General features: G+C 31.9%; 10 protein-coding genes and 2 long non-coding RNA genes across 22 annotated transcripts; 7 read left to right on the top strand and 5 right to left on the bottom strand.

The window, feature by feature from the left end:
* Window positions 1–22,643: 22,643 nt before the first annotated feature.
* LOC121114564 (uncharacterized) lies at window positions 22,644–45,829 on the top strand. 5 transcript variants are annotated; one of them, XM_040708573.2, is made up of 4 exons: window positions 22,644–22,789; window positions 22,887–23,027; window positions 44,156–44,415; window positions 44,951–45,829. In XM_040708573.2, exons 3-4 carry the CDS (start codon window positions 44,203–44,205, stop codon window positions 45,476–45,478), a joined length of 741 nt encoding a protein of 246 aa, XP_040564507.1. In that variant the 5' UTR covers window positions 22,644–22,789; window positions 22,887–23,027; window positions 44,156–44,202; the 3' UTR covers window positions 45,479–45,829. The 5 variants fall into 5 exon arrangements, with proteins under 5 accessions (XP_040564507.1, XP_040564515.1, XP_040564499.1 ...); XM_040708581.2 differs by having other exon boundaries at window positions 22,652–22,789; window positions 22,883–23,027; XM_040708565.2 differs by having other exon boundaries at window positions 22,656–22,789; window positions 22,908–23,027.
* On the bottom strand, window positions 45,741–50,066 carry LOC121114594 (uncharacterized). Of its 2 annotated transcripts, none has more exons than XM_071887297.1 (4): window positions 50,014–50,066; window positions 46,459–46,649; window positions 46,254–46,393; window positions 45,741–46,188 (listed from the first exon to the last, which is right to left on the bottom strand). In XM_071887297.1, exons 1-4 carry the CDS (start codon window positions 50,049–50,051, stop codon window positions 45,847–45,849), a joined length of 711 nt encoding a protein of 236 aa, XP_071743398.1. In that variant the 5' UTR covers window positions 50,052–50,066; the 3' UTR covers window positions 45,741–45,846. The 2 variants fall into 2 exon arrangements, with proteins under 2 accessions (XP_071743398.1, XP_040564540.1); XM_040708606.2 differs by lacking the exon at window positions 50,014–50,066 and adding an exon at window positions 46,738–46,867.
* A 341-nt stretch (window positions 50,067–50,407) lies between these two features.
* LOC121114544 (myosin light chain 1) lies at window positions 50,408–54,271 on the top strand. 4 transcript variants are annotated; one of them, XM_040708548.2, is made up of 6 exons: window positions 50,408–50,579; window positions 51,117–51,168; window positions 51,599–51,907; window positions 51,979–52,065; window positions 52,170–52,289; window positions 52,549–53,372. In XM_040708548.2, exons 1-5 carry the CDS (start codon window positions 50,574–50,576, stop codon window positions 52,199–52,201), a joined length of 486 nt encoding a protein of 161 aa, XP_040564482.1. In that variant the 5' UTR covers window positions 50,408–50,573; the 3' UTR covers window positions 52,202–52,289; window positions 52,549–53,372. The 4 variants fall into 4 exon arrangements, with proteins under 4 accessions (XP_040564482.1, XP_071743404.1, XP_040564490.1 ...); XM_071887303.1 differs by lacking the exon at window positions 52,170–52,289 and having other exon boundaries at window positions 50,435–50,579; XM_040708556.2 differs by lacking the exons at window positions 51,117–51,168; window positions 51,599–51,907; window positions 51,979–52,065; window positions 52,170–52,289; window positions 52,549–53,372 and adding exons at window positions 51,041–51,068; window positions 53,564–53,872; window positions 53,941–54,271 and having other exon boundaries at window positions 50,439–50,579.
* Window positions 54,272–57,367: 3,096 nt separating this feature from the next.
* Window positions 57,368–59,098, top strand: LOC121114535 (myosin light chain 1). Its single transcript, XM_040708530.2, has 4 exons — window positions 57,368–57,507; window positions 57,700–57,712; window positions 57,994–58,305; window positions 58,389–59,098. Exons 1-4 carry the CDS (start codon window positions 57,505–57,507, stop codon window positions 58,505–58,507), a joined length of 447 nt encoding a protein of 148 aa, XP_040564464.1. The 5' UTR covers window positions 57,368–57,504; the 3' UTR covers window positions 58,508–59,098.
* An 11,110-nt stretch (window positions 59,099–70,208) lies between these two features.
* On the top strand, window positions 70,209–72,279 carry LOC121114524 (SET domain-containing protein SmydA-8). Its single transcript, XM_040708520.2, has 4 exons — window positions 70,209–70,257; window positions 70,332–71,187; window positions 71,265–71,465; window positions 71,531–72,279. The coding sequence occupies exons 2-4, from the start codon at window positions 70,431–70,433 to the stop codon at window positions 72,034–72,036; spliced, it is 1,464 nt and encodes a 487-aa protein (XP_040564454.1). The 5' UTR covers window positions 70,209–70,257; window positions 70,332–70,430; the 3' UTR covers window positions 72,037–72,279.
* Window positions 72,280–74,446: 2,167 nt separating this feature from the next.
* Window positions 74,447–84,933, bottom strand: LOC121114491 (RING finger protein unkempt homolog). Its single transcript, XM_071887268.1, is given in 13 exon segments — window positions 74,447–74,687; window positions 74,753–74,951; window positions 74,953–75,158; window positions 75,222–75,505; window positions 75,574–75,726; window positions 75,793–75,979; window positions 76,065–76,142; window positions 76,227–76,360; window positions 76,431–76,633; window positions 76,887–77,300; window positions 81,662–81,871; window positions 83,039–83,198; window positions 83,326–84,933. Coding segments are annotated over 12 exon segments (2,334 nt in total). The 5' UTR covers window positions 83,167–83,198; window positions 83,326–84,933; the 3' UTR covers window positions 74,447–74,549.
* A 14,114-nt stretch (window positions 84,934–99,047) lies between these two features.
* On the top strand, window positions 99,048–102,165 carry LOC139904986 (uncharacterized). Its single transcript, XR_011779357.1, has 3 exons — window positions 99,048–101,397; window positions 101,471–101,865; window positions 101,979–102,165. It is a non-coding gene; the product is annotated as an uncharacterized lncRNA (long non-coding RNA).
* A 5,873-nt stretch (window positions 102,166–108,038) lies between these two features.
* LOC121114475 (uncharacterized) lies at window positions 108,039–108,883 on the bottom strand. Its single transcript, XR_011779356.1, has 3 exons — window positions 108,576–108,883; window positions 108,312–108,495; window positions 108,039–108,254 (listed from the first exon to the last, which is right to left on the bottom strand). It is a non-coding gene; the product is annotated as an uncharacterized lncRNA (long non-coding RNA).
* Window positions 108,884–110,736: 1,853 nt separating this feature from the next.
* On the bottom strand, window positions 110,737–115,460 carry LOC121114444 (uncharacterized). The gene is made up of 5 exons (XM_040708421.2): window positions 114,626–115,460; window positions 113,893–114,252; window positions 113,458–113,830; window positions 112,959–113,393; window positions 110,737–111,336 (listed from the first exon to the last, which is right to left on the bottom strand). Exons 1-5 carry the CDS (start codon window positions 114,650–114,652, stop codon window positions 110,945–110,947), a joined length of 1,587 nt encoding a protein of 528 aa, XP_040564355.1. The 5' UTR covers window positions 114,653–115,460; the 3' UTR covers window positions 110,737–110,944.
* Window positions 115,461–115,832: 372 nt separating this feature from the next.
* On the bottom strand, window positions 115,833–118,065 carry LOC121114453 (uncharacterized). 2 transcript variants are annotated; one of them, XM_071887251.1, is made up of 2 exons: window positions 117,988–118,065; window positions 115,833–117,080 (listed from the first exon to the last, which is right to left on the bottom strand). In XM_071887251.1, the coding sequence occupies exon 2, from the start codon at window positions 116,880–116,882 to the stop codon at window positions 116,397–116,399; it is 486 nt and encodes a 161-aa protein (XP_071743352.1). In that variant the 5' UTR covers window positions 116,883–117,080; window positions 117,988–118,065; the 3' UTR covers window positions 115,833–116,396. The 2 variants fall into 2 exon arrangements, with proteins under 2 accessions (XP_071743352.1, XP_040564366.1); XM_040708432.2 differs by having other exon boundaries at window positions 115,833–116,994; window positions 117,988–118,052.
* Sin3A (SIN3 transcription regulator family member A) lies at window positions 118,060–125,944 on the top strand. Of its 2 annotated transcripts, none has more exons than XM_040708401.2 (12): window positions 118,060–118,686; window positions 119,695–120,237; window positions 120,319–121,249; window positions 121,322–121,539; window positions 121,819–122,170; window positions 122,246–122,911; window positions 123,195–123,800; window positions 123,854–123,999; window positions 124,107–124,313; window positions 124,377–124,681; window positions 124,748–124,943; window positions 125,011–125,944. In XM_040708401.2, the coding sequence occupies exons 2-12, from the start codon at window positions 119,704–119,706 to the stop codon at window positions 125,230–125,232; spliced, it is 4,383 nt and encodes a 1,460-aa protein (XP_040564335.1). In that variant the 5' UTR covers window positions 118,060–118,686; window positions 119,695–119,703; the 3' UTR covers window positions 125,233–125,944. The 2 variants fall into 2 exon arrangements, with proteins under 2 accessions (XP_040564335.1, XP_040564343.1); XM_040708409.2 differs by having other exon boundaries at window positions 123,863–123,999; window positions 125,011–125,355.
* Window positions 125,945–135,809: 9,865 nt separating this feature from the next.
* On the top strand, window positions 135,810–138,724 carry LOC121114421 (uncharacterized). Its single transcript, XM_040708388.2, has 3 exons — window positions 135,810–135,940; window positions 136,000–136,537; window positions 137,775–138,724. The coding sequence occupies exons 1-3, from the start codon at window positions 135,893–135,895 to the stop codon at window positions 138,524–138,526; spliced, it is 1,338 nt and encodes a 445-aa protein (XP_040564322.2). The 5' UTR covers window positions 135,810–135,892; the 3' UTR covers window positions 138,527–138,724.
* Window positions 138,725–144,179: the final 5,455 nt, after the last annotated feature.

Here is a 144,179-nt window from a genome sequence, read left to right as displayed (position 1 = left end):
GTAGGGGATTGAACACTTTGAAATATCCAAAGTAAACAAGAATTTTTTGGCACAAACTTGGACTCATGTGTCATTCTCCACAGTAAAGTAAAATTTGATCGGGTCACCTCTGGTGTATACAGGTTTAGCTTTAACTGTCTGGATGCAGTGGCCAACCAAAAGTGTTTGTCTAAGTATGGCCTTTCCCAGCTTCCAATAAGAATCATGGACTAACTTCCTAGCGTTTTCAGATACAGTGAAACATTGTCTTTGTTAACATTCACATCTAGGACCAACTGCTCTCCTTTCTGAGTTCGCACTTGTGTTATATGCGGTGGATTTCTTTACTTTTTTTCCATTCGCCGGACTGTCTTATGCGTTTTCTGGTGCTTCCAGGTGGTATTGCTAACGTATCAGCAAGATTACCATCAGCAGAAGCTACCAAAGGGGCACGTCAATTCTCCGACAGCACCATCTAGGAAGTAAAAAATACAAAATATAATCATCTCCTACTCGACCCAGTGCAATTAAATATACAATATATATAATATTGTATACCTTCTGACTAAAAATTAAATGAGTTACACCAGCTATATACCGGTATCACCCAAAATGTTCTCTTCGCTGATAAGCCTCTTAGGTAGGTTGTTGTTATCCATGCTGATTAACTGTGATTGACAAGGATGTTTCAGTTTCCCTGCATATAGTTTACTGACAAAGACGTCTTTGTGTCTACCCTCAAAGTATAACGTAACGTCTCTTTTCCAAGTAAATAAATACACAAACACATCAAAATGACATGGCATTTAATAGTGGTTAACATTGGAAGCAAATTGTTATAACATGAAGATATTACAATTTATCTCCAAAATTGGTCATTTGCAAAAATTCTTGTTACATTTTGCCGTTCGGTTTTGCAACCGAGATGTTTTCAGAAACAGATAACACATTCAAAATTATATTTGATGTCTGTAATGATTAGCCATTATGAGATGATACAGTTTTTTTTTTTTTTTAAATTGACTTGTTAAATTTCGGCTCTAAACCCACAATATATAGTTGTGAAATATATCATGAATTTTTTTGTAGCCGAACTTCACCCATTCTGAAGAGGAGATTTTCTTTTTTTAATTATCTAATATATATGTATTAATTCTTATAAAAACATGATTATAATCTAAAATTTAAAAAGATAAAAAACTTTAAGAACTTCAACTCATTATCTGCGACATATTTTGAAAATCTAAGTATGTAAATTAATGTAGAAACATACACAAAGTTATTTCTACAACACAAGAACATCCACTTTCTACATAAAAATCCCATCCAAATGGAATAAAATAACGTACTACTATCATACGGGACATAGTGATAAACAGCCGTGGAACTAGAGCGACTTGAAGAATCCTCCTGGAATTCAAGGAGGAGAGGTTCAACTTTTTAGTTTTGTGTCTGTAAATGATTGTAAATATATACATAAAATTCATGAACTCCAATTATTTTATTCTAATCAAATAGAATAAAAGGACTTCAGGGAATTAAGAAAGAAACAATCAAAAGCTTTATGTTGTCAAAGCAACTAACTCGTCACTATTTGCATAAATATACTTACTTATTATGTTTTATCTAATGTATATATTATATGAACTCTTTTATTATTTGAATGTATGTACAGTGAAAAAATATGTTTGTGCATAGATAAAAGTGATTAAAAGTCATTTGTACAAGAAAAATACATAATCAAGAGACGATGTAATCCCTTATCAGCTTAATATTTTATATAATGAAGTACTTAGCTTAGCGGTATGTGTGAATCTTTTTTCAACTATAGTTGTTAAAACCTAATGAAAAATCATGGCATTGACTTTCTCGATTTCTCGCATGACAAATTATTTGACTAGTTCCAGTGTTTGGAAGAAGATCAAAAGACCTAAATTGTACAAATAATAAGACTACATCCGATACTTGGCTAGAGATTTAGCCTTGAATTAGATATTGTAAGTATCTATGGAATCATCATGCAGATCTGGATTCTTTATATTCCCACTAATACGTAGTTGAAAACATGGATATGAACTTGGGGATTCAGGGGCGTCCGCAAGATCATATTTTGGGGGTCTTGGTTTTAAAATTTGTAGGAAAAAAAAATTTTAAAATTTTTTTTTGGAAAAAAAAATTTAAATTAAATTTGAAATATTACATTTTTTAAATTTTTTTGTTTAAATTACACAGCTATTCTCAAAACATTAAATTTTTTGATAAAAATTCAAAAATGAACAGTTTTTCTCAAAAAAAATTTTTTTTTTAATCCGGAGTTATTCCCAAAAAAGAAAATTTGGAAACGAAATTAAAAATCCACAATTTCTTGGAAAAAATTTCAAAGTATAATTTTTTTTTTCAAAAATATACAGCTATTCAAGAAAATATTATTTTTTTAGGAAACTTTTTTTTGAAAATCCATAGCTATTGTTGATAAATTACATTTTTTGGAAGAAAATTTCTAATATTAAATTCTTTAAAAAAAACACCTAGTAAATCTAGTAAAAATCCAAAATTCCATTTGGAGGGAGAAGATACAAGTCCTCCAATGCACCCCTTGCTGACGCCCCTGGGATATATGTTCGTTTATATATTTAATGAGTAAGGGAGATTTCTCATTTTGATTTACATTTATGTTTTATGAACAGTCTCTTTTTTCTCTTATATAATTACGGCACCCTTTCCACCAAATAGTGCAACAAAAAAAATTGTTGACATGCATAATACATGTTTCTTTACCTTGTTTGTGTACTAATCAGCTTTACATTTCCTCTTTAAAAAAATATATGGTTGCTAATTAGCAAAATGTAATATCAATATTTACAAGCTAATTTATAATAGCAAATGAGATATATACGATATTAATATCAGCTACCTATTAGATGATTATTTTTATAGGAGTGAAATGAGAAGGAGATGTTAACACGCCCACGACTTATTAAATAATGAGAAAAAAGAAGAAAGAGCACACGCAATAACCGTTTTTCCTTTTTTATACACTATACATAGTTTTTTTCTTTCACACATCCTCTCTTTAATCATAAGTAGATATTGTTTTTGTTTGAGCGCAAGGGGAAGACAGGAGCGAGATATACTATACACATCTTGAATGAAGACCACTTTTTAATATCAGCTGCCTGCCTTATGATTTTAGAGGGAGAAAATTAATTACTTTTATAAAAAGAAGAACCTTCCACATTTAAAATATTATAATTGTATTTATTCATGAAAAAAAAAATCGCCCTGAGAAAATCATAAAAAGCAAGGAAAGAAAGAATACATGTTCAATGTCTGTATAATGTCTTATTGGTTATTATTTTAAAATGTTCGACATTTTGTCTGTTCGAAGTTTGCACTTTTGATACAATTATGGGATGTATACATATGGGATCTTTCGTATTTGTAAATAACAATCCTTCCTTATTCTATTATTTTCTGTTATATTTTCGATTATTTTTAGGATAGTCTTGAATAAATATCATTGAGCCGATATGTAAAATCTCTTTTAAGTTAGTCTAATAATTAGATATGTAAATTCAAAAGTTAAATATTCCCAATCAATAAATTTGATACAGCTTTGGTCATAAAAAAGTAATAGGTCATTCTTTAGGACCGATGGAATCAGCCCTTTTTTTTGTAGGAAAAAGACGCTACATTACTCTACAATAAAGATACTGTCTTACGACGACATTTGAGTAGATGAAAGGCCTTATATAACTTTCCTATTAATAAATCAAAGTTTATCTGTATGCATGTGTGAAAAACAATCAAATATGAATTAAAATATTTTTCCTACAACTAATACTATTTTAAATGTAGATGGTTCTCTTCTTTATAGAAAAAAATATGGTACAAAAGGTTTGACCCCCTGAAATTAATTATGTCACCTAGAACTTTGACTTTTTGTTCCATATTATTTTCTATAAAGAAGAGAGCCAAACCCAGCAAGGGGAGAGAGGGCTTGGCCTCCGGAGTCTTCTGAAATAGCCTCTGAACGGTTTATTTGACGCAATACGGTAAATGGAAAAAAATTGTACATCATAAAAAACCAAGACTAGCAAAAGTATTCCGTTTGAAAGTAAATGTAAGACAAAGTACCCCGAAATACTGTAAAATTTACATTTTTACCCCCTAAGGTTCATGGGCAAAACTTGTATCCGTGTATAGAACAATGTCAGGAAATCATAAAAAAGTAAGACTGACTACTGCGATAGTACTTTACATTGACTCAAGTTTTGTCTATGTACTTTTTGGAATGAAAAAAATGTACCTCTTACCGTTTTCGGGTTATTTTTTGGGGGTCTGACCACAAGTTTCCGATGGATTTTTTTTGTCGGTCTTAGTTTTTTATAATGTCCTGACATAGTACTATATATTGGTAAAAGTTTTGTCCATATATGTACCTTATATTGTCCAATAAACACTGCAGAGGCTATTTCCAAGGGGGCATACCCAGCTGCAGGGGTCAGGCTAACAAAGAAAAAATCAATATTCTAGTTGACATAAGTAATTTAAGGGGTTAGACATTATGTATCTTAAGGAGTAAAATCCTCCGTGGCAGGCTCTCGGACTAACAGGAGCACTGTATGAAATGAATAAAATCTAGTAGACATTAAGTTAAACTAATATTAAAAAAGTACTTAATATAAAATTTTGAAAAATGAAGTTCAGCAACGAGATAAAGACGAGACCTACCTCATCAAATCATATTACGTTTTCTTTATCAACTGTTATTATTATTATTTTTTTCTCAACCGCAAGGTCTTTATTTATAAATATTTAGATGTACAAAAATAAAAATAAAGACATTAAATCTTTTATTAGGAAATTAATTTTTAACTATAATGATCAATGATATTTTTAATACAAACGTAGATTTCCTTTTGTGCTTCATTATTATTTTTTATTCTTGAGGAGAGAACGTCTAAAATATTGAGTTAGTACTATGTGTGAGCGTGCTCGTGAAAAACTATGACTGTTGGGAGTTATCTCTTAAATGGTTAAAGCAAAATTTGTATGTTTGTCGATGCCTAATAATTTAAGCGAATACCGGGTACTATCGCTATTAATCAATAAGTACAGCATTATTATTCTGTAAATGATTTGCAACTTCCTTTCTAAAGCCATGTGCATATCTATTATTTTTCTACTGGGGGGGAGGGGAGGGTATAATATGGATATATTGTAATAACTAATAATGCACACACACCCATCAATCCTATCTTAATTCTAGATATCTGTTTATGACGCAACGATAATCAAAAATCAAATGCTAAGGATATTACTGAAGGATTGAGTTGATGGATTTTTTTTTGATATATACATCAGTGGCATAAGTAGGATTACATTTTTGAGGGAGGCTTATTTTCATATTAAAAAAAAATTCAAAAAATTAAATTTTTGAAAAAAAAAAAAAGTTTTAAACTTTTTTTTTTTTTTTAATTTAAAAAATCTATAAATATTCTCATAAAATTTTTGAAAAAAATTCAAAGACCCATAGCTATTCACACAAAAATAGATTCAAATATTAATTTTTTTTGCAGAAAATTCAAAAATCCTTTACTATTCACAAAAAAATTATATTTTTTAGAAAAATTAAATTTCAAATATAAAATTTTTTGAAGAAAAAAATTGGAAAATTAGATTATATTTCAAATATTAATTTTTTTGAAAAAAAAATAAAATATTAAATTTGCTTTTAAAAAACAAAAGTTCCTTAATTTGGGGAGGGGGGCTACAGCCCTCCATTCCACCCCTTGCAGACGTCCCTGTACATCGATATTATGTTGCGTTATTAAATTATGTGGTCCTTTCTATTTTCAACTTTCTAAGTAGCCATGTATTTAGATGTACATCATTAATTATACAAACGTGTATATATTTATATATATATGTTCAAATAGGAATAATCATGATTTGAATTCGTTTGATTTTTCATCCTTTTAATTAATTCAAAATCTACGAAATCATTGTGCTTTTTATATAGGGAATAAGTTGAATGTAGGGAGCCACAGGAAACAGACGCATTTTGAAGTCATTATCTTAGTCAAGTAATAACATAAACATAATGAATGAAAAGTTCAATGATAATAATCAAAGATGATAATGTAATCATTATATTAACTATAATAATGATTATATTTTATCATGAAGATCTTATTGGAAGTATGTAAAAGACCTTGACAATCCCACTTCAAATTCATAGTAGTCGGAGGAGGAGCTGAAGTCTTCTTCTTCATCTTCTTGATCCAAAAGTTAATGTAATGATGATTAATTATATACATCATCAAGACTGCTAACAGAATAAAATACAAAACATCAGTAACGTTCTCAAGGGCATTTATTCACTACCAGTCATGACAGTTTATGTAATAATAAGTAATATTGAATAAATACATTTGAACTGACTTCATTTTTTAAATCATGATGAAAACTTATAATAAGTAGATAATATATAGGTTGTAGTCAAAGTAAGAAATCCGTTCATGTCCAAAATAACTAGTTTATGTGCATAATAACTGAACAAGACCGTTAATTTGCATAATAACTGAAAGATATCCTTATTGTCAAAATCATTGAAATCATAAACTTCACATAATCTTCCGAGACCCTTTCTAGAGACACAATTTGATGCTCAGCCCATGGGATATACGGCATGTTCAAAGGGGTTGATTTAGAGCAAGCACTCTTCGTCAATTCGACAATCAAGGATGGTATCCACTGTAACCCCGGTTGATTTCCTGGCCCACGGATTGTCTTGTGTGCCAGCACGATTAACAAACGGGATGGAACCCACCGACAATTCATGTAATATCATCTGAAATGCTATCTACTATAACCCCTGTTGAAATTCCGGCCCATGGATTGTTCTGTGTTCCAACAAAAGTGACAAACGGGTTGGAAAAACAATCAATATCGGATACCAATCGGGTTTATGGTGGATGGCGCCTTTTCAATAGATTTTTTTTGTCAGGATGATTTTTTTTACCGGAAATAGGGGTAAAATTTTGTAATTTTTTTCAACAGCTTTTAATTTTTGAAATTTTTTTACAACAAAAAACTAATATTTTTCGAAATTTTTTTGAAACATTTTGTGAATCGTAGAAGATTTTTTTTCCAAAAAATTCCAAAAACCAACCCCCCACGCCCCTAAAAATAAATATATATACATAATCCTTGTACACCCACGCTAACGTCGTTTTCGATCAAATCTAGCAAACCTTATAGAAATAGCTCCAGAGATATTAACTTTTTAAAAATGCATCTTAGTTTTCGCAAAGTTTAATTCAAAATGGCTCAAAAGTTTAGTGTACGTAGAATAATTTCGAACGAGTCTCAAATGTTACGGACCACGTCTTCTGGGATGTTATCACATTCTATCTCAGCAATCAGCAAGTGCATGGTGAGCCTGTAGATACGTAAATTTGGCCCCTCTCTTGACATGTCTTTATTTGTAGACGTTAGGGGGTGATGAATCCTATGATGGCTGGAGGGAAGGTACTAAAGAATTTGTCCTATAAATGTTTAAAATGATTGCAGCTCAGGTTTTGGACAAGTAACATTTTTTGAAGAACAGTCCAGATAAATGCCTCGTGCTTAATATAAAAATAAGGGCCCTGCATCACTTAAAACTAGAGCATGACCAATTTTATTTTAATAATAATTTTTTAGAAGATAAATTGTATTTCTTCACAAAATATACCATTAGAATAAATGTCTGACCTGTCCAAACCAACGTGTCACAAACTTTCTTCATTAAGGGCACCTTTCAAATGTGCATAAAATATCTAAAAATAAAACTTCATCTGTATGATTGAAGATTTGACCTTGGTTTCACTACCAAAAGTGTGAAAAAAATAATTAGTACAGAAAATAAAAATCGAGAATTGTTTAATAAGTCTTTTCTAGAATAAAAATGTCCGCAAATTAAGATTTTTTAAGTTTCAATCCTGTATTTTATGTCAAGAAATTTGAATTTCTTACCAATTTCCCCCAAAATGACAGTTTTTGCGTGACAAAATTTTTAAATCACAATTTTGTATACCTATAGAATCTACAATATATATTTAAAAGACCATTATTTATGCGAAAATGATAAATAGTGGCTCGTACTTTAAAATAAAACTTTCGTTCAGTTGTTTCTTCCTTAACTTTTGTGCAATGCCCGTTTAAAAAATATGTCTCAAATGACAACAGGAATAAAAAAATCACACTTTTCTATAAATGCCTGAATTTAGGTAGCCATTTCTACTAATTAAAAAAGACTACAGGGTTGAATTACCTATCATTTTATAGGAAATTTTATAACCTTTAAATTGATAACTAAATTATAATATTTCTTGCACATGAACATTTAAAAAAAATCAAAATATTATACCTACTCCCTAATTTTATTGATGTGTGAAAAACATCCCATTGGTAATTAAAATGGATGGTACATAAAAATGTTTGGAGCTAAATACTTGAAAATTTGATCGTTTGTACCTGAAATAGTATATTTTAGGCTGATGCATTTGTTTTCTTTCCTACCAGAAGTAATATTTCAAAAAAAAAAAAAAAAACGATTTACACATTTAAAATTTTATGTAAACTTTTGCTTTACATGAGCTTCAACCAAAATACGAAATTAACGATCTTCGTGAAAACTTAACTAAGTACGCCCAAGATATACTTCTCTATGAAAATGATAAATGATACCCAATTCGAATAAACTACTTAATACTTCTGTTAAAAAAAAAAATACGAAGAGACAGAAACTCGATTTTTGAAAAAAATGTACATATTTCGAAACGCTTGATATTGTGATATGACCAGCAGCTACTTGATATCGACTAAACCAACTTGTCACAAAACATTTACAAACTCTGAACACCAAAGAATTTGACTAATTCATTCATTTGTAGAACTTGGAAATGCTAAATATATATTTTTACTTCTGTCATATTTGACAAACTTTTACCAAAATTAAATTTATCTTGTACTTCTTACTTCAGATTTGAAGTTTACTTTTTGGTTTAGAAAACATGTATTACTTATAAGAATTCGCAACATGATATTTTCCCAATTTTGGCAGTGAAACCAAGGTCGAATATGAAACCCCGTCATGCCCTTAATGCAAATGTCCTGTTTATGTAGGCGATACATGAATGAACAAAGCATAATAGGAATTGAAGATAATAATAAATTTTAGTTTGCTCGGAACCGACTCTTGGTGTGACATTTTCATGCCACACGTTTCTCCCGCAGTACTGATCTCCAGTACTAATGAAGCCAAATTTGAATTTATTGTCGTTGTATCTCCTCTTTTTAGCTTTACCAGTATCTACCTTTACGAATTTTGGTGCAAATTTAGAGCTGATGGACAAAGGTTCCAATGAATTAGGCCGAGGGTTCATTTCAAAGTTAATTATGTCCAGTTCTGGTGGGGCTTTTCTCTTTAGAAAATGATACATTGTTTGTTCTCTACTCTTCAAATGAAATTTTCGACTTAAACAGCAAACAATATGTGCACTGACGTCACGCTCAACTTGGTCGGCTATTGACATGATACGTTATTGATAATAGATACTAGAGATAGATTTTTACAGCTGATTACATATATTTATTTATCTAAAACGAGTTTAAAATTGTATCCTTTCATATGTGAAAAAAACGTATTTATGTATTCAAATATATTTATATATGAAATGTCAGATTTTTTTTCTATGTATTAAATGTTGAAATACATTTTTTTGTGGTACCCTTGACAGAGTTAGAAGGCACTCTATTATTCTAAACCAGGGGTAGGAACGTTTGAGATATGTAGTGGCAACTTCCACATTTCTAATCAATGAGTGTGTTGCAATCAAAAATAATGATAAAAAACACACACAAAATATGGGAATATAGTCTAATTTGTGTGTGCCAGTGATTATGCCTCCGCGTGCCAGCAGTGGCACGCGTGCGATAGGTTTCCGACCCCTGGTCGGAACTATGGTTACTCGGTACACTCCAAATCTCTGATTCTAGAGACATAATTGGTAATTGGATATAAGTACTAAATATAGTACATAAAACACGAATGAAAAAGTTATCCATATTCGAAGGACATCTGGACATTTGGGGGGAGGGAGGGGGGTTTAGTTTTTGCAATTTTTTGGAAAAAAATTGCAAATTATTTTTTATGAAAAAAACTCAAAAATTAATTTATTTAAAAAAATTGAAAAATTAATTTTTTTGTAAAAAAAAACAATTAAAAGCTAAATTTCAAAATATTAAATTTTTCAGGAAAAAATCTAAATAACCCACACCTTTTCATAAAAAGTTAAATGTTTGAAAAAAATAATTAAAAATTTGAATTAAATTATTTGAAACAAAAATTCAAATATTAAATTTTCTTATTAAAAGTACAAATTCTTTAATTCTGCAACCTAGACTGGCTGGACCTTCATTCTCCTGAAAGGTGATTGGGAAACCAGAAGAAGTAATCCTTTTCTCATATACCTAGAGTACTTGTTTGATATCAAGGAACTCCATATATACATTTTTGTATTATACGTATAATTACTGTACGAAGTACATGACTTATAAACATGCCTCCCCATCCTAAAGCCTTTATGACTATCTTTCCCAATTTACATACTACAATATGCATGTAATATATCCTCCATTATAATTTACATATTAATTATAGAATGACTTATCAAATAATTAAACGATACAATTTGGTTTTGTTTTATTTATCGATTTTGCAATATCATGTTTAATTAACAAGTCCGACACAAACATAACGGAGCAATTAAATATTTATTTTTACGTACACATAATATGATTGCATTCTATGTATTTATAAAATATTCCTTGAGTGGAAATGAGATGTTGATGCTTCAATGATAAATAAAAATGCATCGGATTACATATTGCTATGTGTCTACTCACATAATGATTGTGCAGTAGGTCCCTTAACGGTGCATTTAATCAAAGAGTTTCCTAGGTAGGTTTTTATGGAGGTATACATAGATATGTACGTATATACATTTAGATACAGACTCAATCTTGTAGGGAGTCGAGGTCATATTACAATATCGATGGGGTTATTGGTTAACATCAGATACATTTCTTTGGATCCAAAGAAATGCGTCCGTCCTTTCGGTTTTAAAGAAAAACTCTTGAGATGAAAAATTATAACTGTAATCCACTACTCGCTTTATTCAAATGAAGAAATATGTTGCATGTTTTTATTTCAGCTATTTTCATAAGTTGACTCTTGTATGATTTAAAGCAGCTGACTCTACGTACTTTGAACTCAATATAAGTATTAGATAGGATTTGGATTTTCATATTAGTTTATATTAATTAAGGGCCTTCATTTAGAATTTGTGTCATTTTATAATCTGTTATTAATACTTATTTTGATAAAATTATCAATACAATGTATTACTAATTAATAACTATTCTCTAAATATTAATTAACAGTTGGTAACAAGAAAAATATAGAAGACCATATGTTTGTTTGTTTTGTTTTGTTTTTCAAATTTGTCCTTTCATTGTTGACAGTTGAGATTGAGAGTGGATCAGCAAACTAGTCGTGTTCTACCCATGTTTCCATTTCTTGTATGTATGTAAAATAGGAAAACTCTTCATTAACGACAATTCAGAACTTTTTTTTTTCTCGTCAAAGTAAACACTATGACTATGTTCAATCAAATCTGATATATGTTTCCAAACTGTTGATCTCTCTGTCGCTGCCTCTTATTTTTAAAGAATTTAAAGCAATAATAAAAAAGTAGCGAAAATACGTCTGTTAGCTTGAGTAGATTCCCCGTCTTACTAGTATCATTTTCCCCACACAAGATGCCGCTATATATGATACCACGGATGACGGTATATATACTTATGTCATTAGGATACAACTTGTAAGAGTTTTTAGAACTATATTTTCAAATTCATAAGAATTATATATAATGAGGAGATAAACACTAGTGTTGATCATTTTATGGAGCTTTTTGAGTTTCCCAGGAATCAATTATATCAATAATGATTTAAATAAATTATCCTTAATTATTGGTAAAATTATCAACACAAATAAGTTTTACATTTCCACTTTTAGATTCTATAAACTTACATTTGTGTAAAATAATAACAAAATTAGTAGAAATTAATTCTAAGACTAGAAAAACTGAGTTCAGGTTCAGTTGAAACTGGTGGAATAGTTATGAATGGCCTTTAACCATAGCCTTTTTAACTACTTTATCAAGGCAAAATTAATGATCATTTATTTTAGCAGAAGTTTTCTTATTTGAGAATACCATAAAATTTTGGCCTTTTGAAGTTGAGGTTTGCTCTTGAACAAATACCGTTTGTATTACTTCTTGATACCCAGACCCGTTTTCTTTTCCCGATTGCCAGATTGACAACTTTTTTTAATCAATGACAACATCAAATTTATACTTCTTTTGTCAAATATTCACGATCATACCAATTCTGAATAAGATGCATTAGTTCAGGTTGACTTATCCCAGGGACTTTTTCAAAATAAAAGCCTCTCTAAAATTTTGGCGGATTCGTGTGCCAAAAAGTTCATTTGTTATGTGAACGACCGCCTACTCACATATGAAGAGATTGGAATATCTTTGAGATTTAAATAGATTCTTACAATGGAATCAAAGCTTTCAAAAGTTAGTCACTTAGTTAGATTTATTATTGAGCAAAATCAAACTTTTTTTTGTATTTAAATTATTCCAATTTTGAAGATTTTTCGTATCTCCAGGAAACGCATAATCTTTGCCACATATGAATATAACGAGTATTTTGATCTATTAGAAGGCTAAGTTCCTTTCCATGACTCAAAATTATTGGTTTTTGTTATTTTTGGAGAGTTTTAATAGGTTTATCGCTTTAAAATTTGCAATTTTTTTAACTCTATTCAACAATTCCTTAAAATTTGATATAAATGCAGGAATATCGTTGATTTTCTTTATGCTTTCGTTTTATGCAATATTAAACGGGTCACCTTCAGTCTATTGTTCTTTATAACTTCATCAAAAATTATCTTTGGTCTTTCCTTGGAAAATCATCTTTCTTGTAATAATAACTTAAAGAAGGTTTGCATTTTTTTTAACTTTGAGTCAGCTAAATGAGCTCTATCATAAGTACATTTTATGCTTATGGTCTTAATTAAATCTCCAGATTTATTCTAAACACTGGTGTCGTACGTCGTTGCTGCAATGACGTCATGATTCAAATCAAATCCAAACTTTATTAAAAATTCAATCACATGCACAACTTCAGGAACAAAAATGCGCAAAACTGTTTTTCTTCTCCCATATGCAGATTTATAATCGTGTATCGTCTGTAGAAAAAAGAAAAACATTATTTTAATTTTTTTAGCCTCATAAAAATGAATGCTAAAGCCAATCACGATATACTCGACTCCCTAAAAACGTTATCGATTAGCCAATAGATATTTTGGGGAAATGGATCACGTGGTTTTTAGTTCGGCACTTGTTTTATAGATTTTCCTTGTAGATCAAACTTTGACCTGCTCATGAAACTATGGATACCTGGACTAAAGTGAGTAATTATATTTTCCCCCAATAAGTGATTTTTTTAATATTACAGGGTTTGGAAGCAAAACGTGGACTGAATGACTGATTTTAGAAAAATGTTAATAATTTTATTTTTTGACCTATAATTTTGGAAATTTTTTAGCAAAACTTTGAGAAACTACCTTTGTGAACATGTTCACTCAATATGGCTACCCACAGCAGAATCACAGCCTCAACACGGCGGCAGAAAGCCTAGCAGGATTTGATGATGAACTTATCGGACAAGTTGTTTCACTCCTTCACAATGGCGGCCTTCAGGGAGTCCACGTTCGGGTGAGATATGCGTTTAGTCTCCCTCTCCAAAGTACCCCACGCAGTAAAGTCCAGCGGGTTCAAATCCGGCAAAGATGATGGCCACATGTATCTGGACCGAAAATCAGCCATGTTGTCGGCACAAAACTTCTGACATTTGGCCGATGTGTGTGAGGGTGCACCATCTGGGGTCCACACATAGTTGTCCTCCGGCAAGGTGGCCTTCAGCCATGGTAGTATGGTGAACCTCAGCACCTTGTAGTAGGGCTCATGGCCGATTTTCTCCCCATCCTTAAAAAGAAGGGAGGTATCTTCCTGTATTAAAAATTTTTATATTTAATTTTTTGAAAAAAAATTCACATATTTAATTATTGAAAAAAAAATTAAAAAAGCTACGCTGTGAAAAAAAAATTAAATATTTTGGAAAAAAAAAATCAAAAATCTGTAGTTATTCTCGAAAAAAAAATTTTTGAAAAAAAAATTCGAAAATCTTTAGTTATTCTCAAAAAAAAAAAAAAAAAAATCTACAGTTGTAGAAAAACAAATTCCAAAACCCACACCTGTGAACAAGAAGTTTAATTTTTTTTGAAAAATAATTAAAATCCATATATATTCACAAAAAAAAATTCCAAAAATCCCAGTATTTAAAAAAAATTCAAAAATCCACATGTATTCATAAAAAAATTCCAAAACTCAAACTCTTTAACAAAAAATTATAATTTTTGGAAAAAAATCAAATATTTAATTTAAAGAAAAAAAATCAAATATTAAATTTATAAAAAAAATTCAAATATTAAATTTCCTAGTAAGAAGCAAAAAAAAATTCTTTTTTTGGGGGCCGAGGGGAGCTATAACCCCTTTAGCCCACCACTTGCTGACCCGCTTGACTATCCATATATATTTTTAGATTGGTATATTAAATCTGATTTGATAAAACTTGTGTATTGCACACTTGATGTACCTTAAAAATATGAATTAAATAATGTCATGGCATTAAATAACAAAAATATATTCCATTATGTATTTTTATTTAAGTAAGGGCTGGTCCTTCAATCTTACTCAGAGCTTCACATAGATACATGGGTGGGTACTAGGTACATAGAAGGTAACTAAAAATTACAGCATTTAAATACAGCCCCACCTAAAATTGTAGAAATGCATCCAAGTGTATACAAAAATACATATTTTTGCCAACTGAACTGTTACATTTTAATTTTGATCAATCGATAAACTTTGCACATTAAGTGGTTATATGTAGCTGTCATGTAACTTCGTTGCATGTCCACAAAATACGTACCTACATTTCTGTGTAATTGACAATGGCAAATAACAATTGTCAACATCAAAAATATCTTAAAATCAAATAGTCCTGAACTTAGTTCAATTAAAGCCTCAAGGGCGTCCGAAGAATTTTATTTGGGGGATGGGGGCTTGATTTTTGGACAAAAATCCAAAAAATTAAATTTTGTATAAGAAAATATTTGAAAAAATAAATTTTTTAGAAAAAAAAAATCAAAAATTAAATTTCCATTTTTCAATTTTTTGGGAAAAAAAATCGAAAATTCATAAATATTCAGAAAAAATTTCAAAAATCTACAGCTGTTTACAAAAATGTAATTGTTTAGAAAAAAAACAAACAATTCAGATATTAATTTTTTTGGAAAAACCATTTCTGAAATCTATAGCTATGCTCAAAAAATTAATTATTTGGATAAAACATTTCAGAAATCTACAGCTATTACCAAAAACTAATTTTTTTGGAAAAAACATTTCAAATATTAATTTTTTTGGAAAAAACATTCCAAATATTAAATTTTTTGGAAAAAAAAACATTTCATATATTATTTAACAAAAAAAAATTACAAATATTAAATTTTTTGTAAAAAAAACATTTCAAATATTAAATTTTTTGGAAAAACTTTTCAGATATGAAATTTTTTGGAAAAACTTTTCAGATATTAAATTTTTTGGAAAAAACATTTCAAGTATTAAATTTTTTTGAGAAAACATTTCAGAAATCCGTAGCTATTCTCAAAAAATTTAATTTATGGGAAAAAAATTAAAAAAATAGACACCTCTTCATAGAAAATTAGTTTGAAGGGTGGAAAAACTCTAAACAAAGTCAAATTTCTATTGTTTTGCATAAAAAAATATTAGTTCAATATTTTTGAATGTAATAGATTCTGTTTTGAATGGCTATAATAAAAAGTTACCGAGGCCGTATGATAATGTAAAAATGAATTGCTCGGAGTTATTTGTCAAACTATAACAAAAATGTTTTTTTAACGTCTTTGTTAAGCACATTTATTATCTAATCAATTTGAAAATTTTGAATTATTTGATATCTAGGAATAATTATACCCAAGTTTTAATTTAAGTATGTATTTAAAAAAAATCTTGTACAGAAAATTGAAAAAATATTTGATACAAAATTATTCAAAATTGCAAACATGGATTTACTCCAAGGTTAATAGAAATACAAGATTATACCATAACGTTTGTACGACTGATGTTTGACATCAACTACCCTTTTAATATTGACGTCATAGTAAATGAGTGGTTGCGTGTGTTGTCAAAATCTGCCTATCTTACCCAGCAGTTAGTACAATACATCAAATTGAAAATTATAACAAGCCTCATTATATGATGGTCTAACCTTGTATTTCTATTAACCTTGGATTTACTCCAGGACTCCTTTGTAAATTATCTTTTTCGTTATTCCGTCTTGTGTTAAGCAATTTAAACCCTTTACACTACAAATTCTCAAGCATCCAACATAAAATTGACGAAGGGAAAAACACGGATTGGGCAAAACCAGATTAACAACTTGAAATATCTTACCATGGGCCATATTAATGCTCATAGAAAAACTCAACTTCATAGGGTATTTGAAGTACTAGATATGATTGGAATAAAAACATTACCCCAGCAAGAATGCACGTAATGATATTTGCTTCTAAAATATAGGATATCATATTCTTAAGAATCTATTTTGTATCAATACAAAGTTCGGGAGCATCTACCATTAAATCTTATGTAGAGGCTGCAGATAGCTACGTAGAATTAAAAAAAAAAAACTAGTTTAGATAATCTACTGCGTCATTTGTATCCATAACCTTGTCAACAGATTAATATGTTCTTAAGCACCCAGGTTTTTAACCCAAAAGAAGTGATTTTATCAATCTCGTTATTACTTGATGCTATAATTGCTCTTTCTTGTAACGATCTAATATCCTTGTTGCTCTGAACAAAAAGAGTAAATTTACACTTGCGAGCTATTAATAGATTAATTTATTACACACCAATTCACAGATGACACCATTTCATCTTTTAACACTCATCAATATTGTATATCCTTCAAATGCAAAACTAGTGTAAAAAACAGACAAATAATAAGAAGTCAATTTCATATTAAAATAAAACAAGCTTTGTTTTCACACACAAGAATTACTTCCTGAAAAACCCTTGATTAAAAGTCTAAATTAAGGAAGAATGGGGTTTTAAGGACTCCCCTTTTTGTTTGCAAATATGCCTAGAAATATGGCTTGGATAGCATTGTGTCTTTCGTCTACCACCTCATACAAATTCTAATTAGTCATGAGCGTAACTAATCTGGACTCTTCATTCTTTGATCACGAATTACGGAAGAAGGCTGGTTAGACCTTTGTTTTTTTAAATGAGTATTCAAGTTCCTCAAATAAAAAATTAAATGTCAGAAATATCTTTGTACAATATATTTATATGTAAAAGATTATCCTCATGAGATTTACAATTTTCAATAATATAATCGAAAATACATTTCTAAAAAACAAATCATTTGCTTGTAAAAATATCTTTACTAACGCAATTAATTATTTATATCTTCAATCTTTAATTTCTCAAAATATTCACCTTCTGTCTCAACCATGACCTCACTTCTGTCCCTGAAGACACTGCAGACCCTCGCAACATAGTTGTCCGGCATGAAAGTCCATTGCTTCTAAATAATAGTTCTAAAGGCGTAGACAGACGAGTGGGAGTTGGCACAAAAGGGGCCAAAAGTTGGATGGCCAGAAATAATCTAGATGAGATTGGCGCCACTCCTTGACTATCTTGTGCACTGAAGCGCCATTTTGCTGCCACACGTAGTTACCCTCTGGATAGGTATTGTCCAATCAATGGCTTCACGACTGTTTTTATGACCTCAAGGTACATATTGGCTCATTCGAGAACCAATACAGGGGCATACACTGCTCCTTCTTATGCATCAACCCGGAATATCATGGCGCTGTCAGTATTCTTTGTGGTATTGATCAAGAGCACCTCATTCACCTTGAAGACACCTGTTGTTGCTGGCATTGCAGGCCTGGTCCACAGTCCTGAAAATCTCTGAACATTGGACCACGGTTTCTTCTTCAGCCAATTAAGTACCTGGTTTCCACTGTCCAATCTGCAGATTTTGGCCGATTCAGTTAGTAGCTGATGTTTCCTTCCAACAAATGAAATCATACCAAGATCCCCCACCGCTCACCTCCGAGACATTCCACTCACTTGAAAGTTTTTGCATTTACATAGCTGGATTATTATGGATGATGTCCCCGAATTTCTCCAAAAACGACTTTGTTCTGTCCTCCACTCCCCTGGGTCTTCTTCTGACGTTCCTTGATTTTCTTCTTCGCCTCATAAACAAAAGTATTTCCGTAAGAAAAATCTCACAAGTGGAGGTTACTGGTATTCTAGTGCAGAGCAAGTCAGTGACTCGTTATATTTTTGCTTCCATTTCAAACATTTGGTATTGTCTGATTTGATGAAAAAAAATGTCATTTCAAAGCTGAAATTCCGAACTTTAAAATCTCTGTTCTACATAACCTCGATTTTTTTAAAAAAAAAAAAATCGAAAATAGCCTTTAAATATTTTTCTACAATTTCCTGACACACGTTGTAGCAATTCTCGTGTTTTCTTAATATTTCATAATATTGAAGAAATTAATGAAGCAATCTACAATACAGACGTTGAAGTAAAACTATATGGACAAAATGAAGATCCACTACGAGTAAAAATTTGAAAGATATTAGTACAGCCCCTTAAAAAAAAATATTTATTTCAAGATATATTTTGATCTTCCAATCAAGGATTTTCATTGGTGTCCTTTTAAAAGTACCATTCGATTAGAAAGAACTTTTGTTGTCATTTCATAAAATCCATACCTATTAAAAAACTACTGTAAAAGTAACGGTATTAAACTTTCTATTTATTCTAAATAGATATATTAGCTGCTAAATATAAATTTGGTTGCTTTAAAAATATATTTACAATTAAACTATCCACTACGAAATTGAACGATGGAAAGAAATTCTTCTACTAAGCAGAATATGACGTTTCCTTCGATTTGGAAATTGAATTCCAGATTGCTATTTAATGGTCGACCGGCTCCTTTTTTATTTGGGGTCTTTCCTTGTAAACGAAGTCCACAAGCAACTTTGTTTTTAAATCTTTGAAGATCATCTTGTTGATTCGAAGAAATAATAAGCTTAGAACAATCTCCTCTGAATAGGAACCAACACTTTATAATAATCACGTCCAGCAAATGAAAGGATATTTTTAGATATACCTTCTTTGGAGATGGATTATGTATAGTCCTATAAGAAAATCCATCAAATTGGCACAGTTGCGAACTCTTAAATCCCCATTTATTCGGCTTACTTGGAATGTACTGCTTCTTGACATGACTTCCTTTCAACGGAAACATTTTTTCATCCACACAAAGCATTTGATCCTTTTTACAAAAAATTTGTCAAACAAAATTTTCTAATTTTGAAAATCTTGTTGTAATCTGGGGGATTCCTTTATGACATTTTTCATTATTCACTAGGCGGAGACATCTTTTTACTTTTTTCCTATCTATCTCTAGAAAAAGTTTCTCGTATCTCCTTTCCAGCTAAATAATCTGAGCTTCAATAGTTTCTTATTCTATATAACTTTTGAAGACTCATGATCAGGAGTGTTGCAATGAATTATCAAGTTCTGCTTGTATCAGCTGCAATGGTTTATTCATGTTGATTTGACTGGAATAAAGATTAATTTGTTCCACCATATAAGTAAGGAAAAGACCATCAAAAAATCTCGAAAGTATTGGATGGGAGAGCGAATATCGAACACATCTCAAGGATCCCCTTTTCATTATGGAATGACAAGGAAAATACTTTATACTTGAATAAGCCTTTTAAATTTGAAACTAATTATTTAATCCTAGAGAATTTAGCAATCATTGATAACTTAATTAGGGTATGCACTTACTTAGAAGTATGGATTTACAACCATCAATTTCTTGACATCCTTGACTTCCGAACTCAACGCAAAACGAAACACAAATAAAGTCATTTCTGAAGATAATCACAACTATCTCTAAAAATACTTTGTATTAAAGAAGTAGCATTGGATCAGAAGTACGGGATGGATTAAAAAAGTGTTTTTTTCGCTACGTAAAATAGATTTTTACTATTGCGTACTTTTTAAAGGACAATCGTCCATATAGCCTATAGGGTTAAGTTCACAATAATTATCCATAGGGCAGGCATAACAAGAGTGAAAAAAACTATCGAATCATCGAAAAATAATATGATGTACAGATAGAGAGTTAGTAATTTTACAAATTCCGGGAAATATATTTATTTTTTTTAATAATATTATATAAAGTCAAAATTACAAAAAATGTATTGAAGAAAAAGTCTTAAAATAAATCCTAGTTCCAAATTTGTATTTTGTGCAAAAATAAAATTGTCCCCTAAAATATTATCATTTATTACACCAATAGATTATACTGATGATACTTTCAGTTTGCAAAGATCAATATTTTCTTTAATATATTGCTCAATAATGAGTAAAGTATATATTATTATTTTTCCAAATTGAAGGAAATAAACTTTGCAATTAGTTGCAAAATAATTTGAATAATGGAATATGATAGAAAAAAATGGATGTACTTTTTGCGAAAATAATAGGAAAATGAATAAATATTAATTGTTTATTATTTTGCCTTTAAGTGCCTATTTAAAAGGAACATAATAGGAAATAGTCATTGGGGTATTGTAAAAATGTTATGCAAATTTTGAGAGGTTAAGAGTAATTTATTTGGACTGTTCTGATGAACAATGTTGTAGAACACATAATTAGACCTCGATTCCTAAGAAACGCATTGTCCTAGTCACCAATATGAGCACACAGAAAGAGAAGAGGATTGACATCACAGTGATGCTCCACGCAGGATTGTACCAAAAGACCATCTTGGAGCAGATTGGGGCCTCAAGAAAGATGATTTACAATGTGCCCATGCGTTTGAAGGTAGGGGAGGATCTCAAATACTCTCCAGGATCAGGGAGGAATCTGTCCGTGTCCGTCAATTGCCTGAAATCGACCTTCAAGAAAAAGCCTAATTCCTTAATTGCTGACATGGCCAGAAAGATGAACAAGTCCCAATCAGAGAAGAGTCCATGTGGAGCGTGCAAAAAAGATCCTGAACTACCTCAAGGGAACCAGTGGACTCATTGTGATCTTTTCTAATGAGAAGACCTTTACAGTTGGCCATGTCTTTAACAGGCAGAATGATCGAATAGTTATAATTGGGGATGTAGCCGAGGACCACCGATATCTCTCCACCACAAAACAGCCTGCTTCAGTTATGATGTTAGGCCTGTCTGCATCCATCGGGAAAGCCACAATGTGATTAGGATACAGGCTGACGAGTAATTCATAATTATGGAAAGCTCAAAGATCTTCCATGGATAAAATACATCGATGGCCATTATCCCTTGGTGTTCCAATAAGAACAATTCCCGCACTACAAAGAACCCCAAAGATTGGCTCCAGGCCACAATACACTTATGGCAAAGGGTTTCTGACTACCACAGAGTGTAGAACATAACCCCCTAGACTATTCCGTCTAGGCGCATATGGTATCCAAGGCCAGGAGGAGATGTCACAACAGCACCTCTACCCTGAAAACCTTCATTAACAAGGCCTGAGCGTCCATGAGCACCGATTACATCCAGAGTGTCTACAGCAGCTTCCGCCGCCACTTGAAGCTCACCATCAATTCTGAGGGCGGATAAATTGGCTAAAACATGTTCTTTGGGTTTCAATTAATAGTTAATAAACTTGTTTTCTAATTCACCCCCTAATTCATGGGCTTCAATACTTTGTGTTTTAAATTGGGTAAATAATAACGGTTGGTCTGGTATCTACATTGGAGGGATTTGATTTGAATAGGTACCAAAAAGGTTTGTTCCTTCAATATTGACAGTATCAGAGGCATAATCGTATATGCTTCACATCCATTACTTTATATTAGGCCTTTAAAAAAAACACCAAAATCAGCAAGATGCTTCAGATGAACTATGTCCTAGTAGAAAACAAATTAGCATATATACGAATAATAAACAATAATATACCCATGATGGTCATGTAAGTAGATTACTAATAAGTAAAAAAAGTGCATGTCCCAATTAAATTAGACCATAAAAATAACAATTTGATCAAGTTATAGAGGATGTAAATTTACAATTTTCCTCCGATCAAAATTGAGTCCTCTAACTTATCTTTCCTCTTTTTGGGTGTTTATTGGATTACACACGTAATGTATCCTTGTGTGCTCTTCAAATTATATTCTATAGAAAGAGGGATGTATGCAGATGATGATGATGGTATTAGGCGTATTTACATAGAAGGAGGGAAGGCGCATTTTCCGCTAAAATCATTCAACTCTTTGCGAGATTCTCCTCGCCTGATGTTCTATGGGACATTGCAAGTGTGTGTTTCTTCTTAATTCAATAAGTAATCATCATTGATCCACACGTTTGAAGTTGAGACAAACGTATATCTCACAGAAGAGGAAAAACAACTTCGTGATCGAGTCTGAAGGAACGAGGGTTATATATATATATATAAATAATAACAAGTAAACGAAATTTTTTATTTTATAAAGCGTGACTTTTTCAAAAGCCAAATATAAATTCCTAATTCATTATTACTTTTGTTCCTTGAATGAAAGTAAGATTGACTATCCCTACAATTAGTTTAATTTCTACTCCACTCTCGGAATCAACCCTCCCACTCCCTCATTTTTTAAAGAAGAAAAATTAAATCATTTTGCATAAAGGACATCCTTTAACAATCAGAGATCACAAGTTCAAAAGGTAAGAATATTTTTTATTGAATCATAATTAATACGTTGAAATATCCGAGGGAGTGTCAGGAATAAATATAAGATTATATAACAATGTCAGTAGAAGTCTCTTGAACTAGGCATGATCTAAATGCACTCTATACTATGATTTATGTATCCTAGTTCTTACCATTAAAGGAATTAACTAGCAGGGGCGTCCGCAAGGGATGGCCTGAGGGATGTAGCTCCCCCCTCAAATGAAGGATTTTTTTGTTTTTTACTAGATTTTTGTTTTTTTGTTCAGAATAAAAAAGTTACACTAAAATAGGAATAAAAATTTATTTTCTTACAAAGGTCATTCGGTCAAATTATGCAGCAGAGGAAACAAACTAAATAATTAAAATTTAATTTTTGAAATGTTTTTTTGTCAATAGCTGTGGATTTTTGAATTTTTTTGAAAAATTTGAAATTTTTTAGCGGAAAATTTAATTTTTCATATTTCTTTTCATAAAAATTTAATTTTTTTTTTCATATTTATTTTCATATTTATTTTATAAAAATTTAATTTTTCATATTGATATCATAAAAATTTAATTTTTATGATTTATTTTCATAATAATTTAATTTTTTATAAAAAGCTATGGATTTTTTAAACTTTTTCCCTAACAATTTAATATTTGAAATTTTTTTTGAATTTATTTTTTCCAATAAAAAAAAATTTTGTAATTTTTTTATAAATAGCTATGGATTTATGAATTATTTTTTTTTCTTAAAAACTTAATATTTGAAATTTAATTTTGAAAATTTTTCCAAGAAATTATATTTTCTGTAAATAACTAGGGATTTTTGAAAAAAAAATTCCAAAAGTTTAATATTTGAATTTTTTTCACAAAAAAAATAATTCCCCCAAAAAAAAAAAAAAAGGAAAATATTCTCCCGCGGACACCCCTGAATAGTTACGTATTGTTTAAATTACGGAATGGATTGTATTTAAGAAATGTCAAAATTAGAACAGGAAGAACAAATAAAAAAATGGAAAATGCCATGCTTCCTAAATAATATACAAAGTGGAAATTGATAAGTATTCCCAACAAGAATAATTCGTGATAAGCGGTATTTATGTACTTTTCCAGCATGATTTTTCATAATTTAGTTATTAATTATAATGTTAGTTGGACATTTTGTTTTTGTTATAATTCAAGGAAGTGTTCAGAGATGTTCTTTGCATAAATATACGTAGTATGTGCAATGTACATAGACATTTTAAAGGAAAATCCTTCTGTCCAAAGAGTTTGGTCTGTGAATGTATCCTATGTAACACTGTGGTTTTCATTTAATAAAAATTTTATTTCTACTTCTCTGTGGTTAATAAGTGCCCTTCATTTGGATCTATGAATATTTTTTTGAGGAATGTAGACTAATAAAATATTCAGGATGATTACTTATTACTCAGGGAATCCTTTCTTTAATTATACTCTAAGGGGTTTAAACAGAGCCGTCCGCAGGGGTCAGACTGGAGGGTTTGTAGCACCCAATATCGAAATATCAACAAATCAAACTTGTTCCCAAAAAAATTGATTCTCTGTGAATAGCTATGGTTTTTGGAAATTATTTTGCCAAAAATTCAATTTTTTTGTAAATGGCTAAAGAATGAGGTTTTTAAAATACAGGATTTTTAGAAAATTGACATGGGTGGGGGTCACGAGGTCATGGGGGTCTGAATAAGTTACGCATCAGAGGTGGAGGACTATCCTGGGGGTCTACGGTTGGGCAGATGGGGCAATGTCTAAAAACAATATAAGTAGATTGGGGGAGGGGGTTATAGAGTTAAAGTAACTTTCAGTTCTAGAGGCTTCTAGTAACCAGGTTAATATAGAATTTGAGGCCTGTTTTGTCTAGAAAGGTGAGCAAGTTTGTTGTTGCGTATATTTATGGCTAGACTCAACCCTCATAAACTAAATTTCATATTTGAAATTTAATTTTTCAAACATTTCATTTTTAATTTTTTTTTCGAAAAAAATTAATTTTTTGAGACTAGCTAAGGATTTATGAAATTTTCCCAAAAAAATTTAATATTTTAATTTTTTTGTGAACAGTTGTGCATTTTTGTCATTTAATTATTTCAACTTTTTTTTCCAAAAAATTAATTTTTTGAAATTTTTTGTAAGTAGCAAAGATTTTTTTTTTTTTTTTTTTTTTCAAAAATATTCCAAAAACCATGCCCTCCCGCCTCCCCCGTAAATATAATCCAACAGACGCCCATTATAAAGTATACTCAAACTGGGATAGTGAATCTAACTGTCACATTTTATTGAAAGTCAAATATAGCACACGCTTATCTATGCATTGGAGGAAGAAACGTCATGTATGCAAAAATTGCATTTATTTTTTCTTTCTTGCATATGCAAACTTTGTGCATTTATATCTATATGGACAAACGTATTTTTATTATGTTAAAAATATTTATTTATTCCGACAATTGATTTGTTTTGATTATATTTTATCAAAGGTCCTTAAAAAATACAGAATTTTATTTCTTTCTGTGAAGTACATAAATATACATGATGTATTATTGATGCAAAGACAATCTGCAAGTTAGTTCACGTTGCATATTTTACAGCTACTTAACCCGTAGTTCCAACAAAAATAATTCTTAGTTGTGAAGTTGTTTTTTTGCGCTTGAGATGAAATACTTCTTACGAAACAAAAGTGTTACCAATAGGGATATAGCTGTTCCAAATTTTGAATTTCCATCCAGTCCGGTCATAAATCTCAACAACGCCGTTCCATAGAATGACGTCAAAATTTATATCAGCTAGTGACATCATCATCAATCAATCTTCACCAATTTTTAATAAAAAATTACATAGATATGCTTCTAAAATAGAAGACGCTGTCAAAATTCTTCTGAGCATGCACAATTTTTTAAACAACAAGCTGCAGAATGTCAAATCACCTTGCAGATAATATATATATTTTTTTTAGTTTGCTCGTTCCCCATTTAATTGGCAAACTGAGTTTCTTTTTTTATAATATTACTCAAAATTGTCCCTTCTAGAGGTACTCTAAAATTTGGGATGGTTTTTGAGAACCAAAAGCAGGGGCATGACCGATTTGAAGTCCCATATTATGGATGAAACAAACCTAGCCACCGTTCGAGGTCTCTCAGGTCTCACGTAGTTGGCTATGAAATCAGGCTAATCCACTCTTTCTAACACTTTTATAGTACACATTTTTGCAAACATGAAAACTTTATTCTTGGAAACTACCTTTTTTGGAACTAACATTGAATTTGAATTGAAAGACCATTTTTTAAGACAAAGTAACATATAATTCATATTAAATTTAAAAATCAAATGCTGAATTATCTTTCAAATTTGTGAACTCTACCATTCCTTAGTTGAGCCGATTTAAGGTTTGACTAACTTTTGAGAACAATCTATCTCTATTAATGAATTACAAAAAAAAAATGTCAATAGAGGGGTGGGATTCACAAAATACGTAACGATTCAGGACCGAACCAATTTAGGGACACTTGGAGCACATGATTGGAAGACGTGATGAAAAGAATACGTAAAATATAAATATGAGAAAGGATTTAAAAAAGACTATGAATATAAACATTATTAATATTTTTTTTTTTTACAAAAATAGACATGAATATTATATTATACAAAAAAAACATAGACAAAATATTATTAAACAGCTTTTCTAAGAAAAGAAAATAAATCAATCTTCTTGGTTTTTTTCTACCAAAAAAATGGTCTTTAAAAAAATAAAGATCCTTAGATTTTATTTTCTATAAAAGTGAAATAATTTAACTAAAAAATGAAAACACATTCTCAGAAATGAAAAAAAGAAAACAGCCCCTCACATATATCTTTAACTCAGGCTCCACTCAAGCTTAAACCATCCCTGGTTGACAAAAAGAGTTCCATCATTTCTGTGACAAGTTATTTTATAATTTGTAAGGGGATATAGGCTCGTTTTAAAGCACTACGTCATAACTTCACGATGAAATATGTTTAAATGTGTAAGTGCATTTTTATAACTACACATTTAAATATCAGTTGAGTACATTGAATCAGAATGTATTCAATAAGTTTGTAAGACAAGAAATAATTATGTATTATAGGTTTTTGTCAAATTTTTATTTTAGTACAATTAAATAATATGTATTGGACCGGGTTATAGAATTCAAAAGAACTGGGATCCAAAATTCTTAAAAAAGTGAATCTGTTCAACTTTCAATTTACTGAATCTTTCCAACCTATCTATAATGGCAGAATACCTATATGTTTGTTCAATTGATCCTTGAGATAATTTAGAGACAATAAGCAGAGATGGGGAATCGTATTGCGACTTTGATTAAAGTTGCACTTAGGATTCATTGATCTGCGATTATCTTAGGCTCAAAGTGAAAATCTTTTGGGGATTAGCATATTTTCAAGTAGAGCATATGGAGAATCTAGTTATCAATACTTTTACAAATGGGCTTTAACTTGTAGTTTAGGGGAGAGCTATAGACTTGGACTCGTAGTTAAAAGACTTCTGTTTTGACCAGGGCTTGTGGTCGAAAGAAACTGTCGAGCCACAATTAATACTTTAGAACACCACATTGAATTAATAAGATATAAGATAGCTTTAAACAATAAAAGAGACGTTCACACTTCCTATTTGGTATGATTCTGTACTTCTTCTGGAATTCTTTGAACGAAATTATTGGTTTTTTAAGAAGCTTTGTAAAATTGAGTTGTCAAGTAGAAACCATGTCCCTTCATTAAATATCCAATTGATATGAGGTAAAAAGCCAGGCTACATTTTTAATTTTTGAAATTTTTTTCTCAAAAAAATATTTTTTAGTAAACTGTGGATTTTTGAAATTGTTTGTAAACAGGTGTGGATTTTTGAAACTTTTTTCCGTTAATTTGAATATTTGAAATTTAATTTTTGATATTGTTTTCCAATATATATGAATTTCTTTTTTTGTTGTTGAGAACTGTGCATTTTTGAAATTTTTTTCCAAAAAATCCCAAAAACCTAGCCCTCCCCCCTCAAAAAAAAAAAAAAAATATATATAATCTTGCAGACTCCTCTGAATAGTGAACTATTGGAGGATAAAATGGGACCAACAAATAGAATAACTTAAGCCTTACTCTCTATCATATCCCTCTATTGCCTCGTTTTAGTATACATCTGACCTTAAAATGTATTAAAGATATTTCGTCAGATTGGCATCAAATCTTATTTCCATATTATAGATACAAATTAACTATTAAAATGGAAATAATATCATTTTTTTCTTTAATTATCCTTCCTTTCTCGTCCCTATTCGAACAAAATAATAATTATAATTGAAGAAATCTAGCCATTTTTAGTACAAAGGACTTTTTATTATATTCAAATATATAGTTAATATCAAGTTGTATTCAAGTGTTGTTAAGTATTTTCATATTTTCTTAAAGCCATTTGATGGAGTTTTATGCATATTTATTGGAAATTGGTTCATTTTATGTAGTAAAATATCAATTTTTGAGACCCTGAGACGCCACGCCGTATCCTTCAATTATGATGTTAGTTAGTGTAAAAACCATATGAACAAAATGAAGAATATACGAACTCTGAGACCAGTAAGCCGTTCACACTTTTCCCGTCCATCCCTTCATTTCTGAAATATTTTTGCTCAGACAATCACACATTCATTTCTTATCATTCTTTCGTCCAAGTTTTTTTTAAACGAAACGACGACCACGTGATCCTTTTGCACAAATTAAGTTGGATACAAAAAACTTTTTCCTCGTCCGATGTCCATTTTGATGTATAACAAATTACGTCACTTAATAATTTGACGTACGCAAATTATTTATTCCCTTTGGTGAATTTATGGAGGTTATGTAGCTAACTATAGTGCAATTCATGATACTCTCATCGCTAATAGCGGATAAAAAAGTATGATATGAAAATGATATTGAGATCTACAACAGTGCGTGACCGCTAATTTTATTGCCAGTAAATTATTTCCTTATCTATTTATTCTTAGTAATTCCATTCCCAGTTAAATTTATCTCCTGACATTTCCTTCACACTTTGAAGAGTGATATTTAGTGACGTCATACGGTCAAAACTAGTTAGTAGTTTTTATGTAGGGCTATACAATGAGGCCTGGAGTTTAGTCTAAATGAGTGATGACTAGTGACGTATGGGTGGCGGATATGAAGGATTTATGGGTTAGGAATTACGTCATCATAAATCTTTGATAGTGAGTAGAAGTAGATATTATTCATGCCTAGGAAGTTGAAGTAAATCTCGGCATTACTCTTCCCTTGTCATCCTCTATCCCTACTGCGTCTCCTTCTCATCAATTTCGTCATTCCTTTGGCTCTTCCTTTCCTATTCTCACAGTTCAGATCTGTTTCCATAATAAGTAAGTTTGCACAGGCCCCTCACTCCCTTCTCCAGGATCACTTACTCATACCTGCTCTTAGATCAGCTTTGAATTGGAACCGTATGACGTCAATAAATATCCATATTTAAGTATGAATAAAATTACCTACTACCATAACTTGACTCCCTCTGAGTCCTTAAACCAGGATCCATTTCTATTGTCTCTCAATCCAAGCAAACGTACACGTACAGTATTTCGTTTACAGAACCACAGACTTTCGGCGTTAATTCAAATTATTGACGTTTTTAGAAACATTGGTTTAGATGGAACTATTTCAAATTGAGCCGGCCCAGACCAAATTTCAACTATAGTCACAACAGCATACAAGGACGAATCAGGCTTTGTTTTTATAATTTTTTTGAAAAAAAATTGGGCTTTGTTTTTATTTTTTTTTTTAAATATGAAAAATCAATTTTTTTGAATCAATATGAAAAATCCACAAGACTTCAAAAAAAATTGAAGAACCGAAGCTGTTCATAAAGAAATAAATATTTTTGGAAAAAAAATTAAATTTTAAATATTAAATTTTTTACTATAAAGCAATAATCCCTAATTTTGTGGGGGCTACAGCCCCTCTAGTCCTCCCCCCTTCGGACACCTCTGGCATATGTATCCTTTTCTGTGAATTATTGCAATCAAGTTGTTAAATTATAGTTAGTTGTAATGATCAATTACAATTATAATTATTTGCTTAAGCATATTACATAACCCCTTTGATTATATTATGAAGATTATTGATGGAGTTAATCATCGTTGTACATAGAGATGAGGGGGTTATTTCCTGGTTCTGTGATCTTATTATCTGTTGTCGTAGGAAAAGGAGGAATTGAAGGTGGTATAATAATGTACATTCATTGCACACACCATAAACATAAACACATAATATTGGGGTTGAATCCTCAAGCGTTTCCTTCTTTGATACATATTTAGTTAATAGTAATGAAACGATTAATTGGAATTGAGATTCGGAGAACAGGGTGGGTTTTTCTGGAATAGGGCTCACCATCGGGAAAATAATGTTTAATTTGCAATTCGGAATCGTATTTATTAGTAGTATTTAACTGTTAATTACTTTTCTAAGTTATGAAAAGTTTTTTGTTTGTTTTTTTCTATTTAATTTTTCAATTTTTTTTTCTGTGAATAACTAGATATATATTTTTGAAATGTTTAACCAATAAATTTTATATTAAAAAAATTCCATATTAAAAATTTAATTTTTGAATTTTTTTTTTTTAAACTGTAGATTTTTTTTAAATTTCTTCAACAGCTGTTGATTTTTGATATCTTTTCCAAAAAATTTAATATTTGTGAATAGTTGTGGGTTTAAAAAAGGTTTAAATATTCAATTGTATATTTGAATTTTTTTTCAAAAAACTTAATACTTTAAATTTTTTTTTTTTTTTTTTTTTTTTTTTTTAAACAAAGCCCCACCCCAAAATATATATTTACATAATTTCTACAATTATAATTGCAAAAATGGTATTTTTTAACTATTAATTAAAAAGGTTTAAATATCCAAGGAATTTTTATTAGAATCTCATCGGAAACAGCATCGTGATTTTTTTTAAATTTTTTTGTCTGAAGATTTCCATCACTAATATTTATATGATTATTATTGTTATTTCATTTACTATTTCTTCTTCACATTCTACATAAAAGAGATCCGAGGAAATGGGATTCGTAGGAACAAAAAATTTCTTCCACCAATGCTATATTTATCACAAAATTGAATTGTGAATTCCATATCCATGTTTTGTATCTACTACAGGGGTCAATCCATAAGTGGATAGATCAGTTGTATAAAAATGGCCTTACAAATACATTTAATTAGTTTTACAGGGCATAGATAGCACTAGGCACTTGTCCCAAAACAAGACAATACAAAAAATTGATTCCTAAAAATAAAAAAAACTCGTCACTAAATGAAATATGAATTTATTAAAAAGGGAATACAAATAAAAATTATTTTCTTAAAGGGGAAATTATTTTAGTCAAAAATTTAATCAAATTTAAAAAAAGGAAGGAATGATGACTAGGGGTGCTCAAAACAACGAGAAAAATAACAGGTTTATGACAAGAAAAGGAAAAACAGTTTGTGCTATCTTTCTTCTTTTGTTCATTCTCCAATAGATCATGTTGGTGTATTTTCACATCCGAGTGATGAATTCCCCCCCTACTTTTTGTTTCTTTTTTTTTTAATGAATAATAAAATAACTATAGGTCTAAATGATTATATATAATTATAATATTTTCCTGCACTAATGTTATTGTAAAAATAGAGGGTAGATTTCAGTAGTATCATAAGTATTCCCATCCCAAACGTTGACACCATAATCACACAACTTCTCATTATTATAGCTCTCCTGAGTCCCAGTACTGGTCCAACTGATCTTTATTGCCTCACTCACATATTCTTCATGAAGAGAAAATTGCAAAAATTGTACAATGGTTGACCAGTTATGTGTCATTCTCCCAATTGCTACACCATTATTTATTTGAATCATGCCCCTATTTGAGTAAATACAATGGGATGGGATTAGAATGATTGTGAAGACTGATGGTTTCTTCAAAGAATTTTTTGATTGATTGATAAAAAGAATATTATGAAAATCTAAGCCATTTAATATTATGCTGTTTCAAAGCTTCGACAAAATGTACTCTGTCTTTAAAAAACTGCATTCATATGGGAAAATATCATTAAACACAATTGAAGTAGCCGATGAATCAAAATAATAAAGGAAAAGGGGCTTAAGGATCAGTGTTTCTTAGCTTGCTGTTAGTGTAAGATCATTTGAACTAAACAAATCAAAATAATAATATGAGCAGACATACAGGGTTGATCTTATCAAGTGGTACACATTTTATATTTTCAACCCGGAATGACTTTGGTGCAAAAAGAAAAAAGGAGGAGGCCAACAAGACATCTTATTTCTGAACAGAGCAAAACCTCTCGTTTAAATTTTACTCTTGAAAAATAATAAAATGTGTACTAATAGATAAGATAGCCTCTGTATATCACGTGGGTGAGATATTGCCGTGTTGCGGTTAAAAACTCAAATCAATCATCACCCAAAGTATTTATGAAGATTGCCATCATTTAACCGTTCAATCCCTTGTTCCTAAGCGCCAAAACAATGAACACGTGATCAATTTTATCATGAATTACTTTAGGACTAACTATTTATACTTCATGAATTGAATTAACAATATAAATTCTGTAACGAGACGTAAACACGCTAAAAGGGACGTCTCGCGAAGCAATAAAAATTTCCCAGCCAGATAAAATTTGGACCTGTTTTTCATTTGTCATAAAAAAAAGAAACTAATTAAATTATAGAATCAGCGCCTGAACAGAGCGGATAAGCACAATATTAGATAGTTTAACGATTGAAATATTTGTAATATGTTATAAATACCAACGTGTAGTCAATTTGGTTGGGTTTTTCTTTTCTAATAATGATGTTTTCATAGATTATGTATTATAGGCAATAATTATTATTATATGCTAATAATTGGAAGCATGACTGGTCTACATGCATACATTAAACATAAGTACATACATAGTCTCCTCTTTAGGTTACTCCTTTCATGGTATTTACCATTTTATGTATTCCTGTTTAATATTCAAAGTTATGATACATTTAACATAATATAATCATTATCACAACTATGAAATGAATGAGATTTTAAATGCCTTCATGAGAATTGAAGCATCATGACTCGGGATGATTTGTGTGTGTGGTTTTGGGAAATGTTAGGGAGGGAAGACTGGTAACATTATCATAATCTGAAACTGCCGACAATAATCATATGAATATGAGTTCAATACTTATTGTAATTATTCTATCCATTATAGTACTCATGTAATTTAAAATACATCAGTATCTAACTATAATACTCATGAACTCTTCCTTCAATTTGTTACCGCTATGTAGTGTAATTTTTTTACTACAAAATTTGATATTTGAAATATAACTTTTGAAATTGTTTACCAAAAAATTAATTTTATGTTTACAGCTGCGGATTTTTGATTTTTTTTTTTCAAAAAAAATATAATTATCTTTAAACAAATGTGAATTTTTGATTTTTTTTTCAAAAAAAATATAATTACCTTTAAACAAAAAATTTGAATTTTTGATTTTTTTCCTTCAAAAATTAATTTTTGAAATTGTTTCCCAAAAAAATTAATTTTCTGTAAACAAGTGTGGATTTTTGAATTTTTTTTTCCAAAAAAATTAATATTTGAAATTCAATTTATGAAATTATTTCCCAAAAAATTAAATTTTTTGTTAACAACTGGGAATTTTTGAATTTTTTTCGCAAAAAATTTAATTTTCTATAAATAGATAAGATTTTTTTTTAAAGTTCACCAACATTTTGATATTTGATTTTTTTTTATAAACCGTAGTGGATTTTTCAAAAAATTAAATATTTAAGGTTTAAAAAATTAATTTTTTGTTAACAGCTGCAGATTTATTTATTTATTCATTTTTAATTAAAAAAAATGTAGCCCCCCAAAAAAAAAAAAAATATATATATATATATATGCATATATAATCCTGCGGATTTTCAACTCCAATATGTATTATAATGTACAAATATGTGTATTACTTTGATTACAACATGTGACTAGGTATGAAATTAATTTTTTTATAGCATGAATTAACCTTTGTGTGAGTCACTAACACCAGAGATGAGCACTCCCAAAGATACTATTAATATTACAATAATATTGTAGTTGTTCTAATAGTTATAAAATATTAATGTATTCATGCTCACCAAATATAAACCCTCTACTCCTCGATACAAAATCATTCAATACTTAATTATGTTTTGATTGGAATAACACAAAACAAACTTACCTTTGTTCTATGGTACAAGGTGGCCAGAATTAAAGAACCATTAATTTTAATATCGTTAAATTAAAAGTATTTTGTGTAAGGATTTGGTTGCCCAAGTAAGATATAATACCTTGAACCGTTGAAACGGTTCTTGCCCTCACACAAAAACGGAGGTCAGGTAACTTTTTTTGAAGTTACCCCAAAAGAACTTGTAGTAAAATTAATTTTCCCCAAACTAGTGCAGGGCATCCGCAAGATTATATTTTGAGGAAGGGGAGGGGGGCGTGGTTTGTGGAGTTTTTTAAAAAAAAATACGGAAATAAAAAATTTTATAAATTTTTTTTTTAAATCCATAGCTACTCACAAGAAATCATTTTTTTAGAAAAAAAAAATTATAAAATCCACAGATATTCGCAAAAAATTTCTTGTAAAAAAATTTGGAATATTATTTTTTTGGGAAAATAATTTGAAAATAAAATTTTTGGGAAAAAAATTTCAAAAATTCACAGCTATTTTCAAAAAAATTCATATACTTGATTTTTTGTACAGAAATATTAAATTATTTTGGAAAAAATTTCAAAAATCCACAGATTTTCTCAAAAAATTAAATTTAAAATAAATTACTGCACAGCTATTCAAAAAAAAAAATCAAAACAAGTTCCATATTTAAATTTTTTGTGAAAAAATTTCAAAAATTCACAGGTTTTCATGAAAAATAAAATATTTTGAAAAAGAAATTCAAAAATTAAATTTTGTAGTAAAATGCAAAAATTCATTGGTTTGGGGAAGGCTATAGCCCCTCCAGCCCACTCCCTACAGACACGCGTGTATGTACAGTTGAGCCCGAAACTATTCGTATTTTCACAAAAATGTCAAAATTAAATGTTCATGTTGGATCCCCAAACTCATTTAAAAATATCTCTAGTCAATCAAAAACTACTCTTAACTAGAAAAAATCATAATAATTTTTTCCTTTTTTGAAATAAATTAACAAAATATTATTTTTGCCGTTTCATAAGTATTCATACCCTAAGAGCAAAATGACTGAACACTTTGTAAAATGGCCTCTGGCTTTTTTCAAATATTGAATAGGCTTGGGATTAATCCTTGTTAAATTGGAGCAAACACTGGGATCGATTTTGGCCAACTCTTGTACGCAGAATCTCCAATGGCCATCGAGATTTGTTGGATGCCTATTGAGCCTTTTTTGAACTTTTTTGGATGTGTGCTTTGGGTCATTGTATTACTGGAAACACCAATGTCATCCAAGCTTAAGCATCTTTGCTACTTGATGCAAATGCATTTCAAAAATCCCGATATACTCTTCTTTTTTCATGGTGCCATCAATTTATTGAAGTTCTCCAGTTCCATCAGTAGCAAAGCAAATCCATATCATGATACTTCCACCATCGTGTTTCGCTGTTGGAATAGTGTTTTCGGGTTTGAAGGCTTGGTCCTTCTGTAGCCAAATGTGCCGATGCTGGTTGTGGCCAAAAAACTCCACCTTAGTCTCATCTGACCAAAGCACAGTGCGCCAGAAGTTGAGTTAATCATCTTTGTGGTCATTGGGATACTTCAACATGTCATTTATGTACCTACTCTTGAGGAGCGTACTCTTTCTTGGCACACAACCCGGAACCCATTCTTGTGATAAACCCTTTGCACAGTTTATCATCCAACCAGAGTTCATGTTGCTTTCAACCCCTGGTGGAGGGATTTAAGAGTTGTTGTTGTATTCTTGGCAACCTGTCTGACTGCATATCTCACTTGTGTTGAGCTTGGACTTCCTACTATGTCGAGGAAGATTCTTGACATGGCCAGTTCTTTGAATTTGGTGATTTGGACAAATAATTTGGGGATGGAAAACTTGATGAAAAATTATTTGTAGCTGTCATCTTGATTATGGCAATTGACTACAAGCTGGGCGATGCTCTCACTGTACTCATTGGTCTTGATCATGTTCAGTGTTGAATAAGACTGAAGCAAGAAATTGGTTTACCACAATTTTATATCCCATAAGATAGTTCAAGGAAATTCTTGATTTCTCGAATGTTTTATATAAATCTCTTAATCTTTCCACACTTCACCATGATAAAAAATACAGAAAATGTGTTTGTTTTTTTGTTTTTTTTACCTTTTTGGAGGTCTATGAATACTTTAGAAACAATCAAAAAATATTTCCGATTCATAAAAAGTATTTAACATAAGAAGTTGATATTTTTAGTCAATAAACAATAATTATTATCAAAAACATTACTAAAAAGAAAATTAAAAACAATTTTTAAAGATTTTCAATATGGATATGGCAAATATTGAAGGGGTACGAATACTTTTGGGCTCAAGGGTACATACTGGATTCTATGTATGAAAGATCATCCATTCATATACGTTTTTTAATTCCATTATGTAACATGCATTTAAAAGACATTGTCAGGAGTGGTGTACATATAATCTACATATTATATGGATACCTACATGTAAACAACGCTTCTTTCTGCAAGAAATAGACAAATTCCTACAAAATCAATGCAATACATCCTGGTTCATCGTTTAAATTTAAGTATATTCCCCTTTTATTCAGTAGGTGGGGTTTTATCTCACGAAATACATGTATGTAAAATATCAATTTATATTTTATAATTTTTTTATAACAAAAAAGCGCTTAGCACAAAAATACAAAATCAGGGGCGTCCACATGATGATATTTTGAGGGAGGGGGAGGGGGAAGGCTTGGTTCCTTTAATTTTTTTTTTTTTTTTTTTTAAAGAAATAGAAAAATTTATTTTTTTTTGTAAAAAAATTTCAAAAATCCACAGTTTTCTCAAAAAATTTCAAATATTTTTTTTTTTTTTCAAAGAATAGCTATTCTTATAATATTGAATTTTTTAGAAAAAAAAATTCAAAAATCTATCGCTGTTCTCAAAAATTTTGGAAAATTAAATTAGATTTCAAATATGAATTTTCTGTGGAAAAAAAATCAAATGGAAAATTTTCTAGTAAAAAGGAAAAATTCCTTAATTTGGGAGGGGATACGGCCCTTCCAGCTCGCCCCTCCGGACGCCCCTGTAATTGGTACCTGGTGTCCAATTAAACAAGGAAATATAGATAGATTCAGATATAAAATTCAGATACTATTGATATAAGATATCAAAGGTTATGACCCACCAATGAAAAAACAATAATTGCGGTAACGCTTTCTCCCTTCAATAGCTCCAAAATGGTTAAACATTATCACTTTACACTGATCTGCAAAGAACCATTTCGTTTCTTGAAACCACATCGATACGTTGATAATAAAAAATTGGTAACGAGGGTTAATAAATGCATTATTTAGAAAAAAGCTATAAGTCAGTTTTAGTTAAGGAGCACATCTTTCACAACCCCGATATTGTACATAGTAAACCATATGATCGTATACATGTTATTGAATGTTTAAGATAATTAATTAATTGATGGGAAATATGAGTTATTTTCCAACTCTACTTCGATCAAACTAGGAATTTTTGATTTTTAAGGGAAAATCTAATATTTGGAATTTAATTTAATTTTTCAATTTTTTTTTTTTTTAAATATTATTTTCTGTAAATATCTATAGATTTTTGAAATTCTTCAATAAAAAATTTTATATTTAAATGTTTTTTTTCAAATAATTTTATATCTTCAATTTTTTTTTTTATTTTTGTGTGTAGGTGTTGATTTTTGATTTTTTTTTCCAAAAATCTAATTTTTTTAGAATAGTTATGGATGTGTGAATTTATTTTTCGAAAAAACTTAATTTTTTTTTTAATTTTTTTTTTTTTCAAAAGTTCGACAAACCCTTGCGGAGCTTATTCCTAAATGGGGTTCATCTTTATATAAGTGATTGTTTTTCTAAAATTGGAGGATAAAACTGCATCTACCTTCCCCTGTGGTTCCTTCAAATAAACATATACATTGCATCTCTTAACCTTTCCTCCAAATTTATATTAACCAGGCTCAAAATTAGTTGGTAGTAACCAAGGTTAACAGAAATACAAGGTTATACCGTAACGTTTGTACGTCTCATGTTTGACTTACAAAACGTTTTTTAATATTGATGTCATAGTGTATAAGTGGTTGCGTGTTTCGTCAAAATCTGTCTTTCTTGTCCAGCAGTTGTCATAAACTTTGATTAGTTGCATGTTTTGCAACGAAACTTCTGTCAAGGCCACAATCTTAGACTATAGATCAAAGTTTAATCGTTTTCAATCCTTTAAAGTCTCAACCTTTGAAACAATTTTCTCCTCTATCCTAGTGATTTACGAGTTGTACAAATATAAATTATGCACCACATTTAGCTTCATATGACATTATCTTTCCAAAGTTCACAATTTTGAAAACTTTGTGACGTCATCAACAACCTCAAATTCAAAAAATAAAGTCCTTCCCCAATCATTTCATACAAGAGGTATTGAGTAGGTAGTTTGAAAAGCCAGTGCAAAGTTCGAGATATGGTACTATTAGTCCGTATCGAGGCTATGTTGAGTTAGTAGCATATCTTTGAAGAATATACACCAACTTTCAGCCAGATCAGTTTATTTCTTTATGTTTGATATTCGTTAGAATGGAGGAAATGGAGTGGTTTTCAAAAAACGGACAAAACAGAACTTTGCGTATTCATTAAACATTACTTTATTGAAGGGTCAACGCCTCAGGAGACTAAACAGAAGCCTGACCAACATTATGGGGACCCTGCATCTTCGATTGCAACAGAATATAAGTGGTTGCAAGATTTTCAGAGTATGCATATGGGCATAAGTCACGCTGAATCCGTGGTATGGTGATGGATGACAGATGATTGAAGGTGCGTGAGATTGCTAGTGTTGTGTCCATCTAAAGTTGGAACCTTATTTCCATTCATTTTGCTACCACAACTCCGAAGGTGTGATCTGGTGGATTGTCGTGATGGAAAATTACTTTTTTGTGGGCCAATCGTGGGTGTTTTTCTTGCAGCTAGGTTTTCAAACAGTCCAATAACGATGAATAATATGCACTTGATATAGTTTTATCCATTTCCAGATAGTCGAGGAGAATTATTGCCTGCAAATTCAAAAGACAGTTGACAAAATCTTTCCGGCCGATTCCTTGATTCAAACGAATGGCAACCAGAAAGTAATAGACTGCTCCCGCTGAAAGTTGTTTTATTTTATTCCAAGAGATGATACAAATAAATACAAACTACAAAATAGTAAAAATATTTGAGAATGACGTCCTATTGTAAATGTATGATCATCAGTTATCATATTTGTGAACAATTTACATATATGCTGCTCTCAAAAACTACGTAGTTCATTTTCATTAGGTATAAGTGCATTAATCATGCGTTCCAAGCAAAAATTGTTATTTTTTTAAAGGCCAGAATCAATGTTTTTGATATCATTGTTCCTCCATTAATTCTTGTCAGACCTACTATAAAAAGTAAATTCCCTTTGTTTAGTCATAAAGAAGATATTATTTACCAATTACATTGTTTTTGGTACTTAGTTTTGTGGCAATTGATTGACTCCATCATTATGTCTAGGTATTTATTTGATGTGTCTAGGAGGTAGCAATATAAACATTTTTATTACACATAAAGTTGTATTTTTTGTTTTTTTAATCCAATTTTTAATTATCCTAATTCAGTTTAGCTTCTGAGATTTCAATCTCATTTGATATTGTCATAGAAATGTAGCAGAGCGTGTCAACTCCTTGATGAATTGCATATAAGCATATAATCGTACAGTTCATAATTTTGTGCATATTCTTTATTAGAGTACAACATTAATATTTTATGCATACATTGTACCATGCACATATGTATCTATCTATTCGTTGAGGATAATATGCATTATTATATTAATAGACTTATTACAATATAACTGTCACAAGTCCATAATTGTCTATTTATGTATCTGTTGCAAGGCGCTTATGTCTAAATATCAAAGCCCTCAAAGAGTTTGAAAGATAATGATGGATTGGATTGGATTTTTTTATTAAAGGTACGAAGTTGTTTGACCGATTATGATTATATCGAGGGCTTGGTTATAGATTAAGTATAGCCAAGGAGTCATGTCTTTTTAGAGCATGAATCATTCATATCATACCGTGGCCCAAAGTAGGGAAGAGATAATTCTGTAAAAATAAAGAATCATTTTCCTATAGTTGTAGGCTATAATAAATTCGATAATCCAACACAGCTTCACTAATTTAACTCAGTCAAATTTCATTCTAACTATAGACAGAAGGTATACTGTTATTGCTGTAATGTTATGGGGACCTGTTAATGGTGCCTATAGTCGACTCACACAACTTTTATGTCAATAAATAATCCTATTTTGAAAATATTATTGCCCCCCGAAATTACGGTTAATCACGGTCTCGTATGCAGAGTGCAGATGAATAAATTTACTTATATGTACATCGAGGAGTTGTAATATTAGGTTCGGGAAGTAATTTCGTATTTCTGTTTTACACCCTTTCAATTAACTAAGTATGTCTTGGTTACATTGGATCATATGATAAGGAGCTGTAAAGGTGTGAGTGTATACTACAAACACTATTCCGACAGTACTGCGCTTGGTAGGTTCAGTCGTAAATTATCATGCGTCGAGTACATGGAGGTCTCATAGGAAGTCATCCACCATATTTTTACTACCTCTAAGGGAAAAACGCGTCATTTCTGAAGCGGATTGTGACTAACGATGATCACTTACGTCAAATACGACAGCGGTCGTGGTCTAAAGCCAACGAAGCGTACCAGACCGTAGTCAAGCCAGGATTGACTCACAGGAAGGTGAAACTGTGTGTTTGGTGGGATTGGGAGTGAACAATCTACTATGAGCTGATCCCCTTTGGTCAAACACTCAGTTATGCCCTCTACTGTGACCAACTCGACCGTTTCAATCTGGCGAGAGAACATAAGTGGATAGTATCGGTGAATAGAAGACAACATACATTATCAAGAGAACACCAGGCCACACTCATATTTTATGACACGCCAGAAGCTACGGGAGATCAGATGGGAAGTTTTTATGCATCCCCTCTACATTCCGGACCTGACACCAAGTGACTACTACAGGTTTCTTTCTATAGCCAACGCGTTTTTTCAACCTATTATTGTTTGTTTAATATACATACATTATTCTCACTCTTTTATTTTAAAAAATATTCCGGATTTAAAAATGGATTCCTCCGAGATTATAATCGATTTTTAAATCTGAAATTGTAAATTTGTTGTTCACATTTTTAAACTACTCAATACTTATACTCTTCGTCAAGTTATTGCTGTAATAATATCTCCCTCTAATAAAAAATTGATAGTTTCCCCAATTTTTGTGCGATATAATGAATCTAATATTATTAAGGAAATGTAGTGTTATTTGAAATATAGAAGATTCGTATTTCTAGAGCAGAAACGCTTCATATTCTCTCCTGCTTAATCATAACCATCTAGGCAGTTGATTTTAAAAATAAACTTAAATCAATAGTACCATATCTATCTCTCCCGTATGCCCAGTCCTACTTATGAGTACTTTAATCTTAAGTGCGCTCACTAATAAAACAAACATACCAGAGTTTATATTTAATTCACTCTTAACATATTATGAAAATGTATAGTAATTATGATTATAGTTGAGTAGTTTGTTATGAAAAAAAAAGCGCAAGGAGAAGGCGGGAGCGAGACTTTTGTTAATACCAGTTCTCTGTCATATGGTGTTTTTTTGGGGGAGGGGGAAATGAATTACTTATATCATTAGGAGAACTTTCTAGATTTAAAATAGCATTTGTGGGGGATTATATCATAATTATATTTAAAAACTTATTTATTTATTTTATTATGCATTTATAAAACAGTTTACACCAAAGATATGCAATAACAGATGTACTTTTCTATGGTGTCTGGGGACTTTTATAAATGCATTAAATGTCCGATTTTATGTAAGATAAGTAAGTTCATTTTAAAAATCGGCTTAAAATGAAAGTAGAATCAAAATTCAGAAAGACACAACCAAAAAGTTTTTAGTAAGAAAATGATCAGATCCTAATTTTTCTTTGTTTTTTCTTGGAAAAAACAAAGAAAAGAAGCAATATTCGCAAAATTATAACTTTTCTTAAATTTATTTTTTAATGACCTATAAATATCTAAACACTCATACTTCATTGGTTAAGTTCTGTTTGGTGATGAGTAGGAATGTAAAAAATCATCTTGACAATCCCCTCTTAAAAGAAGTAAACGCTGGTAATTTGCAATACGTCATTACTTTTCTTACTTACTTCTCCCTATTTTGATATTATCGAGCAAAGATCACTATAATTTTTATAATAATCTCTGTCAGCAAATGTTATCTATTAAAGCAGCTAACATAACATCTTATTTTTGATTCACATTTACTAGGATTTAAACAATTTTTACACTCCTACTAAAAAGTTATTAACTTATCATTTGTTAGAGACCATTAAAATAATTATTAAATATTTTAAAAAACCCAGAAAAAATGGTTTTCTCCCATCAATGAAGCAACTTTTTATGATTTCGCTCTTGATATTTTCAGATATGCAAAAAAATACAAAATTACAATAACTCAGGTTTTAATAGTAATCTTTCCACAAGTATTTTTAGACAAAATGGTATTTTGCAAATACCTGAGTTGAATGACCATACATAGAAAAAAAAACAGAAACTCAATAATGAATTCTGTAAGTTGGAAATTATGTTATATTTTGGGTGTGAGACGCGGCTCAAGGGTGTCTACTGGAAAAGCCACAAACTGCCGCTCCATTGATTTTAAGTGTAGGTAGAATTTTATGTAGATAATATTGTATGAGTACAATGTACGTACTTCGAGTCAAACATAAAACCTTACATGAATTTGTAGAATCCCCATGAACCCCATGAAAAGGCGTGCCATAGCTCGCGCCTTTTTGCGAGGGAAATGATGGTGTAAGGGTATTATTTATTTACAATCATGAAAACAGTGCTTTAGTATTAGTTGTTGTTACCGTAGTGGCATTTGAGTAGCGTAGTAGATCACCCAGCGAAAATAACTCCGGATAGCACCAAAGAAACATCCTGGAGAAGATTCCTTTGGTTTGAGTTTCCCAAGTGTTATTTTTAAACAAATCGACATTCACTCTTCTTTATAGGTATGCAGTGTTTATTTATATATTTTTGTTTTTCCTAGCCACTAACCACCAATGTCCATCAAATCCAATGAGAATTACATATGGCCTTAGAGATATGCAATGTTTCTTTTCCGTTATTATTCCCTTGTGACAACGCCCAAAAAATACTTGCAAAAATATTGTTTATTTATGTATATCATCAAAAAGTGTTTCCTTTGGTCTCTTTCTCCTTAAATGAACAAGAGATACTTAACCTCCCTCCTTTCCTCTCTTCTCATGATTTTATTTATTGGCATATGTACATGCTTTTTGTATTATTTTTTTGACAACTTTCAGGTGTGGTTTTTGATATACATGTATAATTTTTACATGGCCTTGAATAAAAAAACAAAAACAATATCTTAAATAAACTAAAGAGCAAATAAGAAATGATATATGCGATTGTAATTACAGCCAATATATTATTTTAAACTTTTTATATACATAGATAGTTCCAATCATTGCTCCATTGAAATGACAAAGCATTTTTTTATTATTTAAAAAAATCCTTCTATGCTATTAAAGTATCTGTAATAATTTTTTGGCGATGATAAGCCTCCTAATGAGATGGAACTCAGATATTTTTTTCTCCATCTACAGCACTTATATAAATTTTATGTACATGCATAGTATGATCTAAGATAAATATAAATCCGGGTTCAAACACAACTATCTACTAACTCTACTTTAACATCCTTCTTATCTTTTCAGAGTCTATCACAAACCGATTTATTACTATATTTATTTCAAATAATTCCATGGAACCCGGGAAAGAATCCATCATGAAGCATCTATTATCGACATTCCTTGTTCTTTTGCTCTCACTTTGCTTTGTTCACTCCAAGTCTGAGAGCGTGAAGGAGCCTTTTATTTTAAAGTCTGGTGCCAAGTATCGAGACATGCTCACCATCATGGCATCTCAAGCCGTTGCAGACTATGCTGATACGTATTCTCGAAGGCAAGAAAGAGAGGTATGTACATACACTGTAGAGTCCATTTTGGGATTCCTTTATTTGGTTCCATGAGAGATAACTACATATGTAAATATATTTTTACACACCCTAATGAACTTGGAATTGATGCATTTAACCTTTATTCCATTTTGTTCATCTATTTTTGTTTGGTGTGCATTTGCACATTTGGAGGAGATGATAGGCATGCAGATTGCCAATACACGATCCATACATACATACAGGAACATTTTAAAAAAGTCATACTCGTAGAAACTTGTAATATATCACTCTTATTGGAAAAAGTAAATATTTTTTTAACAACATTTATTAATAATTTTGTTATTTCTCTTTGAATTATTCTTTGGCTTTATTCCAAGTCATTTAAAGGCATTTTGTATTTACTTATTACTTAATTATAAATATAAAACAATGTTAATGCATTTATGTATTCGTCAAATACAAGAATACATAGATTTTGATAGAACTTATGGATATAATATAAATCCATGAACATTGAACATGTACTAATAACTAATACATTTATTTTTGATAGATTCAACGCAATAAAGTTGTGAATAAGAATCCAATCCAAAGCCCAAAATTTTATTCACTCCGACTTGATACACCAACCGGTGTATCTGCTGAAACAAATGCCCTTTATTTCTCTACTAGTCGTCACATCACCATCGATTCCAAACAGATTGCAGAAAGAGTAATCGCTGACAAGGACGAAGAAATCATTGTTGCCGAGAAGGAAGGAGTAGCCCCTCCAGCTGAGCAAACTGATCGTCGGACATCTCATTCCGCTCCTCTTGTCTCTCAACTTTCTTCTAGACGCCATGCTCCCAAAAAGAAGGGACCTCCTCAGAATCGTTATCTCTACAAAACCGCTACAAAGTACGGAAGTCCCTCTTCTAGTTACTCCATAATTCGTGCTCCTGGAATAAATGTTGGTATTGATACCAATCATGCTCAACCTCAAGCTCGAAGCGCTCCTGCTCACAAAAGAACTTCCTACAGTCATACTCCTGCATATAGCTACACCATCAATACTGGATCTGCCTATAGATCTAGATACTAAGTGAACATCACTTTGAAAATGTATCCACGACCACCCTCTTCCATCAGGGTTTGAGGAACAATATGCGATTACAACAACAGACATTCCAAAAATGAAATATATGTACATTCGAGGGAAACAATATGTTTAGGTTGTATAAATAAAATGGAAATCCATTTTATTTATAACTCTTCTATTTTTGCGATATTTTCTTAGAAACGTTTATAAATATTATTACCTACTATAACTATTATTATACTGATAATTATTAGATTGATTGAAAGAGAGTGTATATACGCTTTATATATTTTTGTACATACATTTATAAGATTTAATTGTATAATTTAAAAAAATAGATATTATCAAATAGAATTCAGCAAAGACATAACTTATTTATCTTCACTTCTCAATTCCTTCTCCATTGCACGGACTTCTCTTTTCAACTTGGTAATTTTTTCAGAGAGTTCAATATATTGTACCTCTTGCTCCTTAGTTAAGGGATTATTTTCGTACTCTAAGTCTCGTTTATCATTTTCAAACTTTGCTTTTTTCTCATACTCGAGTACCTCAGCGGGAGTCAGGTCCTTCCATTTTTGAGAGGGAACTCTTTTGGAACGACTCCAAGCCTCAGCAATAAATATATTATATGAAGAGAGCTTTTTTTGGAAAATCCGACCAGCAAATATTTCCCTTCGTTCCTTGGAATATTTACGAATCTTCTTTTTAAGAACCTATTAACAGAGAATGGCATGTTATTTCAAGAGCTGAGACGTAAGCATGTCTAAAGTTCTCCTACTTGAATGGATCTTTCAGTAATGTCCTGTTCGTTCAATAAAGGCTTTACAAAATTATCTCTTTCTATGCGGTAGGTGGCACGGAACGGCTCCTTCTCTAAGTCAGTCATAGTTCTCCACAAACGACTCGCTTCTATGAGCCCTACAAGAAATGACCAACATTTTGCATTAAGCCTAGACAAACAAAATAAGACAAGTATGACAGACCATTCCTTCCCTTGGGAATTTTATCCATTTGGGAACTCCAGAAAAGAGAAAATACAGTTTGCGGCCTCCTTGGGGACGTCACTTTAGTATTTGAGCTCATAGGAGAAATGCATAGAGTCTGACGTAGAGATCCGCATAATCGAAAAAGAACAGATGAAGTGGTGAGTGCCATAGTTGTTAACCCACCAATTCTGTAGATGAATAAAAATATTAGTAAAATAGGCTACCGATAAATCCCCCAGTAGAGAAGGACGTTTACAAATGGTTATAATAACTTACATTTAAATTCCTTATTTTAAGTCCAATATGAATAAAATAACTTTATTAATTTATTTTATATTTATTATTCATTATTGTTTACAAACGATGTAATCATATGCTCGGATTTACAGCTTCTTCTTGATTCACAAAACCTATGGACTCGTGTAGGTAGGTTTTTGAATTCCATTACTCAGCAGTAAGGGAGGTGAGAGAAGAGAAGATTTATACTCATTTTGATGGATCTCTCCTACAAAACAATAAGATATATTGTTCCTTATCCATCCATCCTTCACCTTCCTATAAATATCTAATTCACACGCCTTCGGATACTCTCTTCAATGACATGGTCGGTTCAAGGGATCTCGATTCTTAAAGAGAAATCCCTTGAACAAGTGCTTCATTCTGTGGATCACATCTCCTTTAATGGAAGGATCGTTCATTGTGCAGATGCCTCTTCATATCAAGTATGTGATCATGACTTCTGATCTTTGTCCTTCTGCATAAATTCATCTAGATCTTCTACGCAATCATCGTATACTTCTATATCTAAGAACTAAGGAGTACCATAAAACGACAGAATAATCTACTCAGATACCTAGTGAGGAGCAGAGAGAGTTCTCATCCTCCATACACTTTCAAATTCTTGAAAGTGAACTCTGCTTCATCTCCTACTCTAAGAAAACTATTTCATTAATAAGAGTGATTTTGTATTCTTGATGTAGAGGAGAGTGAGGATACATGTTAGAAAAATCAATCTTTTTTTAAACTGTCATAAGTTTCACAAATTAAAAGATAATTCAACTCAGGGGCAACATGGAATAGATAGTTACCTAAGACAAATAATCCCAAAGTATTTTTGATGTAGTGCAATAATGTATATCCGTTTATTGGTGTTTTCGAAACTAACCAAAAGTAGGATACTTGATACACCAGGACGAGACATGAATCATGTCACATGATACAAGGTAGGAGGAGGCATGGTACGGGGTAGGATTAGACGTATTAAAACAGGAGGAAATATGTAAAAACTGTCATTCAAGCATTTATTTTACTTTTTATTATAGTTTGTCAGCATAAAGTAAATACTTATAATTACATATATAAGATAAACAAACAAAACAATTACAGAATATGAGCATAGTTAATAATAAAGTTTAAAAAAAAATTTTTTTTTTTACTATTTACTTTGATTGATAATTAAAGTATATCATGAAATTACACAAAAAAACAAAACATGATTAAATATAATATATTTATATATATATAATAAAAATGGGGTGTAACAAGTCTCAGATTCAGTGTTTGAATCAGAATAAATGATGTGAACTGAATATTGAAACGAATAATATATTACAAGCATGCTAATTAATTGAACAACATCCTAGACTGTGATAATCTATTTATAAGTTGGACTTTTTGAAATACGGTCTATACGGATAATTATAAAACCTGGTCACTTCAAGTTCTAAACTGATTTCTTTATTACTACTGATTCTCTTTTGTCATTGAAAAACAAGTCAAGCATGATTCTAGACTCGTAAAGATAACGTGCTTCTCTTTTCTCGATATTTTGGACTGCAAATCATATTCTATTCTGCTATTACATATAAAGAGCTATTTGGAACTGTTAAGTGATTATGCGTTTAAAAAATAATATAAGAGACCTCAGTTTCTGTGGACTTATATTGAAATATCTGAATATGTTGGCAATTCCCAAACCTATTGAGTCGGGAATCCTATTCTTAAATTATGTGTCACCTAATTGGAATATTACTATACTGAAGAACATAGATAAATTAATTACAGATAATACAGTTATTTTGCTTATCACCATATTGGCATATTACTCTGGCAAAGATATAGGATCTCCAAACAAATAAATAAATTACTAAATTATTGCCATTCTAAGTATAATTTTTTTTTACTGAAAAAAGTAGTTAAAATGTAATGAAATAATAAAACTAAATGATTTTCTTCAAAACTTACATTCCCTATTTATGAGTGCTCAGTTATTATTTTATTTTTTTATCTTATTGATTCGTTCGGTTTTATTTTGAGCATGCTAATGCTATTTCGTTATTGAGATTCTTGTCAGGCGATTAGAGATTTCAAAATTCGTACTAGTATTAGTGGAAGAACTATTTTTGGTCTATACTACAAAATATTCCAAGCAATATGAAAGTGGGGATGCTTTAGAAAATTTGATTTCCATAGTATTGCTAAAATATACATATATTTATCTCTAGTGAGAATAGTAGAAATCACAAGGGAAAAAACGCTTATTCAAGACATCAAGATAATTACATTGAATTCTATATTTATTATAGTCAAGATAAAGGACAAAGTAAGATGTTATTGTTTAGTTTATGTTTTTTTCTACATGAGTATTTTATGTTTTTTTACATAATACCCACTTATTCTTAATATATAAATAATTTATTTTCTATACTGATTGTTTTTGAATTATAAAAATATACATAATATTAAAACAATAATGTGTATCCCTTACGTTAAGAAAATATATTGAAAAATACTCAAAAATGATTTAAATGCAGTCGTTACCTTGTAACTAATAGTTAGTCTACCATAAAGGACTCGTCAACTCTTTTTTTTTTTTTTTTACTTAGAAAAATAAATGTAGAGATAAAAATAACGGAACTATTGTAGTAAAAAAAATATTGCAACCTCGCATTAAATTAGCATGATATTATCAAATGTGTTGCATTCTTTGAGTGAGAAATTTCCATTATTAAGTCCTAGAAAATTAATATATATTGCTTAGACATACTATAATCAATATTAAATTTTCTAAAACATATTTTTTTAAAGTCTCAAAATACCTATAGTATTTTTGTAGTATCTTACATCATTACCTTTCTTTGACCTAAATTTTTCTTTAAAAAGCGACATTGAAATCAACCAAATACATACATATTTTGGATATAAGTCTGAATTGGATTAATATATATTAATAGTATGACATGACATGATATTTATGTACTCTATATACTAATTGAATAGTTTGTGTAACATAATTTCTTCAAAAAATTAATGGAAATAACTTTCCTCTAAAAATAGTTTGATTTAAATAAAGTTAAAGAATTCAATAATTTCCTTCTAATTTTCACACCCTCATTTTCCAACTTTGATTTTAAAATAAATATTTATGCATATTTACTAAAATATCGAAGCTTCCAAAGAGAAATATGACGAAACACATCATCATCTTTGTTAATATATGATAATGTTACAAATTATGTACTTTTAAAGTCATTAGGGATTCGAAATACCTACCTAGGATTTAATTCATTCCATGGATATTGATGAGTCATATCTCTTTTTCTTCCTCTCTATATTGTTTTCAAGTTCATATCATTATTCATAACCTACTCTTCGCTATATGAATGTACCCAGCCACTTTTGGCAGAATCGAAATTCGCATTTTTTTGACGTACAATGACATGTATATATAAGGAGTTCGAATTATCCACAGACAGTAGCAGTAGCTGGGAAGATTTGATACAAGCCAGCGAACACCTCCTCCTACTGCTATGGGCGACCTATATATGTTAAAAAATAGATTTGCCTCTCTAATGATCTCTTACTTGGAGTCGGCTTTCTACCTGAAGGAGCAGTGCGCCAATGATGAAGAAAGCCGTAAGTATTTTGGAATTTTTGGCGGGCGCTCACTTACCAACGTGCTGCCCTCTACATCATATATAGACCCGAGGGCACTTGTATCCATTGCTCACTTTAGCTTCTTCAGTTAAAAGCTTCACAACATCGTTTCAACGACAATAGCTTAAGTGTTCCGTTCCAAGTCTGAAATCTCGAGAGGGAAATAAATTTTCATCATGAGTGTAAGTGACTAAACGAAAAAAAGAGATCTTATTAATCATTCCACCCTACCTTTCTTCTGTTTGTCAATGATTTGTGATCATTTTTAATACATTTGTACTTATGTACGTACTTTCCAACTCTTCAATCCAGGATGTCGACGTTCCATACTTATTTAATCAATTATCATTTCAAGATGCATTTGAAGGAATTTCAAATTAAAATTTGTCATAACTGAGCTAAAATATTTAATTTAAAAATAATCTGAGTTTGACGACTCCTTGGCTCCTTGACAAAAATTAAATTAAATTTAATAGATGCAAGGCCATTTCCCTGCTTTCCATGAATTCAAGTCATGAAATAGAAAGCACCTCTATGCCTCATCATATTTCTTTAAATACTCTAATATACTTATATTTATCCATATTGATATATTTTCTTCTTCTTTTTAATTCCTCCTTGATGATGATATCTGTCCTTGAAGGCTGATCTTACTCCAAAGGATATTGAAAGTGAGTTCCGACTTCAATCTATTAATGCAATATACTTTATGATTATAGGAAAACAAGGTGATTGGAGAGAAATACGGTATCCATCCCAGAGATGTTGAGAGTAAGATTTGATTTTTTTTTCTAAATAAGAGAGATGCCCAAAAAAACCCGTGATTGTGTACTGAGTTATTATTTCCTATTCCACACGACCCCTATTGTGTATATATAAACATGTGTCACTTTGTATATTTCCCCCTGATTTGTTTTAATGTTTGATTTATATAAAACCTATAACTTTAAATTGTTCACCGTCTTTATTCACTGCCCGAGTGTTGCCCTTCGTTCTTCTCCTCTTGTGTGATCCAACTCATCCATCAATCATCGAATGTGTCAACCCTCTTAACACTGCACGAAGCATCCTGATTGTCTGCTTGAGTAAGTGATCTTACTGCCTGCTACTTTACTGTGTGTTTGCATCCTTTTTAACTTTTTCAATACCTTCTAATGACTCTTCTTTGACTAATGATTCACTTTTTTTGTTTCTTTTATAGAAATAAAGTTCGCCTTTGACGTCTATGACTTCAAGGGCGACGGTAAAGTTGATGGCTTCTACATTGGCGATCTCCTCCGTGCCTGCAACTTGAACCCCACTAATCACTCCATCGATGAGCTCGGTGGCCAAAAGGAAAAGGGCAAGAAAATCCTGAAGCTTGATGACTTTTACCCCATCTTCAAACAGGCCAAGGAGTCCAAGGACACTGGTGGTATTCACGACTTTGTTGAAATCTTGAAATTATACGACAAAAACAATGACTGCACCATCTTGACTAACGAACTCTACAGACTTCTCACCAATCTGGGTAAGAAAGGAAATTCATATTTGCCTAAGGACCTCTTGACTACTTCTTCTTCTTTTACTTTTGAATTACAGGTGAAAAATTGACCAAAGAAGATGCCAAGTCCCTTATGAAAGAGTTGTGTGATCCCGAAGACGATGAGGGTTTCACGCCCTTCATGCGTAAGTATCTCATTTTATTTCTAACTTACTATATATGCATCTATTAAAATGAATCATTCAACTTTGGAAAAGGATATTTTTAACATAATTGTATTATTTTTCAGCATTTTTGGAGAGAATGTGCAGTAATGCCTAAGTTCTTTGCAGTCGCCATCTATCAAATAATTAAAAAACAAACATTTTTATATATATTTCATAATATATATAAAAATACACAGATATGGGTGAGAAATCGAGTGATTATTACTCCTTTAAACACCTTTTCGTTACCCTCGTTAATTTATGTAGATTTGAGGGGAAATAAATAATGAAATTGATTAAGACATGATTTCATATATTTTTTGAGTTTCTGCCAAGAAATTTCTCCGATTTTGATATTCTTGCTGTCGTTTTTCCATCCATCCATCCTTCAATTTCCTATTTTTATACATATTTATCAAAAATATCATTTATGAATTCATTTTTCTTCCCAATTTATTTCAGCTTTTTTGGATCGTCTTTGCAAAATCTAAATCTATATTTGCAAAAAAAAAAAACACTTTGGAAAACATTTAAAATTACAAATATAATAACACCGTTACTGATCCAGGATTACGTCGACGAATTAAACCATTATTTGGACAGACATTCCTATTTTACATACTACATAGAAACAAAATTTTCTTACAATTTATTATTTTGTAAAAGCTATTATCATCAACTTTTAACTGACAATTTTGTTTTATAAATATTATCATTATTTAAAGAGAGCAATAGAACATCAAGAAGCTCCCTTCATTTGTCATTGATTTTTTCTTTCCTTTAGTAAAATCCTTTTGAGGAAAAGAAAGGTCATTCAGAACAATGAATTTACAAAATAAGATTTCATTCTGAAAACACCGCAAAAAAATATCCATTTTTTTACCACATAATAGTACCATCAATAATTAATTAATTCATCAATATTGGATTATTATTACTCCTATTATCCAAAAGAATATATATTTTTTGTGATAGTTACAAGCACTTTTTGACGAAATTTTTAATTTTTTTTTCTCAATTAAACACAATTTTTTTATTAGTTAGTTTATGAAAGACAAAATGATTTAGGGGCTCATATCGAAAAGTCCTCTCTGCAATATTTTTTTTTTTTTTCGATTCTATGATACCTCTTTAAAAAGCTTTCTTTTTTTTTTATTTATATGCATCATTATACTATTGAATATTCAGGGTTTAACAGAAAAGTTTTTAAAACATTTGTATGATTGTAAATATTTTATAATTAATGATATATCTATATATATATACACACACAAAACGTGGCAAAACTTGTTTTTTTTTTTTTTTGTTTCAACAAGAGCCCATCTTTACTTAGGTCTATTTATCTCTTTCTTTCTCTCTCTCTCTCTGAGGGTTTTTGATCAACTTTCATTTCTCAACTCCTAGATGTTTTTCTACACTCATAAGTTCATGTTCTTATTTTTATATACAAAAATCTTAATCACCCCCATCTCAATAGGAGCAAAGTTTGCTTTTGACATCTATGACTTTGAAGGCAAGTCCCGTATGGACTTGTTTTATCTAGGTGACTGTCTCCGTGGACTCAACACGAACCCTACTCTCAAACAAATCGAAGAACTTGGAGGAACAAGCAAAAAAGGCGAAAAGTTTCTCTCTCTCGAAGAGTTTTATCCCATCTATACTAAAGTGAAGAAGAGTTTAGATATGGGATCCTTTGAGGATTTCATCGAGTGTCTTAAATTGTACGATAAACAAGAGAATGGAACCATGCTTCTAGGAGAATTGGAACATATCCTTCTCTCGTTGGGTAAGAGGAAATAAGCTATAACTCATTAGCTCAATGACTTCATATTATCAACTTTATTCATTGTCTAGGTGAAAAGCTTGAGAGAGAAGAGGTGGACTTGTTGATCAAGGAGTGCTGTGAGGCTGAGGATGACGATGGCTTCATTCCCTATGAAGCCTTTTTGAAGCGAATTTGTGCCGGACCTCATCCTGAAATGTTCGAGGATTGGTAATAAAATGAATATGAAGAAGTAAATTACTCATATTATTGGAAAATGTTCCATTCTTCTCCTAGGAAAATTGCATGTTTTTATTATTCTTCATTTTGAATTATAAGGATTTTTTTATTACAAAAAATGTATTTTGACTTCCGATTTTTTTTGTACTAATAAAGTCAATTCATTCTGCTCATTACAAATAATATTCTTGTCTTCATTGATTAATCATTATTAAATAAGTAATATACTTTTGGGTCCGGGATTATTTACATAAGATGTAAAAGAATTTGAGTGTGCCATATTATTTCAAGAAAAAAAAAGACTCTTGACATTTATAAAAATTCGCCTGCTTTCCACTTGTGTTAGTTTTCTTAAATATAGAAGGGGAGGGTTATGTAAACAGTGAAAAGTTATCTTGTAATATTTTTTTGCAAAAGGTCTACTCACTGTATACAGACATGAGCATACGATACATGTAAATATATATATATAAAGATGAACCTCTTCCAAAAAAGTTTGAAGAAGAAAGTCATTCATAAATATACATAGACAGAAATCAAGGCAGTGTATAAATATTTCGATAATATTTATTTGCTTGTACACATTATGCACAAATATGAGATGCTTTAGAGTGAGACACAGAAGATGTCAGTCAAATATTTCTCAAAAAATTGTAGCCAAATTATAAATGAATGATACATAGGAGATGAGTGTTTCATGTTTATGTAACAATTAAAGTTGAATTGATGTTATATATGTTACAAAGATTTGTTCAAAAGGGGGTATTTGAAGGTTTGAACAAAGTTTCATGTTTTTATAGGTATTATGTAATACTATTCATTTACTAATGAAAGGTATACCCCAATTATCAAACTTATGGATATTATACAGGGGCGTCCGGTGAATCATGTTTCTATTTCTTATTTGATTTTTGGAATAAAAAAAAAGCCTAAAATCCAGAGCTGTTGACAAGAAATTTAATTTTTGAAAAAAAAAAATCATAGCTGTTCACAAAAAATTATTATGTTTTTTTTTCTAATTTTAAAAAATTAAATTTTTTGAGAAAAACTTTAAAAATTAATTCCGAATTATTAAATTTTTTCAAATATCATGTTTTTTTTTATGGTCAAAATTTTATTGTTATTCGCAAAAAAATTAATTCAAAAAAAAAAATTCAAAATCCATAGTTGTCCAAAAAAATTATCCATTTTTGAGAATTTTTTGGATAAATATTTCAAAAATGAAAATTCAAATATTAACTTTTTTCGAAAATTTAATATTTGAATATTACGTTTTTTTAATAAAATTTCAAGTATTATATATCTTTTAAAAATTTACAAATCCATTATTATTTGCTCAAAATTTAATTTTTTGGATAAAAATTTCAAAATTCCACAGCTGTTTACGAAAAATTAAAAAAAATTAAATTAAAAAATATTATATTTTATGGAAAAAATGTCAAAAATCCTATTCTTTTTGCAGAAATTTAATTTTTTTTGGAAAATTTTTTGAAGAATTTAATTTTTTGGATATTTGGAGGATAGGCACCAGCCCCTTTTCTAAATGTTCAGAATAGGTGATACCCGATCAAAGAAAGGTATGAATGTTTTGATAATTTGTAGAATTTTGAATTTTCTAAATTAGTATTTTAATTATAAGGATTTTTTTATTACAAAAATCTATTTTTACATTCGATTTCTTTGTACAAATGAAGTCCATTCATTTATATAAAGGGCCTGAAGAATTTTTTTAGTATTTCAAATTACAGCTGGCTCTTTGAGGGCAGCCGTTTTACAGGGGCGTCGTTAAAGGTGAGCTGGTGGGTCTGTAAGCCCCCACTCCAAATTAAGGAATTTTCGCTTTTTACTAAAAAATTTAAGTTAATTTTTCAAAAAAAAAAAATGGAAAAATTATGTGTGAATAACTATGGATATATGAAATTTTTCTCTGAAAAAAATGTAATATTTGAATTTCTTTTTTCCAAAAAAATTAGGTTTAAATCAAATTTTTGAAATTTTTTTCCAAAAAATTATTTCTTTGTGAGTAACTGTGGATTTTTTATTTTTTTTATGATTTAATTTTTTTGAGAATAGCTATGGATTTTTAAAATTTTTTTCGAAAAAATTAAATAACTTTTTATTTTTATTCAAAAAATGTCAAAAATCAAGCCCCTCCCCAAAATATAACCCTGCAGAGGCCCCTGTTATACAGATATTGACCCTGGTCTTAGATTTCTGAGACTTATTTGTCTTGATGTCCCTCTAAAACCAACACTGATCTTTAATACGAATTGATTATGAAAAAAAAGTGCTTTTTAATAACAAGTTAATGACGTAGATCCCTAAAAGAGTGTATGAGTGATAATACTGAGTAATATTTAATTTCTAATTAAGTAATTATGTTTTTATTTTCCATAATCTCCATTTCAGGAGAGTTTTCCCTTCCAAGTACATAGGAGAGGTTGCGTGATTTTTCGATTTTATAAAAATTCAGGACACTTTGTCCATTTCGATATTCACTCAGTCCTTTTCAAATCATTATCAAAATAACATTTCAAAATGGCGGAACGAATAGGGAACATAGATTGTACATTCATTTTCAATTTCTTCGTTTGAAAGAGAGAAAAAATATCAATCCGATCGACCCATATATTCAAAAAAAAAAAAATACTCCTTATGACTCATGTCAAAATAATATGTATGTTTATGTCTTGGCAGTCGTTCAAAGAAGTGTAATCTTGTGTTTAAAAAGAGAAATCCATTTTTATATGTATATGAGTTTTGTAAATATATTTTTAACAAACCCGAGATTGACAATCCATTCCTTTGCTCTCTAGAGTTTCTTTTTAGTCACTCCCAAGGACTCAAATTCCTTATTATATTTTTGTATTGAAGCATAGTGATCAAGAAGTTGTTGTTACAACACCTATAGACATTTCAGGTCATCATTGCTGTTCATACTCAAGATAGAAAGGCGGCAGTATTTTAGCTATGATATCAAAGAGACGTTAGAAAATAATAGAAAGGGAAAATAATAAGATTCTTGAAATAGAAGCAAGGACTAAACACAACTCCCCCTCGCTCAATTTTCTTCTCCTTTTCACCAGCACCAGGCCAAGAAAATAAAGGAGAAAGTCATAGGTGGAACAAAAGCCAGCCTCTGTCTATTGTGTGTGGCTGAAACCCTGTTTTTGAATAGCTATGTAATTCACAATACCCTTCCAAAAAAGAGAAAAGAAACAAAGCTCGCCCTCCTATTGTAATAAGAATCCGACAATTGCGCCATCTATCTAGTATAAATGGTGAGGGACTTGAATTCCGCTTCTTTACTTCGGCATCTAACTCCGATACGTCAAGACGAGAGGCTGTGGTCATCCAAGCTATTGTGATTTGTTCCTATATATTTAGAGTGTGTTAAATTACATAAAAAATTCATCATGGTAAGAATTTTGTGGACTTTAGTGAATTTTGTGATTATATATCATTTCATAGCATGGCACTATGAAATTATTAATAAGAAAATTTGTGGAAAATAAGTGAATTATTTTACATTAAAAGAATTTGTAAAGAAATATTTGTTTCTATATTATTTACTAATATATTTCATGTTTTGTTTTTTTCTTTATTTTTAGGTTGATTCTGACGGTAAGGGCAAAAAATCATAGATCATAAGTATTTGAAGAAATCCTAAAAATAAAGTTCAGAAATTGAAATTAAAAAAGAAAGAAACATGATTTCATTCAAAATGAAGGGGAAAGCAAAAAAAAAAGCAAATCTTTTGCCAGAAAAATTATTTAAATACTTTTTTTAAATCTTCTCTAAGGAGGGAGGGGGGAGGGAGGGGGGAAGTGAAACGAACTTTTTTTAATAGCTAATTACTCAAATTATGAATAAATAAGTATAAATAACAAATTACCCCCATTCAGAGGTTTTGAAAATCTGTGACATCTACGATTGGGATGGTAAAGGTGAATTGGACATGTTCTACTTGGGTGACATCATGTACGCCCTTGGACTCAACATCACCAAGAAAATCATGGTCGGATTAGGCTGGCAGGACGAGAAGGAGAAGAAGTATTGCAAATTTGATGAAGTTGTCAAACTCATCAATGAAGCCCACAAGACTCCTGACAACTGTGGAACCTATCACGACTACGTTGAGCTCTGCAAATTGTACGACAAGAACGAGAACGGAACCATGATGTTGGCTGAGTTAGAAAACGTTATCTCCAACTTGGGTAAGGATGGATAACACTAAATGCATAAATAAATACGAGCCCAACCTCTACTATCATTTATCTGTCTTTCTCCCTTTCAACAGGTGATGAAGTCCCTAAGGAAGACACTGCTGCTGTTTTGGCTGAACTCTGTGATGCTGAGGATGAAGATGGTTTCTTCCCTTATACCCCCTTCCTTGACAGACTATGCGGCAAGGCATAAGAGGACAGATTTCTCACCACACTGTCGTACCATTTTTTTTTACTTCAAATCAAATACAATTGGCGAAATAAATATATTTGTGATATGGATAAAAGAATCGTTATATTTTGGCAGAAATAACTTCAATTAATTAATGAATTATCGAATATCATTATCATCCTGATTTTGTTATTATCATAATTACTATTATTAATATTTGATGTCCCATCAAATAGTTAATTAATTACAGATCCATTTTCATAATCATGACTCTTTGGGTATAAAGTCCTTTTTTATTAAAAATTCCTCAAAAAATCAGCCTCCTTTTAAATTTCCAATTCTTTGAGGAATCTTAAAAATAAAAAAAGGACGTAGTCCTACATGATCTTCAACAAAAAAGAAAAACATACTAATTAATTATAATTTATGTTTACACCTCGTCTTTTTTTTTTTTTTCTTTTTTTTTCGTTATATATATATATCTATATTTTTGGGGAACTAAAGTGACTTACTATTTACTAAGGATTTTTTTAGAATAAATTAATGAATGAAAAATAACACACATATAAATGTTCAGATTTCAATCAAGAGAATATAATTGTACTTCAAATATGTTTCGTGTACGTACGGTTTACTTTAAACGTGCATTTTTATCTACCGTTTCTTACACAAAAAAAAAATATATATACAAATTAAAAATGAAAATTACATCTTTTTAAATACTTTTAAAGAGACAACTGGACTTAACGGACAAGTTACTTTCTTTAGTCTTGCAAATATCTAAAAGATATCGGAAAAGTTGCAGGAGTAATCCTCTTTTAACAAAAAGTATGTTGAACGGTATGTCAAAAATGCATCCTCACTGTTCAGAGAATTAAATATAGGGTGAAAGGTCAAAAAACATTCCACTAGGTAAGTTTTATTAAAATGTTCTTGAAATATCGCCAACATAGAGCACGTTGTTACCTTTAAATTATCACGCAACCTTTCATCCTCAAAGAAATAGAAAAAAGACTCGAAATCGTCTAGTATGTAGTTATGTGCACTTTAGCCCTTTTTTACAGCAACCAATCTCTTCCAACCTGCATTAAAACTGGCACATACTACATTATCCAAAATTTTGTTCCATTTATTCTCAAGGGATGTCATGAGAGCATCCTTATTTCTTGAAGGATAAGCATTGACCTCCCTCTCCAACATTCTCTAAGGAGATTTGAATCAGGTGAAGAGGGAGGCCACATAGACAAAGAAATGCTGGATTTTATTACACAAGTTTTGAACTTAGTGGACACCATCAGATGGAGCTGAATCCTGAATGAAGCAAACTTCTTAACGTTGAAATGCTTTTTGTCTTCAAAAAGTCTAAATACACTTTTTGATTAATTTGTACCACATCAGAAATCCGGAATATAGGGGACTTTCCTTTATTTGAAGCCACAGCGCCCATACCCACGATTAACTTTGATTTTTTTTTTTTACTTTGTAGCCAAATTTTTGGCTAGAATCAAATATGTATTTGCCAAGACCCTGTCATTTTACTTGTTGAAATCCGACTTACAGTAAATAATTGTTCGTCACAATAAATCATTATAGCATTCTAATGTTGCATGCCACTTGAGTAAAACTTTGATTCCATCTTTTATGGTTGTAATGCCACCCATTGACAAAAGAATTTAGTAAGATTTGACCCCAATGTCATCTTTCACAATATTGGTAATAGTGGTTCTGCTTACATTGTTATCCTTAGCTAGCTTTTGTATGGATATTCGTGGATTTTGCCGACGGATAACCTTCATAAGCCCTGGAATGATCACAGTTTTGAATGTACCACTCAATAACCTTCTCTCAGACTCAATTCCATCCTCCCATCGCTTATTGCACCTATCAACTTGTATGAAACTTTAATGTTTTTTTACATGTATTTTAGGAAATATATACATTAAACAACAAAACTCTCAGACAGTTAATTTATGGAATAGAAGTCTTTAAAATATGGGACAATTTTAAAAAGCGTCCCTGTAATAAAATAATCTAAAAAGTATTTTATTCGATATTGTAGAATATATGGATTAGTAATATTCTTTTAAAAGTGATTGGCTTTAAATTTGTATTTCTATATAATAGTCAAAATTTATTCATATAAATAATTAAATGTCCAATATATAAATTATATAAACGACGAGGGATAAACAAGAAATTGTATTCCTGTACTTTTGGAAACGGACCATAACTTATTACTTAGTTTATTTCTCAAAAAGAATACATTATGAAATAGCCATGATGTATCAAGCGAGAGGAGGAAATCGACAGCTCACAACAAAATACATAGGGTATTTATGTGTTAGCGAGGTAACACCGTGAGATAACTTAACCATAGATAAATAAATGCATACAGGCGACAAGGTGCGCAAAAGTTTGAATAATATATTCCACCTTACAGTGAGGGCTCAAAGAAATGACATTACATATGATTTTTAAATATATACATTTATTTTAATATACTTATATCGGTTTCGGTGACGTCTTAGGTTAAAGGCATCATGACATGGACTCATCTCGGAGCATGAGTGTTGTGTTTTGACGAGGTTGAGGAGACACATACTATTTAAACCAAGGAATCCAGGATGACCGAGAGAAATGAGAAGAGGAAAGACGTGGAGGAATAAAACAAAGGTTGTCTAATAGGAACAATTATATTCTTATTAATACAAAAACCTACTCTGATACATACATAAAATACACGACTATTTATACTTAAAACGAGGTAAAAGACTGTACTTTACACATATATATACATACAAGAAAATAAGAGAAGAGAACAAGGGGGAAGGAAACACGAATACATCACAATGAGGAATTGGAGTCTAAAGTATGACAATTTCGAGTTGGAAAAATATGTGGTATGGACATCTAAGGATCTTTATGTGACTTGGATTATAAGAATGATGCATTACATGCTTTGCAAGAGGTCAATTCATATGTGAATAGATATTTCATATTTGTATGTTAATATTAAGTTCATCAGGAGATAATTATGGCCTCTGAGCGTAATAACATACATTTCATTCAGTTTTTGTGGTTTGAAATTTAGTATATGACTATACATATAGTAAAGTGATATATGTTTCATTTAGTCTGTAAAGTGACAGAATCATCTCCATGTATTGCTATGAAGTTGGATACTATATGATCAATCAGACTCAACTTGGACAAGATAGCAGGAAGACACGAAGGCATGGTAACTTAGAAGTCTGGAAATCTTTAAAACAACTTAAATTCGGGAAAGAGGGATACGACTAAAGTACAGAATATTAGTGTTCTGTTAAAATTGTTTTGTCATCTAAGGATTTATGTGTAATATGTCAAAAAGAACATCAATATGTTCTCCACTCTCGTTGTATTTTAACAGCAACTTTAGTATTTATCTTTAGAAATGATACAAGTTTGAGTTAGAAAGAGTATGGAACAGAAAGGATCAAGCAAACAACTATAATGAAATGTTTATATATATATATATTCATCATATGTTTTAATAATAAAAATTAAATATAATAAAAAGATAACCGATATCAACTATTTATTCACGAGTTTAGTCGGACAATTTCGTTATTCTTCTGCCGGGGGGATCATTGTCTGATCCGTGATTCGTTATGGAGCTCAACACGCTTATTTTGCTTTATAATATTTGCAATTGAAGTATTTGTTTTCCAACAAAATTGAACGAGAAATATTCCCTGAACATTAAAAAAAAATATACTTAATATCTTCTAAATCTAAAAAATTAAAGAAATCATCATCATCCTAAACAAATAGTCATGGCATTAAGATTGACGTTTATTTCTTAGTGATTTCATATCTATTATTTGTTTCTGCCACCTTGTTTTGCATCAATTTGATTTCCAAATAGCCTATCAAGCGAGAGGAGGAAATCGACAGCTCACAACAAAATACATAGGGTATTTATGTGTTAGCGAGGTAACACCGTGAGATAACTTAACCATAGATAAATAATGCGTACAGGCGACAAGGTGCGCAAAAATTTGAATAATATATTCCACCTTACAGTGAGGGCTCAAAGAAATGACGTCACATATGATTTTTAAATATATACATTCATTTTAATATACTTATATCGGTTCCGGTGACGTCTTAGGTTAAAGGCATCATGACATGGACTCATCTCGGAGCCTGAGTGTTGTGTCTTGACGAAGTTGAGGAGACACAAACTATTTAAACCAAGGAATCCAGAATGACCGAGAGAAATGAGAAGAGGAAAGATGTGGAGGAATAAAACAAAGGTTGTCTAATAGGAACAATTATATGTTATACTTTCATATTGCCTATTATTATGCAAGAAAACGAAATTTGAAATTGAATTGGGGATTAAGATTCAATCTTAACTCTCTAGAATCTCTAGAAAACGTAAGCACCACAATATTTTAACATTTTAGTAAAAGTGTATAACTATAATTTATGAAAAAATACAGAATATAAAGTTCGTCAATTAAGATCTGTTATACCAACTGTAAAAAGTATATTCAAATCTGATGACGTATTCAAAAGTTGAGCAATCATCTTCTTCACTTTAGCAGACGTTGAAAATAAGATATGCCCTCATCGAGCTGCTGTTCCAATGAGTTCTACTAATATCTGGAGCGAACCAAGGGTCAATCACTTAACCTCATGTAGGGGAATTTGTATTTTTTATGGTTAAAAATCAAATGGCAAAACCTAATACTATATTGTACTATATAACTTCATTTTTATTTGAACAACATCAGAAAATCTACTTGAACTCAAGTGCTACAATTAATATATCTTCCACCAAGACAACATTTTTGAACTGAAATAAAAATGTTTTTGATTAAAAAACTTGTGTAGAATAAGTGTTTCAATCTGAGAGTGATACAAATATTACCTTTAATCTTTTTCTACAAGTCAATTACAAAAAGTAAAGTTTAGATCAAAAATTTTACCTCTTAAAGTCATCTTTTTGACGAAGGATGTACAATATATATAACTTAAATCTTTAGTAGAGAATTAAGAAAGAATCAGAGGATCGAAGGATGAATGATGATTACTTGATTAATAATATTAATATTATAGTAGACAGTATTCTGTGTGTGCCATTTTATTTTTTTTACTGAATAATATTAATTAATTTTGCCTTTAAGCATATTTACTATGTGTTTTTGAAGGGCTGATTCTAAGATATTCATCATTACAAGTATTTTTACAAACAATTTTTGAAACACTTTATCAAATCTTTTTAATTTATAATTTGTGTAATAAGACTTCATAAAAAAATTTCATATATTAAATCATATGCAAAATGGGATTGCACCTATAAAAAATCATAAATTTTCCGCTATATATATATGCAATAAATAATTGCAGTGGTATTATTTAGTTTTTTAAACGTATTTTTGGTTTATTATATATTCAAAAAATATACACGATACTGTGATGTTTACATTTCATAATTTAAAATAAAATATTATAAATATTTGTAATGATGAATATCTTAGAATCCGCCCCTCAAAAATACCCTTTTATTTGAGTTCAAAAATATTGTCGTGGTGGAAGATATATTAATTGTAGCACGTGACTACACATATATTTTCTGCTACTGTTGAAATAAAAATGTACTAATATTGTAGAATGTCTATTAGGTTTTGCCATTAAATTTTTAACCATAAAAATACACGTCCCCCTACATGAAGTTAAGTGATTGACCCTTGGTTCACTCCAAATATTAGTAGAAATCATTGGCAGTTCATTGCTGCAGACTGAAGCTTTTAATGTAGTACTGCCTTGCTTTGCCAAACTTCCAAAAAAAATCCCATCTCGTCTCTATGAGCTTAACCGATTTCATTTACGGACAGCTGATGTGTAAAAGAAAATCAAGAAAAGAGCGGACGGGCATAAGTCATACATACTTACTATTTATTTGTATTTTAATAACGCAACATATTTGTACTTTTGTTTTCAATAAACCTCTACCGTATGAATTTGAGTTCCCCTTCATTATCAGTGTATGAGTAACGCACCAACGAGTTTTGAGCATGCCTCAAATGCCAAACATTCGATGAATTGCATCTACATACATATTTATAATATACACATAACGTCCGACCAATATACTTCATTGCTTATTAAGTAATGCAAAGATTTAGATTTTTCCGGATGATATATGCAGAAACGACATTGAAATATTTTTCCACAAGGAAAGTATGCAATGAGAGTAGTAAAACGGTCTTGTACCTACATATGTTTGTACAAATATATAATATATGCATTATATATTTCAAAAATACCCATTGGCTTTTTAACAATTTTTTTTTCTTTTTTTTGAAGAATTAACTTTATGTATAAAACATAGTACATAGTATTTAATAACTTGATAACTTTTCAAGGATAAGTTACCTTGGTTACAAAACGTCTAATGTCAAAAGAGAGCATATTATTATTTTATGTATATACACATTATAATACGTATATTTTGACTACAGAAGGTCGAATCCACCAGGGAACACACACACAAATTCATTTATTACGTATATACAAAATGTATACATTAATATATGACTCTATTCCAGGCAGGGAGTAAAAAAGGAAAGAAAGAAAAAGTGAACTTGAACCCATCATCAAAAACGAAAGAAAAAAAGAAAAAAGATCGATGGATCCTTTCATTCTCATGTCGGAATTAATTTTCAATAGAAGTATATACATATGTATAATTATATGCAACCAAGGATATAAATAGTCAAAGATTAAAAAATATTATAATGGAAGAGTCTTTTTGTAGTTACAACCTATTTTCAAAAGCTGTTATCATTAATATTTTACTCTTGAAGAGAGAACCATAAGTGTAAAATAAATACTAATGCGTGAAAGACAAGAAGTAATAATTATGATTGTTTGTAGAGTTGTAAGTCTGAGTCCTTGTATTCGGAGTAACATTGAGGATCGACCTCGGATTCATTCTTACTAATTCATGGACAGGTACGGGTCACAAGAATCCCTCCCTCCCGGATTCAAATTCTAATACAGAAGATTCCTACAAAAATAATATACGTATAAAGGATTCATTTCCATAATAAATTTATTTGATCACAACTGATCAATGTGTATACACTATACACGATACAAGTCTATTCCTCCTCACAAAACCATCAATGACCTTGGCATCTCTTTTAAGTTCGATGTATGTATACATTGATGAAACATTAATTATATATTGCTATTGGAATGATGTTGATTCTGTACCTCATACAAAAAAAAAAAACACATGGCCTGTGATCTTCAAACCTATTAATTATTAAGAATCTATAAGAGGTATGAAAATTTAATAATTTTTGCAATTAAGAGTTAAGTCTCAAGTCAATCTAAACAGGTATTAAATCACACACAAACAATGTATGAAAGGCTGCAAAATATTGAGCTTTTTTGTAGGCAAATGTTCGGACTAAGAGTTCTAAAACCACCTACCAATTTCATAATTTACAATGAAGGTTGTCCGCAGGATTATATTATGGGAGGGAGGCTTGGTTTTTGTATTTGTTTTTTTTTTCTTTTAAATCTAATCACAAAAAATTAAAATTTTCTATTTTAAAAAAATTTCAAAAAAACTCACAAAAAAAAACTGTTAAAAAAAAAATTTGGAAAAAAATCAAAAAATTTGGAAAAAAATCAAAAATTAAATTTTGCTAGTAAAAAGTAAACGTTCCTTAATTCGGAGGGGGCTCCTCCAGCCAATCCCTGCGGACACCTTGACAATTATCTTCGAATTAACGAATGTAATATTTTGAATGTAGTTGTATAAAATATGACCTACCTGTACTCAAAAATAAAAGAAACCTAAATTTAACATAGTAATCTGGCCAGACTATTTGAATAATGTTAAGAGGATGGTAATAAAAACTATTCCCACTCCATATTTATAGGCAGAAATTACTCCGATGTATATACTCAATTATACTCTGAGTCCAACAAAGGCCTGGGGCGTCCACAGGATTATATTTGGGGAAAGAGGGCTTAATTTTTAGAAAAACAATATGAAAAATTAAATTTTTGAAAAAAAAAATTGAGAAATTAATATTTTTGGAAAAAATTTATAAATTAAATTTCATATTTGAATTTTTGGTCAAAAATTTATAAATTAAATTTCATATTTTAAATTTTTTGGGAAAAAATTTCAAAAATCTATAGCTATTCACAAAATTTTAAATTTTTTGGAAAAAATTTCGAAAGTTAAATTTCAAATATAGAATTCTTTGGTAAAAAAAATTCCAAACATCGACAGTTATTTACAAAAAGTTTCTAAAATTAAATATCAAATATTGGAGTTTTTTTTCATAAAATTCCAATATTAAATTTTCTTAATTTGAGGATGGGAAAAGCACCTTCCGACATAACCACTGCGGATGCAACACCTTGGTTTGTGAATATTATTTTTTTTTTTAAATCTACAACTATTCATAAGAAATTTAATTTTTTGTAGAAAAAAAAAATCAAAAATCCACAGCTGTTCAGAAAAAGTTAAATTTTTCGAGAAAAAAAATTAAAAAATCTACAGGTGTTCTAAAAAAATTCAAAAAATAAATTTCTAGTATAAAGCAAAAAAAAGTTAATTTTGTAGGCTACCTCCAGCCACCCCTAAGGACGCCCAGTGGTCTAAAGCATCGACCACATTCAATACATCTTCCAAAAAAAATATAATTCAATGTAGATTTCTTCTAAGATTATATTTTCTCAAATTTGTACTCTTTATTGTTTCCTACCTTCAACTAATAAATGGGATTTGTCGTCTGCTTAGTGCTTATCCAAAATAATAGTTAAAACCTGTTGTCAATGTAAACTAAATAATATTAGCATGAATTCTTACCTACTCTAATAACCCAGGTAACAATTCAAATGTAGAATCACCTAAACCAGAAACAAAAATTATTTTTTAAGAATTATTCGTTATATTGAAGAAATTCCGGTTTCAATCTACTGTATTTTTTAGTCAGCTTTATATTTTTTTTAGTGATGTGCCGCAAACGAAATTTTGCTGCGAGAGTATTTTCGAGTTTAAAAAAAAAATAGACGAAGAATTACTAATTATTGGAAAATGTAGATGAGCTCATCTTTTTGCAAATATTCTAATTTCCTTTAGAGTTGACATGAATCTTAAATATAGAAATGGTTAATAATTATTAGAGGATCATCAAACAAAAAATAAATTTATATTTTGTCTAAATTAAAATATAGATAACTTTATATAATTAGTTATCGTTAATTGCTACTACCTCAACGTGCTCTAGAGCTGTCTCTCATGGATCCATGGATGGGTTAACAAATGGCCCAAAAATAATGTATCAACAATTGCTATCGGAACATTGATTGAAGAAGTGTACTTTCTCGGCCAAATATAGGAGTATAAAGGGGGGGGGGAGCAAAATTATTTTTTTAGGAAAATAAATTTTAAAATCCACAGCTGTTTATACAAATTACATGTTTTGGAAAAGAATTTCAAAAATTAATTTTCTAAAATTAAATTTTTGGGAAAAAACTCAAAAATCCAGTTATTCACAAAAAAATAAATTTTTTGCAAAAAATTTCTAAAATCTATTGCATTTCTCACAAAAATAAAATTAATAAATTTTTTTGGGAAAATAAATTAAAATATTAAAGTTCATGAATTAAAGTTATTGGAAAAAAATTTCAAAAATCAAACTTATTGGAAAAAAATTCAAAAATTAAACTGATTTGAAAAAATTTCAAAAATTAATCTCGTTTGAAAAAAATTTAAAAATTAAACTTTTTTGAAAAAGTTTCAAAAATTAAATTTATAATTTTAGAAATATTAAATGTTTTTGGAGAAAATTTTTAAAAATCCATAGCTATTAACAGAAAATATTTTTTTGAATTATTTAATTTAATTTCAAATTATCTAGCAAAAAAAAATGCTAATTTTTTTGTGGAAGGGCTAAAAGCCCCTCCAGCCCACCCCTGCGGACGACCCTCAGAATAGCAATTCAACTGTTATTGGAGAGCATGGGGATATCGTCTAACGCTGTAAGATAATTTGGGGCTTTCTCTGTATCTTTTAGGAGTAAAAAAGGTTGAGATATTATGTTATTTATAAAATGAATGCAGTTTCTTTGGATTTTTTTGATGGATTGAATAAAAGTTTGATTATTATGAAATGTAGTTTATTTTGTAGCATTGAGCAAAAATTTATTGCATATTTGGAATGTCTATGCCTCAAGGGTGAACTATTTATATTACTCTGTAGATTACACATCTATTGACTATGTACCGACATTATTGTCCGAATTTATTTCATATCTCCAGGACTAGATAAACATACCTATATTGTACATACGTGTAAATCGAATCATCATAATATTTAATCGTATTCTTATATTTTTGATTCTTCTTGTCCTTGAGGAACAAAATGTAGTCTGCAGCCAGTTCGCAGGATTATTATATATTTATTTTTTTCCATAGCTATTCACAAAATATAAAATTTTTTGGGAATAGATATGGATTTTTGAAAATAAAATGGTCTTAAAATCTTCAATCTTTAATAGGACCAACAAATAAAAAGAATTAAACATTATTGTCTATTAATAACTTATCCCTTTAACATATATTTTTAAATTTTTCTATTAAAAATACGCAATTACATCTTAATTCAATCTTATTTCTAGTGTGGAAAGGGCATCCGCAGAATTATATATATATATTTTTTAAATCCACAGTTATTTACAAAATTTAATTATTTCAAAAAATATTCAAAAATATACACTTATTTTGAAAAAATTTATTTTATGAAAAAAAAATATAAATGTGATATTTTTTGGAAAAAATGGAAAATTATTTTTGTGGATATTTGAGGGGAGCTAGAGCCCCTCCAGCCCACTCTCGTAGATAAAATTTTAAAAAAAAACTATTAAAATAGAAATCATGAAATATTTTTATATTTAATCTTTCTACTTTCCTCTTAAAATAATCTATAATAAGAAATCTAGAAATTCTGACACTTTAAGGGATTTTCAGTACATTTTATTTTGATTTAATTCAAATATCACTTTTAATCATTGGCATCAAAGTTAATAGAAATACAAGATTAGACCGTTACGTGTGTACAACTGATGTTTGACTGCCACCACGCTTTTAATATGGGCGTCATAGTAGATAAGTGGTTGCCTGTTTTGTTAAAAAACTGTTTTTCTTCCCCAAATAGTGGTAAAATATATCAAATTGAAAATTCTAGCGACAGTGACGTCATAGACTATGAGTGGTTGCGTGTTTTGTCAAAATCTATCTGTCCTGCCAGCAGTCGGTACAATACATCAGATTGAAAATTCTAGCAAGCCCGATTACATGATGGTCTAACGTTCTATTTCTATTAACCTTGATTAACGACATCGATTCGTATTCAGTGCAGACATTTTTATTGATAAAACTATTTGATGGAGCTTCATCAAGATTGATTGAAAATGAGTCCATTTTATTGTCCCAAAATTCCAACTTTGAGCCCCAAGATGGCGTCTCCTTAAATTATGATCTATGATTACGCTAGTGAAAACGTGAAAATGCCTATTTCAGAACATAGTAAAATAGTTTGTTCTTGTATTCACTTTAGATATTAAATTTTTAGCCACACAATGTTGAAAAGAATATAAATTTGTCAAAACTACTATTATTAATTATGTACATTTTGTTCAGCTTGCGTAAATGTTCAAGGAGATTATATTGTCTGGACTGCGTCCAGAAATGTTTGTATTATTCTTTTCTTTTATTCTTCTCTATGTTTGTCATTGCTTTTTTTTTATTACTATCACTTCTTTAGCGAGTCAATGAAATAATTATTAATGAATAGAATCAGATAGAAAATATAAAAAAAGTTCCTGTTCTAACATTTGTTGTGATTACAAAATAATATAAGAACATGACGTTGTGTGAGACAAATATTAATGAAAACAAGTCATCTACGACTACTAATCCCTCATCATCATCATCCCTCAAATGGATCAGTCAACCCTTCTTTCACAACAGCGATCAAGGAAAGGATACGAAAAACTGTTTTTTGTGCACGGCACCGCACTCTGAGTTCAAATGTAGTTGGTGTCAATCCATTTATTACTGTTCCAAGGAGCATTACTCTCATCATAGAGTGAATTCCAAATGTTTTCCCTTCCAACGGGTTCAAAAGGGTCTAGAAACTACTCGAAATGTCCGAAAGGGAGAGCTTCTCTTCAAAGAGACATCCATCCTTTCCTCTCCTGATCTTCACTCATTACCAACTTGTCCAGTGTGTTTGAAAAGGATTTTAAGTGAAAAAAGGTCAACGTCATGTGCTCAAGGATGTCCTCTACGACTCTGCAATGGCCCTTGCGCAAGGATGACTAGAGACCATGGACCAGAATGCAAAATCCTAAAGGATAATAAGGTCAAATTGGATTTTAAAGACTATCAGACACCCATGTCCATTAACTCTGTCATCACCGTACTACGTCTCATGGAATCCAAGAAAAAGAGACCCTCTGATTGGAAGGAATTTTTAGATCCCAATTCTATACACATGGAAGAAAGAAAAAAGGCGAAAGGAGAATGGGAGTTTCTTCAAAAGGAAGTTGTCAACTACATTCGAAACCGATTATTCATGGCCTCTGATGTGGGGGATGAGGAACTTCATTTATTGATTGGTAAGGAATCCCAATATTGACCAACAATGTCATCTTGGGACGATTGGACAATGTTTTTACCATTTAATCTCTCTAAGGACTTTTTGTGATTCACAGCACTCCTTTAGGTCCTGGAGGAGGAAAAGCCATTTTCCCCATCTTTTCGCTAATAGAATACGACTGCATTGGCAATGTTCACTTCTCAATTGATGCTTCCAACGCTTGTATTTCTCTTAAGGCTTCACATGACATAGAGAAAGGTCAGAGAATGACAGTTAATTTCTCTCCGTCCGTATTAGGTTCGTTGAGTTTAATCATTTTCGGTTGTTTGTTCTTTTATTTTATTTCGTAATAATATTCATAGGGACACTCAAGCGAAGAAAGCGTCTTAAATCTCTCTACTTCTTTGATTGTACATGTATGAGATGCAGAGATCCAACAGAGTTGGACACATATGTGAGTGCCATTATTTGCGAATTCTGCTCTAAGGGGATCATGCTACCTAACGCTCCATTAAATCCACTAAGCGAATGGTCCTGCTCAGACTGTGAGTTTCTATTGAGTAATAGCGACGCAGAACGCATCATCGATTCTAGTGAAGACGAATTGACGGAAATATCCATGATGAAGTGCTGCAAAAGGTTGAAAGACTACATTGAGCACTACGAAGGGAAAATTCTACATACGAACCATTATTTGCTACTCCTAGCCAAGAGGAACTATGTGCTCATTTCACGGAAGGAGAAAATTAGTTCCCTAGCAAAGTCTAAAGATCCTAGGGAGTCAAAGTTGGAGCTTCCTAAAAAGAAAGAGCTCTATGAGGACTTTTGGTGGATCATTGAGAGACTCGGGATCCAGGATTGTTTTTAAGAAGAAAACGGAAGAATGAAAGAGAATATTGAATAATATTTGGGAAAATAATTTTTTTATTCTTTCATTTCATTAAGTTATATGTAATATGCAATTATCATTAATATTCATATACTGACTACCAAGAAAGGGGTGGGGGCTATGGGTGGGAAAGAGTTATGGATGAAAAGAAAAATTATAATTAAATAAAATGAAAAAAGTATGTAGCAATAATTAATTAAAAACAAGTAACAGTTTTCATCAATTTGTTTATCATCATTTTCTCTATTTAAAAACTAATCTCTGAAATCCATTAATGATATAGCTATAGATAGATAAATATAATATAATATAATATTAGAAAAATAAGAATTAATTAATTAATTATCATCAATATCCTCATAATCATTAGAATCATCATCATCTTATTCATTACAAACACATAATAATGTAATACACACTAAAAAAAAAGAAATTAAAATTCGTAAAAAAAATAAATGACTATTTTCATCGAAGTGAAAGATTAAAAAAAATATTCCTTTTAAAAAATTGTGTGATTGTAAAAGTACTCTTTTTAAAATAAAAGATCATGTGTATAAAATGATATACATATACAATATTATACAAGGACCTTCATAAAAGAAATAGAGATAAGGTTACATATCCATTTATAATACAATGTCATCATTATTATAAGGGGAAGGGTGATAGATCATTATGATAATAATTAAGAGAGAGTATCCAAATTACTAATAATAATATTAAATTTAATGATTTATAAATAATAAAATATGGTGCAAAATTGTATAGGAATAGCCTATCTATTAAAAGTGATTTTAAAAATCATTATTTTCTCAGTAAAAATGGTTGGTAAGGCTCGTCCTCTCACTCTCCTTGAGGATCGAATGTTACTGCATTATATTGGAGAAACATATATATATTTACATATATTATTGATTGGAGAGGGGGTAGGGGCCTTGTAAAAATTAAAAATAATGAATTAATAGTAGAGCTCAGAGGAGAGAGATTAAAAAAGATGTGTTCTGACTAATGCAGAATAATACCCAATAATATCGCACGTTCATGACTATGTGGTAATAAAAAAACGAAAAAAAATAATGTCAATAATAAACTCCTATTTTTCTATAATTTTTTTTTTTTTTTTTTTTTAATAGCTCATTGATTTTGTATTTTTTTTTTGTTGATTAATTAAAACAATTCACTCCACTGGAAAACTATTAATTGAATTACTAGAAAAAAAGAAAAAACTAATTGAATTTTGGATTTATTGATCATATATCAAGATACGATTCCTGAATACATGAAAAACATTATTGTATATATATATTTTACTGAATTAAGTATTCATTTTCTTCTAAGGAAAAAAAAACTAAAAGATGGAAAGCAAGGGAGGGTATCATGGCTTTAAAAAATATATATAATTTGTAGTCTTCAGCAGTTGGTTTTGTAATTCTATAAAACACACGGACACAGACAGAGTAGTAGAAATGTATTCATTCATTTAAAAGACAATAAGTATCCTTTTAAAAGCACAGCAACTCAACTACAAAGATTCAGGGATATAATAGAGCCATTGGTAATATTATGTAACAAACCAAAATGATTTGGATAAACCGTATTGTGACTAACTATTCATGTATTATTAAAAGCGGTATAACTGATATAATGGATAATATTATTTTTTTAAATGCAAAAAAAAAAAAAAAAAAGTGGTAAACTCTGTGTGGGTACAATCGGTCATCCCCCTGATTCTTATGTGTTGTGCCTGCTGGATTAAGTTTGATTTTAGGAGAATTTAAAAGGGAAAAAAGAGGGCGGCGGGTTGGTTGTTTGGGCTCCAATACTATTTGACGAGATATTATTAACAATAAGTTTCGAACATAAATAATAAAGATATAATATATAAATATATAACTAACACACTTAAAAAAATTCAATAATAAATTACCCAAAAGTAGTTAGATAGAGAGTAAAGGGGGGATATTTTAATTTTTTAATAATAATAATTTGCTTGTTATACAATTTTAACATCCTATTTAAAAAAAATACTATACATCATCATTATTCATTAATAAGTCCATAATTTCAATTTGTATAATAAGTGTAATAGCATTCCTTGAGATAATAATGTCTAGGAATAGCTATCATCTAAGAGAAGAAGAAGAAGAAGAAGAGTAATAAATTATATATATTGGTGGTTGTTGTTGTTGTATCGTTGACTCAATGCAGAAATACCATGCACTAAAAACATCCTTATTCCTCAGGTAATGTAATAACTGTATATATAAATAGGTAATATAGTAGTAGTAGTAGTAGTAATGCAATATGAGGAATAAAATGAATTAGAAATCAAGAGGCAGCATATTCATTTTTTTTTTTTTTTTTGTTTCTTTCCTTTCTTGATCAAGTATTTCTTTCTCTTTTTATATAAATATATCCTCAATAATTATTTTATTTAGTCAAATTGATTGAAAAATCAATTTGATCGTATTACTAGTATATTTTCGTCATCATTACTGTTGAGCAGCCATGGAGCCAAACATCGACTGTTGATTAGCAATTAGATTATTCAGTGACCAGTCATTCATTGTCGTATTCGGAGTAAAATTGTTCCAACTGTTGTTTGACTCAGACTGCTGTTTTTGTATAACCTAGATAGGAAAACATTTATGTAATTACAAACTAAAAGCATTCCAAAAATGTATATGCAAATTACATTTTCAACTTCTTTAAGATCTTTACGAAGGTTCCATTCCAGAGTTTTGAGAACTCCCATAGGAAGAACACGTAGTTCAGATACTCTAGCCAATGCGTGAAGGTAAGGCCCGCCAGAGAGTTGATCAACTTCCTTCCGCAGCTGATTCACTTTGACCATGGCATTGTCCTTCTCTTTAAGAGCCATGTCAGCTTTTCGTGGCCATGGACGTTTCTTGCTTCCATGCCTCACAAGCAGAGCGCGCCTGTTGAATACCTTCTTCCCAGGCAACTAGTTTATGTCTAGTTTGAGCTAATTCATCTTTCAGTCTACTTAATTCGACGTCTTTATTTGACTCGGAGCTCAAATCAGCAAACAAGCCCAATGAATTGCCATTCCTTTGTTGATTATTATTTATCAAACAGTTCTAGAAGGGGAAAAAAAGGTTTTATAATTAATGAGGCCATCAAAATCAAGTCTCTTAACGTACAGAGTCTTGCACATCATGACCGCTTGGACCGTTCATGTTACTAAAATTTTGCAAAAAGTTATTATGAAGAGGCGAGTTTCCAGATGGTGAAACATTAGAATCCCCGGGTATCATTACAGGGGCAGATCCATTTGTACCGAAAAGGTTCATACCAGCAGATAAAGAGTTGCCAGAACAATTACGAGATTTAACATCGTATCCTCCAATCTTTTCACTAAATCCTGAGGATTTGCGACTTTTTGAACAATCGAAGGGATCTAAATTGAGATCTTCTAATCCTGTTCCTTGAAATAGAATTAAATAATAGATTATACTGAAGCCATATACACAACATGATGAATTTCAAACTTACCGACTGAGTCAAGTGATTCGGACAAAGAGGGGAAATATCCAACTCCTGAATTTGAAAATGTGTTGGTCGTTGTGCCTGAAGATACGTTTCCCTTAGAAATCAAGCTCGCAATTTTTTGAGCTCTCTGCGCCTGAGACAGAGTAGGGTCATTATCTGAAATACAACATTTAAAATTAGGATTTTTATAGTTTTAAGAGTCAGTATTGTGAGGCGGCTTACCTATGGAGAACATGCCTCTACAAATTAAAGCATCACGGTTATCACCACCAGAGAGATATCTGTTTTTACTTTGTAAGACAGAAGGAGTAATTAATGCTGAATCAATGCTCGTGCTAAGAGATTTGGAGTCATTTGCTGAGGAAGGTTTCTCAATAGGACTAGCAACACCATTCTCCTCAAAAGGAGGCTAAAATACACATAATATTATATTAAAATTGTCATTTTATGATATAAAAAATAAATTTATTAATAAAGCAACAACATAGGCTTACTGTTATAGAACCGTTTCTCAACTGAGATCCAGGGGCACGATTTTGAAAAGACATTGTATTTAATTCATTTGACGACATCTGCAAAAAACGAGTCTTTATTAAATAATTAAATGAAGGAGTTGTAGACAAAAATATTCACAAATGATAAAAATTAAAACTCACATCCATTCTACCGACTGTGGCGTCTGTGTGATTTGTATCATTTTCATTACTAGGGAGCATTTGATGCAATATATCTCCCATCACAATACCTGCTGGATCAGGTGACGGACTTGACTCTAAACTCACTGCTTCTTCTGTTAATAATATAAATAAATAAAGTTAGTAACTATTTAATGAGAAGTAAAAGAAGCAAAAAGTACTTACGTTCAATATGAGCAAAAGCACAAAATGCACCTCTGGGGCAATAACTCGTGTTCTGAATATCATTACACTTCGTAGATTTGTAGATCTCGGGATGAAATTGTTGTTCAGTTCTAGTGTGACAGTATTGGCAGGAATCCCCTGACTCACAACCCACTGGATCTCCCCACTCATCCCCGCTTTTGACATTCGGACAAGGAGTTGATCTACAATCATGAATAAATGAATTAATCGTGAGTATATCTTGATAGTACATTTCATGTATGTACATAACGTAATTAAGCTGAGGGGATAGAAATGACGAATGAGTAAGCAGACGACTCTGATTGTGTAATATAAACATGATGCAATCACATTTATATGTACTATTATTATTTTACATCCATCACAAATAAATAATAATGATAATCTTAGCTAATACGTTTTTTTTTAAATATACATATGAAGGTTTACGCATACCTATATTTAAACTTTTTGGGACTTCTTCTCTTATCCTTGTTATTGTGATATTGTGGACAGGCATATCCTTGCCGACAGAGCCTGGGTGGTTTTTTACAAGGCTCAGTTTTATAATTAGCTAGAACGAAGGTGGTATCCAGCCATTTAGGATCATCATTAAGAAGGTTTCTTTCTTTATCTAATGAGTTTGGACCCACAAGCGACTCTCCTTCGCCATTTTCTATAGCTTGAAGTTCCCTAATATCATATACAGATTGTCTGAGATCATTTGCACCGTGAGCAAAGGCACAATGAGTCCCATTCTTCACGCAAAACCCTCGACTATCTGTATCATGAACACACATTCCTGTTTTGTAATACTTGAGGTGATAACGACGCTCGGTGTCTCCGGCTGTACGATGTAGATATACACATCTGAAATATAAATGAAATGAAAGTGAGTGACTTAATTAGTCTTACTTATATGTACAAAACATACATTTTATGCAAGCATTTTAAGAGTTTTAAAAGTATGTATATTGTACATAGGGGTAGTTGCCATCATTATTTTAGAAGTAAAGTAGAGAAGGAGAAGAAAAAAAAGTTTCATCATTCATAATGACTTGAAAAATAAAAATACATTCATCGACCTCTGAGATAATAATAATAATGATAAAACAAGCGTAAGCAAGTCATTATATCGTGTGTATGTAAGGCAGCAGCAAAGAAGTACATATATATATAATACATAGAAGAAAAAGTGAACCTTCTCTTCGTCAAACACGCTCCCCCTGATAACCTTCGAAAATGAGATTTTAATTTTCATTGTCAATGTTAGATACTACAACAACTACTACGAACATAGTATATATATATATTTTTTCTTCTTTTTAAGGATAACCATGCGTCATAATAGCAATAATAGACCGGATATCTGGTTAGTTAATTATGTATGTATATTATATATACATATTCGAAGGACAATTCAAAATGTCAAGAGTAGTACTCCATATGTATATGAAGTAATAGTGGAATTCAAAGTAACTAAGTACCCCCCTTTCAACCACGAGACGTAGGTAGATAGCTATATATCAATGCATGTATGAATGGGTACAAAATGAAGTGTTGTTTTTTGGGGGAACTTAGATGCTATAATATGTATTTGGATTACATAATACCCAGTTGATATTTTTAGTAATAGTAGTAACAACGTTAACAAGTATGATCAAAGCTGTTTATTGTTTTTCTTTCAAGTTTGTAGCACCACTCAAAATAAGAATAATAAAATAAATGCATACATTGCCCCCATTGGCAAGGTAGACGAGTATTTATTTATTATTATCATTTATAAGTTATGATGTAGTAGAAATAGTAAGTAGTACATAACATAACATAGTAAGTAGTATTTCGTTAAGGGCATTATTATTTGGAGATGAGAATTGAGAGTGAAACCCTCACTCCCTCCCTCCTCCTTCGTTCCTTTACTCAGAAGGCACAGAAATTATAACAGGTTTATAATATACCTCTATATACACATATATATACTTTGAAATGAGAAAATGAAAATATTATATATCTATCTATAGTTCATTTTACCCATTCTTCTCCTTCTGACCATAATCCCCGAATAAAATAACCACTCTCCCCCTCCTTAATAATAAGCATAATATCCAGCCAAATCAGGAGCGTGTAGCGTTTGCTTGCGCTCAACCTTGTCTTTAATTAAGGCCTTACATACATATATGTATACTATACAAATATATATCCATATAGAAGTGGTGGAAGAAATAAGTAAAGTAATAATCCCACCATTAAACAGATAACCTTCATCCTCACCATCAAAAAACATTATACTACAACAACAATATATATAATAGAGTAATACCTTCATATATGAGTTTAATTCGTTCTTGAACGGAGCTCGTAAGTCAAAACAATTTATCCAATAATTAATCATTTTTTTCACTGAAAGGGGTTTTCACAATTAGCTCCAAGTATCTCAAAATATTATCCATTATAGTTATAAAGTAAAGTTCATCATTTTTTGAGAGGGTAATTATGTTTGGGAATAACTGTTGTGTTATATGTTAAAATGCAACATTTTCTTATCTGTATTTACATACATTTACCAAATGTTCATATTATAAAGATATAAACCCCTCAGAGATTCTTTCTTCTCTTCTTCCTTAGCAACATAGGATGACTTATATTTATGTATATATATGAACATAAAGAGTGATCGTCGAAAGCTTTTCACCCCCTTCTTCCTCCCTCTTCTCTTTCTCTTTCTTTCTCTCTCTCTCTACTACTACTATTACTATTATGTTATAAACACCACTACTACCCTTTTAGCAGCTTTCCCCTTTTACAAAGAAGAATAGAAGCACATTTTTTCTACAACGTAGAAAATAAAGTAATAGTAGAACACATAGCAAAGAGTGAAACCCCACCCCACACCCCCTCTCTTTCTCATATATATACAAATATAAGGAGTTGGTGGCTATTTTCAATATGAGAGAAATTCATGGATGATCTTCTTTGTTCAAATATACATACATAAATATGTACAAGGAAACAAAGACACACTCATACTCACAAAGGGAAGAATACATACTTATATTTTATTTTAAAAAATCCTATTTTTTTTCTCTTCTTGGAATAGGAGTATATAATATATATTAGTCTGAAAGTGTGTATGTTATATGAACTGTATTTCTTTGTTTAGGAATATACATACATTGATGCATACATATGTAAAGGGGAATCAATCAACAGCAGCAGCAGTAATGGGGCACTGGCGGTATCTCTACAAATGCCCCTCTTTCCTCCCCCCCCCCTAAAAAATGATCCATTCATTTACTATTATTTTACTTATAATAAGGACGTATGGCAACAACTGATACATTTCTCTAAGAACATACATATGTATACATTCTCTTCGTTCCAAGTTAGTTTCATACACTACACTACTTCCGCAAATGCTGTGCACAAATAGATATAAGTGACGTCATGGAGAAGTCCTTGTACATGCAATTAAGTAGAAGGAGCAATGGCAGCATTTGTACAACAACTACTATTGCTGCTACAAGGTCCATACCCGACGTATGACATTGAACATCAAAGAGAGTTCAACAACCCTTTTCTTCTGAACAATATATACTATAAATGATATGTACAACATAAATACTTCGGGGACAGTAAAATAAAAAGAGAAAGAAGGGACAAATAAATCCTGCGTCTTAGTAATATCTATTATAAGAACAGAAAGACTCTTCTTTCTTTTCTTCTTCCCGTATGTGTTCTTTTTCTATAATATAGTAGATATTATGTACGCATACTATGTACCCCTTTCTTCCGTATTTTCTATGTATTTTGGTGAATAATCTCATATATAACTATGAATCAACCAAGTAACAGACAACAACTACAATAACGCACATTGATGTGCTTTCTAAGAAAACTTATATACAAAAAAACTTTAAAAAAATAGAAAGTTTCCCTCAACCCTCTCCCTCCCATACAGACACATGTTTGAGTATATTTCCTTTTTATACTACATTGATTAAGTAGTAAACATAATCAGAATAGTTACTACTAAACAAACACCTTCTATTTCTAAACTCTTCAAATTGTTTTCTAATTTGGAAGGAAACCTTGATATGTAGTATATAGAGGAGGAGGAGGCCATACACTAAGTCATGTATACAAACTCGCACCAACTTATTAATGGGTGTCGTTTTTTTATTATTGTTATTATTTTTAACCAAGGTTAAAAGACAAAGATCAGAAAACGTAAAAAAAAGGGAAAAAGTAGTTGGCCTTCTTTCTTCTCTCTCTTCCCCCTCCATGTCCTTACTCGAAGCATACTACATCTACTATTAATAATAATTGCTTGGATGGTTGGAAGAAGCACAAAGAGAGAATAATTGTTTATAATATCCATGTAAGATCAAACTGCTTTTTCCATTATTCATACAACTCCAAATAATAATGCAACCCTCTAATGGAAAATGCAAAAACTAGAGAAACGATAAGTTTCATGACGATGGTAGAGTATGGCAAATTAGGAACAAGACGTCGAGTCAGCAAATTGAATACACACATATATGTATATATTGGTCATAAATAAGAACTCTTTCGTTTTTGGTAATAAAATACTACTACTACTAAGGCAGTACACATCTCAGATTTCAGATTAATTTACTACATATTATTGTATGTATGTACATGGAGAGTTGATATTATTATTAATAATAATTATTATTAAAATATCAATAATCCTATGATGCGAGTTTAAAAATAAAATAAAATAAAAATAACTTGATCGTGTTAATCATTCATAATCACACCTTTTTATCAAATGCATCGTCGTGCTTCATCCTTCTATCCATCGTACAAGGGGGAAAGGGATTATTCAATAATAACATGTATTATTGTGTCCTTGATGGAAAAACTGCACTTTAATATTATTTTGATAGTGTCTGATACGTATATATATAATATAACTAGAACTCCTGTGATTTTTAAGCCTAGGGCGGCTTAACATTACACAAACACTCTAATTCAATAAGTATGATAATAAAAGGTACTATATCATCTATATCTCTATATATTATACAAAATATGCACTGCATATACATACAGGGCTTAGTATGTATGTATGTATATATTATCTTTCTCTCTTTCATGTTTTTTTTTTTTTTTTTCCTTATAATTTTTAAATGTACGATTTCATGTAACGTGGCAAAAAAGAAGTAAAAAATACCAAATAGTAAACAAAACAAAATGAATCTTACTCGTCTCCGTCGGGACATATCCCTGTTGTTTCGTCATATTTGGTACAGTAGATATCAGCATTATAGTTAAATGTTCCATCTTTTCTTCGAAGACTCCGTCTTCGTTTTTGATTCTGGAAGTGCCAATGGAAGCAGGTAAAAGGACGATGTTGTTGGCATTTGTGCTGAAGAAATAGAGGGCATTGCTCTACTCGGAATTCCTTTAAGTATCTGAAAGAGAAGAAGAGGAAAAAAATATTTAAAAAATTGCAGTGTCATAAAGGGATATGAAACAACGGACAAAATAAGGATAACAAAAACATTTGTATCAAGTCTCCCTCATGAGGAAATACTTATGAAACAAACCAATGGGTGTTATGACCTAGTAAGCTCTCTATTAATATAAATAATAATATACTAATATTCAAGGACGTATATTCACTCCCCCCCCATAACAAAATAAAATGCATCCCTCCACTCAAAAAAGAAAGAAGGAAGGAAGAAAGGAAAGAAGGAAATCAAAGTATAGAAAGAATGCTTATGAATGATGATGTAGTATGTACTTGTAATGAAAGACGAGCTCAATTTGGGATTGGAAGTGGTGAGTAGTTGGGGAATTCTTAATGGAAGACGTGGTGGAAGATGAGGAAGAATTGGATGAGGATAAGGACGTCGAAGTAGAAGAAGAGATAGAAATAACAATTTCACCAGGCATAATACTCCTAAAAGACTATCCCCACGACTCAACTCAATCACTACTACTACTACTAAATAGATTTGTACTAAGAAGAAGAAATGAACAACGGAACAACGACCCCGCACTAAGTAGTTTGAAGAAGAGGAGCGCTCTTAAGGACACTTTTCAGGTGAATCGGCGGCGGCTGCCCTCCCACTTGTTTTTTCTCTTACACACACTTACGCTATCGTACCAGCGGCAGAATATGACCTTTAGTCCTAAGGACATCTACCATGTTCACTATTCATAATACCAATGTACCTTCTACGGCTTTGTTGGAGTGAGGAGAGGGATCTCTCAATTCTCATCCATCCCCAGTCAAGAGGGGGAACGAGCATCTGCGAGGTGTGACGTCATTAGTGGCTTGTTCCGTCACTAGAAGCAAGTACTTATAACTATGTACTCATCACCAGCCCCCATGGAATATATTCTACATAGTTTTGCAAGTTAAGTGATTTAAAAAAGGGGAAGAGAAGAAGAAGAAGAAGGAGGAAGGGAAAACAAGAACTTAAGCTCAAGAAGGAAAGAGAAATAACTAAATAAAAAGGAAGAAGAGCGAGTAGTGAGCTGAGGGGGAGAGGCCCTCCAAAAGGTGCCGTATCCAGTAGTACTATTCACTATGATTGATTCCTCACTAGTTGTAACATAAGAATTAGACTTACTTCTCCAACATTTCTTCCTTGTTTGATGAAGAGGAGGATGAAATGCTATTTGCATTCGTGGAGGAAGGGGACGATGTCGCCGCTCCATTGGATTTGTATACACCGCTAGATCCTCTATACGGCGCCATATTTATTTATAATTATTGCAATTTGTTAATTCCTGTAAAAAACAGGGAAGGGATTATTAAATGTATATTCATTTATTTATGGTATTTGTTTAGAATATTTATGAGTCATTATTCTGACGGAATAATCCATTATTTATTGTGTAACTTATGATTATTTACCTAATTTTATAAACGATTTTTGAATCGACTATTAATACTATAAAGAGAGATAAATCTTTATAATTCCAAGGACTACGTTGACACTATTGTAGATTTATCACACGACCACAACAACACCGCCAACTAAACACGTCGCACTATTCAACACAATGAGCAACACTTTAAAAAACTAAGGACAAATGTTCGGGATTGTTGCTGCAGCTGAATCTTTAGTTATACGCTATAGGCCGATTCACTACTATTATGTATTTAATTATTTAAGTGCTAATTCTTGTTCTAATATAAATATTATTAGAGGTTTTTATGGTAAAGTCCAGTATTTTTTTGGGGGACATAGAACCGCACTTCCCGCCATTGCACATTGAACTGATTAAAACAACTCGATGTATGTATTTTTCTGCTTCTTTTTCTTATTTTTGTTGAAAATGTATGTATGTATGTATGAGTCGACGGAGTCTCTATTATACCAAATACAACATACACACTAAAAAAGAAGGAAAAGAAAAAAATCCCCCCCCCACGTGTACCAGCCATTTTGGCCTTCTTCCCTCTTTTTGCCTCTTTTATGCTGTACACACTAGAGTCTACACTTACACACAATGCTGCTTCCCCCTACTCCTCCTCCTTTTTTTTTACACACGCATACAGCATACTGCTGCTCTACACATACTTTAATTTTTATTGTTGCCGGTCTAAGCGCAGCAGTTTCTTTATACAAGGGATTCACGATTTATTAATTCTTTTTTTGCTTTACAATGAAATACAAATTCCTAGTCATAAAAAAATATTAACCGCTTTCAAATATGTATCCAGCTATAGTTCATAAGTAACCATGGAGAATACTTAATATTGGAAAATAGGCGAGTTCTAAGGAAAACATGCATGCATTTTTTGACCTCATGTCTATTAATGATGAGTTCGACCCGGGAGGGTTACGTAACACTAGGGGAGGGTAGTCTTTCAAGCATTTTATTTGTAGTCGTAGAATCTTATTGTTACAGCTAAGCAAAAAAGGAATGGCAAGGATTTAGTCTCGTACTTGCCGGTACTCTTTTTGTAATTTTGTATACCCCTCCTCCGTGTGTAAAAAGACAGCGTGCGCGCACGTAAGGCACAACCCCAAATCGGGCCCCTTACTTAGTAGTAAAGGAGGGAACACGCCGGACTCTGCGTACTAAACTACACCTTGCAACGAACGAGGAGACAGCAGCAGCAGATGATGATGGTGATGAAAATTACTGCGTAGTATTTTTATGTTCGACGTTGTATAGAGAAAGGAATCTGCGCGGGAATTATTATTAACTATGTAAATTGTTAGATGTAGTAGTAGTAGTAAGAAATAATACAAAATAAAAAGAGGGAGATAGATAGGAAGAAAGAGAAAAGTACATTCGACTTTCTAGAGCGAGTGAAAGGGAAATGACGTCATTCAGGCGTTGACGCTAATTTGTTGCAGTCGGTTGTTTCGTTCTTATGTTGTTATTTTGGAGATTGTATGTATATATGCGTGTTTGATTCTCTTGGAGATCTTTGTTGTTTGTGAATATACTACCTACTACACTAGTAACTGAGAAGAGCGGCAAGGAAGAAAGGACCAATTCTGACTCTTAAGTTATAACTTTCCCCTTTCATTCATAAAAAGAAAGGAACAATTTATTTTATATATCTCTCTTACTCTTTACTGCTCGCTCATGGGCCCCTAGGAGTTCAACGTCTCCTTCTTTTCTTTGTCTGATATTCCTAAATGAAATAATAATATAATGGGCCATTTGTTGCAGGCCTTATAATATCAATGTTGTAAATAAGGAGAGGAATAAACGATTCACGTATATATACCGACGTATGTGTTTGATACTATGAAAAAAAGTTACATGGAGAAGGAAGTGCATTGACTTACATGCATTGTGGAGGAGGATTTGCTTTCTCTCTCTCGACTTTCTAATGTATAATATTATTTTTTCCCCATCATACTTTCTTTATTAGTTATACATATTCTGAAGATTATTTGGGTATTTTTAAGATGAGTGAGTCAGAGAGAGAGAGAGTACTCATATTTTACATACTTAAAAAACTAATGCATAAAAGAACTGAAATATATATAAAATTATATATACGACGCAAAAAGAGGGGGAACGACCAGGCGACTCCAATGCGTAAAAGAAATCATCAAGCAGAAGGCATTTGAATTATTATTATAGTTCCTTCCTTATTATATTTTACTCTGTTTTGCTTCATTTTTCCAGCTGCTATCAATTCAGTAATGTTTTATCTGTGTTTACATACGCGTTGACGCACAAGACAGTGTTGGGTACATAAAAATTGCATATCAAGTCTACGCGAGAACACAACAACGTTCCCTCTCTCTTTTCTGCGTTGCATCCATTCTTCAATAATGGACAATGACTTTTCATATGAATACACTATAGTTTGGAAAGAATGCTATATAATATGCGCTGCGCAATTTAGGACTTGAAAGTAGTTATTACTTTTATTGTATGCAATACAATTCGTAATGTGTACATCTCATAACGTCATATAGTTTAAACTTTTTAACAACGTGCATACAAATTAATTGTATAATTATCAATAATATTGGAAAATTATCGAAATCTTCGTGAGCATACGTTAAAAAGTATATTCTGATAACTTAGGGGATATTAGTGTTTGTATTAATTATTTCTCCCTATTTTAAAGATGCGAACGTATTATCAAGCAAAGGTGATCTCTGACAGTAGATATTATGTTGTCCACGAGAGTTTGCAACTTATACTTTTATTATTTACACTCTCGAGTATTTAGACAATTTTCACATTCCTAATTTAATTATCAACTCTATTTAAAATCAGTTTGTGAATGTGTAAGGGATATAATCATCAATAGAGATTCAAAAAAAAGCAAAGGATCTGTAATATGTATGCAAACCCATAAGAAAGTAGATGGTTACTACTAATGTTGTGTGGGTTCTTTTCGGCCCATTCCAGTCTTAGAACCAATCCTATTGATCTTTGGGACTGTGCCTTAGGACTACCAGTACTAGAAGTGATACAATAAAGAAAAGATCAAGTTGAGTGACGTTGTCTAGGACCTACTAATTCTTACATTCCTAAAGTTACAACATGTATTTACATTAAAAAGGAAGTTTGCAAATATTTGTATTTTGCGCTTATTTTAATCTATCAGCTACAAAACTTCTACAACATACTTATACGCCTTCCTTCACTTTCTCCCTTCTTCCCTCTTTGTACGTACATATAAGAACCCTGCTGATGTAAAAAAAAAAAAAAAAAAACGACATATGCAATATTACAAATGTATTTCCGTACATATTCCGACTCTCACTTTCGTGAAAAAGATAGGGGAAGGGCTCTTGTACGCAGAAAATATCTATATAAATACTAATTTATTCATTATAATTAATTAATGTTATTTTGGATAGATGTGGATCTGTGCAAACTAAAATCCCCCTATTCCACACACGCACAGCCCTGAAAAAATGGATGTTGAACTCAACGAACATATCTTATACATATCCCCTATGTCAACTCAACTCCGGCCCGCGGATCAATCAATACATTAAAATTTATTAATTAAATAGTTAAATTTCTGTTTTATTTATTATCTAAGTCCAGGACGATCATAAACCCTGGCCAATTGAAATAATTTTCGAAAAATTTCTGGTTTTGAAAGAAAAAAGAAGGATAATTTTGTAAAGGATTTATTTTCTAAAAAAAACGTCATTCCGCATATTATGCTGCGGAGCCCAAATTTTGAATTTTTTAAATTTCTTCTTAAATATATATATATGTATGAAAATAATCATAATCCTGCGGACGTTCCTGATAATGGAAGACTTACTACTTCATCTACAGTTAGTAGGAGAAGACGAAAATATTAAGAATAAATACAAATTAAAATAGTTAAATAATAGTGCAAGGTAATTTTTATTTAGTTAAATCTAGATTTATTAAACAAGCTCAGGTATACTATTCATTTTCGTCACAGACAGTTTTTGATATTATAAATTAATAACACTATACTGTTGAATGCAATAAAGCGTCATATGAGTACCATATGGATTCACGTTTATTATTGTTATTTAATTCCCCCCCCCCCTAACCCTGGTCCCAAGTATTGTCAAGCGTTGACCGCTCAGCAGTTAGAGAAAGGTTGGGAACCACTGCACTATTTAATATTTGAGTTCTATACAGACTTATTCTAGGGGAGTTGTTAGGTGAACTTGCTCCAGGCTCCAATCTTCCTAAAAATTAGTTTATATTTTGAAAAAAAATAAATAAACATAATTAGAGCTCATATTTAGAGGCTTCTGCATGAGGTAGGCAGGGGGGGGGGAGCTACCCCCTTCCCCCAAATCAAGGACTTTTTGCTTGTTACTAGACAACTTTTTGGTCAGGATGAAAAAAAATTATATGAAAAAGAGAAAATAGTTAAAAAACTACGGATTTTTGAATTTTTTTCCAAAAATTTAATTTTTTAATTTAATTTTCTATGAATTTTAGAAATTTTTTTCTCAAATAAAATATTAGAAATTATTTGTGAATTGTTATGGAGTTTTAGATTTTTTTTTTCAAAAAAAAAAAACTAATCCCCCCCCCCTTCCTACAAATATAATCTGGGGGACACCCCATTCAATTTTTTTAAAAATAAAAACAAGAATTACAAGTTATTTCTTCTGAAACAACAAGATTCGAAATGTTTCTCCGAAAAAAATCGAAACTAAATTCAAATCTAACAAAAGGAACGAAAACAAAACAGCACATTTATCATTAACCTAGACCAAGTGCAGGTAAAAAATCTGAAAATTTTATGTTGTAATAAATATTTTTCTTATTTTATAAAGCACAAGCCTTTCATTTTTTTTAAATGCCTAAATTTTAGAAGAAAATCATATTATTCAGCTGCCTTTTTAATATACATTTTAAAAGATTTACCAAACGAGCTTTTTATAAGCAGAAAGGTTATATTTTAATTCGGAATGATCTTTATTACTGTGCACCTCATTCATTCAATGACATTTTTAGAAGTGAAAATTCCTTTCCTCTTTTTTTTTTAAAGATAAACTTATAATTCCTTCAATCAAGCGCAATGCCTATTGTGGCTTAAGGCCTACTCAGTGCTTTCACAGGCCTTTTTATTTGGTTGTTGTTATTTTTGGTTCAACTAAGGATGAGGTCGTTGCATTTTTCTTTAGTTTATCTATTTATTTATGTTTCTATCCACTTTTCCAGACAATCGATTTTATCAACTGCTTACATATTATTATGTAGAATATATGTACATTGTATATTCTCTATGGGCCTTTCTCTTTAATATTTATCGAAGAGGAAAAAAAATAGAGACATACTTAGAAGTCATTGACTGCTACATACATACCTTTCTCTCTCTATCTCTTTCTCTCAGCAATTCCTCCTACTTTTCTACAAAACACACGGTAGAAGTATAGATTCATCATTCATAAAGAACGTGCAATACTGTACATACATACAACATACATATTAGTGATGGGACAATGAATGAGAATAGGGATTTTTTTTTCTGGAATCGGGATCGGGAAAATATTGTTTAATTTGCAATTTCTATTTGTTATTGGTACATAAATATATTTATTTTTGTTGATGGCCACGAGGGCATTTAATTTGATTCAACAATTTTCTAATACAGATTACAGAGATATAACAATTTAACAAATAAAATATGTCATTAAAAAAAATAAAAAAAACCGATCACTCTAATCACCATTGGTAACCATGTACAACAATACAAATTTATCCATCCAAAGTCATTAAATGCAATCTTAATATAGGTAAAAAGCCATCAAAGTTATCGTCTCTTGTATTGCAGAATTTGTGTATTATATACTGTGCCTTTGGAATTATTGCGTCGATTTTTCCGTCGTTTGCTGTTGATAAAACAAAAAACATTTTTCGAAAGTTTGAGAGCAAATCCCTCTTCAATGATGATTTGTACGCCGCTGTTGATTTATGTTAATTTGCTGCATTCCCAGAGTATGTGGTCGGTTGTTTCACTTGTTAAACCGCAGAAAAAACAATCTGCTCACTCGTCTTTGTAGTATTTCCCGGGCCGTTTCAAGAGTACCCGAAGGTACTCTGTACTTAAACCATTTCTCAGGAGCGGTTAGATAATTTTAATTTGCAATTTCCATTCCTATTTGTTATTGGTATATAAATATTTATTACTTTTCTAAGTTAATAAAAAAATAGCCCCTCTCCCCCCATGAAGGAGTTTTTGTTTTTTACTAAAAAATTTAATATTTGAAATTTTAGTGAAGTTTTCAAATTTTTTTCCCAAAAAATTAATTTCATGTGAACTTTTTTCAAAAAATTTTTTATAAGAAATATAATTTTTGATTTTTTTCCCAAAAAATTAATTTCATGTGAACTTTTTTCAAAAAATTTTTTATAAGAAATATAATTTTTGAAATTTTTTTGAGAACAACTCTGGATTTTTTGTAAGCAGCTGCAGATTTTGGAATTTTTTTCCAAAAAAATTCATTTGTTGAGAAAATCCATGAACTTTTGAAAAAAATTTCTAAAAAAAATAATTTTTTGTGAATAGTTGGGTATTTAAAAAAAAAAAAAGTTAAATATCAAATTTGAAAAATGTAATTTTTGAAATATTTTTCCAAAAAATTTAATTTTTCAATTTCTTTTCAAAATAATTCATAAAAACCAATGCCCCCTTATAATCTAATCCTGTGGACGCCCCTGATAGCAGAATTTTATTTTTTAACTAATATTTAAAATATTAAAGAATTGGCATCGGGATTTATTTGGCCTCGTCCCATCACTAATACATATTTACATGTATGTATCTTGAAGGAGGGGAAATGCGAGGGATGTCTAAACTCTCATAATAATTATTCCCAAGTATGTTGCCGCTGAAATGCTAAAAGTACTACTTCTTAGCTATTATATGATGCCTACTACAATTGTATTAATAGTCAATATATTAGGTGAGAATAAGTCGTTATATTACGATGTAGAGGTACATTGTTTGTTTTTTCTGTCTACTCCGTGCCAACCTATGTCAATATTAGCTGTTTGTGTTCCTGATGTATTTATATCTCCTTGCGTATTATAGATATAGGTTACGAAAATGGAAAATCAAGCTCATTTTGTAATTACAATCTGAACATGATTTTTTACTTTCCAAAGCTGTTATCATTATTCTTGACGAGAAAAATATATATGTATATATATAAAGTAATCCCTAGTCATAAAAGACGAAGAGTAACGATCAAAACCGTTGTGGATCCTTTCTATATCATTGATTGATACGCAAGGGACTTTTTTCACTTATCTCAGGACTGATTGCTGTTTTTCTAATAAAACGAAATTAAAGCTAATCTACTCCTCCAAACCAAGGTGAATAGAAATACAAGGTTATATTAAAACGCGTGTACAACCAATGTTTGACTTCCACCACGCTTTTAACATTGACGTCATAGTAGAAGAGTGGTTGCGTGTTTCGTCAAAATCTGTTTTTCTGGCCGTGCTGTCGGTACGATATATTAAGTTGAAAATTATAGCAATAGTGACGTCATAGACTATGAACGGTTGCGTGTTTTATCAAAATCTGCCTGTCCTACACAGTAGTCTGTTGGATACATCAGATTGAAAATTCTAGCAAGCCCGATTTCATGATGGTATAACCTTGTATTTCTATTAATCTTGCTCACAACCCTCTTCAAATTATCAGGGAAGCCCATGTTAATAATGGACTTTTTGATTTTTTATAACATAACTGGTTGGTCATATTATTTGAATCTATGATTATATACAGGACAAAATAATTTATATCTTAATTAATAAAAATGTTTATAGTAGCACTTTTTGAAAAAGACCAAAGCAAACATTTCGCTTTATTTTTTTAAATTGTACTCCTATAAACTTTTTTATTAATTAAAATGTAATATTGTTTCTAGGCTAAATGATTAATTATATATGTACTATGTAGTTGTTTATGTAATTCTTATTAAATAATTATGTAAGAAGTACTACTTTTAATTGATAATGTTTACAGGCTCGTAAACATTCCGCTATTTTGGCGTTCCGTTACCTTGATAACTTGATAGGTTGCCCCGTGGCATAGAAAATACAGGCAAATTTAAGTGTGCCGTTCGTTCAGGGGTGCCATAATGGGTGCAAAGAAAAAAAAAGGGGGACCCCTAACCTAACTTGACTTTCGGGCCGGGCTCAATATTTTCAAAATTATATTTGGCACAAGTTGTGCCATTAAAAATAGGGTCTGGTACGTCTTTAATTGTCAGGCCCAGTTGGGATAGATATTTTTATATTCTGGCTGATTTTTTTTTTGGAGAGGCATCTGATTGGTATTTAATTGCTTTGCCGATTTTTTCAAAAGTTTGTAAATTCTTCCTCTGAATTCATCTCTGATATATCATCCACTGTGGTCTTAGTTTGTCTATAGTGTTGACCTCTCCAGACAGGTGGGTTCTGTTTTTTTTATTATTATTTATTCTAAGAGACATTAATGCAAGACTTTTGGGGTAGAAGGGGGGAGGGATGCTTGCCATGTGAGAGGATAAAATTAATCTTGAATCACTTGCCTATATTTTGACTACGACTCAACCTGAGTGCACTGCTCCGGCCAGTTAATAACTCCATTTCATTTGCATGAAAATAATAAGTGCATATCAACGGTATACACTATTCATATATTCGTGCAGTTGTAATAGTTTTATTTTGTAACTTGTCTACAGTTAGCTTTTTGTACATAGTTCAATTTTATATTTTACATTGGCTATGGATGTTACATTTTGTAATTATTTATTATATTATTAGAGGTATTTGTGTTTTCTCAGAATATAATAAATGTCTAAAGCAATTAATATATTCAGCTTTATGTCAGTATAATATTGAATATACATATTAATGGCTAAAATTTTGCATAGGGCGCCAACTTGATTTGAATTGGCCCTGTTGGATTTGCATTGTTGATCACAATACCAAATAAATGAAGCTTAAACACAAGAACCAAGAGGATGGAGAAGCGTCAAACGTCATCCATTCCACTTTATTTTTATTTTTCAACTGGCTTTGCCTGAGCCCCACTAATAAGTAACTGAATCTAACTAACTCGAAGATAAAGCTATAAAATCGACTAGATTATGTAATCAAAGACTCACATTTACAATAATAAATCCTCCACGGCTTGCTAGGCCCATTCATCAAACTGTGTATGCTGCCGGGCCTTAAAAACATATGTCTCTCTCTAACTTTATTATGAAATTATTTGTAGGCAACTTTCCAAATATATGACGGTTTGATTTCATAGTTTTTTGGAGCTACAGTAAATTTATTACTTTGGATTGGAGTTCTAAATGAAAAATTTAAATTTAAGTGTCAATTATATATAAAACCTTCCCCAAAAATAGAGCAAATAAAGTATGTATGTTATAAAATGCATGGGAAGATATTCGTATATTCAATTTTCCTACACCAAAGTCTGTGATCTAATAAAATATGATATTTCAATAAAACAACACAACTTTCTAAAACATGAAGAGAATTGAGTTAAATTTTCAGGAATGACAGAATATAGTATAGTGGGAAAGTTGATATTTTTAAATACATGCAATTGAATTGTATAATTTGAAATTCGAGTATATGAATATCTTCCCACACTCTCCAAACAATTAATGATAGATATTGATCAAAAAAAAGATGTTAAAAATTAAGACAAAGTACTTTCATATTACGCAACAAACTTTCATTGAAGAAGAAACCGAAAAAAGGTCGAAAATCAGTTATAAGTTAGGTTAATTGTTGATAATTGTGTACAACTTAAAGGGAGCTAACTTATTAGATCGGATCATTTGACAAAAAATACAATATCTGTTTTTGTGTGAGCATGGTAACGCCGTGAAATAACAAGAAAAAGTTATATAATGGAAAAGGACATAAAGTGATAAAGTGACGTCATTTGTGCAATCACAATAAGCTTCATTTTGCGTGGGAAAAGATTTTAAATAGACCATGAATTTGATTTATTTCTTTGGTCATGACTAAGATTTACAACTATGGGTACCTTAGAGGTCCATTGAAATCTGAACACTTACTAATTCACTAATTAATTAAGGTTGAGAGTTTGTATTTGTGGATTCATATTTGCAAATTTGCAAAAGTAGAATTAAATTAAAGGTAAATGTAGAACTTTTTCCTATACAAGTGTAAGGTTTTATTATTGCCTCATCATTAAAGAGATTATCCAGATATTTATTATTTGGGGAAATCATGAAGCAAAGCAAGAAGTTTCAATGTTTTTCAATATGACAAATATTTCTTGTAAATTTTCAAAGGAAATTGAAAGTGAGAAATGGCTGGGTATGTGATTTTTGAATAGATAAATGAATTAAACACAAAAACTACGAGGTAAGGGTATATTTGCTCATGAAATGTGTACATTTCATGAAGTGAAAACCTTCCAAAGGAAGCTTAATTTGTTTGCCAAGCAGTTGAAATAGCAAAACATTCTTCATTTCCCACTTTTGAAAACACTGACTGTCTTCCCACAAGAATTGTCAGTGGATTTGTTGACTTCAAAGGAATGAAAGATCAATTCAATTTACGTAGCTTGCGAGCTAAAAAAAAAGATCCTATTTCCATCAGAATATTACACGTGCATCATGTAATGCTGATAGGAAACAACTCACAAATGATATTCATTCAGCACAAACTGTATTGTTTAAATAGCTTATAAAAGTGATAATATTAGTATTTCGACTCATCTTCTATTAGGTGGCACTATGGATAAGTTGAATGAAGAGGTAGGAAGAACGAAGGTGGATCGTGTACTTTATTCTATAATCTTCTAGGACACACTGACTATAAAACTGTCTACAGATTAAAATAAAGTGACAAGGTAGACAAATGTTAAAACAGAGGTAAAGCTGGGATATAGAATCCGTCTAGATCTACTAGACATAAATGTAAATACCATACATGACACAAGTCACAAATGTTCCATATTTGAAATGTATATTATTTCTGAAGTAGTATGAGATGTGAGCAATCAATGCGAGGTAAATAAAATCATAAAGTTAGGAACATATTTGGTTATATCAAATCAAGAGCAATTACATGATCATAAACAGTATATACATATTTATTTTTATCATTCTTTTGCTTCCTTAGAGATACAAAACAAAAGAAACTTGAGCTCTCTAGATTATGTACAAGTCGAGAAAATGACAATTGAAAGTGATGGAGGAATTTCCATTTGCGAACTCCAAGTAGTGAGGCGTCTCCAGGATCACCATCTACGCCGTCGGCAATTTCGAAACGTTAGAGAGGAAGAAGGGCTCTGTCAAAAAGGTAAAACTGGACTCGGATGACTTAAAGAGAACAGACCAGGACAATCACGTCAAATCAATGTCGGCCCATTCAAGAGATCCCGGGATTTCACACCAGACTGTACAGCGAGCTATCAAAAAAGTGGGTGGAAAGAACCTTGTGAGGGTGAAGAGGCCACTGTTGACACCAGCAATGAATGAACCCCATCTTCTCCGTTGCAAAACTCTTTCGATTTCTTTTGAACTCTTTTTTGACACTTTTGGCCAACTTTCAGCCCTGATGCCAACCCCCTTGACTACACCTTTTGGGTGCATGTCATTCACCACATATGATTTATCAAATATGTTTCATTTCATTGTTTCATTGTATGGTATGATATGATGTACATAATAATCGGCAATATGCACAATATTGTTTCTTTCTTACATATTTTATTATATTTTATTAGCACAGCCTCACATATATAGCATAAAAGCTTTAGTTAAATGCAGTTAAACCTCGATTTAACGGACTAATAGAAGGGAAAAAGCATGTTTGAAGTAAAACAATTCCAAGAATATAGCACCTTATAACTTTTTGGGGGTTGGGCTTGGTTTTGGATTTTTTTTTTTTTTTGATAAAAAATCTAAAAATAAAAATGTCTTAGAAAAAAAAATTGAAAAATTAAATTTTTTTGTTTAAAAATCTGAAAAGTTAAATTCAAATACCAAGTAATTTGGAAAAAAGTTTCGAACACCTACAATTATTCAAAAAAAATTAAATTTTTTCGAAGAAAATTTTACAAAATTAAATTTTCTATTCACAGAAAGTTAATTTTTTTTGGAAAAAAATATGAAAAATAAAATGTCCTAGAATTTTTTTTTAAATTTATATAGATTAAATTTTCTAGTCAAAAACATGAATTCTTTGATTAAGGAGCTACAGCCTTCCAGCCCTCCCATTGTGGACACCCCTGGTTAGTAGTGACTTGCAACTCTCACATTAAGTCTCAGCATTTGCCCCCAAAAAAAAAAAAAAAAATGTAAATTTATCCCTGCTTATTTTCTTCCCAGGCATTTTTTTCGTTCTGAAATGCTTCCGTATTCTGCGGCAAAAGCGGTTCAAGAGAATAGTTTCTTTCAGGCGCATTGTCCATCTTGCTACATCGTTCAATGTGTTTAGGTTCACGCCCCGATCGTTCATAGAAAAGGAAATATACTTTATGTGCATATACGGACTTCAAAGAAGATTTCTATGTCAGATTCAGTAAATGTAATATTACAATGTTTACTTATACTGAATCAGTGCAATTCCATCTGACCAATTAAAGAAGCATCAAAAATGTCAAGGTAATAATTTCCTGTCATTTACTAACAAAATCACAATACCTCAGCCAAAACTTGTTTTGTGCAATGGCAGGGCCGACAAACAGGTTAAAAACAACACCCTCCACTTCACAATAAAATTAGGCCCCTCAAAATACTTCAAAATGAACCCTGTGGGTTGTTTAAGACTACGGCAGGTTCACCATGCAGGTTAAAAGCCCCTGCCAACACTTCACAAATCATTTAAGCTCCCTCCAAAAACTTTAAAATGAACCACAATTGATTGATAAATGCTAAAGATGATTCCTACGTCAGATAGAGTAAATGTAATACTATAATGTTTACTTATATACAATTCCATCTGACCAATTAAAGAACATAAAAAAGCACTTCCATCAGCGTTATAAACTTGATTTAAATGCAAGCCTTCTTTTCTTTTCTTAATTAATTCATTTAATTTAACCATATAAGATTTTACTACGATGCTATCAGCACTGACAGCCTCACCATGTTCCACTTTATTCAAAATACCATGCCTATTCTAGAAGTAGTATACCTATCAGCATTTAAAATCACTGGCTAGCCACTGAAGCACCAGCTTTTAACTTCTTTATTGGTACTAGTTTATCACCAATACTCAGATTCACACGCTTTTTTATATCCATAGTAATAATGTACAGCAGAGGTTAACAAAAAAATAATTCTTAAGACAGTCAGTCGAAACCTCGGTGTGAAATAAAAATAAACTTCCCACGCCACCAAGCGGCAAAATTTGGAGTAATAGATTTTGTACGTTGAAGCGAGGTTCATTATATCGAGGTTTAACTGTACATATGTACTCCGACAGGTAAATCTCTTGTTATGTTTGAAATACCTATTAATAGTATCAGCCAACTTATTTCAGGAGAATAGGAGCTACCTGTTTCCCTGCTGTACTAATGCAAAATGTGACTGGTTATGACAACAAAAACTATTTATGTACGTATTATCATATATATGTTTTAAAAATAGTTTGTATTGTTGGTGGAAGCATGGTTTCCTTGCTATCTTTATGTAGGTACATACATAGAAGGGTTAGAATTCCTTTAGTTCCCTTCCCTTCCTGCCTTTGTAAATCCGTCGTTAGAGACAAATTTTATTGTGCATACAATACATATATTAGGCACGTCTGCAGGTGGTCGGCTGGAGGGATCTATTTTTTTTGTAAACAGCTGTAGTTTTTGGATTTTTTTGTGAAGGGCTGAGGATTTTTGAAACTTTGTTGAGAATAGCTATAAATTTTTGAAATGTTTCTACAACAAATTAAATTTTTTTTTCAAAAAATTTTATAGAAGAAATATAATTTTTAAAAATAGTTTTGTGAACAGCTTTGGTTTTTAGAACGTTTTTCCAAAATATGTAATATTTTGGAATAGTTGTGAGTTTTTGAATTTTTTTTTTTCAAAAAAATTAATTTTTTTGTAAACTACAGTGAATTTTTGAATTTTTTTTTTCAACAAATTTATATTTTTTGATAATAGCTGTGGATTTTTGAATATTTTTTCAAAAATTTAATATTTTTTGAAGGGTTTGGAAACTTGAAAAAAAATTCAATTATCAAGCCACCTTCAAAATAAAATCCTGCGGACGCCCCAGTATATGTACCTTTGTACACAACTCTACAAGTCATCCTCATGACGATTCAAGGTTAAAGTTAAAAATGAAATTAAACATATTTAAAGTCATCTAGATAATACGTAAATAATCGTCATGGACTAAGATTTCATTGAATGAAATGATACGTGAAGGATCATTACTATTTTATAAATTGTATGGAATACTCACGGTAACACCTCACCATTTTACATCCTTGTCGTGACGCTATAACTTGTCTATAGAACATCACATGGACTTTGTTATTTCATTTCGAGGTAACATACTCGTACACTATTTTAAAGAAAAAAATAGACTAATGTATCCATTCAAATATGCTAAAACCCCATAAAGTAAGATTATTTACTGTATGTCATACATATGTACAGTGAGATAGTGTGATTACTCGTGCTAACAATTTACATGATTCTCCTTTCTCATGTAAACAAAATCAGTATTTTCACATGGTCAATTCTATCTTGCATTTTCAAGAGTTTCAAAAGGGCTACTACATGTTAGATGATATTTACATCAAAAGGACAGAAATAACAAAAAATGTTGTATACAAGGAGGTTTTATAATAGAAATTAACTTATTATGTAATTATAGTTTATATTTGAATGTTCATTCTTTCTTTTAGCGAAAAATTTGATCATTATCGATATAGTTTGGCAAAACAATATGATTCATTTTCTGCAAAAGACAAATTTCTACTTTAACTTATTTCTATTTTGTTGAAACAACATTATGAAATATCTTCAGAATGAATATAACTTTTTTTTTTTTTTTTTGTTGGACTATTTGATTTTGTCATGAATTAATCCGTTCTTTTCTTTTTTATTTCCTTTTTTTTCCTGTTAAAATTTCGTTTAACAAACTAATATATTTATCAAAATCTCATCAAAGTTTGAGTCCATTTTTAGTACTAAAAAGCTGAAGGTATTCGTTATTAGTAATTAATATTTTCTACAACTTTTTATCCAAAATGAAATTTTAATATTTTAACTATAATAATCACAAATTATATCTTTTTGATGTTCAAATCTAATGTTGTTATGATTAATTAGCGTAATTTTGAGTCTACGTCAATTGTCTATCATCAAATAAAATTCAATAAATAGGTTAACCTTAATTAACTCAAAAAATGGAAGTTCACTAACAAAAATTTTTAATTTATAAAATCCATTTACTATAATATAATGATATTGGGCATATTTTGATGTTCAAAAAAACATTGAAAAGGTAAAATAGAATATTTTCCTTATTCTTAAATAAAAATTTCAAGATACTTAAAAATAATCTCTTGATTTTGATCTTTCCTTATTACTAAAAATTACCAAACTTTCACATTTTCATTAAGGTAGTTTTTGGGTTTGAAAGAACGAGGTAAAAATCCATCTATGGAGGAACGTATTTCACGAAGAACATCAGTTCGGCAAGAGTTTTCCCCCGTTCAGAGATGTGGTACGGTATTGTTGTGTCTTGACGAGGTTGAGGAGTCACAAACTATTTAAACCAAGGAATCCAGGATGACTGAGCGAAATGAGGAGAGGAAAGACGTGGAGGAATAAAACAAAGATCGCCTAATGGGAAGAATTATATTCTTATTAATACAATAACCTACTCTGATACATACATAAAATACACGACTATTTATACTTAAAACGAGGTAAAAGACTGTACTTTACATATATACATACATACCAGAAAATAAGAGAAGAGAACAAGGGGGAAGGAAACACAATTACATTACAGGTATGAGAAGAGCAGTTCATCTTGAGAAATTTCTGAGTTATTTCTCTACATTTTGTTTACTATCCTCGCTGCCCTTTCGGCCTTACCATTGGACTGTGGATAGTATGGAGGAGACAGGGAATGAGAAATGCCCCATTCTTGAAACTTCGACTTGAAAAAGGGATTTGTAAATTGTAAACCGTTGTTGGAGTGAATAGACATTGGAAATCCAAACCGACAGAACCAAACGAGGAGTTGCTTCAATTTGGAATCCTTGGAAGTCTTAGGCATAACAGCCACCTCAATCCATTTTGATCCAGCGTCCATTAACACAAGAATATTCTTCTGCTTGTATTAGGCATAATCAATATGGACTTTCTCTCATATATTAGCTCGAGCAAATGGGACAAACTGTGACGAAGGAGATGTAGCGTTAGTTTGACAAGTGACATATGCAATATCCTCATCGATACCAAGCCACCAAATTTACATATAGCAATCATCTTATTCTTCACAATGCCTCCATGGGTGAGATAAAGTTCTTCTAAAAACTTTCTACGAAGTTAACATGGGACAACCAGGCGAATACCCAAGAAAAGTAAGTGGTTTTTCATTGAGAACAAGTTTTGCTTTTGAAAATACGCTATATCAAGGGCAAATGACAAATTGCCTGACTTTACAGCCTCAGTAGCTACATGAAGGGCTTCATCATCTTGAACAGCTCTTAAAAGCTCATCCTCAGAAGATCCAATAGAAACTCTGTTGGCTTCAGCAGAGCATGTAAAATCAACGTATGGCCTCGTTAGATTTGAGAGCGGATTAGCGATGGATGAAAGATTTCTCACTATTTGCCCATAAAATTGAACTAACCCAAGGAAGGATTTAATTTCTGAAAATCCCTCAAACGATAAATTAACTCCGGATCAATTGAACGACCGTCTTGGGATATTCTAAATCCTAGGTCTTCATGAGACTTTGATTCATGAAAATGTATTTCTTGAGATTGAGGCAAGCCCCTGCAGTAAAAATGCGTTGGTAAACTTGCTTGAAAATGGCGAGGTGTTCATTCATTGATTTAGAAAAAACAAGGAGATCATCAATAAAAATTTTTATCTTGGGAATGCTTTCAAACAATTTCTCCTGTGTCGCCTGAACAATTGCAGGTGCTGAAGCAAGACCGTATGTTAAAACATTGTTGCGTAAAATACCAATGGGAGTGTTAATTGTCAATAGCTTTTTGGAATACTCATCTAACTCAATTTGTTCTTAGCAGTGTTGAAAATCAAGCTTGCTGAAATAACATGCTCCATTCAAACCAAAGAACAATTCTTCGGGATGACGGAATGGATATAGCTGCTTGTTGACAAAGGCAGACAATGTTTGTGTAAAGTCGGCATATATTCGGACTTTTGCATCAGGTTTAAGAACGGTGACAATTGGGGAAGCCCACTCCAAAGTTGTGATTTTCTCCAGAGTTCCACGGTTAATCATAGAGTGAAGTTCTTCGATTTGTCACAAAGTGCTAACGGAACAGGGCGAGCACGAATGTAATGTAGATTGGAACCTTCTTTGATATGGACAGTAGCCTTGTGACTAACTGAGATGCCCTGTTGAGTCTCCGAAAATCTCATGAAATCGGCGATTTAATGAAGTGACATCCAGTTGATAAGAAAGTGTAGAATAACACATGAAGCTAGGGGGTGCTACTGAAACAAGACTCAGATCCAAAAAAAGCCTTAGAAACAAGTTTCGGTTGATCAACTTCCGTAACGAGAAATTTCAAAGATCTTCGTCTTGGACCATTTAATGGAATCGGGATGACAATTGATACAAGAATAGGGATTTGAACTCCACCATAAACAGTAATGTGACCAGTAGGTACGAGACTAATGGAACTTGGAACATATTTTTTCGCAGGATGTTGACGTTGGCTCCTAAAACTCCAAGGGTATAACTAGTTAAAAATCATTATCTACCTTTGTGACCAATTTTTGGAGCTAAAAACTCATTTTAGTTATACTAAAGCTTTAAACCAAATCAACTGAAAGGTGATACACATCGCGAACAACCCAATCTTTATACGGTGATGAATATAATCACAGTTATTTGTTATATTTTTAGATCTGTGCTGAATGATTTCTTAAGAGTCAACTAAATTTTTGACTCCAAAGATAGTGACCCTACGAAATTGCTTCAAGACTTGATTCTTTTGGTTGAAAATTTGATAAATAGCATTTATTCAGCATCGGGTTGTTCCTTTCACCTGTGATCTGGAAGAATACATTGTTCGTAAATTTTACTTAGGATATGAAGCTAAAAATTTGCTCACTAATTTGACCCATCACTTGTCGGAAGATCGAGATAAGAACCTCAGGGATCTATGATCTCAATTTTGGATAATGCTTATTAAAGGACTTAGAAAAAGGCTTCCAGACAATGTGAAAGAAAAAAAAATGTCAATGTTTAGTGTTGGAAAAAGAAATGAGAAAGTAAAATTTTGTCAGAAGTATACATAGGTATGTTAAAGGATTTCAAAAAATTTAGATTTGAAAAAGATAATTAACTAAATTTGATGTAAATTTTTATCTTGAATTCAATGATGTAAGTATTTTAAATATTTATTCGATAGGAACGGATTAATTTGATAGTTTTGATTGGGAATTCCCCAGACCTTCTCCTTGTTTTTAATTCAATGTGATTGTTTATTTATTGACTATGACGTATGCCTTATGTTCATTTTATGTTTTCACGTTTTGAGAAGAAAGGAAAAGAAGAGCAATAGAAGTCTGTATTAATTATTATTTAATATTTTTTAAGTATGCTTTGCGAAGAACGTAATTTGTTGTAAAATTATATAATTAATTATCAAATATTTTATTTTTAATACACATTATAGTTGTAAATTAATTTGAACTAATACAATATTTCTTACATATTATAATTATTAATTAATTAGAATCAATACAAAAAATTGTTTATTATATTAATTTTATCATATTTTTAATTTTATATTAACATTTTACATTAGTGACATTGTTCATATTAAAAGTTTTAACATTTTATAAAATAATAGAGTATATTATATTTTAATTTAGATTATCATTGTAAATTAGGATAAAAAATGTGATTGTATATCTTTAAGGTTAAATGTTTATTTGCCTATAAATGCATTTACATTCAGTTCCCAATGTGCCCGAGCTATTACAAGGGTTTCTTGAAACCCATGTTTCTTAAGACATAACAAATACCTCATATGAAGATATTAAAATAATAATAATGAGTTACTTAAAGATAAATATGACTTATTTTGAGAAAAACTTAATATTGACTATGACTATACCAATAAGGCATCTACGGACTACATACATATCGTGTTTAGTTAGAACTAGAAAAATTATAATCTAAAAACATTCAAAATAATGACGGATAACGAAATAAATAAATTACTTACAAATGCAATAATTAAGTTAGGTACCGAAAATAGAAAAATTAATAAAGAAAATTTGATTGCAATATTAAATGTTATATGCATTGGTAGATGGGGTACACACATGTGAATGGTATAAAAGTTAAAACATATTAACTTGATATTATTAATTTAAAAACATTAATTCTTGAAGCAATAAATCAAGACCTAATTGATGAAAATGGATTTGATAGTAAGTTATCATACGATACATTTGATGCCCAATAACCGACTGTATATATTGATGTTTTTTCATCCTACTCTTCTATTTTAAAGTTGTATAATTCTTTTATGCTATTTACATTCCAAATATGTGTACTACGCCTACCTATGCATCTACCATTTAATATGGTAATCAAATCTTACTGAATTGAATCACTAATATCTGAGAGTTTAGAAATAACTGTATGTGGAGATATTTTCTTTAATTTTTTCTTAATTTTTTCCCCATTCTTTTGATGAAGTTTCACTATCTTTTTCTAGATTTATTTTTATAATTTCTAATTGTACTTCATCATGATAACTTATTAATTTTTTTCTATTTCCGCAACCTAACTAGATTATTCTTGTTATTAACGTATTTATTTCGTTATCCGTCATCATTGTCAATGCCTGTAGAATATTATTTTTTGAACTCTAAAATATTTATCTATACTGGGAGCTTTTACTTATAAAGGTCCGTATTTTCTAATGAGCCCTTCAGCATCATGTTTGTGACTTCTGATGGAAGACGCATCGGCTTTATTAATTTAATCAAGATCCATATCGAAATATATTTTATATTGTCTTTTTAAAACAATGTCGATTGCTAAAATGCAATTATACATTAAATATTTAAATTTATTATCGATTTTATGTTTCATTAAAGCCTTATTGGTATTTTTATTCTCAATATTTAGTTTTTCTCCAAAGAAGTCCTATTTAGTTTTAACTTTAAGTCATTAAAAATTATAGCCATTATTATTATAAATGTATTATTAAAAATTCACATTTATACGATTATCCGTGACTTGTATTATGTATAATTCATTTTAATCTTCATAAAAATTAAATAAATTCATTCAAATAAAAACATAATTAATTAACATAACTTGAAGAACATACGTTTAACTACAGATTATATTTACACTCATGTTAATAGTTATGTACCATAAATTATATTTAATTGGAATTATAAAAGTTATGATAAAAATATAAAGAATACATTGGTATGAGCTTCATGACCTTTTGTCAGGTGATAGATTGATAAAAAAGAAGGGTTAACTGAAAAATGGATTGAAGTTCTATTCCGAAAATATAAACGATTATTCCTGACTTGAATTAATATTATTTTTATTACATAAAAATTCCTTCTTCTCCTGCGGAGATAGTTTGGCGCGCCCCCTACAACGTTTTTAACATACCTAGAAATACATATACAAAAATGCGTCAACTCTAAATCATTTTGAGATTGCCTCATTCCAATGCTGAAGTTGAAAGGGTAACCAAATGAATTTAATAAAAACAAAGCTAATGAATGAAATGCATCCTGAACAGTAAATGCACAACTGTCTACTTTAGGGTCAGCAACCTATGGCACGCGTGCCACTGCTGGCACTCGGAGGCATATTCACTGGCACGTGCAAATTAGAACATATTCTCGAAGTTTTTGTGTTTTTACCATTATTGTTCATAGTGGCACACTCATTGATTAAAAATTTGACGTTGGCACTACATGTCTCAAAAGTTACCTACCACTGGAATTTACTTCATATAACTTCATATAAGATATCATGATAATAACTGTATTAAAAAACATTCAGCTAATTTTTCAGCTGTTTTTTGTTGAAACTAGTTGATATTTAACCGATTTTAGTATTACATCTAGCTGATTTTGCTTAAACCCACCTGGCAACACTGTTACTCAGTAGAGGAAGAGAGGCAAGCGAAGACAAGTGTTAGAACTGCGAGGAAATACATTTTATTCGTAGTTTTTTGTACGAAGCAAAAGGATAAATAGATCCCCATTAACCCATCCTTCCCGTTCCTACGAATTCAAATTTTTTCCATTTGGAAATCCAAGACGTTTTCTGATCCTCTCTTCAGCTTCATATTCAAGGGATATCTCCTCTTTGTACATCACTCAGTAGATCTCATCTACTTTAATGGAAGAATCCTTCATTTTGCAGATGCCCCTTCGCATCAAGGTCTGTGATAGTGACTTCTAACCTCGTGAATCATTGCTTCTATGCTCCAGAATGCATAAATTCCTCCAGATCTTTTACGAAATCATCGTATACTTCTATAAATAAGAATTATGGAGTTCCATAAAACGATAAAATAATCGACTGAAAGATCCAGTGAAGAAAAGAGAGAATTATCACTTCTCATCCTCCATTCAGTGATCCTTAATTGAAGTTTTTGAGCCATTTTCTCCTTAAGTCAACTCTTCTTAGTCTCCTACTCTAAGAAAACTGTTTCATTGATAAATGTCCTTTATTTATATAACGCAGAAATAATTCATTTCAATCATAATGATATCAATTCCATATATAAGGCGAGTTTGTGTTCTATGGTATATTTGGATAATTATATGATCTTGACAACTGTTATTTTTTTTTTTTTTAATATAAGTGACTTCTTAGCTTCCTTAGATTTATATTGGAGTATCTTAATTTTGTCGCAATTTCCAAACTTATTGACTGAGGAATCCTCTTCTCAACAGCTAAATTGCTTGTTAGCATATTTGAATATTAGTCAACGAAGGTCTAGGGTCTTTACAAAAATAAGTACATTACTATTCGTGTATCATACTAGCTAATTATAATTATAATTATTGTTTGATAGTCAAAATGTAAAAAAAAAATAATACGATTCTTTGAGTATTTATTGAACAAATAAAAATAATTAGAACATCAATCATATTCTTCTGAATTTAAATTCGGTATCTATGAGTTCTATGTTATTTTATCTTATTGATTTATTCGGTTTTATTTTGTACATGCAAATGCTATTTCGTTATTGAGATTCTTGCCAGGCGAGTAAACTTTTCAAAATTCTTCCTATTATTAGTTGAAGGTCTTAATTCGGCGATGCTGTAAAAAATTAGATTTATTTAGTATTATAAATATCTAAAGATAATAGACAAAATCCCTAGGAAAAAGAGGTTTATTCAATGCATCATATTCGGTTATGTTGACAAGATAATTACATTATTTTATGTTTAGTACATAATATCCACTTATTCCTAATATGTTATTGATTTCTTCGCTACACTGATGGTTTTTTTTATTATAAAATATACCTAATATTAGACAATGATGTACATCCAGGCTGGACATTGAAGGAGAAAATGAACGGCGTTCACTCTTTCCGTTAATCTTTTGAACAACGAACGGGGAAAAAATATGAATAGCGTTCATTTTCTTATTGTTCATGAGTGGTGGAAGCTTTTTGAATATTTTCCCAAGATTACTACATTTTTTTTCTTCATTATGGGTATGATTATAATTATTATCTTAGATGGTGGCTAAAATTTAATTTATTTAGTTAAAAAAAATTATTTATTTATCTAGTATCATGTAAATTTTTAATCCAATTTGTCCATGCGAAGAACATAAATTTTAAACCCACATTAGCACCTTCAATCTGTATTACTGCGCAATATGAAAGTACTTTGTCATTAATTTTTAAGCTCTCCTTTTTTTTCATAATTGTCTGGAGAGCGTTGGAATATTCATTATAACCCATTTGTAATTTTGAAGGTTATCTTGAGATGACTTATTTTCCTGCAAATAGTGAAATTAAACGAAGCAATGGATTCAAAAAAACAACTTTAGACTGTGTGAAATATTAAGAATTTATCTACATTAAATATAAATGACATGAATTTGATTTCACCTATTTCAGTAATGGAAATCCAGCATTTCTATGGGGATCCCCAAAACACTTATATACTTCCGTGTACGCCTCCTGCAAGTTTTTTCTCTCCGTAAATCGCCATTTTGTAGCATACCTTTTTTATTTGCTCTATGTTTGGAGAAGGTATTATATATAATTTACACTTGCATATAGATTTTCATCGTTAACTCCAATCCAAGGTTATTAACTTACTGAAGCTCCAAAACACTATGAAATCAAACCGTCATATATTTGGAAAGTTGTCCACCAATAATTATTTTTTTATAAATAATATGTTTTTAATAACCGGTAGCATACACAGCTTGATGTTTGGGGCTAGCAAACCGTGGAAGATTTATTATTGCAATATTAAATTCTTTTGTCTTAAACTATAACTCACAGTTAGAGTCTTTGAGTACATAATTCTAGTCTATTTGATAGCTTTATCTTCGAGTTAGTCAGATTTAGTTAATCGTTTGTGGGCCTCAGACGAAGCCAGTTCTTTTAAGTTTGGATGCAAGGATCCTTCATTATTCAGATATCTCTTAGCATCAAAGTATCTGATTATGACTTTGGACCTCGTGAATCATCCCTTTATGCTCAAGAATACTCCATATCTTCTATATAATCATCCTATACTTTTAGCACATCTCTACGAACTCAGGAATTTCATAAAGAGACAGAATAATCCAATCAAACGCCCAATGAAGAAGGAAGTTTTCATCCTCCATCCACAGCTCCTTTATTGCAATTCTTGGGTCCATCCAACACTCATATCAATTTCATTTATATATGATTGAATTTGTACTATAATGTCTTAAGTCAACAGTTAAACATTCTGAATACTCCAAGCCTGACTCCTGATTTCATCTTACATGAAATGTCTCTTAAAGAGAAAACAAGGGGAAGGATATCTTAAACTCCATTTTCTCTAAATATCTGTTATTAAATTATATTCTGTTTTACCATGGTGTGCATAAAGTTATTGAGAAACTATAAAGTGATAAAAAAAAAATTACTTTTTAACTTATGTAGAATTCTACAGGAATGTCTAAATTTCATTACAATTCTAAAAAATTTTAAGTGGAGAATCTTCATCTATTTAACTAAATTGCTTGTCAACATATTGTAATATTACACTAATGAAGATGTAGGATCTCCACACAAATTAATAAATAACAGATAATAAATGTTTTCCACAAGAGTTCATTAATATAAGTGGTTTTATTGAAGAAAATATTTAAATGTAACAAAATAATTATAAAATTGTTTGAGTAGTGACTAGACAAATAATAAATTAATTAAAATATTTGATTCCCTATTTTTCAGTTTTCCATTATCTTATTAATTCCTTCGACTATATTTAAAAAAGATTGCTAGTAAAGAAGGTCAATTCTGTTGCGAAAGGTGCAAAATGTTTCAAGGTGTGAGACACTTATGAGGTTCTTATTAAGTCCAATTCCTTATACTATTCTGACCGAAACGAGTTTGCATTTTACCAATTCCGAGTAATCATGTACCTAGCTAATGAAAAATCGATGTATATGAAAAACGTATCCACTATGATAAAAAATAATACGATGCGTGAACTGTAACATTAATCAAATATAACTTAACCTTGACTTATAATATTGCTGAGCAGATGGATTGGTAATGAATGGGTATGTAACTTTTTCCCTTTCGTCTGAAGAGATTCTTAAGCCGTCATCACGTAAATAATATAGTTCGATACAAACTACTATACATGAAGGGATTTACTTGAACTAACCTTGTAGTATTAACATATTGTCTATTTTAGTATCTAAAAATGAAGATTTATAAATAATTCATTAAAGTTTTTTTGTATATGTATCAAATTAAATATCTGTTTAAAATACTCACCCCTGTTTTTAGATGAGCTCAAAAATGGAGAAATTTATAGAATTGTCCCACAGAACTTTCAATAGTCAATATTCCAGTAGAGGTAGATTATTCGTTGATCCCTTATTATACTGAATTATTCTCATTCACTTCACAGTTTTTAATACTTCACTTTTTTACAAAATATGATCAAATTTGAGTCTTTGTTTTTGGAACATTAATAGCTGTCAATGAAGGGGCGTCTTATATAATTTTCATCCATGGGAGATAAGTTTAATGATCCTATTTGTGAGCTACGGGCTCCTTAGAACCACGATTTGTAAACTCACCTGGTGGATTATTTATTTAAGCAAATAACATTTTTCATTATTAAAAGAATCTAAGTCTACTTTTATGTATTGTTGATATTGCAATAATAATTTTAATATAATAAATTACATGTACTTGTAAATTACTTAAATACAACAACAAAACTAAGTCTATTACTTGTACGGGTCTTTACAAGCCAAATCAATCAGTGAAAAACAGTACAATCTTCAATTTTTTTCAAATTTGGTACATATTTTAGTATTATAGAAAAACTCAAAATTTCAGCTTTTTTAGTAAGTGTACATAGGTAGAGCAAATTTCTGAATATATATACTGAATATTATACTCGAGTTTTTGCAATATTTATGCTTGGTATTTAGCACATAGTAATTAAGTGGAATCGAATGCATCTCTAAAAACTTATTGTATATGTTTATGATATATTACAAATTAACATATCATTTTGATGGCTTATACAACAAAAGAATTAAACAATTATCTATTAAATCTATTTAAGTAGATCCATATCTTCAAAAACATTTAAAATACAGTGATTTCAAGATAGGGTATGTGGCATCGAGGCCAAAACTTTAGAAGCCTCTAAATCCTAAACTAGAGGACAAAAAAGTTGAAATTTTGGAATTTTTAACTAATATTAAATGTGCCAAATTTCAAAAAAATCGAAGATTGTACTATTTTTCAGTAATGGATTTGGCTTGGAATTATCAGTTCTTTAAATTTAAATGAGGTATTTGTACTTGGCCCAAGTCCATTTAAATGTATTAAGCCAAGGATACTAGACCTTGGGATACTGAAGTTACTTTCGGGATGATTTTAATAAAAATGTGGAAACAAAATTGATTATATTAATTATACCTTCAAACTTCATTGATCTAGTTTACGACTCGTTCTCGTTTCGTATGATTTGAACTGCACCTAAATAATATATTAGAAAAAAACGATGGAACATTTTCGAACTGACAGCCTCCTATAGCCTTAATGATAAAAATTGAACAGGGGAATGCTCATCAACCTAAAGATAGGCTTAAAACTTATACAAAAATGATTATATACACTAATCACCAGACACTATTGAAGGTGAAGAAGAATATGCAAAAAAATTCAAGGTGAGTGTTAAACTGTATAGATATCATGTGAAGTATTATTATTTTCATGGGACTTCAGTGTTAATTCTTGGGATTTTTATGGGGAAATCCAGGTATATTATAAAATTATGAGTGGCATCCCTACTTAGTACATATATATCATTACCACGATATAACTATATAAATTTATATGGCTGTATGTTCCTTTAATTGGTTAGATGGAGTTGTACAGATTAAGTATAAGTAAATATTAGAGTGCTCTTTTGTTTTTATGGAATATAAAATAAACTACAAAACAATATTCATAGTGTAAAGCAAGGTTATTAGAAATACATTTTGTATTAACCTTGGAGTAACGTAGATCTGTTTAAAAACATTTTTTAAGACAGAAGAGGCTGTGATTAGTGTTGTGTTAGTCCTTATTTAGGACATAAGACCCCGTTCTAGTCCAGTCCCCCTTGTCGGTCCTTAAAGAGGGTACAATTTATCATTCGTGACGTCAATGAGTGGTTTTTTAAAATTATTCCGTTATATAATAGAATAAATTACATAAGTAACTGCTCTTATATTGTATCATAATGAAAATGTATTTTTTGCAAGATAAGTGCAATAATCTTAATACATATTTCTTATATCTTATTTGTCTTGATAAACCATCGATATTTTTAAGAAAAATTAAGAGGAGCGACGGTCTTAAGACTGGACTGAATGAAGAAGGACCGACATATTAGTAGCTGTGATTGTTTTAAATGTATAATTAACATGTATTTAAGTATAGATTTAGTATATATATTTCAATTTCCTTAAGAATTGAGATAATTATCTTTAAAAAAATAATTATTTTAACCAGATGAATGAATCTGTTTACATTATCATAAATGATTGGGAGATCGAGGGGAACTATATAAAAAAGGAGAAGATAGCTTTTCAATATATTCAACATTGAATGGATTAGGTGTGAATACTTTGCTGAATTCAGCAATGCTGTTGTTGCGTATTTCCGTATAAAGATTCGAGTTGTTCCTTAAGTCTATTTGCCTCTTCTTCCTTTTTCCGAAGTTCTTCTTTATAAGACTCGGCAGCTTTTCGCGCCTCTTCCAATTGTCGTTTTAAACTCTCGGATTCACTTAGTACACGAGTTGTGAGTGTCTTAGGGATTGCTGATACAATCTGTGGCTTAAAACTCGATGAATTAGACACACTAGAAGAACTATTTATTTTAATGGGGACAATCCGTATTTTTCGGGTATCACTATTAAGAGATGAAACACTGCTGGTGATGCCAGTAGTGTTTATGGAAGTCGTAGTTACTGAAGGAAGTTTACGTTTATCACCAGTGATGATGTTGGATATACTACTGACATTATCTGAAAAAAAAAAAAAAAAAAAAGATTGTTCAATCATTTAATAAAATAGAGGGAACATAGGATATACAGAGATTAGTCTTGAGACTCGGTCCAGCACCGAATTTTTTTCCGGTTCTGTCTTATATGATTTTTTTCTTGACTAACTTGGACCGATTTTTCGGTCTCACTTTGAAAACCGATTTTGATTAGGTCTCATATATTATGAAAGACCAAATTTTTTTTCTTCTAGATCAACTGTCATTCACTTTTTTCAAAAAAAATTCATAAGTACACGATAAGTTATAGAAAAAAATAGACCGATTTTTTTGGGACCAAACTAATTCGGCCAACAAAAAATATAATGGTCTCAGAGCGGTCTAGTATTTTAAGACCGAAACCCAACACTAATACAGAATAGGGAACAAACATTAAATATTATGATAATTAAAGTGAGTAATAAAAGGTCGATTAATCCAAGATCTCAATACACATTGTTAGTAACAATTTTATAAGGTACATATTATTTGAGTTAAATAATAATTTAATTTCCTTTACACGAAATTCAATGACCTTTTAAAAGTCAAACAAAAAAAGTAGTTCTTTTATTTACCAATAAGTATAGCTATTAATAAATAGTTTATTCAATTTGTGAACGAGCTTCTTGTGTTTTAATCTACAAGCACCAGTAAAAAGATACAAAAAAATTCATAAGGTTGCGATATGCAATGACAAACTTGATAAAAAGATGAAGCAAATTATTAGAGAGCACTTGAGCTATGGCTTAAAGCAAAAAGTTGATAACCATTTTTAGTACTTCTAAATCAGTAAATACTTCTTTCTCTATTACACATTAGGCTTTGTTTAATAAAAAATATTTAAAATAAGGGCATTTTGACTGAATAACACCATAGAGCAAATTTGACAAATTAAATTTTGAAAATGTGAAAGAGTACTCCTTTTTCACAGACTCTCGCCAAATTAGATCTTATAAATAACGTATTTGTTATAATGCTTTTAATAAAGGATATAACAGATCCTAATGTCTATTTTTGAAGACATAATATCGATCATTTCCAAATGAACCGGGTTTGTTCCTCACTCTATAAAAATGAAAATCAATATTCTTTTAAATCATAAAAAAAATTACGTATTTCAATTCTAATAATTTGGTTTGGAAAGAAAATCATTCCTGTTCTTAATCTTAGTCTAAAAAACTCTAAGATAGTCGCACTAGAAGTAAAAGAATTGATATACAAAAATTTAGGTCTTACAACTTCTTAAAAGTCTGATTATTTCATGAAATACTCATAAAGGAAATTAAAATTAATCATATTTTTAAATATAGGAGCTAAAATTTTAATTAGAGATTTATCAAGTTCATTTTTTATACGGAAAGTTTCAAATGATTAGACACTCGCCACAGATAATATCATAAATTAAATTTAAAAAAAAAAATACAATTGACTCAAATTAATGTTTCCTGTTAATACATCATATCGAGGCTAATAACAGAAACTAATAACTAATAGTACTATGATCCTATCGTATTTTGATGAAAAAACAATTCAAAATCCCTTTTAAAACAATGACTTTAAACCAAAGTAACACTTAAAGATAAACAAACACTGAAGCAATGAACTTACTAGATTTAATTGCTGCAAATTGCTGAGGCGTAAGCGTTATCACTCTGGTTTTTGTAGGTTTAGACGTTAATGTGGTATTTCCGAGTCCACTAATACTGGCACTAGATATAGTTCTTGAAACACCGATAGGAGCGGACTTTAAGGACACAACCTTTGTAATGGTCGGTCTATTATTGTTAGCTACAGGAGTTACAGCAATTTTTCTTTTCACTACATTTGACACTGTTATAGTCGTTGGCTTCGTAGTTGAAGTAGTCACTAATTTAGGAGCAGTCGAAACAGGTGTAATTGCCGTTGACTGAATACCGAAAGCTAATTTTCCAGCTTCTGTTAGTTCAATAGATTGTCCATCATTTAAAGTTAAACCGCCTGGATCTTCGGGTAAAAGCGTTATTCCTTGTGCTTCTAACAACTTAAGGGCTTCATTTTGCGTATCTGAAAAATAAAAAATGGACAACTCAATTACCAGTATTACATTAACAAGAAACATGTAGCCTACCATTCCTTCCTGTAGCAACAACCTCCTGTTGTGAAGCAGCGGGAACAGCCTCGTGGGTTGGAGAAGGAAGAGGATCTTCATCCTGTGGATCGTCAAGCATAATACTACGTGTTGCTGCCATCGTCGCAGCATCTGATTCTGCTTGATCCATAGCAAAATTGCGAAATTGCTGTGCGTTTTGAAGCATTTCAAAAATATCAGGACGTCCATTGTCAGAAGCAATTTCTAAAGGAGTTTTATCGAATTTCGATTCAATGTTTGTGGATCCACCATATCTTAGAATCATTTCTACGGTAGACACATTTCCACGCTCCACTGCCCAGTGAAGTGGTGTCATATGAAGCATGTCCAAAGCGTCGACATCTGCCCCATGCTGGAAAAGACTTAAAAGTTCAGACTACTGGACACTGGAAATATAAAGAGGATCCTTCTAACCTTGAGGAGCGCCTCCACGATCTCAGTGTGACCGTCTTGTGCAGCAAAATGAAGTGGAGTTTTATCCACCTTTGTTCGAGCATCCCTGGATATTCCTGCCCTCAGGAGTACTTTAACCGTTCCCAAATGTCCATTAAGAGCCGAGAGATGAAGAGGAGATGTACCCAGCCAGTCAGTGGTAAAAGGAGCTCCTTTGCTCATCAAGTCCCGGACTTCATCGTCTTCTCCTTCTTGACAAGCGGAGAGGAGTCGCTTTCCAAGCTCCACTAAAGAGATGTTGGCGCCCTCATTGCTGATCCCCGCTCCTCCTCCGTTGCTGGCTGCCAAGTCCTGAGTGAGGCTCTCGTTAAAGCCATGGACCTGAAGAAATAAGAATGATGAGTGGAGTACTCAGGAGTCATGATGAAGATGTGTCCACTTGGAGACTTGACTTGAGGGGGAGATGCTGTAGTGTGAGGAAAGAGAAACGGAAGAGAGACTTCCTCAGAAGGAGGAGAGGAACAACAAGAGCCCGTCATGACTGATCATCATCATTGAGCTGCTCAATTCAGTTCACTCACTACTTGGGTATTTCCTCATCCTCTTTCTCTTTTTAACCTTCTTCCTTTTCCTAAACACTTCTCCTGTCTCACTTCCTCCTCCTGCTTCCAAGGCAAAGGCTAAGCACCCCTCATTACTTAGTCATTCCCCAAATGGTCAACACATCTCCACACTCCTCGTAGACAACACTTACATAGACACTGTTCCTCCCCACATCCATGTCGCCTGTCGGGATCTGAGCAGTCAGCTCATCACAACATCTAACATGTGCTCAGTACTGTTCAGGGCGAGTGGGAACTAGGAATTTCCATAAGAGCTAAGGCTCTACCTTTTCTTCTCTTCTCTTTTTTAGCTACAAAAGCTACGTAGTTATTGTAGTACGTTAGGCCAAGGAGCTGAGCTGAGGTCTAACTCCAGGGGTCACGTACGCACCAAGATGAGATTTGAGAATGGAGTGAGGTGAGGTTAGGTGAGAGCATAAGAGATAAATCTCAACGAGGATCTCTTCCAAGCAATAACAATATAAATATATATATTCGGACTAGTAACTATAGTAATATTCAAGTTGTAGAACCACGCTGTTTCTTAAGCTACTCTATGTCCTCTCACTCTCTCTTCAGTTCTTTGTCTCTCTCTATACCCCACTTCATCAATGAACCCAGGGTCTCATGTCTCTAAGCTAACTCAATTACTCATTATTATCCGCAACATTCGTCCTTTATTTTCAATTTATTTATATATATTATTTAGAGTCTATTTTTTTAACTGACGAGCCTTCTCTAGGTACGAGCTCCACATCTTTCTCACTCACAGCCATGACTTTACGCACGCTCTCCCCCTTTTCCCGCATGATATCCTCTATGTTACGAATCCCCCTTGTCGAGAGCTCGTTCCACCACCCCAAGTTATCTGCGATGAGGTGATTATTGGAGCATCCCTCACATTTCACGATGACAACCCCTTTAGTATATGCCTGTTTGGAGATAGTTTTATTGTTACGAGTGGAGCAGACTTTACACGTGTAGGATAATTGTAATTTGGGATCTATCCTTGGGGAGGTACAATAGAAATTGTGTTGCAAGGGAGGGATGAAAGCCCTGAAAATAGAATGTTAAATTGTATATTGCATCATAGTTGATGTGGTGTAATGCGTTCAAGGTTTGTTTTTTTAAATTATCAGTGTGATACTAAAACTAAGAATCAATGGCTGATATAAGTGAGAAATAATTGTAGGTAGTGTACCGTTGAATAGGCGGAATGATAAAGATGGATGAGCATTGTCGCCATTGAAAGTGGAGTTGTATACCTCTGCGCACAGAGTGATAGCCTCTGTAGAATTGCATCACAATCTGGCAATAAAAAGAATTATAGACGTTTAATTTGTAAATTAAAGTTAGTAATATATTTAAAACCTTTTATTTATTTATTAACACTCAATATTAATATATATATATATATATTTATTTATGCATATATTATGTTAGTTTGTTAATTTTTTAATGTCTTGACTGATACGGGAAACACTGTATCTAAAGGAGGGCTCACTAGGCGAGGAGGGAGGCCAAGGAAAGTCTTCTTCAAAGTCACTTAAAATAAAAGGCTTAGACTCTCCCTTAAAAACACTATGAAAATCCAATAATTTGGGAATGGAATCCTTTTGATGATGTGTAGTCTTAGGAGCTTTATGAATGTTGAATTCACTAGAGGAGACCTCAAGTGGTGTCAATTCGGAAAAGAGCTTTTGTTTCTTGGGAAAATTAACGGATCGAGTCGCAATTTGTTTCTTAATTTGTTTGTCAAGAGAGGAACATGTTCCCTTGTGTACCGTGGATGCCTCTTCTTCCTTTTTTATCTCCTCTTTAAGAGTGTTGATTGATTCTTGAATGCGGCGAGTAGAGCAGAGTCCCTCTCGAGGAGGAGCTACTACACGAATTGTGTTCATGATCCTTTGGGAATATTGTTTATTAATTATTATTGATGAGATAAGAATTGGAATTGAGGAGAGATTTGATGACACGAGCCTTGGTGAGTAAAGTCTCTTTCTTGGACTCGATCCTAGTCCGTTCTTCCTTATCTGTCTCAGTAGTGCACTCCTCAAGCGTATCCTGAACCTCATGGATTTGGAGGGAGGTTGGGGGCACTGGCTCTGGCTCAACTTTTTCCTTCCGAGTCACGAGTTCTTGAACAGTTTGATATTTGTATTCAAGAGTTCTTTCCAGATATCGACCGTATTGATCACTTGTTCGAGCCTTAATACATTGTGATAAAATATGTTCTTCCTTTACAAGATCCGATTCCCCTAGTAGTATCCTCCTTATTCCTTGGAGAGCAAATCCGTTGAAGAGTTGAAGAGCCTGGGGATCCTCACTCACTTCCCTTACAAATATATTCTCCAATTCATTGAGTAGCGTTCTTTCCACTTGGAACGCATCCACATCTACTCCACTCATTACGCCCTTTCCATCAAAATGATGCACAGGTCACTGATGATTTCATTTGACGTTCTTAACTTTTGAATCCTATAACTTCAAAGTCCCATTAGGATTTATATTTAGAGTAACACTGAAAAAATACATTTATTTATTCTTTCCCTCTTGTTTTGTAAGGCCGTTCATGGCAGAGGGAGCCATGCCACGAAGCAGTTACATCTTTATTATTATTTTGAAGAAAAAAAAAAAGGAAAAATAACAAAACACATCATATCAACGTAAATAAGACTCGAACTCTTTGATTAGTGGTGAAACGGTTCTAAACAAAAGACGTTCGGCCACAGCTTTTAAATGGTTCAAAACTTTAAAAGCTTTGAACCATTTATTATCATCTTGCTTGTAGCTATGTGTATGAAATTCTTTCGGCATAGCTTAATTAGTAAGTAAGCAGATCTGCATTTTCAAATGAGCATCATAATTGATGCAAATTATATATTTCTATTCAGGAATATATTCTAATTTTTGATAATTAGAGTGAGACATTCTATATGGATAATGTATATTGATATACAGTCTATACTCAATATTATAACAAAATTTGCCTAGTAACACAAAGCAGGAGGTCATGATGTATCATCAGAATCAAAGTGAAGCTTACTTCATCGGCAATAATAATGGTTCATTATTACAAAGAAAAGAGGGAGTCGTTCCGCGAAGGCCTTCTCTGTTTTTATTATTTTTTCTGCACGTCATAGCGCAAGTACTGTATAATAAATTAATAAGTTTATCATTATTATCTATGGGATATAGTAGAGAGATCAAGGTAGGCAATAGTTTACATCATATGCAACTCCCTTTAGGAGATGGCCCTTTTCAAAAACCACAAGGGAGGATATATAAATATTCATGGGTGTATCAACCCCATAGCTTTTTGGGGAAGGGGTATATTAACTCTTACAGACTTCCCCATTTCAGAATTTAGTTAAGAAGTTAAATAATATCAAACATCCTATCAGTCAACTATGGATTTCATAAGCTATTACAAAAACTGACACTGAAAGGTATAACAATAAACAAAATATCCCAAATAATCTCCCCACATCAACATAATTTGTTATTTAATTACTTATTATAATTAGGGATCCACGCTGGCCTGTTGATCCCTTTGAAATAGGGAGTACCACCCAGCTCTGGGCACTCATCCCTGCGACTAATTTATTAACAGACGAAATATTATTTAAAATCTAAAAGAGAGGGAGAAAAAGAGAGAGAAAGAAAAAAAAAGAAAGTCATGGACTGTTAACTGTGGGCCCGAGCAGCCTTGGTAGGACATTTTCAATCTGCTTGGTTGCTATAAAAAAGGCGTGCGGTTGTTTGAATGATGATGATGATCGGCAGGCAGGAAGGCTCGCATAGTTAGCTGGGAGTGAGAAATTCGCGGGATGCGCTCACGCGTTTACACCACTACTTACCTGACTCATTCTTCTTTTCTTCCCCTCTTTTTTTTAGTCCAGTATATGTGTATTTTTATTTATTTTCAAATATTGTTACGATTCATGGGACAACGCACGATCCTTATAGAACCCCTTCTACCCAGTACATCATTTGCATTATTGAAATTATTATTAGCATCAAATCTAGTGGTTGTTCATTCAAGCTTCATCTCCCTTCAGACCTTGAATTGGAACTCAGTTTAAATTATAAGTGAGATAGGCCTTTGTGACAGACGGATTCAGTCAGTTATTATTCATAAAAGGAACTTTAAAACAACGACTCGACGACGTCTTTTTATCCTCGATATTCTCATCTATCCTTCTTTTTAGAGGTAAGTGACATTATAATTTACGGAAATGATGAGAACCCCATCCATCCCCCCATATTGGTGTCTTGTCATCCTTGATTTGGACCCAAGACACGCGCAAAAAAAGAATTAAAACAACAGCAGTCTCATTCAGGCACGCCCGCAAACATTTTACAACGATAAATTGAGTTGAATTTTTTTGCAGGACCCGCACTCGCTTTTAAAAAGCCTTTAAGCACGCCGGGTTTTTTTTTTTTCCCCTTTCTCACTTGCTCCTCTCATTCCTACCCCCTCCTTTTCGTCTCTTATGAGGAATTATTTAATAACAAGATGAGGGATTTTTTCATCACTGAACTAGCATCCAAATGTACAAACTATGAATTTTTCAAGATTACAATTCTTTCATAATAATAGTTGACACTAGATCCCCCTCCCTCCCGAGTCCTGGTTAGTTTCCTCTAAGCTTCAGAAAATTTGAATGAGAGTAAAAAGGGCGCGCGGTATTATAGAGAACTGTTTTTGTTGAGCAGCTAGAGGAGTGTGTGTGTATCGGAGGGGGTGAGTGAGAGTACGAGAGAGTGAAAGAGGGAGGGAAGGAAGGAGAGAGAGAGAGAGAGAGAAGTGTTGTGGGGAGAGAGAGAGGTAGAGAGGAGGGAAGGAGGGAAAAAGAGTGAGAGAGAGAGAGAGTGGAATGGGACGAAGAAATGAAGTGAATAAAAATAAAAGAAAGAAGGAGAGAGAGAGAGAGCGAGAGCGAGAAGAAGAAGAAGAAAAAAAAGGAAAAAAGGGAAAAAAAAAAAGTGGAATGAAATAAAGTAAAATAATACATAAAGTGTAGAATAGAAAAGGGGAAGCGTCGCTTTTGTGTTATGGTTCCATTTTAAAAACTAAATTGGAGTCCTTCCTACCCTCTACTTCTGGCTCTCAGATTGAGTTGGATTTTTGATAGGACTACTTATTTAGCAAGCTAGATATATTGATAAGGAGGCAGAGTGGAGCCCCATTAATTGTTGCCTGTCTTTTACTTGTTAGTGATGCAAAATGAAGCGAACGCCAGGACCCGAGACCCATGCGGAAAGGATCAAGGACGGACCTCCTTTCCCAAGAGCTCCACTTCTGGAGAGACCTGGTGGCGCCGGAGGAGGAGGAGCGGCAGTGGCACTGACTGCTACCCCTCCTAATGCCAAGGGACCCCCGCTCTACAAAGCGGGGCCCCCGCCGGCTCTGGCTCCACTTCTAGCTCCCCTCCGCGGGCCCCCACCACCTCCGAGCCTGAGCGTGAACGCGAGCGGGAATCCTCAGCAGCAACAGCAGCAGCAGCAGCAGCAATTTCAGCGCCTCAAGGTGGAAGATGCCCTCTCCTACTTGGACCAGGTCAAGTTCAAATTTGGGAGCAAGCCCAAGGTGTACAACGACTTTCTTGATATCATGAAGGAGTTTAAAAGCCAAAGCATTGACACCCCTGGGGTCATCACACGGGTCTCTTGCCTCTTTCGAGGACATCCGGAGCTCATTGTGGGCTTCAACACCTTTCTGCCTCCGGGTTACAAAATTGAAGTACAAAGAAATGATTCCGTAAGTGCAGCAAGGCAGATCTCTTGTGGATCCACTCCTCACTCACTCACTCTTTCTTTCTTTTTTTCTCTCTCTCTTTAGGTGACGGTCAACATGGGCGGTCTTTTAGGGCCTGGAATGCAAACCATTGTTCACACACCCACAGGTGTCCACACCATGGGAGCCTTAGGAGATATCACTGCTATTCCCAATTTAGCTGCTGTCGCTGCTTCCTCCTCTTCTTCAGCTGCGTCCATTCAACCTGTGACTCCTCAGACACCAACACCTCAGCCTGCTGTAGCTATTCGACCAGTGCCTGGCACTCTTCAGCATCCAACAAAATTCAACTCTCAGCCACCAATGAAAGAGAACAATAATAGCAGTAGGCCCATTGAACCTAATCTGTTACCCCAAAATATCCATCTCTTTGCCACGACTACACCGCCCTCAACACAACTTACTTCTCTAACTCCCCATCTTAATACTGCTTCTCTCACCTTGTCCCAGCCAACTCCCATTGCTGTAACAACTACATCTAATGCAACTGTTGTAACTTGTGCCACGACTATTATGCCTACTGGGCCACCTCTCATACAGCCGACGCCACTTGCACCACAACCGGCGGCTCAACCTGCAGTCATTACTACGACCTCACTTCCCCATCATCCTCATCTTCCCCACACTCCCCCTACAGCGAATACAACGACCACTGTTGTTGTGGATAGAGGCGTTGCCAATCAGCCTATCGAGTTCAATCATGCCATTAATTATGTCAATAAAATTAAAAATCGGTTTCAAGGGCAACCGGATGTATATAAGCAATTCTTAGAGATTCTTCATACCTATCAAAAAGATCAAAAGGCTATTAAAGAGGGAGTTCCACCCTCCGGGAATCATTTGACTGAAGCCGAAGTCTACACTCAAGTCTCAAAACTTTTTCAAAACCAAGAAGATTTGCTGTCAGAGTTTGGGCAGTTTCTCCCTGAAGCTACGAATGATAATGCGACAAGTGCCATTATGATGTCCAATAAAGGTAATCAACTTGCTTATTCATATTCTGACACAAAAGCTAATAAAACCTTACTTTTCTCTCATCATGAAATAGGTCTCAACAATGATCATGCTTCGGCAGCCAAAAAACCTAGTGTTATTAAACATACTGGTCTATCTGCAAACAGCACTTCCAAATATGGAATTAAGCGACCACCAAGTGGAATTTCCTATCCTGCGCCTAAAAAACCAAAAATTGGTGTTCTCCGTGATGTATCGCTCGCAGAAGCTGGAAAATTTGGAACGCTAAACGAATTTGCTTTTTTCGATAAAGTATGTTTTCGTTTAAATATTTTCAATGTTTACTATGAAAGTATTCTGAGCCATGTAGATTTTAATTGCTTCAAGGCCTTAAATGGTTAAAGCTCTAATAGAGTACTAATTTATTTTTCAAACAGCTATACTCTATTTCTTTGATATACTCATTTTATCTCATTCCATAATAATGGAATCTAATTGAATTGAATAATCTGTGGCTTATCGTTAACTATGTTTTATAACCTATCTAGATTTATGCTTGAAATTTAATAGTATTTTTTTTTTCCTCATCAGGTACGTAAGGCCCTTAGAAATACTACTGTCTATGAAAACTTTCTACGTTGTCTTATGCTATTTAACCAAGAAGTAATATCTCGGTCAGAACTTGTTCTTGTGACTACTCCCTTCCTTAATACACATCCAGAACTCTTTGAATGGTTTAAAAACTTTTTAAGTTATAAAGAAGGAAGTGGTGGAAGTAACAGTGGTAACGGAAGTAATAATAGTACAGAGAGTGCAAGTTCCCCTGGAGGAGTTAACTCATCTGGTGGTACGAGTGCACCTGTTTCTGAAGAAAATGAAAGCAATCTTCCTCATGTAATAGGGAATAGAGACAGGGTTTATGGGGATTCGGCAGTAGAAATAGGTATTGATTATCCCTCTTAAATTTTGCAACAATTTAATATATAATCCATTTATTATTATTCATCTCTTTATCTAGATTATGCTACATGCAAAAGACTTGGTGCTAGTTATTGCGCCGTTCCTAAGAGTGCAGTAGCACAAGCTCAAAGCTCAAAAAGGTCCCAACTTTGTCGGGAAGTATTAAATGATACATGGGTTTCTTTTCCCACTTGGTCAGAAGATTCTCAATTTGTGACCTCTAGGAAAACGCAGTATGAAGAATCTATTTATAGAACAGAGGATGAAAGGTTTGAGTTTGATGTGATATTGGAGACAAACAGAGACACTATTAAAGTTCTTGAATGCGTGCAGCGTAAAATGAGTCGAATGCCTCCTGAAGAAGCTGCTAGATATAAACTAGATGATACTTTGGGAGGAAATTCTCCTACGATTCATCAAAGGGCAATCCGTCGTATTTATGGTGATCGATCTCAAGATATTATCGAAGGGCTCAAAAGGAATCCCGTTGTAGCGGTTCCGATCGTCTTAAAGAGATTATCCCAGAAGGATGAAGAATGGAGAGAAGTTCAAAAGAATTTCAACAAAACGTGGAGGGATCAAAATGAAAAGTACTATCTTAAATCATTGGACCATCAAGGAGTTAATTTTAAACAAACTGACGTAAGGAATTTACGATGTAAATCCCTTCAGCAAGAGATTGAGACCTTGTATGATGAGCGTCATGAACAAATGGAAAGCTCTGGTGAATACTTTTTTTCTGTTCTTATTCCAAGATTAATGTTCTTTTACTTACGAATTTAGTAATAATTATAGTAAGGGCGTATGTACAAAGTATGTATGCCAGTTCTAGGGATTTTTTGCCTTCTCCCATGCTCGGATTTGATACAAATAATGTGCTTACTTTGCAATTTCAAAATCCAGCTATCTTACCTACGTAGATACCTTGTACATAGCCCTTATTATTTTATTCCCAATTTCTATTTTTTTATAATTTTATTAAATTAAATTTATAATTAATTCCGTAGGTGAGACAATTAATGGACCTCACATGACACTGGACTATTCCTATTCGGCTATCTTGGAAGATGCGAATAACTTATTGATACATCACGTCAAAAGACAACCTTCGATTAATAAGGAAGATAAACAACGTATTAAGACTTTGCTCAAATATTTTTTAATGGATATATTTCGTCAATCTCGTCAAGAACTCTCGGATGATGAAAAGGAGGATAATGATGAGGATGAAAACGAGAATTATAATGACTCATCAGATAAAGATAAAGACTTGTCCATCAAATCTACAAGATCTCGCAGAAAACTAAAAGAAGATAAGAAGGACAAACAATCATCCATTAATAAAGAAAAAGAAGCAACTGACAGGGATATTAAAATAGAAAATAAGGATGGCCGTCGTACTCCACTTCATGCGAGGGGAATGGAAGCGGATGAGACTTATACTCATATGATGTGTAATAATAATTGGTATTTATTCTTTAGACTTCACAATCTCTTATGTGAAAGAATAACCAAAATATACAATCAAGCTGTGTTAATTGCTGAAGAAGAGAGTAAAGAGAAGAATAGTAGAAAAGAATCAACTGCTGTTGCCCTTCGGCTCAAACCAAAAAGTAAGTTGTGCATACTTTTCATCCATTTTATGATCTTATTCCATGTATTTCAGATGAAATAGATACTGAAGATTACTATCCAGCCTTTCTGGACATGGTCAAAAATGTATTAGATGGTAATATGGATATCATCACTTTTGAAGACACATTAAGGGAAATGTTTGGAATACATGCATACATCGTATATACCCTGGATAAGGTAAAACATTCTTTATTTTATAATTTAAAAAAAAAACTTAATTTAATTGAGTATTGTATTTGAATTAATGGCATCATTTTTGTAAATAATTTATTTATAAATTTAAGGTGGTCATGAATGCTGTTAGACAGTTAGTAAATTTGGTGACAGAGGATTCATCAATTGCTTGTCAAGACTTATTTATGGACGAGTCCAAAGAAACTGCAACTGGTGGACAGTGTGCATCAGCAAATCAGCGTCAAATGAGTGAACTCCTTTACCAGAAAAGATGTGAGAAACTGTTGACTGACCAAAATTGCATGAAATTTCTATTTGTAAGTAATATATAAGAAATGCTTGTAAAACATCGTTATAGTCTGTTGGTTTTCTTTTTTTAGTACCACCAAAGTGGAAAGGTGACAGTTGAACTCCTTGATACGGACTCAACCTCATCTTCCTCCTCCAAACAAGGCTCGAAACTTGAAGAGGAAGCTCATACTCGAAAGTGGCACAAGTATATCGATCGCTTTATCCAACCGGGTGAGGATGTATCCCATGAGTGCAAAAATCATTTAATACTGAAACCAGTGTTTTTACCGCGGGGCATACGTTCCTATAGAAAGTCTCCATTCGGTAAAATGAAGATAACAAATAAAACAGCTGTGAAAAATGACCAAAATTCAGGAGAAAGCCCTGATGAAAAGTAAGAAAGGAGGAAGTTTTACATTATAACAGTCAATTAACGTATTTAAATTATTTTTCCATTTAGGATCAAAGAAGAAGGAGACAGAGATGTTGATGATGGTGAAGGAGATGATGATGGGTCCAAACATCTTAATAGTGGAGGGGTTGTATATGAGGACAACATGCAGTGTAATTTTAACCCACGAAGCTTCAAAGTACTCTATGTTATTAAAAGTGAAAATTGTTTTTATCGCCGACTTGCTCTTCGTAGGGCAAAAGAAGTAAGTTAAAATGACTTGATTGTGGAGAATTATTATCTAATCTTCCTTGTTTTTATTCATTTTTCAGAGTCATAAGACTGTTTCTCAACGCAAATCCAAGGGGTTTTCCAAGTGGCATTCTGGTTGGATCGAGAAAAATGTTTCCGAGTCTCAACAGTCTAGCATTAGCGATTGGTTCATGGGTTTGACTGATGGCCTTATCCCTAACAAGACTCATAAAATAATTAAAAATCATTCTGACTCAACGCCTTACAGGACATTTTTTAAATGGAGGGCAGACGTGTCGTAGTCAGCGTTGTTCGGACTCGTTTACTTTTAAATCCTGTGATATATACTTTTTAAACTTAATAAAGTACAAAAGAAACTCTAAAAATTAAACCCTCAACAACTACTATATCTTGTGAAGAAGAAAGAAGAATAAGAGAGAGGAGAATGATGCATTGTGGCTGGACAATGCTTGAAAAAGTCTTCTTACACACCAACTATTATTACTATGTACTCTACTGTTCTGTCAAAAAGGGAGGATTTACTACTTATATATAGAGAGAGATGTATTGCTTTCAAATGCAACACTACAACATGGTTTCTTTTCTTTTATACATACATACAAGTTATAAATTACATCCTGATCTACATAAAACGATGTAAATCCATTTATATTTATATATATATTTTCATATATATTATTATTTCTTTGTCTAAGCCTCTATTACTACTCTATGTGGTGAGGCTTTTGTATTTTTAAGAGACTTCCATCATTCCTCGTTCATTATCTTTTGTCATAATGTGATTTCCTCTTTTTTTTTTCCCTCTCTCTCGTTTTTAAAGAAGTAACATTGGAACTTTGAATAAATAGGAAGGTTATTAATAATATTATTATTATGCTTATAAAACTGAAAATAATTTATTATATATTCAATAAATAATAATAAGAAAGTTTTTATCTTCATTGGAAATACATGTAAATATATTAAGAATACGTACATACATCATGAAAGAAAGTCTCGTTAAGTACCCTTTATTTCACATTTTGATAACTTTATTCTACCTACCCATCGCTTCGGTGCATCACTAAATTTTTGAATTTTCCCGCTCGTAATTACTACCCACAACAATTTTTGGCTCTTTGAAGTTGGTAGATAATAGACAGCTTCAGAATGTACAAAATGGAGAAAAAGATAGAATTACGACTTTTGGAGTTTGGTCACGATGGAAAATATGCCGTCAAATGGAAGTGTTCGCCCTCTCGATTCAAAGTACCTTACAACGATGAAGAAAACCTCTTTTTAGATTATGTCTCTGGGTTCAATTATCTTTGGATTTCTTGCGATCTCGTATTCACGCCCGTTCACTTGCATTATCAACGTATCAATTTGCTCTTGAAACCGCTTAAAAATCCAAATCCTTGGACCTCCATACTCCCCCCCCAAAAAAAAGACCTTAAAATTCCCTTAATTCCTTATGAAATTTCACCACTTCATGCCTCCATTGACGCATATCTCATGCCCTAAGAACAACTGATTAATTCAGTCTCGGAGTACCCCCAAAACTTAGTTTCCGACCTTGAAAATCCACCACCTGGAACAATTCAATCTCTAGTACTCCCTAGTCCCTATTAATGAACGACTCATCTGAAATTAGTGTATTGTCCCTTGAGGACAATCAAGTCTACCACTCGGAAAAGGCGCAAAAAAAAAGATTAACGAGAAGAAAAAGGAATTCTCATGAAAGCAAATGTTGAACAACATGAAAAATGCAAGTTTTAACAACTTTAGTAGACCTCCATTGGAAAATGTTATTCAGTCCACTCAAAATCTTTTGCAACTTCCATCTAAAAAAAAAAAAAATCTTTCAATACCAATCGTTATCATAATAGGGTCATGGATCTACAATCCACGGTTAATACATGGAACTTCCGCCAAGAAATTGAAAATGAAGAAGACATGAACGGATTTCCAGATATACCAGAAGCAGATCCTTCTGAAAATGAAGAAATACAAGTAGCAGATAAAAGTGAAGAATTTCGAGATGTACCCACGAACTATGATGAAGAGAAACCAAGTATGATGGAGTTTTCAAATCAATCTTACCTAAGAAAACAAAAAATACATCAAGTATAATGGACTCGAATTTGAGAGAAATGCCTGATGAAGAAATATCATATATTGATACATTATCTACAAGATTACTTAGTATGATCGAGGATACTCCATTTCAAAATCTGTTCCCTCCTATATAATTTAATAGATATTCCGTTAGTACAATATTTTATAATTGCCTATTAATGTGTAAAACAGGTGAGCATCGAATGGAACAGAAAGAATTTGGAAATCCCAATTTAAAGAAGTTTCCTTGAATTTTAATTGACTTACATAATGTAAATTATTTAATGTACGACTACTCTTCGTTTTTTTTTATTAATTGAAAGTTAACTGTGAAGTATTTGCACACCTTTTTGAAAAAGGTATTGCTACTTATTTATAATGAATTTAGCTTTTTAAATTAAATTTATTTATAGTTTTAATTTGTAAAAGTTTACGACATAGAGTATATATTAACTATTTATTATATAACTTTGATAGACCGGTTCTTTCTTTTCAAAGGAACATATTTATATTTCAGATTATGAGTCAGAACGTCAAAATTTATGAAATCCTAAATATTATGTATATCCATGATTCACAAGGATTTTAACTTATTATCATCAAAATATTATCCAAGGGGAGCAGAAGGTCCTTTTATTATATCTGAAATAAATCATTGTGTGAATAAATGGGTCAGTGGATTAGGTTGAACATCCCATTTTCATTGTGATTTAAAAAAATTTAAAACGATTAAAAAAGGCCCAATTGATAAAATATGGAGCCAATCAGACCATTCTGAGCAGGGTATTGACCATATTTGAAATGAAAAAGGGGTCAAAACTAAACATTCAAATCTAAAAATATGCATGTAAATGTTGCAGGTTCAATGTTCTACAAACCCCCTTCACCATTTAAAAATACTGAGTATTCTCTATCTAAAGAAGTCTATAGTTATAGAAACGGACATTTTCATAACTCTTCTTTTCCATAGATTTCCCTAGAATCAGCAAACAAGAGATGTCTGGATCAAGGCTATTGCACAATAAAGTTAGACACCAAATATATTTTTTTGTAATTTTTTTTTCATAAATACACAGCTGTTATATATCAATATAGAATATAAAATCAACAAGAAAATCAAATATAAATTTTTTTGTAGAAAATTTCAAAAAATGCCAAGCTATTCACAAAAAATTAAATTTTTTGTAAAACAATTTGAAAAGTTAAATGAAATTTCAAATATTAAACTTTTGGAGAAAAAAAATTCAAATATTAAATGGGCAAAGTTCCTTTTTTTTTGGGTGGGGGGAGGCTATAGACCATAGATAACTATGCGATATTTAAACATTTTAGTTGTAACTGATAACTAATTAGCGATAAGTATTATTAGCTAACCAGATTCAATTCAATACATAATCATGGACGTCTCTAAGATTCTGGACTGCACTCTTCAGAAGAAGAGACGGACACCGGCTCCATAAAGTGGCTGGATGTTTTGCCGCCTATTATCAAAATTATTCACTGTTTAGAAAAGGAAATACTTAGTTTTGGTGTGACGACGTTATTGTTTTCAATAAATTATATAGTGATTTTTCATTATTTAATTGTTTCTTCTTGGAAAAGAATGGGATGGAAATGCTGTGCCCCAGGATGTAGACAGGGGTATGACGGTACCCCCAAGAACCCTGAGATTAGTTATTACAAATTTCCTGGTTTCAATGCACTACCTAATCCTCATCTTCAGTCATGCTGGAAGGCGCAATAACACGATCAATCACGGATCTTAAAACAAAAACAACCATTTAGATAATGACAGAAAATTACTATTTATTAATTTATGACTTGCAGACGCTTGAAAAATGATGTTATCCCCTCAGTTTGGCCAAAGCAAAGCAATGCCATCCTTAAGCCTCTGGACTACCTTTCCTTCTCATCACCACCACCAAGACCAACTCGAGCTTCCACTAGTAGTCAAAGACTCCAACTTGAACACCAACGTCAAGAGACCTTGGAGTCTGAATTGTTCAATGAGGAAGAAGTGCACTCGTCAACTGATATATTTGATAAGTTATCAAGGGAGACATTGCCATCAGGATTTCTTCTTATAAAAGCACCCAAATTGTCACTCGTAAAACTTGAAGCTACTGAGGACAAGGACCTAGAAGTCAAAGCAAGTTTGGAAATCGAGGACAACCTCACCTTCAAAGTTTTCCTACGACATCAGAGGATCAGTAACACTTCAGTCTCTCACTGTCTTGGATTAAAATCGAATAAGATCAATTCCGTTACTGAAGCTATCAATATTGCTGTATATCATGGATCAAAGGAGCAATTGACTCAATATGACACGTGTAAAGTCATTATGAGCTTGCTGTATAGATTGAAAGAATCCCAAGACTTGTAGACACCCCAAACATCAAAGTTGGAATTTTTAATAGAGCAGTTGACACTACTCTTTCAGAACTTAAAAGCGAGGGAGTACAGTGCAGGCCTTCTTTCTGTTTGTCTTTTGTGGCAAAATATGAGTACTAACTTCTACGACCAAATTTATAGATCAAATACTCTCACAATTCATGTCCCCAGCATATTAGTGCCCTTTGAAGTGATGTAACTGTGGAGGCAGGTTTGCCAGTTTCAACCTTACAATATTTAAGTACCAGAATAAAGGACCTGAACAGAAGAGAACGAACGAAATGTGACTCTCATAATTAATGAGGTCTACTCTGCTCTAAGAGTGGAGTTTGTGAGAGGCAAGTTTCTAGGAACTGAGAACAATCAAACTACTAAAACCTTTATGATAAAGTCTCCTGGAGGAAAATACATGGATGTTGTATCTCTTATCTCCGTGGCAAATTTGAATGCCGAATTCATCTTTAGTCAATATATAGTCATCATGCAAGCACTATACCAAATTGGATTTATTGTTGTAGCCTTATCTATCAATAACCACCCAGCCAACAGGAACTTTAACTCGCAGCTTCTTTGTGCTTGTTTATCTGCAAACATCTATAATTCATCCTCACAATAATTATCCCAAGGTACATCTCATCTTCAGTTCTGTGCACAATTTCAAAAATATCTATAATTGTTTTCAGCGGTAAGAATACTTCAATATCCCCCTGAACTCTCTGGGTGCCAAAACATTTTTACGTCCCAATTTTGCTCACATTAAAGAGATCTATCACATGGAACCCACGTATAAAGTAAGACAAGCTCATAAATTTACTCTCAAGTCTTTTCATCCGACAGGAATAGAAAAGACGAACGTGCAGTTAGCTGATTCTATTTTTCATGAATCAACCATTGGAGCCCTTAATTTTTACTCCAATGAAAGACCCGAGTTCATGGACACAGTTGAGTTTCTTGAATTTGTAAGGACCATATCTTAAATGTAAAGACACCAACAGTTGGGCTGAGGAAAAATGACAATATTAGAAAACCCATCACAAAAGAAAATCGTGCTGGTTTGTCCTTCCTCAAAGAGTTTGCCGACTTACTCACTGTTTGGGAAGATAGTAGTGAAAGAGGACTCACGAAAGAAACATTTTTTGGCAACTAAGCATACTTGTTTGGCTGCAGCAGATCTTGCTGAGTACTTGCTGGATAGTGAGAATAAGGACTTTGACTATATATTGCTTGCCCTGTTCCAGTCAAACAGTATAGAGGGAAGATTCAGCCGGCTTAGACAACTAAGCAGAGCTAATTATTATATTAGTGTTAGACAGATATTGGAGGCAAAAAAGAAAATCAGGGTAAAGTATCTTGTAAAATTCAATTGTATGACTATCTTTGAGATTAAGGACGTGATGGCTGATCTAGACGATAATAAAGTTGAAATACTTCCCATTGATTGGGAGCCTTCAGACCTAGAGAAAATGAGCAGCATTGGAGAATGTAAAGCATTCTATTTTGTTGCTGGATACATCGCATTCTCTCTCAATAAGAAAACGAAGTGTTCATCATGCAGATCTCTTTTGGTTGGCAATGACTCTTCATTGAACACTGGCATAAGATTGATGTCCGAATCCGAAGAGGAACAAGTTAACTTGGCTAAGTTGATAAAAATTATGAGTAGAGGAGGGCTCTCAACTCCAACCGATATCCTATTTCTTACTTGTCTTTACGCTCATTCTTTATTTAGCTTCATCACCAACGTATAGGAAAGAAAGGATTCACTTCTTAACACCTCTCATCCAAGAGCTTCTTTTGTAATTACGTTTCGGGGGAAAATGCTGGATAGTTCTGATTCAGCTATTGAAGCTATGAATGCCATTGCTTGCGGACAAAGTAACAAATGGAGTAGTTTGCACGGCAAGATTTCACTAATTCTCTTCAATGTGATAGTCAAGAATTTGGTCCGTCCAATAAATGATTGGGTCCGTCAAGGGAGCAGAAAAAGGACTTCAAATCAGAATACAACTAAGAATGTCCTCTTCAAGAAAGATTTCTAAGCTTCAATCAGGCTCCACTTAATTATGTACATGTTAATGTATTACTTGAATTCTCTTTTATGTATTGTCCTAATCATATTAGTTATAAAAACTTCATATTCTTTTTTAAGACTGTCTGCCACTTTCTGGAGCGCGCTTTTACAGTCAGGTGTCCATAGAGTAGACACGTCCGTGACAAAACTATACCCCGGACAACAGCTGACTCATAATCAACTTAAACTTTGTCAGTCTATATATTTTCTATGCTATGGACAGTGTTGTCAGCCTAGCTGATTTTTGACTTGTTCAGCTGGAAAAAATATCATCTAGCTGATGGTTGGAAATCCTAGCTGATTTTTGGAAAAGTTAAGACAATTTCTGGCCGATGTTTGGCCGATTTTCGGTCTACAAATAACCAAGAGAAGACGTTTCTTTATTAATGCATATTCTTTGTGTATGTAATTCAGTATAGTTGGCTATTTGGTACGCAAGTTCTTATACAATGACCAGGAATCTAGAATTCCTGGTTATCGAAACCTAGCAAACTTATCCTTTTGCTAGATCTTCCTCAAGACAGCAGGCCTATGTTAATTTATTTAAACTCATAAATGACGGGCATATACTGCTAAAATATGTGCAAGCTAACCAAACAAGATGGTTATCTATAGATTCTGCTTTACAAAGAGTTTGATACCCTTGGTTGGGCCCAAAAACTAATTTTAGTTATACCAAATCAACCGAACGGAGAACACATCGGAAATGCTCTTTATACTGTGATGAATATAATCACAGTTATTTGATATTTTTGAAATCTGTTCGAATGATGTCAAAAGACTCATCAAGATTTTTGTGTCCCATGTTAGTGATCCTACCAAATTGCTTGAAGACTTGACTCTTTTGTTTGAAAGTTTGGTAAATTGAGTTATACTTCCTACCAATCAGCATCGGGTTGATCCTTTCACCTTTAATCTGGAAGAATACCTTGTTTCTAAATTTTACTTAGGATATGAAGCTGAAAATTTCCTCTCTATTATGCCCATCACTTGTCGGAGGATCGAGATAAGAACCTCGGTGATCGATGTTCTCTATTTTTGATGAAGCTTATTAAAGTACTTAGAAAATGGCTTCCTGACAATGTGAAAGTAGGAAAAATAATGTCTATCTTTAGTTTTGCAAACACTTTGTGTGTGGTGAAAATGTCCTTAGTACGCTTATTAAAATCATTGATTATAGCTTCAGAGGACATAACAAAAATATAAATTAAATGATCTAATATAACCCTTACCAAATGGCTAGAAACAAAAAAACACAGTAAAATTTTGGTTATCTAATCTAGATCTTTTTGTTGAACTTAATTCTGTTGCCTTAAAAATAATGAGTTTGCATAGTTCCAAAATTGACGTTGAAAGGTTATTCTGCCAAATGAATTTAATAAAAACCAAGTTAATGAATAAAATGGATCCTGAAACAGCAAATGGACTACTTCATATAAGATATTAATATGATAATAGATTTATAACAAAATATTCAGCCGATTTTTCAGATGTTTATTGTTAAATCTAGCTGATTTTTAGACGATTTCAGAAATATATCAAGCTGATTTTGGTTAAATCCACCTGGCTACACTGGCTATAGATCCTCAACATCAAGTTCTAAATTATGCACTTGAGTATTGCAATTTCTTGCCAAGTAATTCCAGTAATCATTGTCCCATTCCTATATTATTTTTTTAAATTGCTAATGGTATTAAATGTATTAAAGGTGTTTTTCTATTCAAAATTAGGAGTTTGTAGCTTCTAAAGGGATCCATACTAATAATAAAGACGAAGGGAGGTTGAAAAAAGTCAGTTTTAAACAATCACATACACCTAAACTGTCTTATAAGTTATATCCCAATCTTGTGTGGCAAATTCCTAACCTTTTTTTTAAATATATGCTTACATCTTGTAGTTACCCAGGAAATAGTTTGCAAGATATATATGTCTCCCTCATAAAAAAAATGATGTAATAAACTAAACTAAAATTGTATTTTTCATAGTCATATCAACTTGTAATGCCCAATGCTATCAATAGGAACTTTGTGGATGGACTTAGTTCAACTGATTAAAAAAACTTAGAATTTAACAAAAAAAACCAATTTTTTTCTTTTGTTTGACACAACTAATCTCTTCAAGTCTCTCTACGAAGCTGAAAAAAAGAAGAGTTATGATTGAGATTCTTTGTTAAAATTATCAACTAGATTGTACTAAACATGAAATCAAATCCCATATCTCTCAAGGATCCTTTGAGAGCAATATAGAAAATCTTTCGCCTATAAAACTTCATCTAAAGCATTTTTACCACAAACATGGAATAGGATTATATATTGTCGGATTCAAATCATTATCATTATTCAGGGGCGTCCACAGGGAGTGGGCTGGGGGTCCCTGGCTCCCCCCCAAAAAAAAATATTTATGAATGTTTGCTTTTTTCTAGAAAATTAAACATTTAATTTTTTTTCTCAAAAAAAATATTTTTTCGAGAATAAATATGGATTTTTGATTTTTTCCCCCCAAAGGTTTAATATTTTAAGCTAAATTTTTGAATTTTTTTTCTTTCGAAAAATATAATTTTTTGTTAAGAGCTATGGATTTGGAATTTTTTTTTCCAATTTTTTTATTTTTTGGATATTTTTTGAAAAAAAAATCCAAAAATCAAGCCCCCTCCCAAATATATATATAATTCTGCAGACGCCCCTGTTATTAATCTTAAATTAATAACGCCTAAGTAAACTTATCACTATAATTCTTTGATTTTTTTACAAGAGGAAGCCTCAGTTATTCCTTTGATTTAATTCATCTTGTGTAGTCAAAAACAACAGAATGAAATTTCTGAAAAAAAATTACCTTACAATTTTCTATTGTGCTCAAAAATATGTTGTGCTTTTGTAGAAAAAATTGTTTTATGTGAAATATCATCCATAACTTACATATTTGATCACTTATATCACTTATACTTATATTCCCAAAATTAATATAAAGTTTTTTAACGATGTGATGAATAAGTTTTTTGTTGTTTACAAATGATACAGTAAGGACCACTATCAATACATCGGAAGAAAAATTTCCGAACTTTATTCAAACAGATAACAGATTATTGTCCTTTCGATAAAAAATTTGCCATTATATCATGATTTAATAAGAATAAGTTAAATGAATATTAAAAGTAGTATAAACAAGGGCGTCCGCAAGGGGTGGGCTGGAGGGACTGTAGCCCCCAAATTAAGAAATTTTTGCTTTTTTGTAGATTTTTGTTTCGTCATTCGAGCAAATTATGAAGCAGAAATTTAATATTTGATTTTTTTTTTCCTAAAAAAATCATTTTTTATTAATAGCTTTGGATGTTTAATTTTTTTTTTTTCAAAAAAAAAATATATATTGGAAGAAACACGATTAGTGTTAAATCAATAGGCTTGGGAGATCTGAGAGGTTCACCTTATGCTTATAAAGTTAAGCAAATCAGTGATTTAAACTAATCCACAAGTAATCATTCTTATCATATATGTAATTTATTTCTAACACACCACAAATGGTTTAGTTAAGACATTGTTTTTAATAAAATCACATACCCCATAAGTAATTAAGCTAATTCGTCACTTTATTAACAAAATAATTATAGTAGAATAATTTGAAAATATGCAATATTATTAGTATTACAAGTGGGGTCCGCAGGATTATATATATAGAAATATTCAAAAATCGTCAGCGATTGTTAAAAAATTATTTTTTTTTTTTGAAAAAAAATTCAAAAATCTATAGATATCCACAAAAAAGCTAAATTTTTTGCATAATTTGCTCGAATGATCTTTTAATAAGAAAATAAATGTTTAAGCCTCTGATTACTTCTCTAAAAACCATTCTATGTGGAAACAAATCATGCTAACAAATTAAACCTCTCATACTGGTTATAAAGCACCTTCAATTCTCAAATTATTCTGCATAAATCGACTAGTTATGAAATCTATCTCCCCACACCTGGTTAATAACTATTGGTCTGATGGTTTCCGTTGACGTTTTTAATGTTATATTTTACCAACAAGGCAGAAAAACAACAGTAACTTTCCTTTACCATAATATAATCATTGTCCATTGATTATAAATAATTATTATCCTATACAAGCTATAGGTAGGACTGTAGACTTTACAGTTTACAATATTATATTATATATAAGAATAATAAATATGTATCGTATGAATGATTATTATGTATTGAACCAAAGGGAGCATATTCGAAATTCATGCGTGAAAATTCAAAAAGGAATAATGACGAGGAGCTAAATCCCGTTGTTCCTCCGTATTAATATATAATACCCTGCTACGTATAAACTTACATGATATCACATAACATACATTCATAGGCTTATGTGCTTCGAAGGAAAATCTTTAATAATAACTGCATGCATGTTGTTGAGATGGCAGGAGCGTACGTCTTCTTATTCATGATGGTAATAAAAGAACCGAAAGGATAAAAGTATACAAGTGATATTATTATTATTATTATTAGAATAGTGACTTGATGATCATTCAGTTTTTGAGAAGAGTACCAAGCATGTACCATCTATTAGCTCCAGTGATTATCTTCATCTCCCTATTCTCCAGACATGCAAAGTCTGAGGATATATTTTTCAAACAGCTGTACGGATCCTGCTCAACAAACTCATATATGTTAACCATTTACACATCAAAGCCCTTCTCGGGACGACTCTTCAGTAAGAACTTTAAGGAGTGTCTAAGTTTGGGGAATGGAACTCGCAATTTGATTCTGAGTGTGGGTTTGTCCTGTGGTGCAGAATTTGAAAAGGGACTCAAATTTAGTGATCAAATCTACGTACAAAAGGATCCATATCTTCAACAAGTTGATGATGAAGTCGTGGAAATTCGATGTGAGCCTTTGAAAAATGGAACTGCCTCATTGATTCGTTATGGAGAAAATGTGGATCCGATTTTTTATCAGAATCTGCGCACCAGGTTTGCTGTGAATGAGTCAAAAGACTCTTTGGAGACGGACAAAGGACATGTTAGGACAGCAGAATGGCACAATGGTATGGAGGTTGAAAATTCATATGTAAATGGTATTTCAATGTCATATTGCAAAATGAGTTGACCTAGGTTTTTTAGGGTCAGCAGATGCTACTGTTACTGCAGCAGATGGCTTTGTATTTTGCATCTGGCCTTTATAAATTGCATAAATGTGAATATTTTATTAAAGGGGGGAGGGGGGAATTATTCAGATCTTGCTAAATAGCAACAGTGTATTATGAAGGTCCGGGGGGAGGGTGAGCGTATATAAATGAATCATTGGAATGATATATTTATATACATATATATGGTTGGTCAGAGTCCCCAAAGAATCTCATAAAAGTCTTGAGAATCGGAGTAATTATTTCACTTTTATTATTTTTAGACATAGTTTATTTAGTTGAATTATTATTTAAATGATGCTAAAGTTATACAAATATAAATATATGTACATATATTTATATTTGTGTGAATTTGAGAAAGTAAAAGTTAAGACAAAAAAAAAAAAAAATTATTTTAACACACACGTTATAATATACGAAAATTTGCTACCCCAAAAAACTCTCTCTAAGGTTTTTATTTTATTTTATGTCACATAATGTAGAAATGTCTGGAAATAATGTCATATCATATGAATTTATCTTTAATTCCCTGTATAAAGTAAGTGAAATTATTATGTGTAATGACGATTTCAATCTAATAATTAGGTTGTATAGAATAAGTAACTACGGAACCATTAAAACGTATTTTCACTCAACCTCATAAATTACTGTTAAATGTTATACAGCACAATACATATTTCAATTTCTTCCACCATTTTCTTTTTTTTTTTTAATATAATTATTATCAAACCTGTGGAACCGTTATTGATTTTCTTTTTTATATATATTAAAGACAGACATGCTTTTTAGAAAAAAAATATCCTAAGAATTATATTTGTACAAACATGTTGTATATACGTATATTAGAAACTCATTGTTAAAATTTTCTGCATTTCATAATTAAATTTCAAATTTCTCTCATATTTCATGACTATTACATAAAGATATAGTTGTTTCATGACTTTTAGTAGATAAATAAGGATTATGAATTAATATCTAGAGTGGAAAATTATTTTCTATTTTAATAAGTATGTTTAAAAATCATGTTCTATTAATTAATTCTAAAAATTGGGGACTTTGTAGCGAGTTATATATTGCTTTAAACAAATGATATAAAATAAGTCATTTTTCTAATTAATTATATATTTGCATTTAATAGAAGTTGATAATGAAGTGGATGAAGGGGTGTACGTACAAGCCTGGATGGATCTACTCCCTCTTTTATCCGGATATCAAGACTTTTTTTTTATTGGACAAAATGTAAGCCTCATTATCAAATGGAAAAATCCAAAGTCAAAGCATCAGCCCAAAGTAGGCTCCTGCTTTGCTTCCTCCGGGAAGAAGGAGTCTCTTCGTCTTACAAACCCTGCTGGTCAATCTGTGCAAAATATATTTCCCTCAAATTTTACATATTATACTTCCAAATCTGGAATCACAACTGCAACTGCCTCCTTTTTGATGTTTAAATTTGCAAACTCCAATGAACTTATCCTTAAGTGTCGACTTATTTTTGCATCAAAAGTACCCATTATATTAGAAGCTAGGGCCGAGAATATTGACGATGATCAGGGCTCTGAAGCAAAATTCAACTCTTTAAATCAAGAGATACCTAGTCATTATCTTCGATCCGATGATTTATCTGCACAAGAGTCAACGCAAGAGCTTCTCGAAATTGAAAGGGATTTTGAGGAGCCCCTGGTTTGTATGAGTCGCTTAAAGATGGTTTTAGCCTTTGGGGTTTTGATCCTTGTTCTATTTATTGCACTCGTTTTCTCATGTATGTTATGGTCTCGTGCCAAGTCTTTTACAAGCCAATTGAACTCCAACACAAAGTTTCCTGGTGGACTCATTCCACGCCCTTTTAAGAGAATACCTGGACCCTATGTTGTATCAAGTTTGCCGTATCGATAAACGACTTGGAAGTTATCCTTCCTTATTCATTCAGAGTCTTGAAGAAGAATTGTCTATTTATAATAGGGTTGGGAGTCGTCATGGGACAGCCTCGAGTCTTTAGTCAGTACCTTGCATTTCTTTCTTAATTATTTATACCGTTTTCAAAATATCAAAATATACGACCATGAGATTATAATAAATAATGTTTTACACACATATAGGAGTATCTCATCATTTTAGTAATCTATGTAGCACAGGGATTAACTCTGCGTCAAATTGTTGCTTAGATTCTCATTCATTAGAATTAGTATTTATTTATTATATATATACATTATGTTACTTTATTTGCAAAAGTTTTAATTGAATCTTGTTATTGCATGACATTGCGGTACACTGTTGATTATACTGAAGTATGTACAGCCAGGAGTAAGCGTTCTTTGTGCCATATCAATCTACACATAACCTACAATTGACATACATAATACATATCATTTAAAAAGACGGGTCATCATCCTTTAAAGCCTAGATTATAACGTGTCAAAGGATATAAATGGCATGTTTGGACGTCAGATGACGACTCCTTTTGACCATTGAGTCGTCTATTCAAACAACAAAGCAGAATGTTTTAACCAAAAAATACTAATACCTACGACTGAAGTAGTATTGATTATACAATAGTAACTTGGAGTTTATACCTACTGAAAAATAATAAGACGTGGCAGTAATATGGAGAAGAGTTACATTAAAGTGTTTGAACATTTATGGTTCATAAATCAAATCTAATATATACATAATATACAATATATAAATAAAAAACAATTAAAGAAGTAAAAGCGCTATTTTTACTTTTTTGTACAAATATATCTTTCTTATATGTAGTTATGTTACTACGGGAGGGGGCATTAGGGGGCCTTGGGCGCCAAAAATGATGTTTGTGCCCCCAACTGATGTATATAGAGTAGTTCAAGTAAATCCATACAATCTTTAATTTCATCCTAAAAAACAAGGAAAGCCTTTAACTCGTTAATTTCAAATTTAAAGTGAGAGGTTTAGCATTAGCTTTTAAGTTCGTGGCGCAACTTTCAAAATTCCAAAATGCAAAACAAGTATTTACGATGTACATGACCCGGAGGAACACTATCATCGAATTTGCTTGCACAGGACAAAGCTCAGTGTACATGAAGAAGATGCACGGGTATCCAAAGGGCACAGCCTATGACGTCTACCCCCGCTGGAAGGAGGATGGGGCATATAAGATATATTCTTGTTTGTGGGTACATACTTCACCTCACACTCCACTTCGTACGTTTCCAAGGTCTCAATGGGGATAGTTGTTAGTCTTCTCTAGACTAGTATCTCGGAGAGGCCAAACATTAAAATACAGTGGCAGAGTCTGTGAAAATTCTTAAAGATTTTGCGTCCCACTTCAGTGCCATGTTGATCTCTTTGATAACTGCTGTCAGCTACAACCGATTAATGTGGTTACCGTCCTCTTTCTTTCGTGGTCATACACCATATTTTATGGGCTACCGTCCGTCGTTACAACTACTCACTACTCCGTAGACCCCCCATCTATACCCATTAGCTACGCTATCGAAATCGCTTCACACCATAGTTGGAAATATCCATTCTATGAGAGATTCCATTTACCTTTTACTGGATCGTCCTTTTTAATTCGTTTGAGGACTTCTCTGAGCATCCACATTGACATAGCTCCTGACGAATCTCCCCATACTTCCACCTGACAACTCCTTTTATAAAACTAGCTACGATCCTCAACCATCCCGCGACAGGATAGTGTCCTACTACTCGATCACTTGAAAACCGTAGACGCTTCGTCAGTTGGTTGCTATCAAGGCAATGTCTTTTCCCTGGACCTTTCTCCATGTGAGTACGTTCCTTCTTTTTTCGAATTGTAGTCCGTAAAATGTCGCATTCTCCAGAAGTACAACCCTTTCATTCTAAAGGCTGTATTTTTCAAGCTGGCGACTGACATCCTCTGGCGTCAAATTTCCAACGTCCACAATTATATCATCAAAATATAATTGTGGCCTCTTCTATCTTCTTGTTACTTCCCAGAACTTCCTTTACGACTGCCTTTATGATCGTTGGGGCAAAATTGAGCCAAAAATCCAACCTTGTGAGTTTATATGGTCGATCCTTCACTATCCCCGCCACTATCGAATACTTCCTGCACAACTCATCCACAGATATTTGCAAGTATGCACCTTAAGATAGTTACGGGGACCATCTTCAATATCGTCTGATGTTATCGTCAGATAAATCCACATCGACGCCACTACACTCGACGACGTTGTTCACATTCTCTAAAATCGAGAACAAGTTGAACTTTGTCTTTCTTTTTGTGAACAACTACCATAAGGGGATCCACACCGTTGGTAGAGCCGCTGTGAGCTCTGAACTATCCATTATCCATCCATCTGGCTATTTAGATGTCATATTTTCTTTTCCCCGGCGTCGTCCACTTTATACTCAGCGACTCTGTCGGATAGAGCAGGTTCGCGTTTCCAACTCAACTGAACTCTCCATGTTCTCCCGTCGAAGCGCCTGAAAATTTCCTTCATTTGATCTCCAGCGAGGGCAGGGGGAGGGGGGTGCGCTCGAAGAAGCATATGGCAGGTTTGACATCTATCCAGACATCTCCATTATCAATAACTATTTTGTGATGTCTGAGAACGTAGCTACCGATAACTGTATCTTCTCCCCTAATTATATTTGAACTTATGAGCCACTATATTCTCATTATGACTCATTATTAATGATTCCCAATGTCTTCCTCCCATTGACTAAAATATTGACTTTTGGAATCCTCGCACTTAGTCCTGGTAGGGTATGCTCCTCGTGCTGACAGCGTCTCCTCCTCATTACGGGGACTCTGGAAGAATCGGGCAATTGGTACTCCTTACCACAGTTGAAGCAAGTCATTTCTATCTTCCACCCAGGGGACGGTCTTGATCTTTTCCTGTTCTCCCCTTGGAAGTGTAGAGGGTTCTACCTCCTGTCACGAGTCCAATTGAACTACTTTCTTCCTGTCGCCCCGGCCTCAAACCAGATAAAAACTCTCCAACGACCCCAGTAACCTATGAAAAATATGGAGTCGATCTTTGGTATTGCCTGCATTTGGGATGTAATGTACGGTGGAAATCCCATAATGAAGGCCACTTGTATAGTGTATTCTGGTCCTCTCGTAGGGATATTAGTAACCAATGCCTTTATTTTTCTCATGAACATCCAACTTGTTCCAGCCTACCACCGCTTCTGACGGAGTTCCACGAAGGCATCGAATCCCGTCCTTGGGAATGCCTAAGCAACGTTTTTTTATTTCCTCCTCATATTTCTTTTATTCTGATCGTCCAGTTGGTCATAAACCGTGAACACTTGCCCTTCCAGGAATAATGGGAGTATTCTTGACAAGTCCTCCACTTCCATTAATTCTTTAACAAGCTTAGCCTCCTTTATTTACACAGACGCATCCCTCTGTCTCCAACATTTGGGGATTGTGGCTAAAATCTTCATTTTGTCTATGGCTAAAGAAGGGCTGTTAGCGTGTATTGTATTTTTTATTCTTCAAGTTTCTAGCCCACACTGTCTGTTCTCAACCACAAGGGCATGTGACATCATCCCAGTGGAGCTGGCTCGGTCCTGTCCGTCTGAGGCATCAAGCCATATTCGGGATCATTGGGAGCAACAGCCTTGTTGACTCCTTGAATGCCTCCATTATCAAGTACCGGAACAAAGTCTCACACACGGATGTAGTCAAGGCCTGCAAATCCTTTAGGCATCGTATAATCGGCGAAAATAGCAACACATTCAATGATTTTTTTCTTTTCTATTATTATAACTTGTAAATAAATTTTCAAACCTCTCGTTACTTCCCTTATTGATTAGGATGTAGTTAAAGGAAATCCGGATTCATTTTGAAAAAAAAAAAGTTAAAAAATTATAAATTTTTGGAAAAAATATGAAAAAGTTAATAAATTTTTTGGAAAAAATTAAAAAATCCAAACTTGTTGACAAAAAATTATTTTGCAAAAAATATTGAAAAGTTTCAAGGATAAATAAATAATTATACCATGTCAAACGATTGAACGGGCAAATAAGAATCCTACCTACTCTATCCTCCTCCTAGCATCTATAAAATCAGCGTTTGTTCCACTTTATATTTCTAAGTGTATATTTCAGTGATTTAAAACACTTGATATTGAAATAGTAAAATACTATGAACTATGAAATTGTAGCTTAGTTAGATCACATTTATTAAAGTATGGATTTTGACAAAAAATAATGACTCAAATTAAAGTTTCCTGAAACTCAAAGAAAAATTTCGATATATCTTTGTATTTTAGACTTATTCAATAATATAAATTAGTAGCGTCCGCAGAGGGTGGGCTTGAGGGGTTGTAGTTCCCCTCCCAAATAAAAGGAATTTTTGTTTTTACCAGAACTTTTGCTGGACAGGATGAGAAAAAAAAAATTCTTATAAAAAAGGTCATTTGGGTAAATTATGTAGAAGAATACTCTCAGACAGGTCGATCTAATTTTTTCTGTTTGGCATTTGTTTGAATTGAAGAATCGGCTAGAATGATTATGTCGACTGTCTTTTAGATTTACTGGGAATACTCCTCATCGGCTATCTGGAAAAGGATAAACCATTACAAGTGCATATTATTCATCGTTCTTGGACAACTTGAAAACCGAGTTTCAATATAAACGCCTACGATTTGCCGACAAAAAAGTGATTTTCCATCACGACAATGCACGAACTCACACTTCAGCAGTTGTGTTTGCAAAATTAATGGAAATAGGCAGGGTTGTACACGGTTCAGGCTCAGCGGTTCTATCGGTCTCGGTTCTTTCATTTCAACAGTTTCAGTCTCGGTGTCGGTTCAGCTTTATTGGTATCGGTTCCGGTCTTTGGGTCTCTGATCTTTTATTCATACAGGCTCAGTTTGGTAACAGGGACTTAAAACAAGGGGTCTCACTAAAAAATTCAGGCCCAGGAAATAATATTAGATACAAACAGGGCCACGGGTACCTTATACTCAGAGTGCACAGGTCCCCAAGTTCCAGAGGCCGGAAAACTAAGGTTACTTAAGACAATGAATTTCAAAGTGGGTCGTGACGAGAAGCTAGGGAGGGGGTTGCAGCAAGATGGAGCATTGAGGATTGCTTTCAGTCTACACATAAATAATACACATCTTTCCTATCTTAGCAAAAAATGTATTACTGTAGGAGGTTTCTTGGCATATTAAAGTTTAGGGAACCCTTACTTAAAAAATATTGTAGTTATCATATTATAGGGCCCCGTGAAGCTTAGTAGCGGACCTAGATCCATAATTAACCTCACCCCTTTACTCTTTTATTTACACCGTCTGGTGCCTAAAACCACTTCTCCAGTTGCATAAGAAGCCCTTATCAATTTGGAACTCGGATACAACTGTATCACTCTGGTGACGTAAAAGAAATCATTGAAATTTACCAAGTTACTTGTGCTGGAATTTTTTATTCCCGGTCACGGAACCTCGAGATATAAGCGTTTAAAAGTTAGTCCACGTATTTATGCAACTACCGGTATTTGACCATATCATTATTCATGTCTGTGTGCCTGATGTACCAAATCTGGGACACATCAATTAAATAAAGGTTTATT

The sequence above is a fragment of the Lepeophtheirus salmonis genome, chromosome 1 (genome assembly GCF_016086655.4).
Source record: "Lepeophtheirus salmonis chromosome 1, UVic_Lsal_1.4, whole genome shotgun sequence".
In the NCBI taxonomy this organism is placed as follows: domain Eukaryota; kingdom Metazoa; phylum Arthropoda; class Copepoda; order Siphonostomatoida; family Caligidae; genus Lepeophtheirus; species Lepeophtheirus salmonis.
Note: the sequence above shows the minus strand (reverse complement) of the source record. Positions and strands in the feature narration are given on the sequence as shown.

Bases quoted from the DNA above. Each gene is read 5' to 3' on its own strand.
- LOC121114564 (XM_040708573.2), top strand. From the start codon at position 44,203: ATGGAACCCGGGAAAGAATCCATCATGAAGCATCTATTATCGACATTC. The intron at 44,416-44,950 runs GTATGTACATAC...TATTTTTGATAG, and splicing joins CTCGAAGGCAAGAAAGAGAG to ATTCAACGCAATAAAGTTGT.
- LOC121114594 (XM_071887297.1), bottom strand. From the start codon at position 50,051: ATGACTCATCAATATCCATGGAATGAATTAAATCCTAG. The intron at 46,650-50,013 runs GTAGGTATTTCG...ATTCATCTACAG, and splicing joins TGGAATGAATTAAATCCTAG to AATTGGTGGGTTAACAACTA. The intron at 46,394-46,458 runs GTCTGTCATACT...CATTTCTTGTAG, and splicing joins AATTCCCAAGGGAAGGAATG to GGCTCATAGAAGCGAGTCGT.
- LOC121114544 (XM_040708540.2), top strand. From the start codon at position 53,491: ATGTTTTTCTACACTCATAAGTTCATGTTCTTATTTTTATATACAAAA. The intron at 53,873-53,940 runs GTAAGAGGAAAT...TTCATTGTCTAG, and splicing joins ACATATCCTTCTCTCGTTGG to GTGAAAAGCTTGAGAGAGAA.
- LOC121114535 (XM_040708530.2), top strand. The intron at 58,306-58,388 runs GTAAGGATGGAT...CCCTTTCAACAG, and splicing joins AAACGTTATCTCCAACTTGG to GTGATGAAGTCCCTAAGGAA.
- LOC121114524 (XM_040708520.2), top strand. From the start codon at position 70,431: ATGACGTTGTGTGAGACAAATATTAATGAAAACAAGTCATCTACGACT. The intron at 71,188-71,264 runs GTAAGGAATCCC...AATCTCTCTAAG, and splicing joins GGAACTTCATTTATTGATTG to GACTTTTTGTGATTCACAGC. The intron at 71,466-71,530 runs GTTCGTTGAGTT...TAATATTCATAG, and splicing joins TTTCTCTCCGTCCGTATTAG to GGACACTCAAGCGAAGAAAG.
- LOC121114444 (XM_040708421.2), bottom strand. From the start codon at position 114,652: ATGGATGTGGGGAGGAACAGTGTCTAT. The intron at 113,831-113,892 runs GTTAGAAGGATC...AGTCTTTTCCAG, and splicing joins TCGTGGAGGCGCTCCTCAAG to CATGGGGCAGATGTCGACGC. The intron at 111,337-112,958 runs GTAAGTTCATTG...TTTTTTTTTCAG, and splicing joins ATTTGCAGCAATTAAATCTA to ATAATGTCAGTAGTATATCC.
- LOC121114453 (XM_071887251.1), bottom strand. From the start codon at position 116,882: ATGAGTGGAGTAGATGTGGATGCGTTCCAAGTGGAAAGAACGCTACTC.
- Sin3A (XM_040708401.2), top strand. From the start codon at position 119,704: ATGAAGCGAACGCCAGGACCCGAGACCCATGCGGAAAGGATCAAGGAC. The intron at 122,171-122,245 runs GTATTGATTATC...CTCTTTATCTAG, and splicing joins GGATTCGGCAGTAGAAATAG to ATTATGCTACATGCAAAAGA. The intron at 124,944-125,010 runs GTAAGTTAAAAT...TTCATTTTTCAG, and splicing joins CTCTTCGTAGGGCAAAAGAA to AGTCATAAGACTGTTTCTCA.
- LOC121114421 (XM_040708388.2), top strand. From the start codon at position 135,893: ATGCATGTTGTTGAGATGGCAGGAGCGTACGTCTTCTTATTCATGATG. The intron at 135,941-135,999 runs GTAATAAAAGAA...TATTATTATTAG, and splicing joins ACGTCTTCTTATTCATGATG to AATAGTGACTTGATGATCAT. The intron at 136,538-137,774 runs GTATGGAGGTTG...TGCATTTAATAG, and splicing joins GACAGCAGAATGGCACAATG to AAGTTGATAATGAAGTGGAT.